Source organism: Monodelphis domestica, chromosome 2 (genome assembly GCF_027887165.1).
Source record: "Monodelphis domestica isolate mMonDom1 chromosome 2, mMonDom1.pri, whole genome shotgun sequence".
In the NCBI taxonomy this organism is placed as follows: Eukaryota; Metazoa; Chordata; class Mammalia; order Didelphimorphia; family Didelphidae; genus Monodelphis; species Monodelphis domestica.
This window is the reverse complement of record NC_077228.1, coordinates 299985502-300107397: the sequence shown is the minus strand read 5'-3', so window position 1 is coordinate 300107397 and position 121896 is coordinate 299985502. Positions and strand designations below refer to the sequence as shown.

The 121896-nt window shown below is 38.2% G+C and overlaps 2 protein-coding genes and 1 long non-coding RNA gene across 5 annotated transcripts; 2 read left to right on the top strand and 1 right to left on the bottom strand.

Moving 5' to 3' along the window:
• Positions 1 to 4707: 4707 nt before the first annotated feature.
• On the top strand, positions 4708 to 7565 carry LOC103097848 (uncharacterized). Its single transcript, XM_007484088.3, has 2 exons — positions 4708 to 4919; positions 6308 to 7565. The coding sequence occupies exon 2, from the start codon at positions 6308 to 6310 to the stop codon at positions 7136 to 7138; it is 831 nt and encodes a 276-aa protein (XP_007484150.2). The 5' UTR covers positions 4708 to 4919; the 3' UTR covers positions 7139 to 7565.
• A 2905-nt stretch (positions 7566 to 10470) lies between these two features.
• LOC103097323 (uncharacterized) lies at positions 10471 to 30439 on the top strand. The gene is made up of 4 exons (XR_001628291.2): positions 10471 to 10938; positions 11198 to 11334; positions 25879 to 25930; positions 30162 to 30439. It is a non-coding gene; the product is annotated as an uncharacterized LOC103097323 (long non-coding RNA).
• PAQR8 (progestin and adipoQ receptor family member 8) lies at positions 16926 to 65949 on the bottom strand. 3 transcript variants are annotated; one of them, XM_056818395.1, is made up of 3 exons: positions 65612 to 65949; positions 56058 to 56146; positions 16926 to 18198 (listed from the first exon to the last, which is right to left on the bottom strand). In XM_056818395.1, the coding sequence occupies exon 3, from the start codon at positions 18139 to 18141 to the stop codon at positions 17077 to 17079; it is 1065 nt and encodes a 354-aa protein (XP_056674373.1). In that variant the 5' UTR covers positions 18142 to 18198; positions 56058 to 56146; positions 65612 to 65949; the 3' UTR covers positions 16926 to 17076. The 3 variants fall into 3 exon arrangements, with proteins under 3 accessions (XP_056674373.1, XP_007484149.1, XP_001364107.3); XM_007484087.2 differs by lacking the exon at positions 56058 to 56146 and adding an exon at positions 23188 to 23242; XM_001364070.4 differs by lacking the exon at positions 56058 to 56146 and having other exon boundaries at positions 65157 to 65949.
• Positions 65950 to 121896: the final 55947 nt, after the last annotated feature.

Here is a 121896-nt window from a genome sequence, read left to right as displayed (position 1 = left end):
CCAAAATTTTAAAAACAAATATTAAAAATTCCTTTTACATATAATTGGAAAAAATAAAAGACAAACACTTAAAAATATTTTTGTACTTGAAAAAAATTCTGCTACCTCTTTTAGTAACTAAATTCTGCTGATGTAATAGCAGCTCTTCCCTAGACGTTAACTTGACCCTCTAGACTAGCTTGTAACACCTTAGTTCCCTAATCCATTACACACACACACACACACACACACACACACACACACACACACACACACACACCTTACTCCCTTACTCTCGGTCTTAGTATCAGTTTTAAGACAGAAGAACAGCCAGGGCTAGGCAACTGGTATTAAAGGAGTTGCCCAGGGTCCCATAGCCAAGAAGTACTGGAGTCTAGATTTGAACTCAGGTCATCCATACTCTTGGCTAGGAGCTCTATCCATTGTGCTACCTCTAATCCTTTTTACCTAGCATTTGCCACCATAGGCAGAAAACCCATCCACCTATACCTCTTCCTCTACTGTTAGCTCTTTCTAGCTTAGCCTAAATCTTCCCAAGTCCCACTCCATCCTGTTTGATTTTAACTAATTCTCCTTCACACTCAAATTTTCCTCACATATTATTCCTATATCTTAACATTAATGAAACTTGGCTTTTTGTCAATAACACTTATACCCCTGCCAACTCTTGTTAATGGAGGCCATTTCTTCCATTCCCTCAATTTAGGGCCATACTTTGAGGCAACTGGGTGGAAAGCTCTGAGCCTGCAATCAGGAATACTAGAGTTTAAATCTAGCTTCAGATACTTATTAGCTGTATGACCCTGGCCAAGTTACTTACCTTCTGTTTGCCTCAGTTTCCTCAACTGCAAAATGGGAGTAATAATAGTACCTATCTCCCAGGTTGTTATAAGAATCAAATGAGAGAATGTTTTTGTAGAAACACATAGCACAGTGCCGGGAACATTATACAAATGCTTATTACTTTTCTTCTCCAGTTTTTCTTGCTTATCACTTCCAGCTCATTATTTGCCAACATTTTTTAATAACAAATCATTTCTCTAAGGTTCCTGCCACCTTCTCCCCTCTGTCTTCTATTAGTCTCCAGAACATCCTTCTACCTACTTTAACACATAGTTCAATCTTCCTTCTCATTAATAATAATAGTAATAACAGCTAGCTAGCATTTATATAATGATTAAAGTTTGCAAAGTACTACACATATTGTCTCATTTTATCCTCTTAAAATGTTGGAGATGGTGCCTATTGTTCCATTTTATGCACAAGGAAACTGAGACTAAGAAAAGTTAAGGGATTTGCCTAAGTGATGAGGCTGATCTCATAGTTTCCCAGTTCTTTCAATTCCAGCTTCTATCCCCAATCCACTCTGGATACACCAACCAATATAGCCATATCTTGCTACCATTATAAAGGAGAGAGATCTATGAGTGAAGGAAGTGTTTGGAAATTATTATAGTGTAAGAAAATCCCAAATCCCAAATTTCTTTTATTTGATTATAATCTTTAACATTCTCTCTTTCCTTATGTTTTATATAACTTCCTCAACCCCTCTTCACCATGACTTCTATTCCCTCCAATCCTCAGTTCTTTCCTAGATCATCACCTCTGCACTAAACCTTGGTGTCATCCTCAATCTTCCCTCTTGAACTTGTCCAACATAATCAATTTACTTCCTTCTTGTTCTTACTAAATTTGTGACACCCTTTTCTTTCCATTTACACAACCACCACCCTAGTTCAGACCTCATCAGTAGTCTTGGCAGTTTCATTTGGACTATTGTAAGAACCTCCAACTGGACTCCATGCCTCAAGTTTCTCCCCACTGTAATCCATGTTATACGTCCACATCCCTACCCAATAAACTCTAGTGGTTCCCTATTATCTCCTGAAAAAAATCATATCCAGATGTATAATTATATTGATGTTATATATTATTATATTATATTAAAGTTATATCTTATTGTTATATAATTATATATGTTATGTTATATATAATATTTATGTTCTATAATTTTATTTATAATATAACATGATATCTTAGGTATTTTATTCTGGACATAAATAAATACAAATTTATTTATAATATAACATATGATATTTTAAGTATTTGATTCTGGACATAATAGGGAACCACTGGAGTTTTCTTAGGATAGATAGATATAGTTAGATATAGTTTTTATATATTTCATTAGAGAGAGAGAGAGAGAGAGAGAGAGAGAGAGAGAGAGAGAGAGAGAGAGAGAGAGAAAAGAGAGAGAGAGAGAGAGAGAGAGAGAGAAACGGACAAGCTGATATATGGTATATAAAGTTTAGTACCTTGCCAGTCCTCTTACTACTCTTCATTCTCCTCCATGTACCCCAGAATCCAGCTACACTAGCCTAGTTGCTGTTTCTTGTATGCTACATTGTCTCCCAGCTCCATGCCTTTGGACTAGCTGTCCCTGTTCCTGGAATGCTTTGACTTTTCACTTCTACCTCTGTTTCCTTGACTCCTCTGACCGGGTTCAAATGGTACCTTTTGCAGAAGGCTTTCCAGCTCTCCCTGATCCCTGGTAGATTTCCAACTCCTCCCATCTGTTCTTGCCCCTCTGAGCCTGCCTTCCATCTACTTTGTATGTCCTGCACATGCCTAGTTCCTTCCATGTTTCCTCCATTAGAATGTGAGCCTCTTGAGGTCAGGGACTGTTTTCACTTTTTTATGTACCTGTAGTGCTTAGCATTTATTAAGAATTTAAAGTGGCCTTTAAAATGCCCCAATTTAGGTTTTGGTTTTAAAAGATTACTCTATTACAAAAAAGAAGAATATGGAAATGGGTTTCTAGGGATAATACACGTATAACCCAGTGGAATTGCTTGTCAGCTCTGGGAGGGGGGGAGGGAAGAGGGGTGGGAGACAACAAGAATCATGAAACCATAGAAAAATATTTAAAATAAAAAATAAACTGCTCCAATTTAAAGTGTAAATTAATCCTTATTAGAGGGAAAAAGTACAAATTTAACCTATTACCAAAGAATAATTTCTTCCTTTCTAATTGTTCATTAAAGTTATATCACATTCACACAATTGTCCTCTGAAATCCAACTTACAAATGAGCAAAACTCACATCCAAGAAGAGGGCATTTGGATCAAGGGATGGAAGAGAGGCCATCTCACCCAAAGTTTTACCACTAGATTTTTTTTTTAACCTTTCATGGGTAGGGCCTCTTAAGACTTCCAAACCATTATAGAAACATTTCTCTGGATGGGGTAGGGGTGGGGGGGTTGCAGGGATGGGAAGGGCAGGTGGGTAACTCAGTGGATAGAAAGCTAAGCCTGGAGATGGGAGGTCCTGGGTTCAAATATGACCTCAGATACTTCCTAACTGTGTGACAATGGGCAAGTCACTTAACTCCAATTGCCGAGCTCTTAACCTCTCTTCTGTGTGGGAAGTGATATTTATCAATTCTAAGACAAATGTAAGAGTTAAAAAAAATTAATTATTATCACAGTTCCTTCCACTGTATCACCAAGAAACATCTGAGAAAAATTTCCATGACTATGGTGACAGGTTTGGGGATTTCAAAGAGCAAAATAAATAAAACTTTACATTAAATTAATCTAATTCTAGGGTTTATTGATAGTGTACAGACCAGTGTAGTAGCCAAAAATATTGTGTACTTCAGGGTCCCACTTTGACTTCTTGAAGGAGAAATAAAGGTGTCCCTTTGGGAGCTGAATTCTAAGAAACTAGCCCAGTCCTGATCACCAACTGGCACTGGATGGTCTGAAGACGTTAGGGGATGCAGGACTTTATTCTAAAGTATATAGGGATTTTGTGGATGCTCCAGACTAGGGAAGGCAAACTCCAGTAACCTCTGAAGACTCCAATGGTAAACATGCTAGATTAGCTTAAACACCAGGATTCATAGAATTCCTTTGAAATCAAGGCCTTAACTCATGGTCATCAGCTAGTCTAGTTGTCTTTTTTACATCTCTTCTCCCTTTCTGACTGAAGAGGTTGATTTAATCAGCCTATATTAGACACACTATTGATTCCTCTTTAGCTAAGCTATGCTCCATGGGAGAAAACCTTCTCAAATTAGCAAAGTGTGGCAGGAAGGGCTTTTGAGTTAGAATTTGAAAAAAAAAAAAAAGAGACACCTGGTTCAAAGCAAGGCTCCACTACTTATTAGTTCTATGATCTTGGTCAAATTACTTAATTTCTCCAATCTGCATTTTGCTCATCTGTAAATAGGAGACTACTAGTGAGGGGAATGCCAAGTGATATGAGGGAAGTGCTTTATGACACTCCCACTCTTCCTCACTATAAAAATGAGCTAATATTCACCAAAAAGGGACTTTAAAGGAAGAAAGAAAGGAAATTTATTAAGCACCCTAAATAAACAGCTTGGAGAAGTAGAGTGGGAAACTGAGAAAACTATAGATATCTATGAGTGTGGAAAGAGAGAAAGAAAAAGATGGATCTTAGCACTTGAGGGTTGAGGGAGGGCAAACCTTAGTACAGGGAAAAGGAGCATTTTATTTTTTTAATTGGATACCACTGGCTCACAGAGAACACCAGCTAAGGGCTATAGGGTTGCTTCATTGTTTTTAATTGATGTTCTCTGTGAGTTGATGATAGACACATAAGGAAAAAAAATTGACTCACTCCTGACTTGGTGCTCTGTGTGTGTATGTGTGTGTTCTGGTTGTAGATGTGTGAGGAGAAGGTCTGCAAGGTTCTACTTTCTGTCAAGCAAAACTTTTCCTAGTCTCACTTCTTACAGGAAATTTGATTGGCTCCTCCAGTTGTTAATGAGACCATTCCATTCACCTGAAATACCTATTTAAGTCCTCATTTTGGGCTTTGGCCTAAGCCAGTCTGAGTGGCTTCTCTTCGCTCACTGGAAAGAGTCTGGAAGCTGATCTAATTCAGAGAGGTAAGTTTGGAGAGGAAACGGGAGCTAGAGGGTTATCTCAAGATATCCCAGACTTAAATGGTTTCTCTCTCAACTTGGTTCCACTCCAAGGAAGCTCTAGGACCCAGTTCTAGAAGAGGAAGAAGAAAGGAAAAAGAATCAGGGAGGAAAATCTTCTGTCTGTGCCACGGGTTCTTGCTTACTGAAAGGAAATGCTAAATTTCAGTGAGAGGTCAATGAAAACAAACAACCCCCCTTCTGAGTTCGCAGAGCCACTGAAATGTATTCATAGACCCGCAAAGGGTCCATAGGTTAAGAACTCCTGGTTTAGAAAAAGGAGGTGAATGTATATAGAGGTAAAAAGTTGCTAGAGGGCAGCCTCCAAAGATTATGAGCATTTAGGGAAATGTCCCATGGAACCTACTTAGCAACCACTACCTAGACTGGCTATGCCCAAGAAGAGATTGTTAAAGATTGAATAATTCGGTTGCTATCTAGTAGTTAGCTTGGGTTGTCACCAAAGTCACTGAGATCTGGCCTGAAAAAATTCAATTTTGCTTTTTAAATGAGGGAAAAAAAAATTTTTTTTCTTATGCCTCAGTCCACAACTCTGAAAATCCTGGGCTCCTTCTTTGCAGAATTGGATAGGTGAGGAAGGGGACTCAACTTAGAAAGATGAGGGCAGAGATGGGGCACAGAGTTTGCTGATTTTTAATTTGAAACATCAAGCTCAAGAACTAGAAGGAGGGCAATGCTATAGAGTCCAAGGACTCTCAAATGAACTCATCAGGCAAGTGGGATAAATTTAATAGGGGTATAAGTCAAATTAAGCTAATGGGATGATAATATTTAGCATTTATATAGCAACTATGGAATTTTTACAAATGTTGTACAAATATATAATTACAAACATGCAATTTTTATCCTCACAACAACCCAAGAGGTAGCTATTATTACCCCCATTTACAGAAGGGGAAACTGAGGTCCAGAGAGGTAAAGTCTTGTCTAGGGTCACAGAGTTAGTAGGTGTCTGAACCACATTTGAACTCGGATCTTTCTGACTACAGGCCCAGTGTTCTATCCACTGTACCACCAGGTCTCTTGATTCCAAACCCTGCCCAATTTCAACTTTACTTATTAAAAACACAATAAAGGGCTAGAGAATTTCAACGAATGGGCTCATGTATGTAAGAGTTTCATACTGTGATTTCCCTTGCCCTTTGTCAGAGACATGGTTTTTCTTTCCTAGTTGAGTCTCCTGTCACTGAGTGTCAGAGAGGAATCTGTGGGTAGACTGAGAGGGGAGGGAAGATAAGCATTTCTTATGAAAAACATGAAATTCTTCTGTCAGCCCCAACCACAAGTATTTTTCTCCTTTAGCAAACTGACCAAACATTAATCTCTTCTAGATGTCTGAGACAAGTGGCAACGCATCGGCAGAAATTGTTTTGGCTAAAGAAACCCTGGCATTAGTTGCCAGAACAGGAGGGTTCATCTATTTCCTGAAAACAATTGAAGATGAGATGATAAGAAAAGCAGTGGCCCAATTTGAACTAATACTATTGATACTGAAGGCCATCACGAAGTGTCGAACAAAGGTATCTCAAATCAAGGAGGTGACTGAAAAACTGAAAAATCTAACAAAAATATTTTATTTCAAGAAGTGTGCCCTGAGCAAGGACATTGAGGACTTCCGAGCCCAGATCAAAATGAAGATAGAATTAGTCAGAAGAAGCAAGAACCTGGCTAAAGAAGTAGGGAAGTCAGTGAAGAAAGCTACAATGGAAAAGGCTTTGAGTAGTTCGTGGGTAGTGCCTCGGAGAGTAAAGGAAGATGGGCAAGATGACCGTGATTTTGAGCATTATTCCCTGACACGGGCTGAAGGCTGGTGGAACCTATTAGAGAAATGTGTGGATTTGGCAGAGGCTCGAATATCATCTGTGGAAAAATCACTGAAAATAATGGCAAATAAAGAGCAGTTGGAAAAGATGATGAAGAAATTCTTCCTTCAGGCTGCCATTGCAGCTCAACTCGGTAAGATATTCCAGAAAAGGCATATTGTGGTGAAAAACATGGAGATAGGGAAAATGATGAAAATTCACCAAAGACGCCAGAAAGAAAACATCTACCCTAAAATCCTGATAGAATGTAGGTTCATGATGTTCCTGGCCAACGAATTGAATCGGATCTCAGAAGTGTTCCTTTCAGAGATCTCTCCCAACTCAGAAATGGAAAAATGATTTCTTTGCAACCTGCCATAGTCATGAACATGGAATTTTGTCTATCTCAAAGGACTAGCCCTACAGGGATATAGTTTGGTTCCTTAAAATTTCCCCAACTTCTTCCTTGGCTTTTTCTAGCTACCCAAAGACATCTGAAATATTTGATTTAGATGCAAACAAGTGCTCAACTCTAACATCTGCCTTATGATGTTACCTTCCAATTTTTGTCTTAGGCTTTTTCACTGGGAAACTGAGCAGCAAAACTTGGCTCAAGAATCCTCAAGTTAGACAAATCTTTAGGCTCTTTCAGTTTAAAAATGAGATTTTTCATGATGATCTAAAAATACTGAAAAGCAGTTAGAGATGTGTTTTTTTCCCCCAAGGAGGAAGAGGGAAGGAGGTAATTTTTTTTTCCTTCTAAAATAAAAAAAACATTAAGCAGCTGATTTTGTCTTTTTTTTCATTTTTGTGGGACTTCCAATGTTATAGAGGTCACCTGGATAAAGGTGCTTTTGTCATCTTCAGCTTTATTAAAGATAGGATGTAAAGGATTTAGATTAGAATTTGTATTTTTTTAAAGATGGACATGAGTCCATGAAAGATGAGAGAGAAAAGATTAGCTAAGCCACATGTAAATAAGTCAAAGTAGTAGGACAAGAATTCCCCGCCCCCCTTTGGGCAAGGAGAAAAAAATCAGTAGTTTCTGGGCTGCCAGAAGTCCAGGTTGGACTCTTAGCCTAAAGGTGATGTAGATGTAGATGTAGATGTAGAGTAATGACTGTCCAGAATTCAGTATTTGACATATGTTAAATGGAAAAAAATTCACTAGTAACTCTTTAAAAAAGTACATCATTGTCCAGTGATTCTTCCTATTTTACCCTTTTCCCATCTCCTTGTACGTCAAATTATGTGAAGTAAGGCTGTAATAAAAGAAATCTATTTCCTAACATCTATTTTGCAGATAAAAGATATCCCATTCTCAGTTAGGATCAAAGAACTAATCCAGGTGAGGGGAATAAAGAAAGGAGAATGTGAAATCGATTAGAGGCCACATTTAGAGAGGTGGAGGTTTACTTGAAGGACTTAGAGTGATTTGAAAAATTATCAGAAAACACACAGAACCGGTAGTTTGGCTGTTCAGTCATATCTTTGTGACCCCATGGACCATAGCACATCAGGCCCTTCTATCCTACACTGTCTCAAAGTGTGTCAAGGCTCACCTTCATTGCTTCTATGACACTATCCATCTCATTCTCTATCCTCCCTTTTTCCTTTTGCCTTTAATCTTTCCCCAAATCAAGATCTTTTCCAATTGAGTCCTCTCTCCTCATTATGTAGCCAAAATAAGTTTAGCTTCAGTATTTGACTTTCCAATGAAGAGTCCAATTTATTTAAATATTGACTGACTTGGTCTCCTTGTTATCTGAGGGACTCTCAAAAGTGTTCTCTAGCATCACAATTTGAAAGTGTCAATTCTTTGACTAGAAGCTTTAATTATAGTCCAACTCCTATGGCCATACAATGCTACTGGAAAAACCATAGCTTCAACTCTCTGGATGTTTGAGGGCAAGGTGGTATTTCTGCTTTTGAGTATACTGTCCAGATTTGCCATAGCTTTCCTTCCAAGGAACAAGTATCTGCAGTGATCTCTAAGCCAAGGAACATAAAATCTGATGCTGCTTTCACTTCTCCCTCTATTTGCCAGGAAGTCATAGGACCAGTTGCCAAGATCTTAAGGTTCTTTTTTATGTTAAGGGACCAATGGGTATGGGTGCACAAAAGCTACCAAAAACCCAGCTAGTAAAATACATAATCTTGTAATAGAAAAATTAACTAATGGGATATTTTAGGTTTTAGCAATTCCATTCCTTGTAGAAGTCTAAAAATGATTTTATATGCCATTGCCAATATAATTTATGAAACTGAGTGAGTGAAGTAGATTTATATATGATAAAATGTCATTTGTAAGTAATTGTAAATTTGTAAAGGACTTAGAAATTTGCTTGACACATAGTAGGTACTTAATAAAGGCTTGCTTCTTCACCTCCCCTCCCCCAGCCCTCTTTGTCCATATAAGCAATTCCCCCTCAACTCACACACACAAAATTAAATACATCCAGGATCTATATTCACTTAGAAGGTGCTTTCTAGTACTATGTTAAACTTCATGGAATTCTTCCTATTTAGAAGATGTGTCAGTAATTTATATAGACTGGACCTGAGATATCATTGCTATAGGAATCTCCCAGATGAGGAAACTCCTTTTACCAATGCAAATTGGCACATTCATTACAGTCTTGGCCAACTTCTTTGAGCAGTGAGAGATTAAGTAATTTTCCCAGGGCCCCATAGCAAACAAATGTCAGAGGTGAGATTTGAACTCAAATCTTCTGGCTCCAAGTCCAATATTCTAGCCACTGTCACATGTACTCATTCTTCTTGACCTCTCTGTAGCTTCTGACATTGTTGATCATCTTCTTGATAGTCTTTCTAGGTTTGCATGACCCAGCTCTCTCCTGGTTCTTCTACTTGTCTGACCACTTCTGTCTCCTTTGCTGACTCCTCATCTGGGCCACACCCACTAAGCATGGGAATCCCCCAAGGCTCTGTTCTAAATCCTCTTTCTCTCTCTCTACTATCTCTCTTGATCTCTTCAGCTCAGGTGATTTCAGTCACCTCTATGCCCAAGATTCTTAAATCTAATTCTTTCGCCCTAATTTTCCTCCAGACCTCCAGTTTCTCATCCCCAAACTCTCTATCTCAAAATGAATGTCCTGCAGACATCTAAAACTCTTCAAGTTCAAAACTAAACTCATTTTCTTTTTTCCCAAACCCTCCCCATTTCCTTATGTAAGGAGGGGAAAAGGGGTTATTTTTTAAGGGGTTGGACTTGAATATTTAAGAGTGGTTGACAGGAATTTAATTCCAAAGAGACTTATTTATAAAATATAGAAAGAATGAAGAAGAAAATCGGAGAGAGAGGATAGGGTAAGATATCTAGCCTAGGCACTAAGTAATTTATTCCTGGCCCCTCTGGGCAGGGAGAATTAGTTTCAGCTGGCCTTGGCAAAGCTGAAGTATTTCTCAAAAGGATAGGTCTTTCCTGAAGCCGGTCTCTTCAGAGAAAAGCCAGCAGTTAAAAGCCAGCTTTTTCATTCACCACATCAGTCCAGTCAGCAGATCCTTCTGCCCCTCTTCATCAGCCTCAGCTTGAAAGCATGAAGAATTGAATTCCCACAGGAAGTAACAGCTCCTTTTAAAGAAATTTTCTCTTGCATCACTTCCTGTGCCTTCCCCTAATTCTACATCTACCAATCACAGTTGATGCTCTGCTCTAGGACTGCCCAGAAGGCAGTCAGTTGATTCTGATTCGTCACCTACTATCACACATGTGGAAATCACACAAGTGGCTCACAGACCTCCCACTCCATGATTAAGTGGGATATTTGCACTTTTGGTGATTAGATCTAAATGGGCATATCTTGTGACAGAGGCTGGTACTAAAGAAAAAGTGCGAGGCTAAAGAGTGTGTGGAACTGATCACCATGATGGGGTGAGGAGCCCTAGGAGATTAGAATCTTGAGGAGGAGAAGATTCTGGCTGGGAAAGGAACTGGTCTCTCAGTATAGAGAAGCCAAAGAGAGAGGGTTGAAGGTTTACCCACTTTTCCTGCTTGTGGCTGGAAATCCTTCCCCCCAACATTTCCAAATTGAAGACTATTGAAAAGAAACCTCAGAAAGGCATTTTGAATCTCTGTCAGACTTTATCTCAGCTCCTGTTGCCTGGGTCTGAACTGTGACCAAGGGGCCAAACCCAGGGTGAGTCAACCTGACTTCCTCTCAGGGGGCTCAGGCTGCCAAAGCCTGAGTTCCCCCCAAACTTGAGGGAGGGAAAAGGGTTTTAGATAGAGACAGGGACCCCCCCCCTTTTCCCTCTGAGCCAACCCTAAACATCAACTGTCCTCTCCTAGATCCTGTTCCCTTTACCATCCCCAGACCTTTTCTCTACCACATCTGCTATCTCCCCTGGAATCAGAGGATCTTGGTTCAAAGCCTGACTCTGCTATTAACTTTTAAGATATTTCCACAGAAGAGAATAAAACCACAGAGGACTATGATGCCATTGTTGAACAATCAACCTTCCAGGAAAATCCAAGACAACATTCAGTAGATATTTAGTAAATGAACAACTGAATGAATGAAGTCCTAGAATCAGTAAGTATCAGTTTCTGAGATAGGGCTGAAGTATTGAACATGGATGCCTGGTGACCCTTTTGTCCGACCGCAAAGCCTTGTTTAATGCTACCCAAGGGACAAACTTGAGCCCAATGCCTTAAACTACTTGTAGTATCAATCACAGCTCTAGGAAATGCGCGTTATCTAACTCCAAGTCCAGTCCTCTCTCCACTATGGAAGTCTCCTTTACAGAAGGTCTATGATGAGATGGCAGAGATGGATTATGATCCAATCCATACCACTGTAGGAAATAACCATGCTAATAAGATCATAGATTTGCTGAAGTATATAGACTTAAAGGTAAATTCTCTTTCACTTTATTGTGAAAAAAAAAAAAAGACCCTCCTTTAATTATTGAGGAATTCAAGAAAGGAAGGTAAGAATGGTTCTGGAATCAGAACCATATTGAAATCTTGTTTCTCATAATTACCGTGTATGACATTGGTCACACTATTGGAACTCAGTGTACTAGAAACAAGGAATTATGAAGGAGACTCCTGATGAGAGGAAAACAAGTATCTTAAAACAGGGAAAAAATTTCAGGTCCAAGAACAGATTTGACATAACAATTTGGGGAGGAGATGTGGGCCACTGTGTGATAGGCAGAGAAGGCAGACGAGTCAGCACATCCTCTAGTTTCTTGGACTATTATCCTAGTAATATTACCTATCCCCAGGGAAGGAGGAGCTTATGATTATCTTTGGAACCCTTCTATCAAGAGATTTGAAGGAGGAAAAAACCCAGTCCCATCATTGTCCTAGAATTCATTTTGTTCTCTCATTCTGAATGGCTGCAAATGAAACTCTAATACTATTCCCAGACCTGAGCCCTAGTAAGATGTAAGCAATGTGAAGGCAGAGGCTTTATCAAGTATCTTTTGTTTCAATGATGTCTACCATAGTGCTTTGCATAAAGTAAATGCTTAATAAACCCTAATTAAATGAATGAGTTCTAATGTTTAAAGAAAATCAACTCAAATTGTGGATGTGGTGGCAGTGGCTAGGTAAGACGACTTTAAATTGTTCCCTATGGAAAATACCCCAAACCCACAACTTTAATAACTTGTCTGCATTGATAGAGAGACTGAATTTCAGGGGCTGTTTTTGTATTTGCATCCCCAGTGCCTACTACAATGTTTAGCACACAGCAGGCACTAAATAAATGTTTGTTGGTTGATCAATTTCAATTTCTGTAAATTGTCAAAGAAAACACTGAAATGAATAGGTTTGTTGGGAGAGGATTTCTAAGCAAGGAAAGAGGGCCATCTAGGGGAAACTAAGTGAAGCTGTAAATGTTGTCCCAAAGGACCTAAACTTGAAATCATTTGCTTTAGATGGCCAAGCAAGGCAAGAGGAAACTGTGAAAATGATTTCCTTCTCAGAGGATTACAAGTTTTGAACTGGAAAGAATGTTAGAGGCATCTAGTCCATCCCTCCTCCTTCTTCTTTTTAAACCCTTACCTTCTGTCCTAGTATCAGTTCTAAGACAGAAGAGAAGCAAGAGCTAGGCAGTTGGGGTTAAGAGACTTGTTCAGGGTCATACAACTAGGAAGTTCCTGAGGTCACATTTGAACCCAGGTCCTCCCAAGTTCAGATCTTGTGTTCTATCCACTGTGCTACCCAGCTTCCCCCAACCCCTTCTTCACAGATAAGGAAACCCAAGCCATGGGATATAGGAAAATGAATTTAGAGCTAGAAAAGATCTTAATTATCCAGTCTACTGCCTCACCCATCATTTTGTAGCTGAGGAAAGCCAATACCCAAGTGACTGTAATGTTTCCAAAGTTACAGTTAATAGCAGAGTCAGGATTTGAAACAAGATCCTCTGATTACAACTCCGGCAGTGTTCTGATTCATCTTTGAAGCTTAGAATCTTAATTAGAAATCTCAAGAGGAATATTCTCCAATGATGTACTTCCAGCAAAGTTGGGAATATAGGCACTATTTCTCATGGATAAGTAAATGGTTGGTTAAACAATTTATTGACTTGGACTTCTCCTTCTGAGGACAATAAGCAAATTCATTCCCAGCCTGTAATGTGTCCCCATACATTTTATAAACTTGGGTCTGAAGTCCTTAGGTATACATCACAGTTAAACTATTAGTTCTTCTAGTTTAATTTATCTTTTTTAATTTTTAATTTATATTTTTAAAAGTATCAAAAACTTCATTGGAAAAATCACATCTGTCCATGGATGGTTAAGGATATCCATCCTAGATGCCCCTGCAATCAAAATGAAACATCCCTCTGTTTTTCCCTTCCATTTCCATTATTGATACAAAACTAATTTATTTCACCTGAATACTTACTTCTAGGACTTAGCTGAATTTTTACTGAAAGGTGAGTTGCATAAAAACATCATTATTTTCATCTCATCACTCAAAGAAACTTCTGAAGTGTTAAAGAAAACAGATTATTTTTTCTACTTAGATATTGCTTTTCTTCTTGCTACTCTGAATTTCTTAAGTTATAAAGCTGTCATGTTTCTCCAACTTCATACCCACCAATGTCTGACAAGCATTAAACATTTCTTTTTAACCAAAAAGATTAGCATCATAAGGCTTAAAGCTGGAAGAGCCCTTTAGTGAGAATTAGTAAACTCTTTACTATTAAATGTGACTAAGCAATCCCAGATTTTCTTGCTGCTTAAGAACTTAAAAGATGTGTGGTTAGAACTCTAAAAATAAAAAGACATGGCACCCACACAGAATGAAGCAACTTGGGAGTGTGTTGGGCATAGATAGCAATTGTCTCTCTTAATCATCTACCTTCTATTGTAAGCTTTTAAAAAAGCATGCCCCATTTTGAGTGGTCACTCTTTAGTCTTGTCTGTTTATATCATTTTTTTACCACCCAGTCCTCCACTGCTGGGAAATTAGAATTATTCTAGATAAAACAGAAGGGTCCAAATGTATAGGAACTCAAGAAGTTAATTAAATCATGGAATTTAAGATTATTTTAGGACACCACTAGGTGGTAGTATATTTCAGTCAAGAATTTAGAAGATTTATCAACAATTTTAGGATCTTTATTTTCATACTCTTGAGTTGACAAATACTGGAATTGGGCATTATTGTTCATCTAAATTCACTCTCTTTGGAAACAAATACTTAAAGCTCACTGCTTTGGTCCTCTTTAAACTTCTGCAATGGATCTGGATTAACTTAAATTTCATTTTTTCCCATGATAATCATTTAGAGCTAATTGGCCCCAGAAAGGTCATATGATTATAAGATTTAGGCCTGTAGGCAGCTGAGAATGGGGGAACAAATCTTAAATAGGTAATCTATGTCATAGCATATAGAAGTAACCAAGGCACACTCTGAATGCATAAAGACCAAAACTATCTCTTTCCTGCCATCATGGTGCCTCTACTCTGTCCATTATCTCCATCTCTCAGGTACCAGAGACTTGAACTTCAGAAAAGTTCCAGATACTGAACTCTGATAGGGAAGCCTTTCACATTATCTTGCCTTTTAGAAGGTCTACTTCCCAGCAGTCTCTACTTCATTCCTTCCCTTTCCAGTTTTCTCTGGGTACTGTTTTCCTAATTGAATGTAAGCTTCTTGAGGGGGCAAGGACTGTCTTGCTTGCTTGTATTTATTTTCCCACTGCTTAGTAAAGTGCCAAGCATATATAAACCCTTAATAAGTAATTTCTCTCTCTATTTTCTATCACATCTGTGGAATATATTGTATGAGAAACTTGTTTAATAAATCCTCTGGAATTTAAGGTTCAACACTGAGGTATCCAGCTAAGAGAAAGGTGACAGAAATATAAGATTTTGTATAATTGATCAATTAATAATGGTAATAGTGAAGTTTTCTTGGATATTTTTGGTGACTTTCTGTTGGAAAGCAGTATCCCAGCCTTTTTCCACCTTTTTTATTCCCTGGTTGGGAGAATGAAATGTTCCTTGGTCTTATTGTCTTAATCTCTAAAAGGAAAGTCACCACTTGGTCAAAAATGAAAACAATGAACACATTTGAATTCTGAAGGCACTAAATCGAAACAACTGGCAGCTTGAACTAGTAGACAGAAAGCTAGGTTGGCTTTGAGTCCAGAAGACTGAGGTTCAAGTCCTGTCTTTGATACATGGCTTGTGTGACTTTGGGCAAATCACTTAGCTTCTAAATGTACCAACCAACTCTCTAAGTAAAAAACAAAACAAAACGATGTTACTTATTAGCAGAAGGTGAATTTCCCAAAATTAATGAAATTGAAAAGAAAATCAAACAAGTATCTTTGGGCCCAATGGAAATGGAATTAACAAGGTCTTGAAGGATGATCAAGAATAAATGAAAAGTCAACAAAAATCTCAGTGAAAGGGGCCTTTAAATACTGTTCTGAGAGGAGGCCAGACTAACTCATCATAAAGCTTGATGACTGCTGAAATAGGTTAAAGGAGAATTGGTGGCCTCTTAAGGAGGAAGGATTTCACGGCTGCTCTGAAGAGCAAGCCTCACTGGATCATATGAAGTTCTTAGTGGACTGACACATACTATAGAAATCCTTCACATTACAGCACGTCATCTTTGGAGAATAAAGTCTGTGCGTTCAAACTGAGAGATAACATATGGATTTTTCCTGGAGTGATTCTGGATGATCTGTCCAAGTCAAAGTAGATCTACTACTCACTTCAAGACCCAGAGTGGACTTTTTTAATTTATGTAATTCCCTCTAGGGGCTGGGATGATCTACTTAAGAGCTGAGAAGGTAGGGGAAAGGTCTAGTCAGGACACTAAGTGTTCTCCAAATCAATGAGAACCCCTGAAAAGGACCCTTGGAAATAGCTTACCCTCTGACCCTCCCAGAAACTATCTGGGGTTGAAGAGTAGAGCAGATTCCTTGGTCAACCCATTGGGTTCTCCAAACCTAATAGTAGCTCTAAGAGCCCCAAAGAACATTGGAATGCAAAGGAATCAGGGAGTGCCCACCAACATACATTTTGGAAAGTAAGTCTTTCCTAGAAACTTTCAGTATTTCATTGAAGCTGAATGAGTATCAGAATGTGTGAATTTTCTGAATGTCTCTGCTGACCCCATTTTGGGAAAATATAGCTGATATTCAGTCCTTTCCATCACCAGGTACACTTCATATCTGGAAATAGCCTGGCCCCAGGCAGCTAACAGTCAACCTGAGAAAGGGACCCACATCTGGGTGATGATAGAAGAGGAAAGGAGGACCAGAGGAACCAAAAAATTAAATGTATTTATGGGTTTTGTTCAGTGATCTCTGGGCCCTCAGTGTTCTAAATTCAGCTGAAAAAAGGTTCTGAGATCATCTCACCCTTTAGAGATCTGCAACACTGAGCTGATGTTCTAACAGCTTTTTGCTCAGCATTTTATCCAGGTCAATGTTAAAATCCCTCTGACCCTGAGGGCTATCTGCTACTAGCCTTAGGAGGCTGGAGCTGGAATTCTGCCCAGGAAAGATCAACTCAATCCTGGTGGTGGAGCCATGAGGAAACCTAGCCAAGGCACCTTCCCTATTTGTGCCATCTGAGAACGTATCACGGAAGGAAAAGGATTCCCATTATTAAACTAAGAAAAGACTTCGCTTTCTCATTGCGGTAACCAGAAGCTCATACTTAGAAATAAAGTTTAATTTAAGTCATACAGAGCCTTAAAAAAAATCCAATCTTCAGTGACCCACCCCCTTTCTAGAGTTTTTTCAAGTGAATCCCTAAGAAACCATCCAAGCCCCGCCCCGCTGCCACCCTCAGGAATCTTTCTTGGTCAGTCCAGCCTTGATCTTGCGCCTCAGGAAGGCTGCGGTGGTACCACTACAGGCAGCCAAGAGGAAGAAGGAGAGGCAGGCCAAGTAGACAGAGAGGGGGCTGTGCCTCTGCAGGAAGATCTCCTGACGTCCCTGGTAATCCAGAAGAATGGCCTCCAGTTGGGAGAGGGTGCAGACGGACAGAAAGGCATGGAAGATCTGGTGCCCGTGACCCACGATATCACAGGACCCCGGGAAGTATTTCTCTGGGACCGGACAGGAGAAGAAGTAGGCGCTGACCAGAAAAAAGAAAATCTGGAGCGTGTGGTACCAGGCAGCCTGCTCCTGACAGCCGGACAGGTGGCAGAGGGCTACGCGATGGGCCACGGGGCTGATGTCCAGCACGAAGGCCAGCCCTGCCGGAACCACCTGACAGACCTTCCTCATCACCGGGTAAGGCCTCCGATAGCGGTACTTGGCGTAGCAGCAACCGGCGCAAGACAACCAACCGCAGAAGGCAGCCGCCGGCAGGAAGAAAAGCCAGAACCGTTCGTACCAGGCTGGGTCAGAGCTGTAGAAAAAGTGAGCCAGGGCACTGCCGTACTGGTAGACGCTCACCCCGACGTAGTCCACAAAATAGAAGGTGTAGTGAGACAGTTCTGACTTGGACTGCAGCAGGTGAGCCAGGAGGCTGCAGGTGAGGTACGTGATGGAGGACAAGATGAAGAGAAGCAAGGGCAAGGAGTGGGCCGAGGTCCAGGGCAGGGCCTCCGTCTCGGCAAAGGCCCGGAACCTCAGGAGGACGGCCAGGGCCGCCAGCAAGTGGGTCCAGACATTGACCACTTCGTTGTGTTTCTGAAAGAGGCTGAAGAAATAGTAGCGCCACTCATGGCCCGTGGGGCGGTACCCAGTGTGGATGTAAGGCTCCCGGAAGAGCTGGGGCACATCGCTTTCTGGAACGGTGCAAGGCATCTTGGGAAAGCCATCCTCAAGGAGCTTAGGCAGGCGACGGAGCTGCTGGCCACTAACCGAAAGAGTGCTGAGGCGCTCCAAAATGGCCGTTGTCATGGTGGCCTTACCTAGGAGCTCTCTATGTGGCAGGTCCGGGATCTGGGAGCCGTTCACCTGGAAGAGGAGACAAAAATATCTTTTTAAATGCAATCAGGGATTAATCTATAATAAAGAAGAAATGTCACATATTCCCAAATTTAGCAATCAATCAAACAAACATTTAATAAGCATCCTATTATGTTTCAGGTACTGTGGTAAATATGTGTGGGGGCACAAAGAGGCAAAATTATAATATAATTATATATACATTCAAAAATATATATAATTATTATAATTTTGCTGCTATATATTGTACATATTCATAACATATATTATGTAGTATATATAATATACATTGCATATAATAATATAATATACATTTCTATAGCAATTACTATGTACCAGGCACAATTATCATCTTATTTTGTTCCTGAAAACTTCTCTGGGAGATAGGCGCTATTATATATATCATATATAGATATAATATATGTTGCATATATTATATCTACATATGTATAATAATGTATTGCATATATTATATATAATTATAACAAAAATAATCGCTAACATTTCTATAGCATTTATTATGGGCCAGGCACTATTATTATTAGCATTATTATTATTATCTTATTTTGTTCCTAAAAACATCTCTGGGAGATGGGTGCTATTAGGATACCAGTTTTGCAGATGGGATAACTAAGACAAAGAGGTTTAATGACTTTCCCAGGGTTACACAGGTAATGTCTGAGGCCAGATTTGAATTCAAATTTTCATGACTCCAGGTCTGGCAGGTTTAGCTGACCTCAGTCAGGATACAGTCCAATGAAGTGAGGTGAGTGTATATATATATACACACACACATATATATGTATACATATAACATATATATGCATGTATATGTAACATATGTATGTATGTATATACACACATACATATATATATGTATGTGTGTATATATCTATAGAGAGACATACACATATAGAGAGAAAGGGAGGAAGGGGAAGGGGGAGAGAGATGGAGAGAGTGGGGAGAGAGGGAAGGGAGTAGAAGAGAGAGATGGAGAGAGAGGGAGAGATGGAGAGAGAGAGAGAGAGAGATTGAGAGGGAGAGAGACAAAAAGAGACAGAGACAGAGGGGGGAGGGAGAGAAGGAAATGGAGGGGAGAGAGAGAGAGAGAGAGAGAGAGAGAGAGAGAGAGAGAGAGAGAGAGAGAGAGAGAGAGAGAGAGAGGGAAAGTTGTACACAGGATAAATAAATTAACAGAAGAAGGCACCAGAATTAAGAGGCACTGGGAAAGGCTCTTTTAAGATGGGATTTTAGTTGGGTTTTATTTTATTTTTGATTATTTTTTAAACCCTTATCTTCTGTCTTGGAATCAATACTGTGTATTGGTTCCAAGTCAGAAGAGTGGCAAGGGCTAGGCAATGGAGTTTAGTTGGGTTTTAAAGGAAATCAGTTGACAGATTTGAGGATGGAGAGCATTCTAATCATGAAAGACAGCCAGAGAAAATGACCAGAGCGAAGAGATGGAGTGTCTTGTATGTGGAACAGTCAGGAGGCCAGTGTCACTGGATGGAAGAATACATAGAGGGAAGGAAAATTTAAGAAGACTAGAAAGATAGGCAGAGCTAGATTATGACCATTATTACCAGGTGACACACTGCACTGTGATGTTTCCTGCCCCAGTTTTTTTATCTTTACAGTGATGGGGCTAGATTAGATAGATGTTCTCTGAGGTCCCTTTTATCTCTAAAATTCTAATGATTCTCTCTTTTCACTTGCCACATGACTGGGGTGGGAGTGGGGTACCATTTTAGATGGGAATAATAATTATCTTACATTTTCTTGAGGGGAATATCATGGAAATCAGAGGCCCTCTTTAATGGCACTTTGGTCAAAAATGGTATAAAGAGAAGGTAATTATAAGAACAATGATAATAGGCACTACAGGGGAGCAGTTAAACAGCTGATCTTGGAGTTAAGAGCTGAGTTGAAGACCTTCCTCTGACCTGGACTAGCTGTGTGGCCATTTAGCAAGTTGTTTAATTTCTCAAGAGACCCAGATATCTGCATCAGTACAGGATGTTTCCACACTGATGAAATTATACTTTTGGACCAAATGACAATATTAATCATGTTAACTAACATTTATGTGGAATTTTTGTCTGTAAAAGAATTCTCTCAGTTGAGCCCCATAACAAGCCTATGAGGGGCTACTTCAGACCTCTTTTACAGATGAGGAAACTTAAGCTCACAGAGGTTATTTGACTTGTCTATGGTCACACAGTCATTATAATCTCCATTTTATTGATAAGGAAACTGAGACTCACAGAAGTAACGTGACTTGTCCATGACTAGTTAAGGATTGTTGTCTAGTTTTTTTTAGTCTCCTCTGACTCTTTGTGTCCCCATTTGGGATTTTCTTGGCAAAGACACTGGAGTGGTTTATCATTCCCTCTCCAGCTCATTTTAAAAAAAACTCTTATTTTCTGTCTTAGAATCAATACTAGATATAGGTTCTATGACAGAAACCTAGGGTCAATCACACGGCTGGGAGGTATCTGAAGCCAGATTTGAACTTGGGACCTCTCATCTCCAGGTCTGGTTCTTTATCTACTGAGCCACTTTCCATCTAGCTTTCCATTTACACTTTCCATTTTACAGATGAGGAAACTGAGACAGAGTTAATGACTTGCCCGAGGTTACATATCAGAGGCCAGATTTGAACTTGGGAAGATGAGTTTTCCTAATGTCTCAGGGAACTTGAAGACATGCTATAAAGAATGGATTGAGGGCAACTGAGTAGCTGGAGAGCCAGGCCTAGAGATAGGAGATCCTGGGTTCAAATCTGTCCTCAGATACTTCCTATCTGAATGACCCTGGGCAAGTCACTTGACCCCCATTGCCTAGCTCTTAGTGCTCTTCTTCCTTAGAACCAATACACATTATTGATTCTAAGCCAGAAAGTAGGGGTTTAAAAAAAAGAAAGAATGGAACAAAGGGACAGCTAGGAGTTCAGTGGATAGAGAGCTAGGCCTGGATACAGGAGGTCCTGTCTTCAAGTCTGAGCTCAAATCCAGAAGAAAACATGATTTATCACTTGTTTATATGGGTATGTGATTTGGGGTTTTGGTTTCTAAAGGATTGGTCTTTCACAAAAATGAATAATATAGAAGTGGGTTTGAGTGATAAAATATACATATATAACCCAGTGGAATTGCTTGTCATCTCTGGAAGGGGGCAAGTTTGAGGGGAGGGAGAAAACATGCATCATAGAACCATGGGAAAAAATTAAAATAAAAATGGCAATTGAAGACAATAAGGAAAAAAATCTGGTCTCAGACACTTCCCAGCTGTGTGACTCTGGGCAAGTCATTTAACCCCCATTGTCTAGCCCTTATTGATCTTCTGCCTTGGAATTTAGTATCAATTCTAAGACGGAAAGTAAGGATTAAAAAAACCAAACATAGTTCAAACACCTCTTAAAATACTTTAAGGAAATCATACATTTATACTGGTAAGTGCTTGGCACCATTTCAGTGAAGCAAAGTATTTTAATGACCATCTGAAATGGGCAGCTATCCTATTCTAGTTAAAAAAAAAACAAGAAAAGGAAAAACTGTCATGACAAAGGTCTTTTACTATGCCTTGAAAGCAGTTTTGAAAGTCTTTTCTTACAAGTTAACAGATTTTTCATTGTAATCTTTTTATCTAAGTAAAAAGAACAAGTTACATACTTTGATGATGTTAAATGAGGAAAGTATAATTCATGGGCATTTTGTTCTGTGGTAATTCTCTTCTCTGGCTACCTTGAATATTTCAGTAGAATCAGCAGAAAAAAGAATGCTCCCCCCCCACCACCACCCCATTCTTTTTTCTACTGAAATACTCAAAGTAGCAAATAAATGGCTCAGTGGACTGAGAGCTAAGCCTGGAGTTGGGAGGTCTTGAGTTCACTTCTGGCTTCAGACACTTCTCATCTGTGTGACCCTGGACAAGTCACTTAATCCTAACTGCCTAGTCCTTATCGCTCTTCTACTTTGAAACCAATACACAAGATTGATTCTAAGACAGAAGGTAAGGATTTAGAAAAAAAAGAAAGAAAGAAAGGAAACAAGCACACCAACCACTTTCATAGGGAGAAAAAAAGACATCTCCCATTTACTAAAATGCAGGCTTTCTGCATGGAGACAGAAACACCCCAGTTAGCTACTAAGGAACTTGTCTACATAGGGTCTAGTGCTCACCAAAAGTTGTTCATATATTTTTCATTCAAACACACTCTCCTTTGAAGTGAAAAAAATCTTGGATAAATGGGTAACATTTAGGAAAGAAAGCTCTGGCAAAAGGCTCTTGTAATTCCATTTTGAATGCCTGGGTGACTGATGACAGGGAGAAACATTCTTCCATATAACTTTCTTATTTGGAAACAACAAAACAACAAAACAAAACAGCCCTGGAATTTTTTTATGGGGAAATCTTTCAGCAGTGGGATAAAATCCCTGCCTCCCCACACTCTCCTCCTCAAATCACTGTACTTGTTCAGCCTTCATTTGTACTCTTGCTATTCCCCACTGCAGGTGATGGAATATGAGCATATGGTCACACAGTCATTATTATTATCCCCATTTTACAGGTGAGGAAATTGAGAATCAGAGTAAGATCTTCAGGCTAAGATCTCAGGTCTAAATTCAACCAGGGAAGAATGTCACAGCTGCAAGGGACTTTATCTAGCCCAATCCTCTTACTTTATGGTGGAGGGAAGCAGGGTAGCATCAGCAGTGGAAAGAATGCTGCGAGTATAATCAGGCAGCTGGGTGGCTCCTTGGATAGAATCCCAGCCTTGGGGTCAGGAAAATCAAAATTCAACTCTGGCCTTGGATACTTATTAATGTTGTGAACCTGTGCAAGTTAATTAACCCTCTTTGCCTCATTTTCCACAACTGTAAAATGAACTGGAAAACTCTAGTATCTTTGCCAAGAAAATTCCAAATTGGGGTTATGAAGAGTCAGACATGACTGAACAATAGCAACAAAATCAAAAGACCAAGCTCTTCCACTTACTATCTGTGGGACCTTGGAAAAGAGATCTCTCCTGTTTAGGACTAATTTTCCCCATCTGTAAAATGAAGAAGTTAAAGTGGATGAATGTAAATAAGGTCCTTTCCAGATTCCAACCTCCAATCCCACAGAGAAGAAAAGAAATTGGTTCAAAGTTCCACATAAGATGATGGCAAAAGGAGAAGTAGAAAGCACATCTAGTGTTTCCCAATTCATTGTTCTCAATTATACCATGCTTGTTTCCCAGAGACATAATCTCTAAGTCAGCCAGATCAATGCAATTGGCCATTTGGCAAAATGTTTGGCTAATAACAGGTGAGAAATTGGATTTTCAGTATAAATGATATAATGGAAAATCTGCTTATATTTCCCTTTTTTAAAGAAGTTCTAAGCTTGATTTATTTATGTGATCAATGTTCTTCCCCACCCTCCCTCCAGAAACCCCAAAGCTTTACTCTGTATCTGACAATTACTTCCTCTCACTACTTTGACCTTAGGTTTTGGGTGGTTATCAATAAGCATTTATTAGGCACCTACTATGTGCCAGATACTGCTAAGTGCTGGGAATACAAAAATTGGGGAACGGAATATTGTAAATGTTACATGATTTATTGATATGGTAAGGTGGGATGAAGGGCTGAGGACAAAACTTTTTATCTCCCTACTACTATTCCCAATGTGTTGGAAAAAGGAAAACAAAAATCTAAATTTGAAGTTAAAAGGACTTGAGTTCAAATCTCATCTTTGATGTTGACTACCAGGGTGATGTTGGGCAAACCTCTTTAGACCTTATTGTCCTCATCTATAAAAGGAAGATGTTGGACTAGGGCAGGCCAAATAAATAAATAAACAAACAAGCAAACAAACAAATAAATAAATGTGGATAACTGGATAATGTAGATAATTGTTTCCCAAAACAATTTATTTCCTTGTAATCCTATATACTTCATTGTATATACTTAAAAACATTATTCTGAGAAGGGGTCCAGAAGCTTCAGCAGACTGCTAAAAGGGTCCAGAAAAGATTAAGCACCCCTAGACTCAATGATCTCTAAGCCCTTTCCAGATGTAAATATCTGATGTGTATTCTCAAAAAAAGAAAATGTGGGCATGAAGGTTAAAAGAGTTGGAAGAAGAAAGAAAATGAGAAATTCATAAGGGTGGAGATAACAAAAGAAATACAGACATGGGAATGGATACAGAGATGGATATAGGAAGAGAAATAGTTTAAAAGAGTATCTCCATTTAGAAAAAAAACAAACAAAACAAATAGACTGCCAGCTAATGGGTAAAGGGGCTTGGACTCTGCCACTCCTGGGAGTTAGAGAATATACAGTTATAGTATAGTAAGTATAGTTATTAAAGACTGCTCAAGAAAATCTAATTGGCCAGTGGACTCTCCCAGAGTCCAAACAGAAGCCAAAGAATGAGAACTTGAGGGAAGGTAAAAAGCAGGGTCTAATTTGAGCAGCTGGGCAGGAGAGCTGGGCAAGAGTAAGAACATGGCCAGAAGAGAGGAGCAAAAAGAGAGAAACTTCTTGTGGCATAAGCCAATATAAATACAAACCCCTTGTGAGGTCTTCATTCTGTCCCTCTCCAGGACATCTCTGACTGGAAAAGTCACACAGGACTCAGAGACCTCAACTCTTCCCCATCACAGGACACCAAGAAACCCCCAAATGCCAACACATTCTGCCACCTGGCTGAGCCACTGCAGTCCAAAATGGCAGCTGCCTGATACATGGTGGTTAAGAGTTTATTGGTGTCATCACTCATCAAAGTTCTTGTTTACAGATAAATTACTTTTACTTGGAAGCTGGCTGACCTTCTAAACTCAAGGTTTAAGAAAAGTTTCGTATGAAAAATCATTATAGTTCAATATTAATTTTCTAAAGTACCTACACAGCACCTTCTTGAAGAGTTCAAAGGACATTATTTCAATAGATATTTATTCACTCATATAAGGCAATCAGAAAATGTAAGCATCAGCCCCATTTTACAGATGGTAGAAATCAAGACATATACTTATAACCTATTATGTGCCAGATTTTATGCTATATGCTAATATTTTTTCATTTGATCCTTAGACAACCCTAGGAGTAGGTCCTATTATAATCTCTATGTAATAGATTAGGAAACTGAGGCAAACAGAGGTTAAAGACCTGCCCAAGGTTGCCTAGGTAGTAAGCATTTGTTTTTAATTCATTCATTTAATTTAATTTAAAGTCAGGTTTTCCTGACTCTGGGCCCAATACTTTATCCACTACATTACCAATTGGCTACTCTTCCACATTAAGTAAGTGAAGAAACAGAGAGGAGGGAAGAAGGGATCCCTGAATACTCTTAGGCAAAAACCTTCATTATTTCAACCGCATTTGAAGGTAAAATATTCCTCTTGGCTCTATAGACCCCTAAAATCTGCAAAAACATACCATCAATTAGATTAGATGACAGCAAATTATGGCACATTTGGGGATATCTTGATCAACAGGGTCTGAGCACAGTTCAGATACTGTATATGAAAAGCAGAATAACTTGAGAACTCAATATAGTTTGACATTTTAAGTGCCCAGACTCAAGTGGAGAAGTATAAAATGTCATAGCCTAAAGACTCTGACAGAAGGATCATAAGAGCATGTATATATGGCTGGAAAGACCCTCAGAATTCATCTCATCCAACTCCTTGATTTACAGAGAAGAAAAACTGAAGCTCCAGGAGAGTAAGAAATGTACTCAAGATCACAAGGTTAGTACTCTATCATCAAAGGTGATATTTGAATCTAGATCCTTTGACTTAGAGTCAGTACTTTTTTTCCTCAGGTTTTTTTCCCATTCATTATAATTATCCCTCATTTTTCATTGAAGTTGTCCCTTCAAGAAGTCTTCTTCATCTCAGAATCAATTTTTATTTCTATTATTTTTATTTTCCCATGGCAACTTTAGAGAGGGGGGATAGAACTGAGAACAGAAGGATAATTGGGACACTATTAATGGGGAAAATCTAAAATTTCAAGGGGGGAAAATGCCTAAATAGAAAAATAGAAGCTAAGAGGGTTCTTTATATTGCAAAACTTCCTCCTCTTTCTAAGATCTCCTTTAAAATGCAGTGAATACTGATCTCACTGTCTCATCACATTATTCAGCAAAACAGACTTGTCAGTAATCTGACACTCCCCAGGGGGATTTTATACAACTCAACAGTGCCTGGAAACAACCATGACTGCCTGGGATATATTCATACACAGGGTGCCAAATCTCCTCAACAATCCTCAGCTCTCATATCTTCTGAGGAAGACAAAGATGTGAGTTTCTCTTTGGGAGCTCAGTACTTTGAAAATTTTGCCACCTGGCAGGAGTTTTTCTGTATTCTTTCCATGGCCCAATTCACACCCCATTTTCTTCATAGAGTGGTCAACACCATTGAAGGATCTAGCTGTCAGCCTCCATAGCTAAAGCTTGGAAGATTTGGACTAAGTGTTTGGAGTCAGCCAGATCCATTTTCAGGATTTCAGGGGAGTGGGAAATCCTTCCAGGGAAAGGCTTTTCAAAGGTCTATTCCCAGATGTGGAGGACTGTGGATGTGGAACACTGCATATGCTATCAGACCTGAATGATTTATTGGTTAGGTTTTTTTTTTTCTGGTTAAGTCATTTTTCATTCCTGCCCTAATCTTCTTGACCCCATTTAGGGTTTTCTTGGCAAAAAATACTGGAGTGGTTTGCTTTTCCAAATCATTTTACCAAAGAAGAAATTGAGGCAAACAGGGTTAAGTGACTTGCCCAGGGTCCCACAGCTAGTAAGTATCTTGAATCCAGATCTGAACTGAGGAAGATGAATCTTCCTGAATCTACTACCTTTTGCTTTCCCTTTATTTTCAGTTTAAGAAATGGGTCTCGGGGTGAGTTTCTCATTCTCATTTCACTTGGAAATGAAGGTGATGTTAAAAAAAGATCAGTCAATGTTTAAATAGTCTATTTTGCTCTTCAAAATTTAAATCTTTGTTTTGCGTAGGTCATTTACCTGCAGCAGCACACTGAAACATTCCTAACTCAATCTACTCAGATGGGAGAGATGAATTTTATGCTAAAGAGGCCTACTGGTTTTTTTCTTTGGAGAAATGAAACCTATTTTTAACACAGACTAGAAATATCACACGATCTTTTTTGAAATGATATTAAGTTAAAAATATATTGATCTTTCATTTTTCTGCCACCTTATTTCCCAATATGTCCTTCTCTCTTACCCCTCCCAGACAGCACATATTTTTATAACTATTTCAGCAAAACTAATACACCATCCAATTCTGACATTATATCTAATATTCTTTGCTCCAAATTTCCCTCCTCTGCCAAAAAGGGAGGGAAGCACAGTTTCTCATTTCTTTGCTGGGGACAAACAAAAATTGATCATTTTAATTAGAACACTCAGTTCTAATTTTGCTGATGTTGTTCTTTCTATTTCCATCATTGTAGTCATTGCATATATTGTTTTGCTAATTCTGCTTCCTTAACTTTAGTTGCTTTCATATAAATCATCCTTTACATCTCTGCAGTTAGTTTACAGCATAGTTAGAAATATTACACGGTTAATAGCTTCAAAAGATCTAGAAGCTTTTATTTATTCAAAGATTACTATGGACTCACATTACTTATTGTCCCTTTCTTCAAAGAACTTTTAATCTAATTGAAGAGGTAATATACAACAAAAAAGAGGATGTAATTTGGTGCTAAATTCTGTGGTACTAGTATAGGTACTATAGATTTGAATTGGACCTTCAAGAATGAAGCAACTTTTCAGGGCACAGCTAGATGACTCAGTGGATTGAGAGCCAGGCCCAGAGATGGGAGGTTAAAAAATCTGGTCTCAGATACTTCCTAACTGTGTGACCCTGGGCAAGTCACTTAACCAGTCTTCTGCCTTGGAATCCATACTTTGTACTGATTTTAAGATAGAAAGTAAGAGTTAAAAAAATAATAAATGTACAATTTTATAGGGAAGAGGGAGAAGTATTCCAAGGGGTCAATATAAGTGATGGCATTAAAGGAAGGAATTCTGGGAATTAATCCACAAAAAGGTAATAACAGAATCCATAGGAGCAAATGAAATCAGTGAGTATACAGAGTAAAAAAACCACAGAGACACTCATGATTAGGGGGCTGGGACAAGAATGATGATCTAGTAAAGAAGAATGAGAAGGAGCAGCCAGTACTGTAGGCAGTGAACCAAGGGAAAGCATTGGCATAAAAACCTAGGAAGGGCAGTCTCTAGGAAGAGAAAGTGATCAACAGTGTCAAATTCGACAGAAAGGACAAGAAGGATGAGGGTTGAAAAGAAGCCATCAGATCAGACTAGGTGATTTCCATAATTTCTGACTGTTCTAGAATTCCATGATTCCATGGGTCTGATTCCTCAATGCTACTTTTAACACCAAGATTACCAAGAACCAAGAACCAAGTCCTGTGGCCTTGAAGTGCCCTGAAAGGAGAGGGAGAGAGGGAAGGAGAGGGAAGAAGATGGAGAGGGAGAGGGAGAGGAGAAGGAAGGAGATGGAGAGACAGGGAGGAGAGAAGAGAGAGAGAACATGAGAGAGAACGAGAAAGAGGGAGAGGGAGAGAGGAAGGGAGAGGAGGGAGGGAGGGGAGAGAGAGAGAGAGAGAGAGAGAGAGGGAGAGAGAGAGAGAGAGAGAGAGAGAGAGAGAGAGAGAGAGAGAGAGAGAGAGAGCCAGGCTGGCAAGTGAGCACAGAGCAGAGGATAGCAGAATAGCTAGGCAACTGCTGTACAGTGAACAAAAGTGGGTCAATCACCAGCAGGGAGAATGGAAAACACACTTCAAGGACTCCCCAAAGTGCAGCTTCAGGCAAGGCTGCACAATCATAGTTGCCTGATGAATGGCAGCAGTTAAAATGCCAGATTGGTCAGGGATGATAAGGAACAGGATTTCTCTTTTAGGCCAAAGCCTTTGGGCTGCCCAGGAAGCAGTCAGAGGTAGAGCTGCAAATAGCAACTGGGCTCCTCATTATACTCACTGGTCTATAGAAAGGAGGTTGTAGCCACACAGATCTTTTCACTTTCCCTGTAGAACTCCACATAGTTAACTATTTATTGTTTATAGCATGACTTTTAAATAAACAAATAACTCACATTTGTATAGCGTAGGTGTACAAAGCACTTTCTTCACAACTATGTGTTAGACATAGCAGTTACACACACACACACACACACACACACACACACACACACACACACACACACACACACACACACACCCTACTTCTACAGATGAAGGAGCAGATGCCTTGAATTGTTATGCAATCTAGCCAAGGGAATCACATTTCCTCCAGGTCAGTGCCAGAATTTTCACCTGAATCTCTTCATTCCAATTGCTGCCTCTATATAGTAGTTACTTAAAAGAGGTGTCAAACACTCTAGGAGTATAGCTCAAATCAGCTTAAAATGTCATTGGGAAATATTTAACAATATAAATAAACATTTAATAAAACATAGGTAAAATTACAATTTAAAACTAATATTCAGCCGCAGGGATCTTTACATATGGTTTAGTGGCCCTGGTAGCTATTTGAATTTCACACTACTGGTTTAAAACACAGATAATACATTTATATGAATGAAAATATTTTTGTCTTTTAAAACTGGACTTACATGGGGAACTCTCAATAAGGAAACCCTACCAAAGTGGAATAGCGCCTGCCCTGAAATTTATATTCCAGGAATATAATTTATACATAAGAGAGTTACATTAGAATATGCCAAGAACCAGATCTTATTTTCCCCAGCACATTAAAAGCTTGGTATAAATTGTTTGGTTAGTCTGTAAAGAGATTATTTTGTCTTCTCCCTAAAAATGAGCATTGGAAAGAAACTCTATTTTGTGTGTATTTGCAATATGTACATATATATGCATATATATGTCACTGTGCATGAGAAATGACTTTCTGCTGATTTGTATCAACTCCAGAAATACCACAGTACCTTTTGGATGAAGTCTATAATCACTCAAAACAATATGGACTAACTATTCACACAAGAAAAACTGAGTGGATGAGGACTATCTACTGTCTAAACTAGAATATATCCATCAGTAAGAACATACATCTTTGGACAAGCACTGCAAATGGATAATTTGTTGGACCCAGAATTGAAGAGGATGTGAGCAGGCTGGGTTGCTTTTGGGAAACCACTAAGTTCTGTGAATAACCCCAAATTTCTCCCCACAAAGACATTCTTTTACTACTCTTTGAGTGTTGTTGTATGGCTGTGATTTATGAAAGTGAGCCTCTAAAAAACCAAGATTGAGAATTCCCCAGAAGGGCAATGGAGAGGCACATGCTAGATATAAGTAAACCACAACACAATACAATCAATAGGCACTGATTAAGTAATAGGAAAAAGAAAAGAAAATCTTCAATTTAAAAAAAATTGAAGAGGAAGGAACATGTATCATAGTCTCTTCATCTTTTGGTGGGCCAATGACAGCCTTTAATTAAATTTTATTTAATTTAAAATTAAAATTTTAATTAATTAAATTAATAAAAATAAATTAAATTTAAAATTAAATTTTAAAAAATTTAATTAAATATTTTCTTACTTTTCTTCTACCATCTATATTTCATCTTGTCTCTTTTACTTGGGTAACCATTTTAAGATTGTACCATTATGAGTCTTGGGGAGGCCAAAGAAAGACAAAGTGGCATCTACTTATTCTGTCTGGTGTTGATAGTGGGGAGAAATTGGAATTGCGAGTGAACATATTGGAATACCTTAGTGACATGGGTGAAAAGTCTATGAAAAAAGGGAAAAGTAGATGATGGTAATTTTTTTTTTTGATCCAGTCTGTTTGGGAAAAAGGTAAAGGCCAATGACTGAAATGCATACAAATTAAAGTCCGGGGAAAGAATTGTTTCAGAGTCCTCTTTCTGTGAGTGAACTCATGCCCTAGATCAAACTGGTATTAGGCCATATAGATCTTCAGGTATTCTCCCATTTGTAAACCCTGTTAAACTACGACATGACAAATACTCCAGGCCCTGGGCCAAGGCAAGTGGACCATAAAGAAATGAAATGAATAGATTTCTACTGACATCAAATAATTTTAAGAATTTCCTTTGTAGAGGTGGGGAAGGAACATAGGAAGGGGGGGGAGAGAAAGAGAGAGCGCAAGCGAGAGAATGAGAGAGACAGACAGAGACGGACAGACAGGCAGACAGACAGACACAGAAACAGAGGAGAAGAAAGGCAGAGAAGGGAGGTGAGAGGGAAATATAGACTATTTTTATGTGTAGAAATATATTTTACATGACTGTATATGTATAATGAGTATCATATTTCTTGCCTTCTCAATTTAGGGGTGGGATTGGGAGAAGATAATTTAGGACTGAAATTCTTTTTTAATACACCCCCCCCCAAAGGAAATCCCTGCTTTTCTCCTCATTAGACAACTCTTCTCTCCCTCCCTTGATCTTTTCTTCTCTTTTCCCTTCCTTCCTACATCCTTCTTTCTTTGGAGTAAGAAAGGCAATAGAATGCTACCTATTTATTAAAGGTAGCTATTAAAATGCTGTCTTGCATGGTCCTAAAGAAAGGACAAGAAAGTGTACTGCTCTCTCTTTTCTTGGCAGATGAAAGAAGACTGGATCTTCTTCTGTCAGATTAAGTTGAAGTGTTACTCAGTTCTCTTACAAGTTACACTGCTAGAAAGTGAAAGGGGGCAGAGGAGAAACATATAGAAATTAAGGAGATATAGAATTAAAAGCTTAGGTTTCAAAATGGTTAATTATTGGCATCTGTTTCTTTTGTCTGATGTCTGCCATGGGAGGGGAGGGGATAGAGAAAGGGTCCGGAGGAGTCAGCATATTGGATAAACAGTACTATCATGACAGCTTATTTCAGCACCAAAAACAGTCTAGTGCTTTGAGAAAATCTCAGTTCTCCCTTCAACATCCTTCAGGATAAAGCTCAAATTTCATAAATTCCATGAAGCCTTTTTCTCCTATTCCAGTTGACTGTGATCTTTCGTATCTTTGACCTCTTAAAGTACTATCTGTTCTGCTAAACTTTCTATGCCATTCATTTGACTACTTAACATAGCCTTGTTGTTTAACTGCTAAATATATTCATCTTTATAATTTCTACTGAAATATAAGCTATAAGGATTATAAATTGTCTTTCTGTATCTCCTACAGTGTGATACAGGTCATAGAGAATCAGCCTCAAAATCAGAAAGATCTAGGTTCAAGTCCTACCTTAGACACACAACAGGCTGTGTGACCATAGGTAGGTCACTTACTTAAAAAAATCATCACCTTCAGTCTTAGTATTAATTCTAAGACAAAAGAGCAGAAAGGGCTAGGCAATCTGTGTTAAGTGACTTGCCCAAGGTCATGGAGCTAGGAAGTATATGAGTTCAGATTTGAACTCAGGTCCTCACATCTCCAAGTCTGGCTCTCAATTCACTGTGCTACCTTATTGCCTCCAAGTCACTTACTTCTTGGTGTTCTCCTGATCTGCTTCAGTAGAAGGAGTTTTCTCCTTTAAGGAGTTTCTAATATCAATGGAGTCACAGGTCCTGGGGCAGCTAGGTGGCTCAGGGGATAAGAGAGCCAGGCCTAGAAATGGGAGGTTTGGGGTTCAAAGCTGACTGTAGACTCTACTTGTATGACCCTAGGCAAGTCATTTATCCTCGGTTACCTAGCCCTTACCACTCTTCTGCATTGGAACCCATAGTCAGTATTTATTCTAAGACAGAAAATAAAGGTTAAAATGAAAAGAAAAGAAATTGCAAGTGCAGGAGATGCAAGTGATAAATGATGAACAAGAAGGAAAAGGCCAATGTCCACTAGGGGTACCAAGGAAGACTTCCTGGAGGTGGCATTTTACTTAGGCAGTATAAAAATGGAGATTTGAACCCCAGACTTCAATCCCCAGAAGTCCTTGCTCTAGTTCCCAGGATGCCCTCTAATCTCACTGAGATCCTCACCTGGGCGAGATCAAAATTTCTATTTAAACTGGCTGTAAAGCCTACTGTCTCTCTCTTCATACTTCCGCTATGGAGCACACGCGGCTCTCTACCTCGCAGGCAAGATGTGAGTGGTTGTGAATGGGCTCTCTGGGCCTAGACACGTGCTTTCTTATTTTGTATTTTCTTTAATTTTTAATCTTAAACCTCTAAAAAATATAACACTTTCTAGCAGAGAAACTAATTTTTACTATTACAGCAGGTAGGAATTAAGTGTATGAAGATGTCAGTGCTATGGGGGCACTGACAACCATGTAAACAAATGCACTGAGTAGAAAGCATGGAGTGTGAATAGGATAAGAGTGCATTTGGCTAAAAGCTAGGAGTAGTAAAATGCTGCCACATTCTCGACAGCTTTGAATTCCAGGCAAATGTATAAATTTTTCTCTAGAGACAACAGGGAATCATCATGGAGTTTTTAACAGATGAACCATGACTAGAACCACTAATAAAAACATTTAGTCTAGAGTGATGTGAAGGATGGACTACACTAGAGGGCAAAGGGCAAATGGAGACAGGAAGAATTGTTAGGAAACTATTATAATAACCTAGAAGTGGTGATGTAGTGAAGAATGGTGACAGTATCAATGGTGTAAGGGAAGAAAGTAAGATGTATTTATTACAAAGTTATAATCAGTAGAAGTTAGTTACTAAGTTGGAAATGAGAGAAGATGAAGGTAGAAGAACTGAAGACAGCAACAGAGTTTCACACGTGGGATTTTGGATGAATGATGATATTACTGATGAAATAGTAAAATGATAAAGAAATGTGTCTAGGGAGGAAGATTCCAGACATGTCGACTTTGAGGTCCCAGCAAGGCATGGGAAGATAGAATACAAGGATAGTCGGGGATAGGAGCCTAAAGCATGGCTGGAGATGTATATAGTGGATGGATAGATAGATAGATAGATAGATAGATAGATAGATAGATAGATAGATAGATAAGATGGATGGATAGATAATGGATGGATGTATATAAAGTCTGTATATAAAGTCTGAAGCAATTAGAAATGAATGAAATAGTCAAGGGAGAGGATGAAGAGAAAGGGGGAGAAGAGGGGAAGGAAAGGGATGATATAAGAAATATTCATTTTAAAGGCTGAGAAAGAAGAAAAACTACCAGTTGAGCCACATTACATAGAAAGCATATAGCTAGGTCCCAATTAGTTGAAATAAGCTGTGTGACCCTGCACTAATCAGGAACTAGTTAATAGTTTTCCTTAAAAAATAACAAAACTTTTCCAGACTCCTGATTGGACCTTGCTTCCTTCCTCCTGACACTGCTTCCTAGCCACCTAAAGGGATTAACAAGTCCCATCCATATAGAGAAGATAAGAATATCTGAAGACCATAAGGACAAGCATACCTTGCCCTGCTGAATAGACACACCTTTCCATAGGAAGATAGGGTGTGAGAGAAAGATGCCCATTTATAGATACAGGTAAGTGCTGCAAGTAAGTGCTGCCCTATCCTTGTTGCATAACCTCCCCATATTTGGTATAAGTAAAAGTCTTTTTGTTAATTGTTCGATGATTTGTGAATGCCTCATGTCATCTCCAAACACACCTCCTTGAACTAATGGTACTGGCATCAGTCTGGCCTCTAGCAACTCATTAAAAATACAAGCCCATCTGCAATTATATGCCATCGATTTTTTTTACCTCATACTATATAGATTTTTTTTTTACATCATCTTATCTCTCAAAAGTAAAACCCTTTTGAGCACTTAAGAGATGTATAACAGTTGCTTTTTGATTGCTAAATTAAAGTACAGGATTATCTTTTTGAAAAAATTAAATCAATGGCTAACTTCACCCTGCCAACCTGATCACTTTGGAGCAGCTCAGTGGATAGAGCCTGGATTCAAATTTGGCCTTGAACAGCTGTGTGACTTCCTAGCCTCCTTCCTAGCTCTGTGACTCTGGGAAAGTCACTTAACTCCAACTTCCTAGCCCTTACCACTCTTCTGCCTTGGAACCAATATATAACATTGATTCTAAGATAGAACATATAGTTAAAAAAAATGAAACATGACCTAAGATTAATGTTAGCCTTAATTAAGAGGATGTAAGATGGTATGTAAGATAACAGGGGCATCGAGGTGACTTCCAATGGCTATACACTAGGAATTCTGGCTCCCTTAAAATGTCACAGTGTCAACAAAAGCCTCTACCCTCAAAATACTTGATCATAGTGTATTTGGATCATAGTGTATTCCAGACTATCTCCTGAAAAATGCCCCTCCCACTATAAAATGTGGCATTTTCTATCAGCAAAACTGGCTTTCTATAATTAATAAGGGATCTACTTAAAGACTTTTGGTTATTTTTCATATCTTTAACCAGAGAATTAACTGAATTTGATTCATTTTGGTAGCTCAGTAGGCTAAAAGACAAAAGGAAACTAGGTAGAGTTGGAAAATGAGTAATTCTAAATCCTGTTTTGCCACTCTTTTTGCTAAATGCTTCTGGTTAAGTAGATTATTTATGTGATCTGGCTCTCACCTTCCTTTGGCTTGGAAAGAGAGGTGTTATGAAACCAAGTGAAATCATATCTGTTAAGTGCTCTGAACTCTTCTAGAGTTGTCTTCTGGAAAATAGTATGAAACAATTACAGATAATTTCTAAAATAAGATAATAATTACCCACAAAGCACTAATAAATAATCATAATTTTTTAAAGTCCTTACCTTCAGTCCTAGTATCAATTCTAAGACAAAAGAGCAGCAAGGACTAGGTAATCAGGATTAAGTGATTTGCCCAGGGTCACACAGCTTGGACGCATCTGAGGCCATATTTGAACCCAGGTTCTCTGGCATTGCATGATATTTCAATCTCATGCTCATGCCTGGCCAAACACAAGCTGCCATCTACTTGATCTATTTAATATCTTATTTCCTCTAACTGAAAGAAGTTTTTCAAAACCAGTCACGTTGAGTAGGGTCAAACTACATTTGCCCAATAGGCTGGCCAATTTATGTATATATATATAAATTTTCATCTTCAATCTTAGAATGAACACTGTGTATTGGTTCTGAGGCAGAAGAACAGTAAGGGTTAGGCAAAGGGTGTTAAGTGACTTGCAAAGGGTCACCCAGCTAGGAAGTATCTAGGTCCATATTTGAACCCAGGACCTCCTGTTTCCAGGCCAGGCTCTTTATACAATGAGCTACCTCACTGCCCTTGATTATTTAAGGTGAATTTTAAGGACTATCTGGTAAATATCTGCTCAAATGCCTTAAGCTATTTGAGATGTAACTTCTCAGGCAACTGATACCATTTGCCAAGAACTGATCACCACACTCCCTTCCTTTCCCTAATTCCAGTTCTCATTACTTCAGATGTAAACACTGCACAACTTCACTGGCCAAAGAGAACTCTCTAAACCAACACTGGCATCTGGCCTAATCTTACAAGTCTTGGACAGGGTGGAGAATTATGGAAGCAAGAATCTATAGATAATAACCAAATCTTAAGATTTAGAACTGAACAGAAATGTAAGAGATTATCCCTTGTAGTTTTAAATTCATTTAAAAATATTTTGGTAACTATTCCAAAATAATGAGTTCACTTTCAAATGCTATGGATTTTACTTTTTGCATTTAAAAACACTATACTGAGATAAGGTCCAGACACATTCCCAGCCAGCCAAAGGGATCCCAGGTACAAAAGAAGACTCGGAACCTCTCATCCAGTCTAGTCCTCTCATTTGACAGATGGGACTGGAAGCCTAGAAAACAATTCACCCAAGTGGTCAAACAACTAGTCTATAGTAAATAAGAGTTAAGATCTGAACTCAGGTCCTCTAACTCTAAATACATTTTCTTTCCAGTGTATCATACTCCCTCCAAGAAGTTCAGTGGCAGAGCTCTACTTTTGACCAAAAAAGAAATTTGCCCTTACTTTTTATTGGACCTGATAAAGGGAGGTAAAAACAGGGCAGAAAATGGGTTTCAGAATGCAACATTTTTGGAAACTTACTTTTTTATTAATTCATATAATAACAAATTGAAATACACCCTACTAGCCTCGAGGCCTCCATCAATGATTGGGGTTGTATTTCCAACCTTGAATGTACATATTGTCTTGAGTAATGCAAATCTTTGGTAGCTTAAAAGTCTTTGTTGAGTTACCAAAGTCCCAGAGAAATTAAATGAAAATGACTTGTTCTAGGTTATTAGATCAAGAAGAAGAATTTGAACTCAGGTCTCCAAGACTCCAAGACTGGACTTCCAACAACTAGTCCTCTCCTCAGCCTCAGGAATGTATTAAGACACAGACACACAGACACATACATACACTCAGTTTTCTACAAGGTTGGTTTTTTTTTTTAAGCTGTTTACCAACTTTCCATGCCTTGCAACCTTTGAGTGATTAAAAAAAAAAAGTGAAATTCAATATCCTTTCCTACAGACTGGCTTCCAATTGTAATTATGCTTACATAGGGACTGGCTGAAATGCCAACCTAAATCCCAAAGCTGAATAATCCAGGCTTCCTGAAGGACATTACAACCCACAGCAGAAATAGGTGGTTTTCCCCTGCCTCAATGGACTAAACCAGCATACACAAACTAAATAGTATAACTGAGAAATCAGACCCCTGATATTCCTTATGGATGTAATAATAATTTGATTTTTGAAACAGGTGGAACCTAATGAAGAGTGTCTCTCCTGTTACAGTGCCGAACACCCCCCTCCAGGATCAGATGACATCTGATAGTAATCTTTGCAAGTATCACCTGAGTTCCTAGGATTGTTTTTCCAATTTATTTGAAAATACCTACACCAGCAATTCCTGAATCAGCTTGTCCTTTGAACTTGTAGTAGAGATATAGAACCACCTGCTTTTTATTTATTTATTGGCTGTTACTATTACCTACTTACCAAACTGAAGGCCTGGGGAAAATAGACCAAAAATAGATAAGTTACAGTGCTTTGGAGGCAAACATCCAATAATCTTCGAAAGTGTTTACCTTTTGGACAGCACCTACTCAGGGAAAGTGTTCAGAAATAAATTCTAAGGGCAGCTAGGTGGCTCAGTGGAGAGAGACTCCGGCCTGGAGACAAGGATATTCTGGATTCAAAGTTGGTATGAGATACTTCTTAGCTATGTGATCCTGAGCAAGTCACTTAACCCCAATTTCTTAGCTCCTATTGCACTTCTGCCTTGGAACCAATATTTAGTATGGATTCTAAAACAGTAGGTAAAAATTTAATGAAAAAAAAAAGACTTAAACACTACCCTGAGGCATAATATATTTACTATTTGTATTGCAACTCCATCTCCAAGGAGGAGTGCCTTTGGCAAAGGTCAAGTAACTGCTATTCTCACTTAAACATACTAGGCTAAAACTCAGTGTTTTTTTTTTTAAATAAAACTTCCTTAAGTGTCCTACAGGAAGTATAGGGGAACCAAGTAAGAGCAAGGCTATCTAGTTGTCATCATTAACAACAATCAAGGAATAAAGCATTCTGTTTAATCAGGAGTGCACCACTGTGGTACCATTGAAAAAGCGGTAGATTTGGACTCAAGACAATGTGGTTTTTAACTTTGCTCTGTATATTATCTGTATGATGTTGGGCAAGTCATCTAACTTATGTGGGTCTCTGGATCTTCATCTATAAATAAGATAGTTGAACTGTATAACTCCCTGGGACCCCTTCTAGCTCTAAAGTGATACAGCTATGAACACTTTTCTTACAGGTGACACAGTGGAAAGAGTGCCAGGTCTGGAATCAGGAAACCTCATTTTCCTGAGTTCAAATCTGGTCTCATACACTTACTAGCTGTTTGATCCTTGTTCAAGTCACTTAACCCTGCTTTTCTCAGTTTTCTCACCTATAAAACATGAGCTGGAGAAGGAAATGACAAATAATTCTAGTTATCTTTTGCCAAGAAAATCCCAAATAGAGTCAAGAAGAGTCAGACCCAACTGGAATGTCTGAACATCAACAAATATTGGTTAAAATCCTTTTGAAATGTATTAGTACACTTTGCTGATTTACTGGAAATGTAACTAAACAGCACAAGATTCCTTTATGGTGACTTGGACACAGATGACATAAAGGGCTCTTTCTTTTGTAAGTCAGAGTTATACCATGCCCCAACATCATTCTTTAAAATATCAAAGGTTATTCCCCAGGACTAAAGGCCCAGTTCTAGCATCCTATGCACTGACACAGTTGTGGATAGTGTAAAGAACTGAACTGTTCTTTATTCTGGCGGGTTCAAGACATAGTCCAGAAACTATTTTGAAAAACCCAAGTTAAACAAAGCCCCTGATAGAAACTGGCTTTGTTTTTTATTTTTTTCTTCTCACCAAAGTGAAGTGGAGCAAAAATATTCAGTTTTATGGAAGGTTCCATTTAAGCCTGGTTTTATTACTCCATTTCCAGTGATGTTCATTTATCCAGACGAAGGCCCTGAGAACTTGTAACAAATACATGAAAAAACAATCAGTCTTTTCTGCTATAAGGCTTTTTAATCTAGTGGATAAAATTGGTCAGGAAACAAAAGACCCAGGTCTTCTTGTTCTTTTGGACTTCACCAAATGTCATTATTGAAATCTATCAAATGTTTATTAAATATTTTTGCATGACTGTATATGTATAATAGGTATCATTTCTAAACTTCTCAATGTGTAGGAGGGGAAGAGAATATGAAGTTGAAGATAAAATAAAATTCTTTTAAATGTTTATTGTATCTATTCCTTTCAAGTGTCTACTTTATTCAGTTACATTTCCAGCAAAGTGGATGAATACATTTCAGAAGGTTTTTAACCTATATGTGTTGCTGTTCAGTCATTTCAGTTGTGTCTGACTTTTTATGAGCCTATTTGGGATTTTCTTAGCAGTTACCAGAGTGCTTTGCCATTTCCTTTTCTGATTCATTTTATAGATGAGGAAACTGAAGCAAACAGGGCTGAGTACCTTGTCTAGGGTCGCCCAGATAGTGTCTGTCATAGATGGGATCATCGATTTAGAGCTGAAAAGGATGTTTGAGGCACCTCAGTAGTTCAGAGGAGTACTAGACCGAAGCTTAAAAACATGAGTTCAAATCCAATCTTAGATATAAATGGTATAAAACCCTGCATAAGTCACTCAACAGCAGTTTGGCTCAGTTTCCTTACCTGTAAAGTAGAGATAATAATAGCATCTACCTCCCAGGGCTATTGTGAGGATCAAATGAAATAAGATTTGTACAGTGCCTCATACATAGCAGGTGCTTAATAAAGGCTTCTTTCCTTCCTTATAGATGAGGAAACTGAAGAACAAAAAGGTTAAGTGACTAACCCAGAATCACACAGTCACCTCTCTATCCACTATGTAACTCTTACTTCCCTGAACTTGATGCAGGAGACAAAAATTAAAAATTAAGATTCTGCCTCAAAAAAAATCTACTGTCTAATAGGTGGGTTAATATATCTACACAATTAAATATGATAATGATGCAAAGTGTTATATGGACGAAGAAAAGACTCAGGGAGAGCTAAGAAAATCTGAGAAGGAAGTGAGAAAAGATTTCATGAAGGAGATGACAAGTTGGACCTTGAAGGAAAAAGAAGGATTTCAATGAGCAAAAATGAAGAGAGTGTGGTCTCAGGATGGGAATGTACAAAGGCAAGAGAGGGCAGAATGAGACGTAGTAGGCTAAGATTCTCCTTTTGACTGGAATGAAAGTATATGAAAATGAAGTGATGCAAAGTGAAATGAGCAAAACTAGGAGACTATCATACACAGTAACGGCAATAATATATGCTGATAAAAATGAGTAATATGGAAATAGGTATAAGTGATAACATTTATAGAACCCAATGGAAGTGCTTATTGGATTGGGGAAGAGGGAGGGAAAGAAAATGAAATATGTAAACATGAAAAAAATATTTAAAAAATGAAAATAATATATGCTGATAAACTGTAAATGACTTAACTATTATCAGCAATGCAAGAATCCAAGATAACTCTATAGACTCAGGATGAAAAAGGCTATCCACCACCATAGAAAAAACTTCCTAGTTATGTGATTCTGGGCAAGTCACTTAACCCCCATTGCCTAGCCCTTATTGCTCTTCTGCCTTGGAACCAATACTCAGTATTGATTTTAAGATGGAAGGTAAGAGGGTTTTTTTTTATTGTATCAACATGTAATTTGGAAAATATATATATATAATTAAAAAAAGAAAACATGACATAAATGTGAGCTGACCATAAAAAAAGAGGTAAAAAGAAAGGCAGAATGAAATAAGGCTGGTAAATTGAAGCTGCATTAGAGGTGCTAAAGTGCCATGCTAAGGAGTTCTCAGTTTATCCTAGAGGCAATAAGGAGTTATTAATTTTATTTATTTTTTGGACAGGGGATTAACCTGGTTAGATCTGTGCATTAGGAGGATTATCTTGGCAGCAGTGAGACTGAGAGGTGAAGGTATAATGATGGCACAAAGACTAGTGGAGAGACTCCTACAGCCTGCCTGGCAGTGGGGGGGATGCTGGTAAACAAGGGGAATGGCAGCATCAATGGAGGAAGGATGTGTGTGTGAAATACTAGGAACACAGAGGTCATAGCAACCAATTGGATGTGAGGAGCAATGATGGAGAGGAAAAAGTCAAAAAATGATTCAGGTTTCAACCCCAGATTACAAGGAAGATGGAGGTGCTAGTACATATATATAGGATGATATAACATTTTACATATATAAAACAGAAGGAAAGTTTGTGGGAAGGGGGAAAAGATGATAAATTTAATTTTTGCTATGCCAAGAGTTTGAAGTATTTAGAGATGCCAAAAAAACCCCAACAGTTTGACTGGAGATCATAGGAGAGAGATCCATCTGCCTTCCCCAATCATCTTAATTCCAAATGCCCTCCCTCTGTTAATTATTTCCTATTTAGCCTGTATGTAGCTTGCTTTGTCTATGTTTGTTTGCAGGTTGTTTTCCCCATTAGATTGTAAGCTCCTAGAGGGTAGGGACTGTCTCCCACCCCCCTTTTTATTCCCAAACACTTAGGAGGATGCCTGAGACCCTAAAGGCATTGAATAAACTTTTATGGATGACTTGTATAGAGGTGAAGCCTTCCTAGTAGATGGGGTAACTTAGGGAGTGCATGTAAAAAGAGAGGATATAGGAATCCTTAAGAAAGCTTTTTTGGAGGGTAACACTTACTCTTAGAGAATGGACAATAATGTGGAATAAGTATAGAGGAGCAATTGGACAGAAAGGAGAAGAATAAACTGAAGATAAATGATGAAATCAAGGTAGGATAAATTTTCTTTCCTTTCTTTTTTTTTTAAACTTTTACCTTCCATCTAAGAATCAATACTATGTATTGGTTCTAGGGCAAAAGATCCATAAAGGCAACAGGGGTTAAGTGACTTGCCCACAATCACATAGCAAGGAACTGTCTGAGGCCAGATTTGAATCCAGGATCTCCTGTCTCTGGGCCTGGCTCTCTATCTAGTGAGCCACCTATTTGCCCTGAAAGATAAATTTTCAAGGAGGTTGAATCATGTAGATACATTAAGAAGAAAGAACATTAAGAAAGGTTGCTGTATTTTGTCATTTAGAATGCCAGCTGGTGTCCATGAAGAAAACAATTTCATTAAAGTGGTCAAAGGAGAAAACTGACTGGAGGGAGTTTTGGAATAGATGGACTATGAAGAAGTAGAGACAGAGTTAGGATCACCCTTAGAAGAAACAAACAAGAAACCTTTCTCACTCTCAGTGTCTCAATCTACAAAATGGTCATAACAAAATGAGTCAAATTACTTTGAGACTCTTGAACTGAAGTTGTTTTAAAAATGCAATACTGAGAAAGGTTCCAAAAAACCAGGGCAGCTAAGTGACACAGTGGATTGAGAGCCAGGCCTAGGTTCAAATCTGGACTCAAGATACTTCCTAGCTGTGTTACTCTGGGCAAGTCACTTAACCTGAATTGCCTAGCCCTTTACTGCTCTTCTGCCTCAGAACTGATACATAAGATGGAAGGTAAAGGTTAAAAAAACAACAACTTTAAATCAGGAGTTACTTTAAGAATTTTAAGCTATCAAAATGAAATTTATCAAATGCTGTTATTATTCAAACATCTAAGAAATATTTTAAATGCTGTTATTATTCAAACATCTAAAAATATTTTTTAAGTCCAAAGGCCACTCTACAATGCTTCAAAAGGGCTTTGGGTGCTTTTGAAAACAAAGGATTCAGTACCAGCAAGAAAGACCTCGTAGGCAAGTTCCAGTGATCATGTGGGCTAGGAAGAGACAAGCACTTAATGTTACCAGAAAATCCAAGGTCAGCGCCTGTATAGTTTAATTCCCATTGCCTCAATTCTTCCCCCCTGACAAAGGGGTTCGTAGTATCCACTCAAACACTGCATTCATTTACAGAGTAGTTATTTCAGACTCACTCTCTATTCATCCCTTTAGAGGGTTCAATTATTTGGGCTGTACCTACATAACAAGAACAAATGGAGTGATTTATTTGGCATCTCTTTCAATCTATCACAGAAGGAGATGGAAAGCAAGAGAGAATAAAGTCAAGAAAGAGATGATTTCAGATGAAACTACATGGGTGAAAGTGCTCCTCTTAAAAATCCCCCCAAACCCATTTGTTTGTAGAAACTTCAAAAGCCTATCTACACTTAAATGCTTAGCCAATCCAATTACTTTGCTTGGGCTATAATTTTTTTCTTCTTTTCCAAATCGAGTGGAAATTTCTAAAAGGAAAAAGCACGACTGCCAAACCTTGCTATTAAATCAAAGCATTCTGAAATGAACTTTGGTTTTAAGATTTCTTAAGCATTAGTTTAATACTGGCAAAAATAAAACCCCTAATCTTAGCAGCCCTAACTGATGTTTGGCATCCACAGATTCTCTTCCCAGAGACATCCTCAGATGAAAAAGGACAGCTCGATTGTTCATGCTTTACCTGAAGCCCTGATGTGGATATTAGTCCCTGCCCTCAAGGAGCTAACCATCAGTTGACCAATCTTCCCCTCTTCTTTCCTCCCCAACATTCTTTTAATTTTATTGATGCCTTTTGTTTTGTAGCACATTCATTTAAAAACATTCCTCCCCTATTTAGTAAGCCTTCCTTTGTACCAAATATTTTTTAAGTTCAGCAAAATGAACACAATGACTTTGACACCATATGCAAGACTCCATACTCATAGTTCAACCCCCATACCTATTTTCTTCAGAGCCTAAATAGATCATCATCGTTACAAAGAATTTAGTTTTTTATTGTTTTTACCTATTTTAAAGTCATCTTTCAATTTACATTGTTGTAATAGTGTGTATGTATGTGTATGTGTGTGTGTTTGTTTCCATTAGGCTTATTCACTCATCTTTCTCCAGGGAACCAGGGAAGTGGTATCTAAATCTTCTCCACCTACTCCCCTTTCATCCCCCAACACCACCGCCACCGCCACCACCACCACCACTATCACTGCTATAGTACTATGAAATTGTCCATATATTCTTACAAGAAAAGACCTATATTATCAGTAAAGGTAGTACATGGTCATCAAAGGATTGTTCATTAGCATGTCAGAGTTGAAAAATTCTAAGAGATTATCTAGTCAACCTTTTATTAATATACAAGAGGAACCTAAGGATTACCCCAAGTGACTTGCCAAGGTATCACAGAGAAGTGATAAAAGAGTCAAAATGAAGAGCTTGTTCTCCAAACCCCAATGTTAATTCCTCTAAACCATTGTTTGTTGTTCATTTTCCATCTTGAAGAGGACCAAAGGCATCCTGGATTGATGTTTTTGCCTTGTGCATGAATTAGATTTAAGCAAAGCAGTGTTGTACAAAATTATCAGCCTCATTCTCTCTTCCAGGCATCTAAGTCTAGTGGCAAGCCAAGAGGCAGGGTAACTGGTGATGGCCTTGGTATCTTCAGTGTCTGACCACAATCTTAGGTGTTCCACAGTACTTACTTCAGCTACCTTCATGGTCATTGGAACAAATTGGAACCACAGGTGAGAGTTGGATGATAGGACCAAAGACAGACGAGCAGCCCTGAAAAGGGCTCAGCAAGCCATACAACAGAGGTGCTAGTCCTTCCTGAACATCCCACTAAACCATAGCCTTCATTCAAAGTGAAGGGAAAGGTACATGTGATTTTTTAAACCAGTGGTGCTCAAATTATTTTTCTTCTGAGACAATGTTTTTTACCATAAAGAATTGTAGTACACCAAACATTTAGGTTTGCAATGAGAAAAGGTTTTGGGGTATTGGGTTTAGTATTTATCTGCCTCTTTCCTCTCTTCTCTCCCCCCTCAACATCTTTTTTTTTTTAACTTCTCCAAGACTCTGAGCAGGCAGCTCTGCATTTCTATGGAGTCAATCTTGTGATATTCCCAACATCAGTTCAGGAAGAGAAGGCAGTAAAGGGCAGCTGGGATAAAGGTTTGGGCTATGGAAATAATAGGGTGTGGGGAAGAATTTCATGGCATACCTTGCAAAGTCACCAACACACGGGCGTAAATTGGCATATTCATTAAGAACCCCAATTTTAGAATCAAGTAGGGTGATGGCACATTGAAATGACTCTTGGACTAGTGTCAACAGGGGGAAAACATGAGAAAATTGACTTTCAATAAACTTGTTAAATGCAGGAGGTATATCTCTTCAGGACACTCTTTCAAATTCTTTTTAGGGAGAGCTCAAATCAGTCTGGTTTGGAAGGAACTGGGTAATCTTTATTACTTCCCCATTAGTTTGAATGTTCTCCAAAAAATGTCGTCAACTCTTTTCCCAAGGCTGGCAATTCCTAGGTTCTCTCCTTGTTCTATCATTTCCAAATACATGAAGAATAGAACACTAAGTAGTGCTTTTCCTAGGGTTTCAACTTTTTAAACTAGAAACTAATTTATTTCTAGCAAACTAGAGCTAGCTAGGAAGGGTTCTCTTTCAGTCCATAGAGCCACCATAATGTTAGCCTACATCTAGGGTCATCCCCAGTTCCTGAAACCCAGAGACACAGACAGTTCTGGGGACAACTTGGAGGTCTAAAAGTTATATAAGAAGTTTCATTTTAGTAGAGAATTTTCAGTCTTTTTATGAGCCCATTCATCCCCAGATGAAATTAATCCAAGGCTATCCCTTGAACTACCCTAATTACCTAGGTTGACCAGACATCTATGACTACTCCCCAGGCCCAATCCCAATATATATCTGCTTATCTGAGGTTAGCCCCAAAAGAGCCTGCCCTCTAGAATGAGAAGAGAGCCCTTCAGAAGACTGGATAGTAACTTCTATGAATTCTACCTTATGTTGACATCAAGTAGTATACTATCACTCATATGGAAGCTGATTAAAACTTAGAGCCAGTCACTTGGGGCTATAAGAGATGCCCAAGGATATTTAATACCTTTTAAGGCTATCCAGTTACCTCCCCTGATTCTACGCAGGAAGAGTATTTCAATACCTCGGTGGATCTGTGACTTCATCAGTGTAGGTACAGATTCTAACCCATTCCTTCCTTCCCATCTTATGTAACTCTCCTTAGTATTCTCTCATAAATCTTGAGGAGATAGGGTACAGAGGGGGAAAAGGGAGAAGACCCAAATGCTGGAAAATTTCCTCTAAGTCTAGGTGGCCTAATTATCTTCATCATAGGAGCTAGTACCAGTCTCAAATCAACTTAGTTCATTCAGCAGATATCAAGTGGCAATGATTTCTGGTCTAGGAAAAATGAAGATTTTTTATAATGTATTGCCAAGATTGATAATTTAGACAGTTACTGCTAAAGGCTTCTAAGTCTTGAAAGATCATTCTTTATTGTTTTTGTTGGGCATAAGGCTAGCATTAAGGACTTATTTTTTATATACTGTATTAATTCCTATATAATATTTGGGAGAATTACTGTGTATTCCTCTGTCTGGGATCTGGATCAAAGAAATCATCCAGTTTGCTGCTTTTTGCATTTTCTTTGTCCACTGGAATCCCAAGGAATGTCCTCCTTTTTAACAGAATTTGTTTAATGACTGAAAGGGACAAGAATTTTTTTTTTGTTTGCCAAGAGGTGGGGCTAGGGAGAGGCAGATAGTTGATGGATCATCTCTTAATTAACAATCCCCAATTAAAAATGTCTTGATCTGTTCTAGGGAGGTGCTGATAGTGAGCTCTTAAACATCTCTTTATCAGGATGCCTAACCCAGTTGGAGTTGTGCCTAGTTTTCAAGAGTCAACCATGGAGACCTATATCACTTTACGGGTTATGATGCTGAGCTAACCAATTAGCCTGATATAATCAATAAACATATTATCAAAAATCAGTCTCCTGAGATAATTTTAATCATAACATGGTAGAGGAATAGGATATGACAAGCATAAATAATGAAACTAGAAATGTATTTAAAAGAACTTTAGTGGCAACCCCTCAATCTCCTCAGAATATATTTCCAAGAGTAAAGAAGTAAAATGGGTGCCAGATTTAGAGTCAGTGGAAAGGGGTACAAATTCCAGTTCTTCTATGTACTGTTTGTGTGCCCTTGGGCAAGTCACTTAATGTCTTCCTGCCTTAGTTCCCATGTCTGTAAAATGAAGATAATAATAACACCTATCTTCCAAGGTGGTTGTAACATTTGTAAAGCATTTCGAACAGTGCCTCACCATAGCAAGTGCTTATTAAATGCTTGTTCCCTTCCTTTTTTTCTCAAAGCACTCAATGAAAAAGGGACCTTGGATTTTGGAATCCAGATACAATTATTTCCTTTGTTTCTGAAAAAAAAAAATCCCAAGAGATCACCAAGTCCAAAGTTGATTTGACAACATCCTTGAATAGGAATTATTCTTTAGTCTCTAGAAAAAATCTATTAGCTTAAGTTTCTTCAACTAGATGTAGAGGAGATAGGAAAATATCTTAGCCATCAGTTCAGGTGTGGCTACTAGAAAAATGTAGATGCCTATGTTTACTTCAAGCTCTATTTGTTCTAAGATCTTGCCATACTTCAGTGAAGATATTAGCCCAAATGACCATATCTATGATATCAGTGCTTCTCCTATATCTGACCCTTGCAACATTCTACGGCCATACTTGCTTACTGAGGAAAAGAAAGTTTTTGACACCCAAAGTCCTCAACACAAACAAATGATTCAACAGCAGAAAAGTGATAGCATTTTATATGTGGAAATGACGTTAAAGAAGAAGCATCAGCAGCTTGCTTTTGCCTCTGCACTCTAAGGACCACGGGACTTTTCTATTTGACTTGTAGCTAAAAAATTGCACTAAGTATCTAGTTAGAATATGAGGTCTCTTATCTTTTTAAACCTTTACCTTCTGTTTTAGAATCAATACTAAGTATTGGTTCTAAGGTAAAAGAGAGGTAAAGGCAAGGCAATTGGGTTTAAGTGACTTGCCCAGGGTCACTTAATTGGGAAGTGCCTAGGACTTCCTATCTCTATCCCCTGAGCCACTAGCAATCCCCAGTGTTTCATTTTTCTCATTTTTCTATCTGTATCCCCAGCATTGAATACAGTGCTTTGCATATATTAAGTGATTAATGGAACACTTCATTCATTCATTAATTCAGTCATACCCCCAGCAAGGCTCTCTCTATGCAGACGATGCCTAAGATTCATAATACTGAACAATACTTTAAGATTTTCATAGGATTATAGAAGAAGAAACCTCAGAGGTCATCCATCCGAAACCCCTCACCTTTCAAATGAGGGGACTGAGATTATACTTCTTTCAAATAAGAATAAAGAGAAGTTTCAGGGATTTCTATATGAGTCTCTTCCTTATCCCCAACTTCTAATACCCCACCCCATCTCTCTGGTATTTAACTCCCTTGTATTTATTGGGGCAGCAGCAGACAGAGCACTAGTCATGAAGTCTGTTTGTTTCCATTTCCTAATCTGCAAAAGGGGGATAATAATAGCAGCACCTACCTCTCAAGAGTTGTCTTGAGGATTAAAGTGAGACAATAATTGTAAAGTGTTTAGTACAATATCTGGTACAAAGTAAGCACTATATAAGTGTTGAAGTTATTATTATTAATATACATATATACATATGATCTTAGACACTACCTCCTCCTTTATTTTACAGATGAGGAATCTGAAGTCAAGAGAAGGAAAATAAGGGGCTGTTAGGTGGCTCAGTGGATATAGAGCCATATCTAGGGATGAGAGATCTTAGGTTTGAATTTGGCCTCAGAAATTTCCTAGTTGTGTGACCCTGGACAAGTCACTTAACCCAGTTATCTAGCCTTTACCATTCTTTTGCCTTAAAACCAGAACTTAGTATTGATTGTAAGACATAAGAGAAGGGATTAAGAAGAAAAGAGAAGGGAAGAAAAATGTTCCAAGGTTACACAGTCCGAAAAAAGATCACAACTTGAACCCCCATCTTTTGACGTAGTATCTAGGGCTCCTTCCCCTAGTATCTCCATCAGTATCATTTGAAAGTTTACACTTCAAAATGTCAATTAAAAATTTAAAACACTCACACCTCACCATGTTTCCTGGCTACACTGAAAGGTAATAAGCAGGTCTTTTCACAGACTCCTGAGGAAAAGGGTATCAAGTTGCTCAGATATGAAGACACTAAGGCACTCTTCATGGTGGACACACACACACACATATCCTACTTTGCTAGTATGCTGTGATTAGCTGAGCCCTAAAAAGAAGCCTAATCCCAACAATAAAGCAAGGTACTCACTTTGTGAAGGAAAAGTACAGAATCTGGCACAGATTTTCAGACGTGGCCAACATGGGAATTTGTTTTGCTTGATTATACATATTTGTCACAAAGGTTTCCCAATGCTGGGGATCTGATAGAGAAAAATGCAGTCCTTTGCAGAAGAGAAATGCTATCTAAAAAATAGAGGACAGTTATTATATTATATATATTATATATATATTATATGGCTGGAATAAGTCACCAACATAATACAGGAATGGCACAGGGCTGAGACAAGGAAGCATAAGGCTAAGGAGAAGCAGTGGACCTATGATTTCACTGTCATAGAGAGAACTCCTGGACTAGGAAACTCCCTCTACCAATGCAATACCTTCTCTGAAACTCGGTTTTAGAAATAAAGAATCTTAGAGGTGAGATTTAGTGACTTGCTCAGGATTGCACAGCTAGGTAGCCAAGTGGTAAGAGCACAGGGCAGAGGCAGAAGGCATGAGTTCAACTCTGTTCTCAGACATTTAATAGCTATGTGACCCTGGGAAAGTCTCTTAATCTCTACCTTTCTCGGTTTTTAAATTATTATTCTGTCTCTATTTATATATGTCTCTATATGTGATCTCTTATTAAGAGACCATATAATCCTATTATTTTACAGATAATGTGACCAAGAGAAGGGAAATAAGTTATCCAAGGTCATAGCTCTTTTCACTATGTCACCAGGCAGGAAAATGTGGGTGAAAATGGTACATGCTCACATAGCAATAGGGTAATGGGGCACCCTGTTCCCTCGAGAAAAATTCTAGCTTGTCAAGTACTTCTCTAAGGCAAAGGGTTTGGATAAAATATCACTGTTATAAAATGGCATATGTTGGCATCCAGAAGGCAGGGCAAATGCTACCCACTCCTCTGCTCCTAACCTCCAAATTAGCATAGTTCCAAGGTGGCTCCAACCATTTCAGTTTTAGGAGGAAAAGCTGAAGAGGACTAAGCTGGCCCTAGTAGCTGCTCTTGGACTTCTGGGAAACATAATTGATCCCAGTGCTAAGTCCGTGGATAAGAGCTTGTTTTCTATCCCTCCTCATTGGTTGCCTATCACTGTGAGGACCCAAGCTTCTGCACTATTTCCCCTCCCAGTTCCCTCTCCCCTTTCTCTGCTGTCTTTTCCCATTAGAATGTAAGCTCTTGGGGGCAGCTAGGTGTCTCAGTGGATTGGGAGCTAGGTGTAGAGGCAGGAGATCCTGAATTCACATATGGTCTCAGATATTTCTTAGCTGTGTGACCCTGGGCAATTCACTTAATCTCCATTATCTAGCCCCTATAGCTCTTCTACTTTGGAACCAATACATAGTACTGATTTTAAGACAGAAGGTAAGGGTTTAAATAAAAGACTGTAAGCTCTTTCAGTGTTGGGACTGTCTTATTTACTTGTACTTATTTACTTATAGCCCCAAAAGTTAGCACAGTGCCTGACATGTAACAAGAGCTTAAAAATCACTCTAGCTGTCTATTTATCTATCTGTCTATCTACCTACCTACTTCCCTTTCTACCTGTTGATCTGTTTGTCTGTCTGTTACCTTAAAGCCTATCTTAAATCCTAAACTGGAAAAGAATTAGATCTCTGGGATGTCCTAGAATTAATTCAATCTCTTGGGAATCCTTTGTACTGAGGGTATCACAGTATAAGATTTGAATGTGTTAAGGCTGAAGAGGAAAGAACATTGAAAGAACATTCTGAATCCCAGGAGACAGTCCAGAATGGAGATGAGTTTGAGGACAAGAAAGCAGGGTGTGCACTAGAGAAGGAAGAGAAATGACAAGGAAGTTTTGGCTAGAATAATCAGAAAGAACATGATGGAAGTCGTTGGACTTGAGATGAACTTTAGATGATGTTTGGGACTTTTTAATAGGTTCAAGAGAAAGGTAAGGACCTTTTAAGGGTGGAATGGGAGCAGAAGGAAGAAGAGAGAAATGACAACATAAGTAAACATTGGATTATAGAAATGAACAGAATGTGTTCCAGAGAATGTGAGGAAATGTGAACAAGAGTGAAAACATAGGGAAGGAGATTGGTGGGAAAATAAAGTTGGATAGGTAAGATAAAACAGATTATATAAAGCTTTAAAGTAGGCTGATCAGTTTGGACTTTATCCTATAGACAAAGGGCATCAATGGTAATTTTTCTCAGTATCTATAGAAGCTTCCAACCTTCCCAAGCCAAGTTTCACCTCTGGCTTTGCTCACCTCGTCTGCACCTCAGTCACTTGAGATCTCCTACGTCAAGAAAGACTAGATCAGCTCAGGTGTCAAACCTTGGAAAAGTGTCAAGGAGTACTTTACAAAGTGTTTATAGATAGGGCTTTCTTTGGTCACTGTCTAAGTAACAAGTGATATTAATGGTGGTGGAATGACCTTGGTCCCTGGAATGAGCTTCCCTTTAAATTATCTTCAGGTGTAATCAATGGTTATCCTCCCTGACAGTTCTCAGCAAGGAGTACAGTGCTGAGTAAAAGCCATACTGGATGCATATTCCTATTCTATATCTATCCAGCCACAAAAAACCCTTGACAGCTTTCTCTTACCATTCCCATCAGTTTGGGGATCTCTTACTGCTTTATCCTTTCCACTTTCTTGTTAAGAACTCTTGATGGTCCCCTTGCATCAGGATTCTTTCTCCTCCAATAGCCACACCCTTATTACCAAACACATTTTTCTAACCCACAGTTTTCATCATTTTACTCCCTCTCACACTTCCTAATCACAATGGATCTCTATTGCTGGTCATATCAAATGCTAATTTTTCTGCCTTCTCCAACCTGGTAGATAGAGCTCCTATGGAAAATGCACAGGGAGAATGAATAAATGAAAACACATTTATTAATGCCCTTTCTTATGTGCAAAGCCTTTTAAGGGGAACACGGACAAGAGCTGTGGGACGAGAATGCCTATATTGCAATCTCCATGACTCGGGGTGAGTACCCACTATCAGAAGTTTTTAGATCCGTGAGATCACAGAGCCCTTCTTTGATGAAGGAAGATTTCAATCTTACATCCTTCATAAGAAGCACGAAGCCTGATGTCTTCAGCTCACACTGATCTCTCCATCAGAGGACACCTGAACTCCACCATTGTTATTTCAACTCCAGTAGACACTGGGCTCTCACGGGTTAAGCTTTTGTTTTATTCATGGTTCATTTGCTAGGAACCAGGCTTCTATGTGCCCCTGTGTGTCTTCTACCCTTTTCAGCTCCCTGTAGCCTAATGTGCTATCTCTAGTTCACATTTCCTGTGTGTTCATGTCTACCTCTTTCTCCTAAGCTTCCATTTTCCGGGCTGACTCTCTAGAGCAGCAAAGAGCCTTGGAGGAGTGATGTCCCAGCTAGATGGAAAGCTGCCAGAGGCCAAGGGAAAGGGTCATGGTGACTCAATCTGTGGCATGATTCCCTCTGAGTCAGATCTGGCCACTGTTAGATAGAGGAGGCTATAAGAACAGAACATCATTCAAGGCAGACATAAAACCCAAGTTGCCTATGGAATAATGCAATGAATCTCTCTCTCTCTCTTTTTTTTTTTTTACTAAATCCCATCATGGAGGAAAATAGAATCTCAAATTGCCCTACTGTCAAAGACAGTGTTTAATTCTATCAGATGGTATAGTGAAGTCAATTATGCAGCCACCACTTCCCATCCACCCTGTTAGCAGGCCAAAGAGGCTCCTGGTTTTTAAAGCGCTTTTGGATTCTCCACAGTCCAATAAGTGATTTCATACGCTAATGCTTTGTTTTGCTTTGTGAATCCTTACCTCTGTCATAGAATCAATACTGTGTTTTGATTGCAAGGCAGAAGAGTGGTATGGGCTAGGCAATGGGGGTTAAGTGACTTGCCCAAGGTCACAAAGCTGGGAAGTGTCTGAGGACAGATTTGAACCCAGGATCTCTTGGCACGCAAGCCACTGAGCCACCTATCTGCCCCACCCCCTAATTTTTTTTTTTAGTACATCCAAATAAGAAAAAATAGGGGGATCATTCATTACAATACATTTAAATGTACAGATTTAGACTTGCTAAGGGAAGTCGGGAGGGATTGAGAAATCTACATTTTCTAATTCAAGGGCCATTATATTCTTGTTATTATCTTTACATTCTCTTCTTTCATCCTCTATTTACAATAATTTTAGGAACATAAATTTAGAAAAATGAACAATAATAGTGCTTACATAAATGCATTTTCTTTTCCTAGGGAAAGACTTTGGAACAGGTTCTTTTTTTTTTTTTAAGACTATGGTAAGAGTTCTTAACTTTTTCCCTGAGTCCTGGACCCTTTGGCAGTCTGACAAAGCCTACATATTCCTTCTCAAAGGAATTGCTTTTATGTTACATATTTTATCATATTTTTATTTTCTATCATATATTTAAATATTAAATATGTTAATAATTATTATATTTGTTATACCTTATTGGTTTATTAAATATTATATATTTATATTACATTTCTATATTATATATTATATATCTCAAAGGATTATACCTTTTAAATGCATAAAATTAAAGACATGGGGGAAGGACAGCTAGGTGGCTCAGTGGATGGAGAGTCAGGCCTAGAGACAAGAGATCCTGGGTTCAAATATGTTCTCAGACACTTCCTAGCTATGTAACCCTCAGCAAGTCACTTAACCCCCATTGTCTAGCTCTTGCCACTCTTCTGCCTTGCAACCAAAACACAGTATTGATTCTAAAATGGAAGACAAGGTGCTTGTTTTTTAAATGAAAAATAAAAGACATAGGATTATAAAGGAGACCAATAAAAATAAAGTTTTGGGTTTGTTTTTTTAATTCCATTCAAGCCCATGAAACCTATTTATGGACTCTACGGGAATTTATGGACTGGTCTATGGGAGACAGTGGGTACCCAGATGCCAACGTCTGACATCTGCCATTGTTTCTCTAAAAGGTTCAACCCCTCCCTGCATTTCCTGGCTACATAATTTAACAAGGAGGCTCCTTAGACATCAAACGCATCAAAGAAGCTCAGCCCACACAGGAAAAAAAATACTTAGCTGAAAAATGTCTATGCAAAGGGCAGGATTCATGACTCTTTGACTTCATTCTCTTTAACTGTGGTCACTACCATTCTTCAAGGAGGAGTACTGCTGCCATTTCTTAAGACACTGTACTCTTCAGCAAGAGGACTCAATCCCCCATCTCACCCCCAGCCCAATCACCTAAAAATACGCTGCCCAATCACATGAATTCTAGTTTCCTTAAATTCTTACAGCTCCAGTTTAGGGTCTGTTACAAGCTCAGGAAATGACTCAGCAGGGGAAGGGAAAAGATCTGGTTTGATATTTTTTCATAATTTAGAACATAGAGGTCGCCTAGTCCAAGTCCCTCATTTTACAAGGCAGAAAGCTGAGACTCAGAAGAATGACAGACACACACAGTATAAACAATAGCAGAGGGAGAATCATAAGACAACATAGAGTGAAAAACTGAAATCTAAGGAGGTTAAGTGGTTTACAGAGATAAAGTACACTGGCCAGGAATAGAAGAGGGAAGGGAGATCAGGAAACACTCTAAGGAGAGGAGGTGACACTCAATTGGGCCTTGTAGAACTCAGGAGTGATTTTGTTGTTATTTAGTCATGTTAGACTTTTTGGGATCCCACTTGGAGTTTTCTTGGCAAGGATACTAGTTTGCCATTTCCTTCTCTGACTCATTTTACAAATAAGGAAACTGAGGTAAGAAGGGTAAAAGGATTTGTCCAGGGATCACACTGCTACTTTAGTGTCTGAGGCCAGATTTGAACTCAGGAAGATGAGTTTTCCTGACTCCAGGCCCAGGACTCTATCCACTGCGCCACCTAGCACCCAAAGAGAGAACTGCTCATATAAATATACTGAAGTGGAAAACCAGAGTTTTGAGCCTACTTTGGCTTCAAAGTAGAATCTCAAACAAGGTCAGAATGGTAGGTGGAAGCCAGATTGTAAAGCACCTTAAAAGGGTTTATATTTTTATCCCAGAAGCAATGGGGAGCAAGTGAACGTTTTTACATGACCACACATACGCTTTCATTCTCCAGCCATATTTTTAGTATCTACGTAAAGCCTACAAAATAGTGCTAAATGAACAAATGCTTGTTGAATTAATTAATACACAAAGGCAGAGCAACATCTTATTTCTCTGAAAAGAAAATGGACCTCTTTATGACACTGGAGTCAGGAAAACCTGGTTTGAAATTCTGCTTCAGACATTTCCTTGCTATCTAACTGTGTGTCTTTTTCTCCATCTGTAAAATGGGGAGAAGGGAGAGGGTTGGTTTGGATGATTTTCAAGATTCCTTCCATCTCTAATGATTCTATGATTATGAAACATCCCAAGAACATATCTAGCAAATAACCTATTATGGATATATGGATGTTATCTCCCCATTAAGATGGAAGTTCCACAAAGGCAGAATTTTGCTTTTTCCTTATATCCCTAGTGCTTAACACAGTGCCTAGCAAACAACAAATATTTAACAAATGCTTTTAAAAATCTGCTTTGATTAATTGTATAGAAACTAACTTAATGATGATAAGAACTGGTGAATTGACCTGATCCTTTATGAATCATGAAAATGATCCTTTCCAGTTAACTACCAGTTTTCAATGGAAAACTTTCTAAATGCCACATCATATATAGGATATCTGATTCTCCAACCATAAATTAGGGCTCCTACTGTATGGATGCTTAAAACTGAGCATACTAAATGACAAGGACACTGGTTAGATCAGGACTATCTCCTTACAAACTGAGCCCTATTTGTATGAAGGGTTCTTCCAAAACCACCGAGAACGGACTATAGAAACCCCTTTCAGAACTGGCTCCAACCAAAGATTAAGGACCAGGTTCACTATTAGATCTTCCCCACACAGGTCCTGTTTGAACAGCTTGGTTATACAGGTCTTCCCAAAGAGGAAGAAATCTCTGAGTCTCAGAACTTTGAGAATCCACCAAGACCTCAGGTGGAAGGATTTGGAGTTGAGGTTTCTCCTCTCCTTAAGAGCTGCTCTAGACACATCAGACAAACTCTGCAGGACCAAGAACAGGACTTCTCTCATGAACAGAGCTTGTCAGTATCCAGCTGCACCCCCTCACCACTAGAGGGCTCCAGGCCGCCATATATTGAAAAGGGGCGGAACAACTACAGCCCCCTTCTCTGGACCATCACCCCTCCATGCACCTTCTGACATTCTGAGGACATAGGGTGAGGTAGCCCCAAGCGCCAAAACTTAAGTCAAGCAGTAAGCAGCAGTTCCTTGGTACTCATAGGTTCTCTATTTCAACATTTAGAGTTCAATATTTATTAATATTCAATATTTAGAATTAACACCTCAGTCTCATTTGCTAAATGGTGCAGTTGAACTTGATCAGGAGTTCTTATTCTGAGGTTCATGAATTTGTCATATAATTTTTTATAACTTTCATTATACTTGGTTTTCTTTGTAATCCCATGTATTTTATTATTATATGCATTTTAAAATGCAAATTTAAAATCCACCGGAGAAGGAAATGGCAAATCACTCTGGTATCCTGGCCAAGAAAACTCCATGGATAGCTATGGTCCAAGAAGTCATGAAGAGTAGAACACGACTGAATGTCTTAACAACAGGCTGCCAAAGGGGACCCATGAGACAAAAAAGGAGACTAGATTATCTCTTAAGGTCCTTCAGACTCAAAATCCTATTAGCTCTAAAGTATAAAAGAACACTGAATTTACAGTCCACTCCTAAACTCTTGAAACAGAGGAATATTCACTTGCCTAAGCACAGCTTGTCATGTTCTACATGGTTCTCAGTTGTACTGGAAGAATGCAAAAAGCAATGAAGACAGAGCTAAAATGGGATGAAAAGAGAAAAGGACCCCTTTTAAGATTTGGAGATTTACAGGATCATAGATTTTGAGCTAGAAATTATCTTTTAAGTCCCAGTCCACACACCACCCCCCATTTACAGTTTAGAAAACTGAGTCTCAAAGAGGTTAAATGACTTGTTTGAAGTTGTTGTATCATTTTTCAGTCTGGTTAGACACTTTATGACCCCATCTGGGATTTTCTTGGCAGACACTAAAGTGGTTTGTCATTTCCTTATCTAGCTCATTTTATGGGTAAGGAAACTGAGGCAAATGGGGTTATGACTTTCCCAGGGTCACACAGCTTAGTAAGTATCGGAGGCCAGATTGAACTCAGGAAATGAGTCTTCTTAACTCCAGGTCTAACCATTGTGCTACCTCGCCACCCTGTCTAAAGTTAAACAGACAATAAGTGGAAGTTCAGAGATTTGGATCCAAGTCCTCCGAGTTTGGAATCCACTACCCTTTGTATTATGACTGAATAACCCCATCTGTTTTAGGAAGGCTGGAGAAATTTTAGAATAAACAAAGTAAACTTCCTAAAAATGCTGCTTAGAGAACTAAGATTAGAGAAAAATTGCTAAGTTGTCTTCCATCCTACTCCCAGACTTCCATCCCAACCTCTAACCAAGCCTATTATATGGTCAAGGAAAGCATGAGTAGTGCCATGGATAGAGACCATCATAGTGGAACAATCAAAAGCCTAGAGATGGAAACTTTGGTATTCCCAGGCATGAAAGTCTTACATTCTGGACAAAGGATAAATATTGACTATCATGGTATGCTCCAACCAGTTGAGAGCCTAACTGGAAAACAACAACAACAACAACACAGTATGGTGGGATGAAGGTAGAATGTCATTCCATCTTTCCTTACTAGTATCTTCCTATACACCAAGTAAAAGAGTCCAAAGCTTTTGATCTTGTATAGACTTAGAATCTAAATTCAGTAGCAGTATAACCAAAAAGTGTTATTTCTCAAGCAACATCCCAGAAAGAAAACCTGGTTATATATCTGACACTGTCCTTCCTTGGCTGTGACCAAGAAATGCAGTGGGAAAAGGTCCCTGGATCTTGTTCAAAAAGCCCTCATAGGTACTTAAAAGTAGCAGACAAAATTAGGAAGGTGATAAACAGTCACTATGGCAAATAATATCTTCATTTGATAGGACAGAAGAGCATTCCAAAAGAATCTGGTAAGAGTTAATTCAAAGAGAAAATACATGATAAATTGAAAAAAAAATTACTTATCCTACCAAATTAGACTTTGTGAGAAAATTGAGGGAAAAGCTAAAAAAAACCAAAAAACAGTCCCAAAGGGCACTGAAATTCCAATTGTTTTTGATTTCCATAATGCCAGAGTGGGAGAGAAAATGCAAGAATTCTTTCTCCATGGAGGGACTGACCCAAAGTGTAACATTCATAGACAACACTGAGGGCTAAGTGGAGGTCATAATCATTGCTTTGATGACAACACCCAAGTCTTTAGTGATGCAGTGAAGAAATTTATTAGATTTTTCCAGAAGTTCACCACAGCCTTCTCAGCCCTTTATTACATGAATAACACTCACAAACTGGAGAAATTTAAAAGCTTTAAATATGATATTTGGCAAGGAGTCAGAATCAAAACTCTGATTTTGTTTCCCTATTATTTAAAAAAGAAGAAGAAAAGAAAAACCTCAATTAAACTGGAATCATCTCTTTCAATGTCTGCCAAGGGGACTGAAGTTATTTTTTTTGGAACAATATTTTCATTGAACTGCAAAAAAAAAAACAACTTTTTTTTTTTGGCAGGACCAATTTTTAATGTGATTCTCTGTTCCCCTTTTCCCCTACCATGTCCCATGCCAGAACACTGCCAATTTCTAATCATACTTTTAAAAAATGTGTCCCATTGAAAAGCCTCTGAATTCAAAATAACATCACTACTCAAAAAGAGCAGCTTTTCAGATCACCCTTTAGAAACTAGTCAGTGGCCATGAGCATGAAAACAAGATGTTCCCAGTTCAGCTTCAGTTTGCAAGGCCTATTTCCAAGGGAATGTATTGTTCCTGAAGACAATGTGAACTTTGGGAAAAATGATAAATTTCTACAGGGTACCAGAGGTGCATTCAGATGTAAGAATAATGACAAATTAGTTATGCTCACAATCTGAAAATATCAGGAAGATAGGGAAATGAAGGAAAAGACAGAAAGAGAAACAAAACTTAACAGTCTAACAACCACAGGATATTATGACTAGCTAGAATAAACCGCCAAAAATTATCTAGTTCATCCCTCTGCCTACAGAAAAATTATCATCCAAAATCTCAGGCATGTATATCAACCAATCTCCATGCATTTCCTTGTATGGATTTCCTTGTATCCAGTTTGAGTGGAATCTGTTTTTCAGCTGTTGTATACTTATCTGCACAGTAGGGACAGCTGTTTGACTAAAACGGAGAAAGTAGAATGAGGACAGAGAAAAGCCCTTTTCTTGGTGACCCTCTAGAATCATTCACCTAGACTCAGAAGAGAACTCAAAATGAGGGATATGAGGTTTAGGAAAGGTAAGTGACATCCCTAAGGTTACACAGAGCTGGGATTTAAACCAGGTCCTCTTGCTTCCATTGTACCACGGCTTCCCTAAGGAATTTTTCCTTATATATTTATTTCCCTATAAATATTTCCCTAAATAGACTGGTAATTTATCTGTACTTTCTACTCAGAGAATTGATTGGAGCAATGAGAGAGAAAGTAACTTGCAAAGGGTCTTAGGTTTATTTAGTATATTTAAGAGGAAACATTTGAATCAAGGTCTTCCTGACTCTGGCATGCTGCTTCTCATCATTCCCAGAGAATATGCATATAACAGATGTTGTTCTCCAAAGCAGTGTTGTTCTCCAAAGCAGTCACCTTGGCAAACTATATTTCCTATTTATACTGTACTGTCTATAGTTATTTGTTTTTTGGCTCTCCTATTAGAGTGTAAGCTCCTTGACGGCAGGGACTGTTTTGTTTTGTTTTGTTTCTTTTGTATCCTCAGCACTTGAGGAAGGCAAGTGCCTATTACTACTAATAAATGTTATAAATTGACTGAGCCATATACTTATTCCAGTAATGTTGCTGCCATTGCTCAGAGCCTTAGGGGAAATCCTATTTTGCAATTACCTTCACATCCTGTTTCTTAGGTATACAAGAAAATTATTCTCATTATTCTATGGTAACACTAAATTTATAAACTAGTTTGGTCACCCACTTTATTTGCTAGAGTTGGCTCCAAAAGATCCTAGGTAATTTTTTTAACTCTTGCTTTTTGTCTTATTAACAGCTTTTTAAGGCAGAAAGGCAAAGGCTAGACCATTGGGGTTAAGTGACTAGCTAGGAAGTGTCTAAGGCAATATTTGAACCCAGGACCTCCCAACTCCAGACCTGGAACTCTATCCACTGTGCCACTTAGCTGCCCCTCCAACTCCAACTTAAAAAACATGTAACCAAAATAATATGCTCCAAGGCTCTAAAAAAATTCCAAAAGAAAAATTCAAAAACTGTTTTTGGCATTAGCAACAGCACTGGAATAAGTGTATAGTCTCCTGAGCTGACTTCTGTGAAAGAGAATAATGCTCAATATGAATGTTTAAGCTCTAATACATTTGTTTAAAACATCAAGTTACTTATCTAAATTTGTTCTCATGAGCTCAAGCAATTTTTCCACTAGTCTTTACAAGGAATTTTTTTTTGTTCTACAATATATAAAATATGAAGAGGAAATGGATTATCGTGGATGGTGTCCTGGTCATGAAGTTCAAAAAATCTGGGTTCAAATCCTGTTCCTGACACTTAAAGTTTAGAACTGGCCACCATGCTATTCTCCAATGAGATGTGGGCCTACAAAGATGGAAAAGAGAATGGTTGATTGACCTTGATCAAATCATTTAATGTTTCTAAGTTTCCAACAACTCTATAAGAGTTAGTAGGTTGCAGTCTCTACCAGTGAAAGCACATATGCTGGATGTATTGACATTTACTATGCATTGTTTTGTTATGATTATAGATATTTGGTTCTTATATCAGCTACGAGTCTGTGTGAAAGAAAAAGAAGAGACTTGAAGAGGAAGAAAAGCAATTTGAAATGGAAATGAGAGAGAGATAAGGCTTGACATTAGAAGAGCTAGAGAAGGGAAAGTTTCAGAGAAGCAAAATGGGAAGAAGATAATACAATGGAAAGGGAAGACTTAAACAAGACTTTAGCTGAAATTATCAATAGGTATGGAACACCTAACTTAACTAGAATTGAAGAATTAGAGGAACCATCCATTTCTGATAGAGCATTAGAGGTTGAAAAAGATCAATGAACATCAATAAAACACATATTTTGTTTTGCTTGTTACGTTTTTCAATTTAAAAAATCTCAACAACAAAAAAAGGCCATGTATTATGTACAATTGTGGTATTACAGATTTAGAGCTGGAAGGGGCTTTAGGAGATCATCTAGTCTAACTGCATTTCAATTTACACATCTGGAAACTAAGTCAGAGGGAGGTTTAAGGGACTTGCCCAAGGCCATGAAGGTAGTATCAAATCTCTGATATTATGGGACCCTTTGACTCCAAACCTAATGATATTTCCACCATATCATTCTGCTTTTACCCCTCTTTTTATCAGTGAGGAAACAATAAATTAGAGGGATAAAGAAATTATTTTCCCAAGATCACACAGACTGGAAAGAAACAAAGGTTGTATTCAAATCCAGGTATTCTGATTCCAAATTAGCACTATTTTCTCACTGCTTCATGATGCTTCCCTCAACTTAAGTTTCGTCTCTAGCACCTATCCAAGTGTTCAGTGTACAATAGGTCCTTAAATGTTTCCAGAACTAAATTAAAGAGGAAATGCTAAATTAATAAACATTTCAGGGTAGTTCAACCCAGATTTGGCATATGATTCTAACTAATGGATTCAGTATGATTTATTTAACAAAACAGAATGCCTTCCTCAAAGATCTATGAAATGTCTTTTTTAAATTTATATTTAATTTTTATTTTTAGTTCCACATTTTCTGCCTCCTTCCACCTTCCATACACACTGATAAAGCAAGAAATATGATACTTATTATATATGTATATATATATATATATGCAAAACACTGGCACATTAGCCATGTTCCAAAAGAAAAGGTCATATTTTCCTTTTACTTAAATCACATTTTCCAATTACTTAAATAAAATAAGTTCAGGGATATACTGCCATGGAAAAAAAACATTGCCAGAATTACTCCCTTTTCCCTTAACAAAGTATATTGCTCAACATGTGACATGTTCCTGATTCTGAGCTTCAAGTTTTAATACCTGTCAGACATTGAGAAAACATTCCATGTATTCAAGTGAATGGATCTTGGAGCACCCATCCCAATCTAATCTAGAAACCATCGGAGAAAGATCATTGCTATTGCAGGAATATCAAATGGCTGAAAAGCAAATTTATGGTGGCAAGGTATATAAAAATACTAATGTGGTGGAGTAAAAATAGTGAGGTGATCCAGGTTCAAATCCTAGTTCCACTACTGATTACCTGTGTGATATCACTTAATTTCTCTGAGTCTGTTTTCTCATTTGTAAAATGAAGGGTCCCTTCTAGCTTTAAAGCTAGGATTCCAACCAACTGCAGGGTCCACACCTAGGGACTGACTAGGAGCTGTATAGAGTAGATATAATTCCAAAGAATCATAGTTATTACATGATTATCCTAATATAATAGGGCCCCAATGTCTTAGTTTTAGATTGCATTTATAGAAACCATTTAGTACAGTCCCTACATTTTATCCATAAGGAATCAGAGATGGCGAAACTGTGAGACAGACAGACAGTAAAAAAGAGACAAAGGAGTAAAAAGCAGAAAGAGTGAAAAGGAAGGACAGAGATGAAAGAGACAATGTGACAGATCAGAAAGAGGATACAGAGAAAAGGAAGAGGAAAGGGAGAGACAAGAGACAGAAACAGGAGGCAAAGAGGGGCTGAAAGAAGGGGAGAGGGAAAAGGAACACTTTTGATTATTCACATTACAAAGGGGAGGAGTGTGGCTAATATAAACAATAGGCAATCCAAAGGATTTAACAGTATATACAATTCCTAGTCATTCATTCCTCAGTTCATGCCCCACCCTGAACAGACCAGTGTCCAGGATTGCTCTCCATGTCAGTTACCTAGGATGTAGCTGGTCAGTGGTAGAATACAGGCCCAAAAGACCATCCATTTGAATATACAGTTAGCTCTAAGTATGATCTCAATTAACCATATTGGAGCAATGTCACAAAAAATTCAAAAAGTGGTCAATTAAAGTAATTTTTATTTGACTAATTTGGAATGCTCTGTGTACAGGATTGTCCTCTGGTAGCTTTAACTTCCTAATTATGATATGTTTAGATTGATATTAAAATGAGTGTATGTTCCCTAAGAACACAATGATTGGGCAGTAGAGAGAGGGAACCTCAAAGATTGTTTGCTCCTGGAGAGATGACTCAGGATCAAAACTAAGATACAGATAATCCGCAAGTGCATATTGAAAAGTGGCTTTATAGACATTTGCAAAGTAGATTTCTTTGTAGATAGCTTTGGAGACAGGAAGACAGACCTGCTTTCAAGACCTGCTTCTGACACATGTTGACTGGGCAATTTACTTAGCCTCCGAGGCTCTCACTAGCACTGTAAGTAACAGGTGTTAGCCTTCCTTAGTAGAGGAAGTTCCACCCCAGGACCTACCCACACCAATGAAATCACAGGTCCAGTCCTTAAACCCTGTCTAATACACATTTCACTAGTAGTGACGTTAAGTGGCTTGCTCATCCAGTAATAATCAGTGTGTCTGGGAATTGGAACCCAGGTTCTCCAACAGCAAAAATCCAAGCCTTTCCTTTCTAACATGTCTACATACACTTGCTCACATTCAATTCGGGTTATATGTTTCCCATAAAGTTTTTATTTCAAAGGTAGAATTATAAAGAGGAGAGGCTTATGAAAATATCTGAGGTAGAAACTATCTAGATAGTTTGGGTTTTTTATTGACGTATTTTTACATAAAAAGAGGGACGTTCCTAGTACGAATATTTCCATCTCCACACAGGCACTTAGAGATTATCTAGTCCATCTCTGACTCCAAGTAAACTCACACCTAAACTGGGTCCAGAGAGATTGCTGGAGAGATGCACGGAGAAGGGGAAAGAACAGGCTAGATCAGGTCTCGAGAGAAGGGATGGGGGTGGGGGCGTCTCAAGGGGTTGGCCCGGCTGGTGCAGTGGGATCCTCCCCTCCTAGAAATCCAGGGACGTCCGCAGATGCCCTAAAGATTCACTACCGGCTTCTCTTTACCTGGGCTTTGCCCAGGCTAGTCACATAAAGTAACTCCGTTCCTCTCAGACCCCATTGCCCTTACCTTAAGTCTGTGAAGACGACGACTAAATGCCAGCGGGGCTCTGCCCATGTCCTTCGCACTTCTAAGTTTCCAGATCTTGCTACTTCGATCTCCCCTCCTCTTGGCACCTCCACTCCGACTCCAACTCCCCCCCTCTTCCCCCGCCCCCAATCCCTCCAGCTAAAACTCTCACCGTGTACATTCCTTCCTAGGACGAACCCTTTTCCTCGGTTCCCCAGGAGCCACACCCCTCCCGTACCCCCCCACCCAAGCTACTACTTTTCATGCCCAAGTTACCTCTCCTTGCCCCCGCCCAGGGCGTTCCCCCAGAATGAGCTCGGGGTTCCCCTTGTAACAGAATCTCAGTCGCTTTCCCGGTCCTAGCGCCCTCCCCAGTGCTCCCCAACATCTCCTTGCCTCCCTCCCCACACCCCCACTCCTCGACACTTCCCGAGCAACAAGCAGCCAAGACTCACCCGGGGCTGGAAGACAGGCGGGAGGGAGCAGCAGCAGGGAGCCCCCAGAGCTGTCTAAACTAAGCTATGCCCAGCCTAGCCCTGCCCTGCCCTGCCCTACCCTGCCCTGCCCTGCCCTGACGGGTCTAGCCGCGCTCCTGACTCCCGAGCTGCTGCTGCCGCCGCCGCCGCGGGACAGCACCACAGCTCTCTGGGCACGCAGGACGCCAGTAAAGGGCAGAGACTGGCCACTGGATGCTACTGCCGCCGCCGCCGCTGCAGCCGCCGCCGCCGCAGCCGCCGCCGCCGTTTGCTGCTGCCAAGCAGCCAGGGATCCGAGAAGGGGACCCCGGCGAGGGCGGGGTCCATCCGGGCTCCTCCTCCTTCCCAGAGACGAGGAGGGGGCGGGCAATGGGATGGGGGGGCTGGCACAAGTACGCCCGCCCCATTACTGCTAAGGCTGATGGACCAGGAGGAGGAGGAGGAGGAGGAGGAAGTTGGCTGTTTGTCAGTCTGGCTGGCGGCCAATCCCCAGGGCTCCCTTCCTCTCCTTCCCTCACTCACCTCCTAGTCTGCAGGGAGAAGGTCACTGAACCAACTTTTCACCCCTTTTTTTAAAGGAAGACTCTACCTGCCCTGGTACCTGACAAAGTGCCCTCCTGGCAGCAATCTCTCCCTCTAAGGTAGTTTGTTTAAGGTTTTTATTTATGGGCATTTACTTCGAAAGTGGGATGCTGCTGATGCGAATATTTTCCCATCGCCACAGAGACACTTAGAGGCACTTTAAACAGCTTGTCCAGAATCACACGACTGGAAGAGGGCTAAGAAGCTAGCCTCGAACCTGCCTGTCTTGGAGGCCAACTCTATTCACTAAATCACACTATCCGGCTGACCGAGTTAAGGCCCGTGTGTGTGTGTGTGTGTGTGTGTGTGTGTGTGTGTGTGTGTGTGTGTGTGTGTGGCCATTTTACGGGGAAGGGACTGTGGCTAGGAAAGTGTAGCGGCTGATAGTGAAGTGACTTCCCCATAGTGACAGGGCTAGTAAATGGCATGGCCCCACTGGAGTCTTGGAGTCTTCTGACTGGAAATGATAATCAGGCCTTCCAAGGCTTCTGTGGACTTTTATTATATGAGCACATTCCCTTATACCTTCATCCAAATATTGTCTTTTTTTTTTTTCAGCCAGGTCGACTCTTCTACCAGCAGAAAAGAGGAGTTGTGTGTATGTGTGTATCGTAGCCCATCCCCCCACTTTATTCCAAACACTACCAGAAATAAGAGGGGGTGTGTATTTGAGTACATTTCCCTCACTTCTTCATGCCAAATGCCACCAGAAAAAAAAAGGTGTGTGTATGTGTGTGTGTGTGTGTGTGGGTGGGTGTGTGAGTGTGTTAGTAGGGAGAAGTCGTGGCTCATTTATTCAGACCTGGTTATCTGGCTTGTGTTATGCAGAGATAAAAACATTAAACTTGAGGGGTGAGTTCAAATAACAAGCTCTGTCACTTATTATCACTTGTATGACCTGGGGCAAACTATGCCACCTCTCTGGGTTTCTGTTTTCTCATCTTCAGCATGAGAGATTTGGACTAGATGACCTCCTCTGTCATTTCCAGTTTTAGATCTAGGAAACTTTGCAACATATTCAGTCAGGTAGGAGACATCACAGACATACCTATTTATAGTCACTCTACATATGAATCCCCGCTCACATTAAAAAATCATGCCCTTCCACTTCAGTTTTGCAACCCAATAAACATGTCTTGAAATTTGCTAGTATAGTGGAAAGAACATTGGTTTGGGGTCAGAAGCCTTCTGTTCAGATCTTGCCTGTCACTTACTAGATATGGGATTCTGGTCAAGTCACCTTATTACTTTGAGCCTCATCAATAAAATGAAGAAGCTGTCAAGTCACACTGCAAAAAAGAGCAGAACCCAGAATAAGACCTCAGAATAAGATGGCCTACAATATCCTTTCCAGCTCTAAATCTATAATCTATGAAGAAACAATGAAGTTCCTGTCTTCAAGGAGCTTATAACTTAATATAATCATAATACAAAGTAGGGCATGTTTAATTAAGCCCATGAGGTTACTTACAAGAGTTTTTCTTTCTCTTTTTTCCTTTCTCTTTCTCTCTCTCTTTCTTACTTTCTCTTTCTCTCTTTTTCTCTTCCTTCCTTCCGTCCTTACTTCCTTTCTCTTCCTCCCTTCCTCTTTCTTTTCCTTTTCCTTTCTCTCTTCCTTTTCTCTCTCTCTTTCTTTCTTCCTCTCCTCTTTCGTTCTTCTTTCCTCATGTCCTATTCCTTTTCCTCCCCCCCCCTCTGTCTTTCTTTCTAAAGAAAAGAAAACAAAGACTTCATAAAGGAGGTAGCAGGTAACTTGGACTCAAAGCATAGGTTAGATTTTTAACCAGCAGATATAGTAAAAGGTTGGAGAGGCATTCTATTTTTAGGGGACAGTAAGCAAATTCAGGGAAGTAGGAAAACCCAGAAAATGTTCTTATAAAGGAAGAAGTTTGGTTTGGCTGGAGCATAGACTAATTGAAAGTGGATCATTTCAGATAAGGCTGTAAAAGTAGATGGCACTGGACTGTAGAACCTTCAGTGTCAGGCTAAATTGAGAGTTTATTAAATAAGCAAACAGGAACCATTGGGTCTTTATCAATGGTGCAGTATGATCTGATAGATGGATGAGGAAGAGTAAGCTGGCAGTGGTATGAAGGATGGATTGGAGTTGTAAAAACTGGACAATTCTAGTTTTCAACAGTTGTACAATTTTAATAAACCACCTGAGAAGCAGTAAGACTTGGACATGAGGGCAGGGGGCAGTGAAAAATTAGGTAACTGGAAATAAAAAGGCAGTTCCTAGTGTAATCCCAGGCTCAAAGCTCATTGGTATGGGATTCCTACTGTACTGGCAGAGATCAATGCCCCATAGAGTTGATGAGAGCAGGAAAGAAGAGAATGTCTTCAATTTTCTTCAGTCTGAAAGTCTCTTCAGGTTCTGTAGTCACATCTGATTTTTCTGACTTCCAGCTTTGAGAGAGAATACCAACAAGAACAATGCCAATGCTACTTCAGGTGGCTGAAGGAAAAGACTATGGGAAGAAGCAGACATGAATGGAGCTGGCAGTCTACACTAGATACTTTAGGAGACTTCCTCATAAGTGAAATCAAGGACTTTCTCTCTTGGTTGAGCTGAGTTATTTGGTTCCCCCAAAAGAGAACTACTTCTCTCTGAATTGACTAATATGTATAGTGTCTCTGATTTGTTTTGCTACTGATTTAGATAAATGGGTTTCTTTGCTATTTGCTATTCAGTGTGGATCTGGCATCCAGTGAGAAAGAGGTCAAGTCATAGATATAGAATTTAGGGTCCCTCTCTATGATGAAACAGTGGTCACATGTTATCTTAAATCCAAAAATCTCATCTCTTAGACAAATAATATTTAAGGGAGCAAATAGATATAATTCTAGCCTGGAACCCTCTACCTCCTGCTTTTCTTCTTGGTAGGAAATAAAGTCTCTCTCATAGAAGACTGGAGGAAAAAGAGGCTAGAGATGTGCCAAATGCTGGGATAATACCTTGCCACACTAGTTCAAGAGATAGTTCTTTCAAATGAAGGTACCTAGCTGGCAGGCTAAAAGCATGTGTAATAGAAAGTCAGTCTTGGAAGTCAGAAAACTTGGGTTTAAATTCTGGCTCTGACATTTCCTATCTCTGTGACCTTAGGGAGTCATCTAACCTTTTCAAGCCTCGGTTTCCTCCTCAAATTGACACTTACACCACCTACTCCACAAGGTTACTATGAATAAAACACTTGGTAAACCTCAAAGCCTTATGGAAATGTGAATGATTATTCAGTGTGGTCACAACCACAGTTGCATTACAATCAAGAATCTTAAGCAAAAATAAGTTCACAAACACAAAGAAATATATAGGCTTTCAGGGTTGGAGGAGAACATGAACCAGGATCCATTTTATAAAACATCCTACACAGGGCAGCTTAGGTGGCATAGTAGATAGAGCACCAGTCCTGGAGTTGGGAGGTCCTTGGTTCAAATTTGGCTCCACACACACTTCCTAGCTGTGTGAGTGTGGGCAAGTCACTTAACTCCGTATGCCTAGCCCTTGCCCTTCTGTCTTAGAATTGTCACTAAAGCAGAAGATAAGGATTTAAAGGAAAAAAAAAATATTCACTGTTACTCAGTGGTATCTGATTCTTCTTGACCTCATCTGGAGTTTTCTTGACAAAGATACTAGAGTGGCTTGCCATTTCTTTCTCCTCCTTGTTTTATAGATGAGAAAACTAAGGCAAACAGGGTTAAGTGATTTGCCCAAAGTCACATAGCTAGTAAGTGTCCAAAACCATATTTGAACTCCCTGACTCCGGGCCCCATATTCTATGTACTCTGACATCTAGCTGCCTGGTAATTACCTAGTCCAGTCTATATCTCTGACCACAAATACCCATTATAACACAAATAGTCATCCAGTCTTCTTGAAGACATCTATTGAGGTGGAACTATTTGACTTCTGGATAGCTCTAATTATTAGGACATTTTCCCTGCTATCTAGCCAAAATTCTCTTCTTTACAACTTCTGCCTAGTCTCCCTGGGGCCAAGCAAAACAAGTCTAATCCCTCTTTCATATAGCCTTTCAAAAATATAAACACAACTCATATCCTCAACCCCCTTCCCTCTTTAATCTTCTCTTCTGGCAAATATCCTGGGTTTCCTCAACCGAATCTCATATGGCACAGACTGGAGGCTCTTCACTATTCTGGTTGTCTTCCTCTGGGTAATTAAGGAACCACTGCAGCCTCTTTCAGACTGGGAACCTCTGACACATTCTTCTATAACATCAGCTTACTTGTTATCTGACTTACCTTCTCATTCTGCTCATACAGCAAGTAATTCATGCACAGATGCTTCGAAACAAAAATTCCACCCTCCAGAACTTACCTACTCTACTTTTTGTATTTCACTGAGACAAAAACACATTAGTGTTCCGGATCATCACTGACTAAAGTAAATTGGCTTTGCTATTAAAGCAAAGATCATTAAACACAGAAAAGAGAAACAGAATGGATCCTTGATAGGCACCCACACTAATACCATTAGAGTATTTCTATCTGGCATTTTTAGAGAATCTACCACCATTAAGCTTTATAGAGAATAGAAAATTACTTGGGATTTCTTCCAGCCCTACCCCATCCGTAAGTAACTCCCAAATAAAAATTGAGAGAGAAGCAAATACAGCAAGCCAATTAACAGGGGCAGCACTTATCTTTGGTTTTCATTCAGGTCTCCTCAAAAGAGGTGAGTGAGGACCAGGGCACTTAGGTGGCTCAACAGATTGAGAGCCAGGGCTAGAGATGAGAGGTCCCAGGTTCAAATCTGTCTTCATACACTTCCTAGGTCTGTGATCTGGGCAAGTCACTTAACCCCCATTGCCTAGCCTAGACAACTTTTCTGCATTGGAACAAATAGACAGCATCAATTCTAAGATGGAAGGTAAGGGTACTAAAAAAAAAAGTTAAATCTTTAACTGGAAAATAGAGTCTTTGCTCTTGTGCTATCTGTAGTGGTATATTCTGAAAGCCCAGTCATTCTTGCTTTTGTTTGAAAAGATGCTAGGAATAAATCTAACCTTAGATGATGACCAAGTTCTGATTTCTGAGAATGACATAGTATAAAATGTTTAGAGCTAGAAAGCATATTAGAGGCTGTAGAGCCTAAAGCCATAATTTTGCAGGAGAGAAAACTGTGACCTAGTGAGGTCGAACAAATTGTCTAAAGTCCCATTACTAGTCAAGGGTAGAACCTAGAATAAAACCTCAGGCTTCATGCCTCCCAACGTAATGAGGGTACTTTCAACTCTATCATGATGCTTCTTTTCATTGGATTGCCACCTATTTTATTTTGCTAGAACAACATAAAGCAATATACAAATAACATCCCATATTTGTATTTTTGTACCCATAGGCTCTTTTAAAATGTATATTCATATATTCATTATCATCTTATTTCATTTTCATTATAACCATGAGACAGGCAAAATAAATAATATTATGCCTTATTATAGATGAATAAATTGAGGCATAGAGAACATAAGTGACTGGTTAATAGTTGAGAGGAGATTAGAAACTAAATTAAGTTCTCTTGACTTCCAGCTTGGTATTTCTTCCATTTGGCTGGTGAGCCCAGAATATAAGAGAACCTTTTTTTGGTATCACTTAAGTAAAATTTCCTTTTCTGGCCCTAAGAACCCTAAGTAATTTTTATCTAATACTAAAAGTGGTGAACTTTGGTAGTCAGTAAGTTTGTTTCATACCAAGGACCTGACCTTGGTGAGATGTATAGCAGCCCATAAATGTTGAATAGGAAAAATGTTTCAACTTTTGTTTAGTTTTGATTTTAGTTTTTTCCTCTACCATTAAAAAGACAAATTTATAGGATCAGTAAGTGTAAAAAGTGCCCCCGCTACAACTGGAATGGACTGTTTGGTGGGGGCTGATAAACCTAAAAAGTTGGAGGATTTTGACTTTGATATTGAAGCATTTCTATTCTTATAAGATCTGGCCTTAATTCACAAGATGGTCTGGCTGCTGCTTGTCTTCCTGCCTTTGATCACTGGTATTTGGTCTTTTTTTTCTTAACGTGAGGACTAGAGTAATTTATTCCTTCTAGAATGGTTTACATGGGAAGCTTTGGGTTTTTCTATTCTGAAAGGTTTTTTTTTTCTAGAAGACAGACTCTCATATATTAAAGATGGTTTCTCTCCTCTTCCAGCCTAAAGCCAAAAGCATGGATTCAAACTATGGATCATTTCACAGGGTATTTCATCCTTCACTGCTTCAATACTAACTGGGGGATAAAATAGTTATTTTCATTGCTTACTCTGAGAGAGGTGCTTATTTTATTTCCTCATGGTTGGAAAAAAGAAAAAAAGAAATCTAAATTATTATTTCTTTTTGTAATGCTGGGAGTTGGTTATTGCTGGTAATAGACAATGATTTGGTCTTTAAAGAGGATAATAATAATAATAATAATGTTATATTGGCCTAAATGACCTCTTCAGTTCTAGCCCTAACATTTTTGGAATCTATGATTCTGAATAGTCAATAAGCATCTATTGTATGCAAAGCACCAAGTTAGGTTGTTGGGAAGAAGGGAAGAGAATAAGTATTTATATAGCATCTATTATGTACTAGGCACTGTGCTAAGAGTTTCATAAATATTATCTCAACAACCCTGCAGGGTAAGTGCTTTTATCTCCATTTTATAGATGAGGAACTGAGGCAAACAGAGGTTAAGTGACTTTCCTAGAGTCACACAACTGGTAAGTGTTTGAGGTCTCATTTGAACTCTATGATGCCAGAAAAAGTCCTCTATCCACTGTTACCTAGGTAACACCTAGTTTCAAGTTAAGAGTAGGGTTGCCATTGTCAAGAATCAAAACTTTAGTTGAGAATTCAAGAAAAATTTAGGAAAAGGATGAAAAAAAAACAACTAGTGCCAGTGCCTTCCAGGGGCAACTGGGTGGTTCAGTGAATACAGAGCCAGGTATGGAGACAGGAGGTCCTGGATTCAAATGTGGCCTCAAACACTTCCTAGCTGTGTGACCCTGGGCAAGTCACATAACCTCCATTGCCTAACCCTTATCATTCTTCTGCTTTGGAACCAATATACAGTAGAGATTCTAAGTCAGAAAGTAAAGGTTTAAAAAAAAGAATGAAATAACAAATAATAATGATATAAAAAAGCTAGGTAAGAGGAATTATGCATAGAGTGTTGGCTGTGAAATATGGAAGATCTGAGTTAGAGTTTGTCTTAGACACTTGCTATGTGACCTTGCATAAATGCCTGGACCTCCCCCAGTCTCAATTTCTCCATATACAAAATGGGAATAAATGCTTCTATCATAAAGGTTAATTGAGGATCAAATGAAATAATATATTTAAAGTACTTTGTAAATCTTAAAGTGCTTTATAAATATGGTCTATTTCTCTGTTTTTGGTAGAGGGAATTTCATGCCTGGGAAATATGGGGGAAATTCTCTGTAAGAAAATGGTCCAACCCCCAAGATAAAGAAAATGGCCTTCAGATTACAGATATATGTTTCCAATTTCCTTCCAATTTAAAATCTAAATAACAACTAAATTTTGTTCCATGATCTGGTTGTTAGATTTAAGTCAGATAAGCTCTGAAGTATCATACTTTAAAAATTAATATCAAGAGTCCTTCCTGATCACATAAGCAACAAAACAGAAGACTAAATAATTTCCCTGATCCTCATGCCCTCTCAAAACTCTTGAAAGTAGAAATTATGCATCAAAGATAAAGCAACTTAAGCTGTTTCCATTGTCTAGGACACTCAAAATCCCAAAAAGTATTTTTTAAAATAAAGCAAACCCAAGAAACTCACGAATTGACACTCACTGGCCTTGAGCTCTCTTAGAACTCCTCTCTTACTTCTTACATTACTGGCAATAAGACTATACTAGGCACGTGCACACACACACACAAACACACACAGAAACACTTAGTTCTTCCTCCATTTTCCTAGTGCTATAAAGATTCTAACTCAAGGATATGGAAATTTGTTCAGGCTACAACAGACAACCAATATAGCAAAAGCCTACTGGAACCACAATACCATAGTACCAGTGCTACAAAGCTTGAACTGATGGTGCCAAGGCACCAATACATGGAACCAGTATATCAGCTTTCTTGAATACAGGTCCTGATAGAGGAATTGGGAAAGAAGGAGTGAAACAAAATATCTTGGTGAGGGAGACGGAGAGACAGTATGGAGGCCCTTGCTGCATTCCACTAAGCCTGAGGAAAAGAGTTCAGCATCCAGATGAGGTCAGTTCTGACTTCCAGTTACTTAAGGCAGAGACTTAGGCTGGCAAATCATGGATTGTCTAGCATGGAAGGAAGCTGCTGCTTTGAGATGCAATTCACAAGGAAAGCTGCCTCAGAGGAGACAGAGACAGAAAGTGAAAAGAAGAAAATTAGATGAGGTAATGTGGAGGAAAGGCACCCAGGTGGAGATAGAGACTAGTGGTAAGTAGATATCATGGACATGGTAGGAGATACCATGAGGCAGCATCCTCCCTGATACCTGCAATAACTGAGATTGTTCTGGGAGTGAGGTATAACAAAAAAGGCAATCCACAGGGCGAGTTCTAAAAGGCAGTGGCAAAAACTACCTAGGGGATATGCTAGAATGGATACTCTAAACATCTTGATTGCATGAAGAATACAGAGAAAAGAGAGATCAGAAAGGAGTAACAAATCAAAGAATGAGGGTCTAAATTAGACAGAAAAAGAGAATAGATAATTAAAAGAGTGAAAGACATACTTTTTGGAAAGGGGTGCAAAAAAGAAATTTTAAAAGCTAATGAATAGAGCTAATTGAAGAGTAGAAGAAAAGGAAAAAAGGGAGGGCAAAGAATTGTATAGTCAGGGGGAAAGTAGTAAATAAAAGAACTAATAAGTAAAACCTATGTAACTAGAGTTTTGTACCCTTGGACTTCATCTCCCAGAATCCCTTTCCTTTTGTCCTCATGTTGTGTCCTAATGTTGTATTGATAAACTTGTGTATAACTCCACCCCACCTCTCTCTTTTCCCACATACATGGTCTGGGTAAACTTTTAATGAAGGGTTTTTTTCTTTCCTCTACTTCAAATGATTATTAGTAAATCTTATAAAATATAATACTTGGATTATTGGATATTAATTTTTAATCTTACAAACACCAAAAGGAAAGGGATCACAAATCAGCGAGGAAGGGAAGAGAATTGCTTTTTAAAAAGTATTGAGGTCAAGTAACTGCTGGAACATAATACTGTGATTACAGCAGAAGGGGGTGGGGAATCATAACTTGAAAAAAAGTATTAGAGATGAAAAGAGAAAAATATGAACCCAACACATAACTTTAAATTTGAATGGTTTAAACAACCCATTAAAATGAAAAAGAGTTACAAATTAGGTAAGAAAACAAAACCCTAAAAATTTCTTGTTTACAAGAAAAAAACAAAGACATATCCAATATAAAAGAGAGGGGATGGGGAAAAAAACATATTATTCACCAAGTGAATCCCAAAAAGCAGGCATTGCAATCATGCTATCTGATAAAGCAAAAACAAATATTCAAATATAAAAAAGGATAAACAAAGTAACTATTTTATACTGAAAGGAACAAAAAACAATGGACCAAGATCAGTAATAAATTAATATGCACTAAATGCCTTAGCATCCAAATTCACAAAGGAAACATTATCTGAGCTACAAAAAGACATAGAGAGTTATGCAATAGTGATAAGAGACTTAGTCCCTCTTTCTCAATTTAAAAGGGAAAATGAGGGACTGAAAAAATTGCTGGAGAAACTAAATTTCAAAGACTTGTTGAATTTTTTTAAATGAGACATCAAAAGAAATTAGATATTTCTTAGCACCACATGGAACTTTTAAAAAAATCTGCCATGTACTAGGATACAGAGAAATCATAAACAAATGTAAAAGGCAGAAATAGTCAATATATACGTTACAGATCATACCATAATAAAAATTGCAATTGGTTTGGGGGTTACATACAAAAAGATATAGACCCAAATGGAGACTTAACAATGAAATCTTAAATAATGAGGGGGTCAAAGAATAAAACATAGAAAGAATTAATAACTATGAAAAAGAAAATATTAATGAGGAAACAAAATACTAAAATTTCTGAAATGCTGCTAAAGCAGTTCTCAAGAGAAAATTCATATCCTTACATTACATTACATTACATTACATTAATACATATTACATATCCTTACATTACATTAATACATTACAATACATTAATACATTAATAAGAGAGAATTAATTAACTGAACATTCATTTTTTAAAATAATAAAGTCAGCAAATAAATAAATGTAACAAAAGCATTAAAAAGGAGATAGTAAAAGTTATAGTGGAAACAGAAAAATTGGACACATAAAAATCCATAGAAGTAACTACAACTAAAATCTGTTTTTTAAAAAGACTAACAAAGGTGATAAATGCATAACTAATCTGATTTAAAAGAGGAAAACAAAAAATCAAATCAATAAAACTACAAATAAACAAGAAAAAAATCAGAACAAAACTAGAAGACAAAAAAGGAATAATGATAGATGACAAAACTGAGAACACAGAAGAAATAAAAGAATACATTCGAAAATGTAAAATATTCATCAGAAGATGAGATAGAGGTCTCAACTCAATTTCAGAAAAGGATATAAAACATATAAAAGAGCTTTGAAAGAAAAAATTCTTGGTCTTGATGTACTCTCAGGAAAATTCTATCAGTTTCTAAAAGAACAATTGATACCCATACTTCACAAATTTTTCTTTTTAAAAAGGAGAAAAAAGAAAAAGCATTACACCAGAAATGTCTAGAGACTGTTCAAATAGTCTTCTGACTTAGGAGATAAAGACAAAGTTGGGCACCTTATACAAATTGCTTTGTCCTTTAATCTCCTCAATATACATTGAAGCACTATTCCTCATTTTCAGGTTGTCCTTTCTCTTTGGCATATTCTCTCAAGCCCCTCATTCTCCACATAATCCTATCTTTGTCATGCTCAGGTTTTCTTTCCTTCTCTCCCTCTTTCCCCCCCCCCCCCCCAGCTTCTCCAGGATTTGCTGCTTATTATCTACTCCAGCCCTATGCCAGGGCCAAAGAAGAGAATGAATTTGGCAAAAGACAGGTAGAAGTAGATGAACCTGTGATATTACTATGGAGTATATACAAATACTATCAACATTTATCTGGAAGTACAAAGTATCAAAGTATCAAGGGAATACATTTTAAAAATATGAAGGAAGGCAATCTGGCAGCACCAGATTTCAAACTATATTACCAAGCAGTAATCATCAACAGAAGCTAGTACTGGCTAAGAAATTGAGTGGTGGATCAGTGGGTGGTGGATCAGATATAATACATAGTATTAATGACCATAACAATCTTGAGTTTGAGATGTCTGATAAACCCAAAGATCCAAACTTTTAAGACAAAACCACATTATTTGACAAAAATTGCTGGAAAAACTGGAGAACAGTCTGGGATAAACTAACTAGGTATAAACTAACATTTCACACTGTATAGCAAGACAAAATAAAAATGGGTACATGATTAAACATAAAGGAATAAGCAAATTAGAATAGCACAGAAAATTTTCCAGTCAGATCAGTGGATAAGGAAAGAGTTTATGAGCAAACAAGAGATAAAGAGGAGCCTAAGAGGTAAAATGGATAATTTTTATTACATGAAATTAAAAGGGGGCTACACAAATAAAACCAGTGCAGCTAAACCTAGGAGGAAAGCATGAAACCGGAAACTGATTTTTATAGAAAGTGTCTCTGACAAAGGTCTCATTTTTCAAACATATGGGGAACTGAGTCAAATTTATAAAAATAAGATCCACTATCCAATTCATAAATGGTCAAAGGGTATGAACTGACAGTTTTCACAAGAAGAAAGCAAAGTCATCTATAGACTTGTGAAAAAAATGTCCTAAATCATTTATTTACTAGAGAAATGCAAATTGATTAACCAAAAGGAAAATGAAAAATGCTTGAGGGGATGTGCAAAGACGATAGTACTACATTGATAATGGGATTGTGAACTGGTTCAAAAAAAAAACGGGAAAACAATTTGGAACTATGCTGAATGGGGTATCAAACTGTGCATTCCCAGCAATAGTACTACTAGGTCTGTATCCCATAGAGATCAAAGACCTACATGTACAAAAATGTTTATAGAAAAAATTTGAAATTGAAGGGATGTCCATCAATTGGGGAACGTTTGAACAAGTTATAGTATATGATTGTGATGAAATACTATTGTGCTATAAGAAATGAAAAGCAAAGTAATTGCAGAAAAACCTGGGAAAATCTATATGAATTGAAACAGAGTCAAATGAACAGAACCAGGAAATTGCTGTATACAGTAACAACAATATTATAAGAATGAACAACTGTGAAAGACTTAGCTACTCCAATAAATACAACATTCCAAGACAATTCCAAGGGATTCATAAATAAAAATGCTATCCTCCTCCAAAGAGAGAACTGATGAACTGATTGGGATACATTTTTTACACTTTCTATTTTTCTTGCTTAAAAAAAAAAACAAACAAACCCTTAATTTCTGTCTTGGAATCAGTACAGTGTTTACAATAAATAACTTTAATTACTTGAAACTAAAAAGCTTTACAAAGACAAAATTAATGGACCTAGGATAAGAAGAGAAGTCATCAATGTGAAAAGAAAAACACAAAAATCTTTGGATCAAATTTCTCTGATAAGTTTTTGGCATCCAAGATATGTAAGTATAATTATATCACTCAATAAACATTTATTAAGTACCTATTATGTGCCAGACATTGTGATAAGGATACACACACACAAACATACACACACAGTTAATAGCCACTCCATAAGAAATAAGTGATCAGAGAATATGAATAGTTATAAAAAAAAGAACTGCAAAATATGCATAACCACATGAAAGAATGCAACACATCATTCATAATAAGAAAAATACAAATAAAAACAATTCTGATGTTTCCCTTTACACCCTACAAATTGTCAAAAATTAACCCCCCAAAAAGCCAATGAACAGTATTGTAGAATGATGGCATCACTAATACATTATTGGTGGAACAGTGAAATGGTATTTTCATTTTGTAAAACAATTGGGAATTTTGCAAATAGAGTGACTAAAATGTCCATATCCTTTGAACCAGATACTCCATTACTGGGCTTATAAGCCATTAATAAGAAAGACTCCATATATTCAAAAATATTTATAGTAGAACCTTTAGTGATAGCTAAGAATTAGAAATAAAGTATATGCCCATCAATTGAGAAATAGTTAAATAAATTGGGGTACTTGAATATAATGGAATATCACTATGCTCTAAGAAATATGATATTTGTAATGAATGTAGGGAAGCTTGGCAGAATATATATGAACTAATGCAGAGTAAAGAAAGCAGAGCTAAGAAAAAACATACACAATAGCTACAAAAATATAAATGGAAAAAATACCAACATAATACATTCTATGTTATGCTGTGTGTACTTGCTTCTCCTCTAAGGCATAAATTTTTACATGACATGATGACTACAATGTAGTTTAAAAATTGTTGTTATTGTAGTTGTTTGGTAATACACATAATATAGATTTTCCAAAGAAAACTAGAAGTCTTCATTCTTTTGATATTATTTATTAATTGAAAGCTACAGTAAAATGTGGTACAATTTTATCAGAATGTTTTTGCCATTAGTCATTATAGGGTTGTTTTTATTTCCTGACAGTGATGTTACCTTCACAAGAGACTCTGAGTCTCCTTCAGATAATTTTAAGTTTCTACAGCTGGATGAATCTTAGTCATCATCACTTCCCCATTCCTCCATTCCTTTGAAAATAGGAAAGTTGCCTGTTCTCATATCCAAGAGTTGTGTTGACCAGTCAAGATCACATAATATAACTGGACCAATCCAAAGGCAGTTAATAAACCAATTAAAATATGTAGTCGGGAACAGAAAGCAAAAATAATGGTTTAAACAATAACTTAGAACCAGCTGTGTTTTGTTTTTGTTTTTTAAACCCTTATGTTCTGTCCTTGGGTATCAGTTTAAGGCAGAAGAGTGGTTGGGGCTAGGCAATTGTGGTTAAGTGACTTATTCAGGGTTACACAGCTAGGAAGTGCCTTTGGCCCTATTGGAACCCAGGTCTTCCAGACTCCAGGTCTGTTGTTCTACCCACTGTACTACCCAACTGTCCCCAGCACTGTTTTTAAAAGAAAATTTCAACTGCCTTGCAATAATTAAATATATTCTGAAGTATCTCAGTCACTACATGACTGTACATTGAAAAACTTAGAGAGAATATTGACTATGAACTAAAAAAAATATAAATAAATTAACAAAATTATAAAAAATTAAGCTGGATTCAAAGGAAGAGTCATTGAGTGATTCACCCAGAATCACAAAGATAAAATAAGAACTATCTAATCCAAGAATTCCCTGTATCAGTGAAACCACAAGTTCAGTCTCTATCCCTTTTAAGTCAGACACCTTTCCTTCCAAGTATCTTTTGTCTGTACCCACAAAACCCACAGTACACCCCAGCCCACTTCTTTGTGTAAGTGGGAGGACCACAGGTGTTATATTTTGCACATATTTTTGGACATTTCCAATGTATTGATCAATTGTACTGATATCTCTTCCCTCTCTTACTGTTAGTTTATGGGATAGCTCGCTGGGTAACTAGAATTGTGTATACAAAACCCTTATCTTCCATCTTAGAATCAGTACTATGTATTGGTTCCAAGACAGAGGAGCAGTAAGGGCTAGGCAATTGGGGTTAAATGATTTTCCCAGGGTCACACAGCTAGGAAGTGTCTGAGGTAGATTTGAATTTAGGACCTCTCATCTCTAGGCTTAGTTCTTAATCCATTGAGCCACCTAGCTGACCCCCAGAATGAACAAAAACAAAAACAGAACCAGTATCAATAAAAATCATCTTCAAAAATAAAGGGGAAAATATTAAATCAAGAGAGTTAATATGTCATTATGGATAGAGATCTGACCTTGTAGCAAAAAAGTCTTGGGATCAATTATTTCTGACATATTGTCTTTGTGACCCTTGGTGAATTGTTTAATATCTCATTGCTCTGGACAAATCTTTAAGACCTCTAAGTTGCAATAAAATGTCAGTTTGATGTGATTTATCACTTGTTTATATAGGTATGTGATTTGGGGTTTTGGCTTTCAAAGATTACTCTATTACAAAAATGAATAATATGGAAATAGGTTTTGAGTGATAATATATGTATAATCCAGTGGAATTGCTTGTCAGTTCTGGAAGAGGGAGAGGAAGATGGAAGAGAGACAACAAGAATCATGTAACCATGGAAAAATACTTAAAGAAATAAAATTATATTAAAAAGAAATAAATAAAATGTCAATTTGTAGTATCAGTAGGAATCCTCTCCTCAGGAGTTCCCTGTGTCAGTGAAATCATAGGGCCAGACTCTATCCTTATTAAGACAAGCATCTTTCCTTTCCTAGCATCCTTTATTTCATTCCAAATGTCCAAGCATCATTTGAAACCTTCAGGTAGGATAAAGTAGGGTCAAGCTAAGGAGGACATTAAACTCTAGAAAAACAAGGCAAGATATAGTGTGTGGTTTTTTTCTTCTACTTTGTATCGAAATGTTTTTTGTTCGTTTTTATGTGGTATACATACCATACTGACACTTTGTATAACACAACTACTTTGTTTTTATATAGCACTGCTCTTCCAAGAAACTTTAAGACATACAGACATAATTCCACTGAACTTCGTAGCCTTTTTGGTGTGATATCATTGGAGTATCAGAATTGGAAGGGGTTTTCGAGACCATGTGACTCAATCTAGACTCAAAAAAGATTTTCCTCTACATCAAGGTTAACAAATGGTCATCCAGCCTTTGCTTGAGCAATTCTAGTAAGGGAGTACTCATCACCTACCAAAGCATCCCATTTCTCTCTCTCTCTCTCTCTCTCTCTCTCTCTCTCTCTCTCTCTCTCTCTCTCTCTCTCTCTCTCTCTCTCTCTCTCTCTCTCTCTCTCTTTTTTGATAGCACTAATCATTAGTGGTTTTCCATTACTTTAAGTCTAAATTTGCTTCTCTGTATCTTCCACCAGTTGCTTCTAATTCTGCCCTAGAAAGAGCAAGCAGAAAAAGTCTAATTGTGTTTTCATAATAATTTTTTTTCAATCACAAAGAAAGCTAGCCCTGTACTTAGCATACAGTACCTGGTTTGTAGTAAACAATTTATAAATGTTTACTAACTATTGACTGACTTCTCCAGAGCAAACACTTTTTTTCTTCAATGAAAGCTTATCTGACATGAATTCAAAGCCCAGGATAATCTTGGACGTCCTTGTCTGCACACTTTCTGGCTTAACTATGTTTTTTATCTCTCTTTTTTTTAAACCCTTACCTTCCATCTTGGAGCCAATACTGTGTATTGGCTCCAAGGCAGAAGAGTTGTAAGGGCTAGGCAATGAGGATTAAGTGACTTGTCCAGGGTCACACAGCTGGGAAGTGTCTGAGGCCAGATTTGAACCTAGGACCTCCCATCTCTAGGCCTGACTCTCAATCCACTGAGCTACCCAGCTGCGCCAACCATGTTTTTTTCTCAAATGGTTGTATTTGTTTGGTCATTTGGGTCATGCCCCTTTATTGTTGTTTGTTTGTTTTGGAGGGAGGGGGTTTTATGGCAGAGATGCTGGAGTAGTTTGCTTTTTCCTTCTCCTTTCATTTTACAGATGAGGAAACTGAGGCAGTGTTAAGTGACTTGATCAAGGTTATACAGCTACTGTCTGAGGCTGGATTTGAACTCAGATCTTCCTAACTCCATCCTTAGCACTCTATCATGTCATCACCTTCTAAAAATGTAGCTCCCAGAATTGAAAACAATATCCCAGATTTGATCTTATCAGAGCAAAGTAGGTAGGAAAGTAGCGGAAATTATTACTCTTATTTTATAGATGGAGAAACTGAGGCATAAAGTTCATTATGCCATTTTTCTGGCATAATTGGATACTTTCTATGGGACAAAGTAATAATAGTTAACATTTATATAGTGCTTACTATGTATGGGACACTCTGCTAAATGCTTTGCAAATGTGTCATATGATTTTTACAATAACCCTAGGAGATAGGTACTGTCATTAACCCTAGTTTACAGATGAGGAAAATGCTGCAAACAGAGGCTAAGTCACTTGCCTGGGGTTTCACAGCTAGTGTCTGAAGTTGAATTTGAAATCAGATCTTCCTAACTCCAGACACAGTGCTCTAATTGCCTCAAGAATAGAGTAGCATTTTTGTAATGGCAAAGAACTGGAAATTGAAGGGATCCATTGGGGGATGACTGAATAAATTGTGGTATATGATGGTGATGGAATACTATTGTGCTCTAAGGAATGATGAACAGGATGATTTCAGAAAGACTTTCAAAGACTTTCATGGACTGATGCAGAGTGAAATAAGCAGAACCAGGAGAACATTGTACACAGTAACAGCAATACTGTAGAATGACCAACTGTGATAAGTTTAGCTATTATTGCTAAAATAATGATTCAGGACAATTCTGACAATTTAAAACAAAGAATGCTATCCACTTCCAGAGAAAGAACTGTTGGAGTTGAAATGCAGATAAAAGCATATGATGTTTCCATTATTTATTTTGGTTTGTGTTTTGGGGTTTTGGTTTTATAAGATTATTCACTTATAAAAATGAATAATATGGAAAAATGTTTTAAAGCCAAATTAAGTTAAAAAAGAATGGAATAGCTTGCAACTGCTTATAACCTTACTTATTGGTATTTTCTTTCTTTGGAATATAAATATTAAAGTTAGTTACTTTATCTACTTTATTCATCTGTAACAGGGCTTAGCTGCACATGCCAAAATGGAGGAATGGGTACAAGTGGGGACCTATTTCTGGTTGAAGACATTCTGTATCCTCCTATCATGGGTGCATAGAAGTAGCATCTTTCCATTGACTATGGAAGTAGACCAGGTCCCATTTTTAAAACTTCCAGTTTGAATCCAGAGAAAGATCTAGTTCCCTGTGGAACCAGAAATGCATTAAAAAAATATATGATTGACCATGTAATGTGATAGGGATGTAATTAGGGTTTTGATGTTAAAGAATTGCTACATGAAAATAGGTTTTGAACAATGAAAAATGTTTAACCCGGTGGAACTGCATGTTGGCTTGGGAGGGGGGAGGGAAAGCAGGAAAGGGGGAATCATGAATCATGTAACCATGGAAAAATATTCTAAATAATTTTTTTTTAAAATAGCTCCCAGTTTGGGACAGTTTTGTCCTCCCTCTGAAGGTGTTTAGGGGATTGAAAGTCTTGTTCTTTCATAGTCCAGGTACCATCCACAGAGCTAGTTTAGGGGGAGAAATAATTTTCCTTTTTAAAAAAAATTTATTTAGTCAATTTAGAACATTATTCCTTGGTTACAAGAACCATATTCTTTCCCTCCCTCCCCTTCCCCCACCCTTCCCGTATAGCCAACGTGCAATTACACTGGGTATCACATGTGGCCTTGATCAAAACCTATTTCCATGTTGTTGGTATTTGCACTAGGATGTTCATTTAGAGTCTACATCCCCAATCATACCCCCCTCGATCCATGTAATCAAGCATTTATTTTTCTTCTGTGTCTCTACTCCCACAGTTTTTCCTCTGAATGTGGATAGTGTTCTTTCTCATAGATCCCTCCAGGTTGTTTAGGATCACTTCATTGCCACTAATGGAGAAGTCCATTACATTCGATTGTACCACAGTGTATCAGTCTCTGTGTACAATGTTCTCCTGGTTCTGCTCCTTTCACTCTGCATCAATTCCTGGAGGTTGTACCAGTTCACACAGAATTCCTCCACTTTATTATTCCTTTGAGCACAATAGTATTCCATCAACAACATATACATCAACAACATTTGTTCAGTCATTCCCCAATTGAAGGGCATCCCCTCATTTTCCAATTTTTTGCCACCACAAAGAGCGCAGCTATGAATATTCTTGTACAATTCTTTTTCCTTATCTCTTTGGGGTACAAACCCAGCAGTGCTATGGTTGGATCAAAGGGCAGACAGTCTTTTAACACCCTTTGGGCATAGTTCCAAATTGCCCTTCAGAATGTTTGGATCAGTTCATAACTCCACCAGCAATGAATTAATGTCCCTACTTTGCCACATCCCCTCCAGCATTCATTACTTTCCTTTGCTATCATGTTAGCCAATCTGCTGGGTGTGAGGTAATACCTCAGAGTTGTTTTGATTTACATCTCTCTGAATATAAGAGATTTAGAACACTTTTTCATGTGTTTATTAATAGTTTTTATTTTTTTAACTGAAAATTGCCTATTCATGTCCCTTGCCCATTTATCAATTGGAGAATGGCTTGATTTTTTGTATAATTTTGTACAATTGATTTTAGCTCTTTATAAATTTGAGTAATTAGACTTTTGTCAGAGGTTTTTGTTATGAAGATTTGTTGCTTCCCTTCTAATTTTGGTTGCATTGGTTTTGTTTGTACAAAAACATTTTAATTTGATGTAATCAAAATTATTGATTTTACATTTTGTGATTTTTTTCTAGCTCTTGCTTGGTTTCTTAACAATTAGAGCTTTATATTGAAAGTCCTTTCTTTTTTTGAAGAATCTGTACCACTCTTCTTAGATGCTAGTATCTGATTGACAGGCTACTCAGCTGAGTTCCAAGGATTTGTTCCTTTCTTAATAACATAGCCAATACTTCTCTTTGTCACAAGGGATCAAGTTCCCTGTAGCTGCATTGTATCAAATAGTCATAGTCCCAAATTCCAGATAGTTCTCTGGTGATTTGGAAAGACTCTACTAATATGTGTTTCCAGTGCCTTATAGTAAAGATTCTCAGACAAGTTCCTAGCTGTGTGACCCCAAGCAAGTCACTTAACCCCAATTGCCTAGCCCTTACCACTTTTCTGTCTTGTAACAATTACTTAGTATTCATTCTAAGATAGAAAGTAAGATTTAAAAAAGATTCTCAGAAAAGTCCATGTGGCGTATTTCATAATTAGAAAATGAACATTTTCCCATACTCTATACAAACATAAAGTGATGCAAGTTAATACAGAAATGCCATCATACAAAGTTTTAATAAGTTATTACCTGTTTGGGTGCTTAAAAAGGTCTTCCTAGCCCCAAAACAATGAAAAAAATAAGGAAGAAAAAAAATCAAGTCACCGTTCTTAGAGGGAAAGGTTGGGCCAAACAGAACTCCCAGAACATGGAAGGTTCTCTCTTCAGGCATTAAAGACCGGAGGTTGACTAAAATTGACTTCCTAACCCCTGTGAGAACACATAATTCTTTGGCTTGGTGCTTGGCATCCTGGGGCCTGAGACATTTACCCTTCCCCCCCCCCCATCTTCTATTCTGGGCTCAGTTATGTACCAAGGACTACAACAAACTGGTATATTATGTAACCTGGGGTGGCTGGGGGTAGGAGTACTCAGCTTCTCCCTGTCCCAACTAAGGACCTTTCTTCTCTAGACCCAGAGGTTCAGGCCAGGTTTAATATTGGAAAATTCCTCTGAGTTTCTGTACTCAAGGCACTCAAAATTTCCCCAGAAACCCCTGAAATATGTATGGATTCCAAGTGTAGGACCAAACTCATCCTTCATTAGGAAAAGGAACTTGAAAACAAAACAAATTCATAAAAACTCCAGAGGTGTGAGGATCCCAAAAATGATAAAAAAAAATCTTTGGGTTAATTATGTATAGTTTCTAGGTCAGTAGGCAAACCTTTATCCTATTGACCTTCAGGATTTCAGAACAGCTGTTTAGATTCTGGTCTTTTCCCCCCCTATCTTTATGTTTTAATAAGGCAAGAAATCTAAGTCCGCTTAAAAGTAAAAAAAGATATATACGCACATATGAATTATCATACTGTGCTCTTTGCAAATGACAAGGAGCCATTATTTTAGGGATGTGACATATACACAGTTTATATTAGCAATAGTATTGAAAATAGATAAAGTAATATAGCAGATAACAATACAAAAGCATTCAAACAATCAAAAGTTTTCTCAAAGGAAATGATCTGACTCATAAAGGAAACTACATTAGAACGCTAACTTTCCAATTACGGGTTAAAAGAAAATAAAAATATGCTCATTTTTCTCCAGGGGACCCCTGTGAAACTATGATAACCAATTATAAGAGTCCCAGATAGCAACTCTACCCAGTGGATTTCTGTAATTGAGAAGGGCACCCAAATATATTCCAAACAAAAACTCCAAAGCAGAATTTAGCCCCCTGCTCTTAATGACTTCTCCCAACTCATCACTTACTCAGGTGAGTAAAAGCTACCTCAAGTTCTAAGGGTAAAACCATAGGTCACTACTTCTAATGTTATTATTTCTGAGCCTCCATCAATAAGCTGTCCATTAACCTTTGACCAGAAGACTTAATTAACCTTTAGCAAAAGCATGTACTAAAGATGGTATAGTAAGAAAAATTGGCCCAAAATGTTCCCCACAAAAGTCTGGGATACATTCACAAATACAAATAGAATCTGTGGGAAGAGTGGGCTCAAACTTATGCTAGAATGATGTTACAGAACTAGTATAGGATCCATACATGGTAAAGGGCAACTCATGAATCCTAGTACAAGAAGTCCTTTCTCTCTTTGTAGAATCCTCAAACAAGCTCCCCTTGGATGCATGTCTCTTGCTTATCTGACCTTGAATCTGTTCTTGTCTTGAGTCCATATCCAACACATCTCTTCATTTCAGGTTCAAGTTCTCTAAGGTCAGAAGGATTCATGCTTCCTCCCTCTGATGAATATTTCTCTATATGTATCCTCTCTATGTTTGCTGCCAGCTGGATGTGTTTTCTCTCTTTTTAAAATTTTAAATCCTTTTCTTTCATTTTAGAATCAATATTATGCGTTGATTCCAAAGCAGAAAAGCAGTAAGGGCTAGGCAATGGAGGTTAAGTGACTTGTCTAGGGTTGCACAGCTAGGAAGTGTCTGTGGCCACATTTGAACCCAGGACCTTCCCTCTCTAGGCTTGGCTTTCAATCCACTGTGCCACCAAACTGCCCCCTGGATGTATTGTCTCTTACTAATCCACTATCTCTGATGACAACCAATGAAGGAGGTGGAGTGAAGGGGGGAAAGTATAGCATTTTCTCTGAGATCATCCATGTTACTCTTGTTTCCCTTTAGTATAGGTGCAAGGGTCTGCCTCCACAGTTTCTGAAATTGATACACTTCCAAACTCAGGATCCATAGAAACTGAATGCTATGAAATTATAATGACTAGATGGCATCAAATATATTTTCCTTACCCCATTCTTTGCAAAGGTAGAGGATTATGGGAATGGAACACTATATAGAATGTCAGATTATTTTTTCAATATGTTGGTTAGTTTTACTGAACTAACTCCTTCTCCTCTTTTTATATTCATTATAAGGGATATCTGCCTGGAAAAGGTAAGGGAAAGATATGTTGAGAAATTTAGATGATGTATGAATAAATTATATAAATAATTTTTTTAAAGATGGCCATCTGGGTCTTGAATGACTCTGGTTCTTATGCTGACTTTGCTTTAGATAGATTCAAAATATATTGCTAAATTGGTATATATCATTGATTAATGGGTTAAGGGATCAAGTTCCCCTCATAGACTCAGGGAATTGCTTGAAAAATCTTTAGATACTATGCCTACATTTAAAAAAACATATATCTTTTCGGAGCAACTAGATGGCTAAGTGGATTTAGACTCAGGCCCAAAGATAGGAGGTCCTGGACTCAAATGTGATTTCAGATACTTCCTAACTGTATGACCCTGGACAAATCACTCAACCCCTATCACCTAGCCCTTACTGCTCTTCTGTCTTGTAAGTAATAATTAGTACTGATTCAAAGACAGAAGGTAAGGATTTTAAAAAATGAGTTTGGTTCTGGACATGTTGAGTTTAAGATGCTTAGGCAACATCCAGTTCAAGATGTCCAATAGGCAGCTGGAAGTGAAAGACTGGAGGTCAGCAGAGATGTTTCTGCTAGATAAGTAAGTTTGAGAATCCTCAACATATATGATAATTAAATCCATGGGAGCTAATTATATCACTAATTAAAGTAGTAAAGAAAAAAAGGAGAAGAGAAGAGAGGAGAGAACAGGAGAGGAGGGGAGGGAAGAAGACAGGAAAGGAAAAGAGAGGAGAGGGGAGGGGATGGAGGGGACAGGAGAGTAAAGAAGAGAAGAGAAGGGAAGAGAAGAGAAGACAAGAGAAGAGAAGATGGGAGGGGAGGGGAAAAGAGAGGAGGGGAGGAGAGGAAAAGAGAAGACAAGAAGGTTCGTGGAGAGAAGAGAAAATCCAAAAAGAGGGTGGTAAACCATACCAAAGCCTTCAAAGACATCAACAATAGGTGCCTCCACTTCTCTCACTCTTCTTAACTCTTCACAATCTGGTTTCCATGTTTATCATTCAATCAAAGCTACTCTTTCCAAAGTTGTCAGTGATATCTTAATTGCTAAATTCAATGATCTTTCTCTGTTCTTCTTTGGCGATATTAAAAAAAGAGTTTTGGAGGAATTTCCTCCCTTTTGTCCCAAAGAGGTGATAGGGAAAAAGGATCAGCCAAACATCTGGTGTGGAAAACTGTGAAAGGGTTATAGTCACTGCACTTGAATCCTTGGGCTTTGCAATAGGACTTGCAGAGGCATGTGTTGGCTTTTTGCAAGTGCACTGACTGTCACAGCTTAATTTTTGTCTGCCTGGTGATTTATAATTTAAAAGTCTAGAACAATAGGTACAGCTCATCCCCTGAAGAATGGCTTTGGTTATAAATTTCCCCAAATGGCAAAATGTCCTGTCCCAAGCTGCCAAGTTGAAATTTCTGTCTGAGGACATGTATTTTTACCTCCATGGCCCTTTAATAAGGTGGAAAGAGGAAAATGGAAATCACTGGACAAAATGAATAAGAACTTCATTATTCATGCTAAATTCTGGCCACTGTCCATGGACCAAGTTTGTTTCAAGGCCTTAATGATATTTTTTAAAATGGAAGTGTATTCATTTCCCAGTTTCTCCTTTTTGTCCTCATTCCCAAAAAAGTAAGTTTTAAAAATCATATTTCTCCCTCTGGTTTTATACATTACATCCTAGTATTCTTTAAAGGTTCTGGAATCTGGATGCATGGTGCCACCTGATTTAAACTAGAGAAGCAATGAGTTGATCAAATTCTAATGAACTTAGCACTTACATAACACCATTTAGTATAATTATGATTTGGGGCAACCTTGACCCAATATTTTCCCCTTCTCTTCAACTCTTCCCAATTGGATTAAAATTCTGGAAGTGACCTTCCAGTTTGCTGGTGATACTCCAAACCAGATGTCATTCAGGCCCAGGAAGGACCCCTAGAGGCAACTCTGCATTTGGTACTCTGAGACTACCCTATTCTGGATTTGCTCCCCTGGGGCAGTATGGAAAATTCAAAGAAATTCTATAGGTCCAGGATGGGGCAATGAAAAGGGACACAGACCAGAAATCATTGCAGTGCTAGATGATGCTCAAATCGGATTGCTTGTCAGAACATGCAAATGATGTTGATGCATCCTTGAATGTCTTCAAAATGGAACGCTGCTGTTTTGTTCTCTGTACCTGGTTCCAAAGATAATTTTAAAAATCAACTGCAATTGGTTGCAGATTAAAACAGGATAGAATGATAATTAATTTAATTATAATAACTGTGAGGATCCTTGAGAAGGCCCTCTAGTATTCTGGTGCCTACTGTAGTCAGCATAATGTCTACCACAAACAGGAATATCTGGATGATTTCATTGTTTATTAGGGAATCCTTCCATTTGATGTTTGTAGAGGACATTTTCCATGACAGTGACAAGTCTCTTTGGCAAGACTGCATTTTGCTGTTTTATGACTGATTCAGAATTGTTATCAAAGGAAGATTGGACAATGCTCCCCAGTGGCATCTTCCCAGGAAACCTGGGGCTCCTTGTAATGATCTTGACATATACATATTAGAGGCTCCTTTTGGGAAACTTTAAGGCTTTGTTTTGCTCTATTAAATCAAAGATACTTTAATTTTTACAAGGTATGCTCTTCACAACAAACCTCTGAGGAAATTTCATCCTCATTTTACAGGTGAAGAAACTGATGATCAAGGAAATTAAGTGCCTTGCCCTCAGTCATTAATGTGTATCAGAGCTGGGATTTAGACCCTAGTTTTCTGATTCCATCTCCAGAATTCTGTTCACGAGACTACTTTGCCTTCTAACAGAGATAGTCCAGGTTCATTCTCTCCAAAAAAAAACCCCCAAACAATAAATAATCTGGAACCAATAAGGAAAGTCAGAAATTTATTACTATCTCTTCCATTCTAGTTCCCTCTTAAAGTAACAAAAGTAGATTTATATTTAGGGTCAGTCTTAGATGGGATGAAATAAATAATATCGAAATTCCTTCCAACTCTGAAGTCCTGTAATTTTTACACACACACACACACACACACACACACACACACACATACACACACACACACACACACTCAGTGGATCAAACATTTTTCCATAGGGAGGAAAAACACTTAATTTTACACTTTTAGAGCTAAAATGGCAAAATACCTGTGAGAATTAACTCATTCACATTAAATGTGTTTTAGTTCAAGCATAAGGGAAAGATGGTACACGCAGCAAGACTTTGTCCCCTTCCTCTATCCTCTCAGCTTAGTGATTAGCAGCCTCAGAGATTTGGAACAACTCAGTTGTTCCCAAAGGGTGGGCAAAACAATTGGGAAGAAATGGGGGTGTTTTGTTCACTACTAGACTCTTGGGAAATGCTGAAGTAGGAAGGAAACAATGCCAGCTGAGCACCTGGAGAAAACAGGACATAATTCTCATCACATCTTAAACCCGGTATTAAAAAATGGAGATCCTTTGAGAATCAAGAGTTCTGAGATGTGTTTCTGATTCAGAATTCAATATTCAGATATGGAGAGAAAGAGTAGTTCAAGGGAGAATCTCTAGAGTTAAAGCACCGAAGTGGGGCACTGCATTTGTGTTTTGATGATATGACAAAGAGAAGCTGAAACAATTTCTTCTATAGCACTACCAAGAGGCCCAGAATAGAGGGACTTTTTTTTGAGGGTTACTAGAATTATTGAGAGTTTTAGAGAGCTGCAATCACTCAATCAATCCATAAACATTTATTAAGGAAGCCAGGGAAGTCAATAGGCAGAGATGAAAAGGTGTTGGGGATGGATAGAGAAATTGTCCTGAGCAAAAAGATTGGAGTGTCTTGTTTGTGGAGCAACCAGTAGGCCAATGTCATTGAATAGAAGAAAACAGTGAACTTTGTATTTGAACCTGGAGATGATAGGGAGTCGATGGAGTTTATTGGGGTAGTGGTGACATGATCAGACCTGAGTTTTAGGAAAACCATCTCAGTGGCTGAATGGAGGGTCAACTGGAATGGAGAGAGATTTGAAACAGAGAGACCCACCAGCAGGCATCAGAACCCAAGAGAAGCTGAAGTATAGTTTTTGAAGTCCAAAAAATTGGAAATGCATCCAGGAGAAATGAAGGAAGTTGGCCTGAGACTCTTCCCCAAATAAAGACTCCAAGATGAATTCACCAGTGGGAGAAAGGAAGGTAGCATTCCTAAAGAACATGCATAGCATGATTGGTCAATACAATTCCCATACTGATAAGATATGGGTAGCCTATTTCTGGAAAGGCATGGTCATGTAAAATGGAAGCACCTATTCTCCAATTCAGATATAGGCTAGTATTTGCTTACGGTTCGCTTACCATATGATGGACAGGAACCTTTTGATTGGCTTCTGAATCAGAAATGAGAATGTATTAAAAAGACATGAATCAGCCAAACTCCCATCTTTCCAGCCTGGTTGTGTCAGAGGGGCAGCACTGGGACTTCTATCAAACTAAAGGAAAAAAAAATTGCCTAAATAGATTTTAGGAATAAGTGGGGGGAGCAACAGAAAGGTTGAGGGAGTTTTCACAAAAACTTGGGAAAGACCTAAGTAGTCAGACACTGAAGCCTGGGTCACAGGCTAGGGTGATTGGAAAGGTACTTTAGGTCTGATTGTCTTCTTTAACTAAGTCCTAGGAAAGGGACAAAACTAATTTTTTGATTCGGCTCATATAAGAATCTAAGTCTTCTTTGGAGCACAGTAGATAGAGGAAATTTTAGAAATGTCTTTTTGTGCCTCTTTGGGAATTTTATTAAGACCATGTGGATACACACAGATGACAAACTACATATGATTTCAGAACTTTTCTTGTTTTGTATTGGAGGAAGAATTTTAAAAATGGAAATCTTTGGGTAGCTGAAAGAAGGAGATAATCTGACTTCATGTGGTAGGTAATTACATATTAACAAAATTATAAATATAACCAATTATATATTAACTGAAATGCAAAACTTATGGAGGCAAAAGCCTATGTTTTATTATTATGCCCAAGCATAAGTTCAGGGTTTAGAGAAAATCTGAACAATCATTAGGTTTCTGATAAGGCTTCTTATAGACAAAATTATATCAGCCTGATAATTCATTTTTGTTGTCAACTGGTTTTTTGGGTACCCCAATTTTGCCCCTGTCCCAGACTGACATTTCAGTCTAAACAATAGACCTTAAAGAACTTCATGATCCCAGTTTAGGCAGGACTAGTAGATGCAGTCAAATGTTAAGGACCCTTTTTGTGCTAGAAGTTTCTCCCATTGTATCAGAGATCCATTCCCAAGAAAACTAACACCTGTGCAGGAACCATCCTTTTAGTACTGTGATGAAGAATGAACGGTTTGCAAAAAACTGAGAGGTGCAAATGTCAGAGTGAGTGATTGACAGGAGCATGTTACTAAGGGTCACATGGGAGCCTGAGGCTGGAGATCTGGGAAAGATTCTATGCCCAATGGACAGAATTCTCTCCTGAAGGACCTTGTTTGAAGACTTGGAGAAAACCAGGTTTCTGCTTTCTCCTGAGACCACCTGAAGAAAGAAAGCTTTTGAATATAGCAGCTGGCAGCTTGAGGAAAAGAAGATTGAAGGCATACATCACCTCTGAAGATCCTGGCCTTTTGATTGGACTCCGTGTGTGAGATTTGGCTATGGGGAAAATTATTGTTTAGCTTAGAAAGTTAGTTTTATATAGTTTATAGATATTAGATTTTAAGATAACTAGTATAGTTTTCTCCTAAAACCCTGTTCCTTCCGCCCCTTCCCAACCAATAAATCTGAATTATTTATATGTTCCCTCTTGTTCTTTTCTCACCCAAATTCCCAACATAACAATTTTGGTGAGCCAGCTAGGTCTGTATGTTAATGAGATCAAAGATAGGGGGGAAAGGCTAGGTTTATTTGTATGTTTACTATATTAGTATTTTTTAAGTATAAAAAGAACAGTATTTTTAAATTTTATAATATTTTATTTGATCATTTCCAAGCATTATTCATTAAAGACAAAGATCATTTTCTTTTCTTCCCCCCCTCCCCCCATAGCCGACACATGATTCCACTGGGTATCACATGTGTTCTTGATTTGAACTCATTGCCATGTTGCTGATATTTGCATTAGAGTGTTCATTTAGAGTCTCTCCTCTGTCATGTCCCCTCAACCGCTGTAGTCAGGCAGTTGCTTTTCCTCGGTGTTTCTACTCCCACAGTTTATCCTCTGCTTATGAATAGTGTTTTTTCTCCTAGATCCCTGCAGATTGTTCAGGGACATTACACCACCACTAATGGTGAAGTCCATTACGTTCGATTCTACCACAGTGTTTTAGTCTCTGTGTACAATGTTCTCCTGGTTCTGCTCCTCTTGCTCTGCATCCCTTCCTGGAGGTCGTTCCAGTCTCCATGGAATTCTTCCACTTTATTATTCCTTTTTGCACAATAGTATTTCATCACCAACATATACCACAATTTGTTCAGCCATTCCCCAATTGAAGGGCATTCCCTTGTTTTCCAGTTTTTGGCCACCACAAAGAGCGCAGCTATGAATATTCTTGTACAAGTCTTTTTCTCCATTATCTCTTTGGGGTAAAGACCCAGCAGTGCTATGGTTGGATCAAAGGGTAGATATTCTTTTGTTGCCCTTGTTGTGTTAGTTTTCTTGGGAATGGATCTCTGATACAATGGGAGAAACTTCTAATTTTTGCTGCTGAGCTGTGTTGGAGATATATAGAAATGCTGATAACTTATGTGGGTTTATTTTGTATCCTGCAACTTTGCTAAAGTTGTTGATTATTTCAATGAGCTTTTTGGTTGAATCTCTAGGATTCTTTAAGTAGACCATCATGTCATCCACAAAGAGTGATAACTTGGTCTCCTCCTTGCCTATTTTGATGCCTTCAATTTCTTTTTCTTCTCTAATTGCTACTGCTAGTGTTTCTAGTACAATGTCAAATAGTAGAGGTGATAATGGGCATCCTTGTTTCACTCCTGATCTTATTGGGAATGCATCTAGTTTATACCCATTGCAGATGATATTAGCTGATGGTTTTAGATATATACTGTTTATTATTTTTAGGAATGACCCTTCTATTCCTATGCTTTCTAGTGTTTTTAATAGGAATGGGTGTTGTATTTTATCAAAGGCTTTTTCTGCGTCTATTGAGATAATCATGTGGTTCTTGTTGGTTTGCTTGTTGATGTGGTCAATTATGTGGATGGTTTTCCTAATATTGAACCAGCCCTGCATCCCTGGTATAAACCCTGCTTGATCATGGTGGATGACCCTTCTGATCACTTGCTGGAGTCTTTTTGCTAGTATACTATTTAAGATTTTTGCATCTATATTCATTAGGGAGATTAGTCTATTGTTTTCTTTCTCTGTTTTTTACCTGCCTGGTTTTGGAATCAGTACCATGTTTGTGTCATAACAGGAGTTTGGTAGAACTTCCTCTTTGCTTATTATGTCAAATAGTTTGTAGAGTATTGGGATCAACTGTTCTCTGAATGTTTGATAGAATTCACTGGTGAATCCATCAGGCCCTGAGGATTTTTTCTTAGGAAGTTCTTTGATGGCTTGTTGGATTTCATTTTCTGATATGGGATTATTTAAGAATTCTATTTCTTCTTCTGTTAGTCTAGGCAGTTTGTATTTTTGTATATATTCATCCATATCACCTAAATTGGTGTATTTATTGCCACATAATTGGGCAAAATAATTTTTAATGATTGCCTTAATTTCCTCTGAGGTGATGTGCCCCTTTTCATCTTTGATGCTGTTAATTTGCTTTTCTTCTTTCCTTTTTTTAATTAGATTGACCAGTACTTTGTCTATTTTGTTTGTTTTTTCAAAGTACCAGCTTCTTGTCTTATTTATTAAATCAATAGTTCTATCACTTTCGATTTTATTAATTTCTCCCTTAATTTTTAGGATTTCTAGTTTGGTTTTCTTCTGGGGGAGTTTTAATTTGATCGCTTTTGAGTTTTTTTATTTGCATTTCCAATTGATTGATCTCTGCTCTCCCTTGTTTGTTAATATATGCACTCAGGGATATGAATTTACCTCTGATTACGGCTTTGGTTGCATCCCAAAAGGTTTGAAAGGATGTCTCGCCGTTGTCATTTTCCTCGATGAAATTATTAATTGTTTCTATGATTTCTTCTTTAACTAAACAATTTTGGAATATCATATTGTTTAATTTCCAATTAGTTTTTTATTTGGTTTTCCATGTACCATTACTGATCATTATTTTAATTGCCTTGTGATCTGAAAAGGCTGCATTTATTATTTCTGCTTTTCTGCATTTGTGTGCCATGTTTCTGTGACCTAATGTATGGTCAATCTTTGTGAATGTGCCATGTGGTGCTGAGAAGAAGGTGTATTCCTTTTTATCCCTATTTATTTTTCTCCATATATCTATTAATTCTAATTTTTCCAAGATTTCATTCACTTCTTTTACCTCTTTCTTATTTATTTTTTGATTTGATTTATTTAAATTTGATAAAGGTTGGTTTAAGTCTCCCACTAATATGATTTTATTGTCTATTTCTTCCTTCAATCCTCCTAGTTTCTCCATTAGAAATTTGGGTGCTATATTATTTGGTGCATAAATGTTGATTAGTTTTATTTCCTCATTATCTAAAGTCCCTTTTAACAAAATATAATTACCTTCCCTATCCCTTTTGATCAGGTCTATTTTTGCTTTGGGTTTATCAGATATCATGATTGCCACTCCTACCTTCTTTCTGTCAGTTGAGGCCCAGAAGGTCTTACTCCATTCTTTAACTCTGACCTTGTGGGTGTCTACCTGCCTCATGTGTGTTTCTTGAAGATAACATATGGTAGGGTTTTGGATTCTAATCCATTCTGCTATTCATCTACATTTTATGGGTGTGTTCATCCCATTCATGTTCAAAGTTATGACTGTCACTTGTGGACTCCCTGGCATTTTGATATCCTTCCCTAATTCTAACCTTTCTTCTTCAGCTCTACCTTTTAGTCCAGTGATTTACTTTAAATCAGTCCCCCTTGTCCCCTCCCTTGATATGTTTCCCTTTCTAGTCCCTCCCTTTTTGTTCCCTCCCCCTCCCCCTCTTCTTCCCTCCCTTTTTTGTGTTCCCTACCCCGTACCCCCCTTGGTTTTCCCTTCTCCCTTCCCTTGTTGGGTAAGATAGAATTCAAGATCCCAATGGATCTGGATGTTCTTCCCTCTCAGAGTTGATTTCCCTGAGAGTAAGGTTTAAGTAAAAACTCTCTTCCTCTCCTTCTTATAGGAGTTTTCTTCCCCTCACCTTCCCGTGTGAATCTTTGTGTGAGAAAGATGATTCTATTTGGTCTTTCTTTTCCCCCTATTTACCCATTACATTTTCCCCACGTTAGTATACATAGATTGATATAAATGTAGTCCTTATAGAAGAGAATAGTCCTTATAGAAGAGAGTTTGAGTAAAAGAAAAAGATAACTTTTTTTCCTTTTCCCTTTCCTTCATATTTACCTTTCCAGGTATTCCATGCTCTTTGTTTTTTGATATCGAACTTTCCACAGAGCTCTGGTCTTTTCTTTGCAAAAACTTGGAAATCTATTTTATTGAATGCCCATACTTTCCCTTGGAAGTACATAGTCAGTTTTGCTGGATAGCTGATTCTTGGTTGAAGCCCCAGCTCACTTGCCTTTCTGAAAATCATGTTCCATGCCTTACGATCATTCAGAGTGGAACTTCCAAGGTCTGGTGTGACCCTGATTGGCATTCCTTTATATCTAAATTATCTTTTTCTGGCTTCTTGTAGGATTTTTTCTTTTGTTTGAAAGCTTTGGAATTTGGCAATTACATTCCTGGGAGTTGTCTTTTGGGGATTTAGTGTAGAGGGTGTTCTGTGAGCTCTGTTAGTGACTGTATTGCCCCCTTGTTCTAGAATCTCTGGGCAATTTTCTTTGATTATATCTTGTATCATGATGTCGAGTTTGGTGTTTATTTCTGGCTTTTCTGGAAGTCCAATTATTATTAAATTAATCTCTTCTTCCTCTATTTTCCAAGTCTGTCACTTTGTCAGTGAGATGTTTTATGTTCTCTTCTAATTTCTTGGTCTTTTGGCTTTGCTTTATTAATTCTTGCTCATTGTCTTCGAGTTGCCTGATTCTGACTTTTAAAGCCTGGTTTTCCTTTTCACTTTGGTCAAACTGGTTTTGTAGATGCGTGAATTTCTTTTGCATTATTTCCCACTTTTCCTCCCAGAGGGCTTCCACCTTTTTGATCCTTTCTGATTCAAATTCTTCATGGGTTTGTGGAGAGTTTCCATTTCCTTTGGAAGGTTTCAGAGCATTTGCTTGTGTTTCCTCTTCTATCTCCTCTGTATTTTGTATTTTTGCTCCATAAAATGTATCCAAAGTTTCCCCCTTCTTCTTGTTTTTCTTGGAATTTTGGGGCTTTGTGCTTCTGTGGCGTTTGTCATCTCCATCTGAGTGGGGAGGACTAGCTTTTCTTATCTCTGTCTGGTGTTCAGAGGTTTTAGCCCTAGGCAGATAGTCTGTTCTATGCAGTTGTTGTTCTGTCTTCTCGGGGAAGCCAGGAATTGCTGGTGTTTCCATGTTACTGCCCTCCTCGGTTCCCTCCCGATGCTTCTCCGTTGCCTTAATTCCACACTCTGAGCCTGGCTTGTCCCTTTCCGCGGGGTGTTTGTTTCTGTGCCTTAGCCAGCCAGGAGAGCCAGCATTCTGAGGGGGGAGGGGCCATGGCTTCCGGGAGCTCCTAGGGCTCCTGATAGGATTAGCTTTCTCTGGGTTGAACTGAGTATGCCCTGAGGCAGGGACCTTCCCTGAGATTCGGATGGATGGATCCAGCCAGGGGCTTACAAGCTCCTCCCGTCTCTCTCTGTTTCCATGCTGTCTGTGTTGGGTGCCCCCTCGTCTGAGTCAGGTTGTTTTCAGGAAGCGGCCTTCAGAATAGCCAGCCCTGAGGCTCTGAGGTTCCCTCTGCTGCCTTGGATTCGGCACTCTGGGTTGGGGGGGGATGTGTCCTGGGACCTTCCTTCTGCCTACCCCTTAGGTCCAAGTGATCTCGGGTTCTGGCTTTTGGGGGGGAGCCGTACCTTTTGATCCAGGTCCAGGAGGAGGATTCCTGGGGTCTATGCTGTTGTTCGTTTTGGATTTTGGTGCCCTAGGAGCATATAGTTTGAGTTCAGTAAGGAAGGGTTTCCGGAGATCTGAACTTTAGCTTTCTCTAAGCCGCCATCTTGACTGGAAGTCTGAGAGAACAGTTTTGAGCCAACATTCTACTCTATCTTTAGGTGGCTAGGAGCTTAGGGGGAAAGCCAAATAGAATTTTGAGGGCTTGGCTTTCTCAGAGGGGTTATTAAAACTATACCACAGACTCCCAGCAGCCATCTTGGAATGGCCATCTTGGAAAAAAAACTTTTTTTAAATTTGAAATTTATTTCTTGTTTATTTCTTTGTTGTATATATAAATTACATTGTGATAATATTGTTTTATATAATAATTTAACTATGGAAGCTGATGTAACAGTACCCATTGTAGTAGACTACTCCCTGATATATATATCCTCTGGCAATAGCCTCTTTCCCAAGCCTGCTTACAATGGTCAATGTAAGTTTGATGTCCTAAGTTCCCCAAAATGTATATAAGATCCCCAAGCTCTATTATTCTTTGGAGAATCATCTCCCTGGTTGATCCTCTCAGAGATACTGTTCCCAGAGTCCCAGAACCCTTGGTTCTGTGTGGGTTTTAGGGGCTTGACTCTGTGTGGCACTCTTTCCTGATTAAAGACTGGGTTTTATCTGACTACTTTAGTGGTTCCCTGTTTTTCCAGGCTGACAGCATATTATAATTTTGCAACTTCTGTTAGGCCATAAAAGTTAAAGAGAAGATAGATCCATAATCCCATACTTCCTTCAATGTCATAAAACTTGAGCAAGTTTGGTTAAACAGAGTCATAATCTCATACATCCTCTAAAGAAACAAACTCATATGACTTAGATAAACTAAGATAATTTAGAAAAATTAAGTCAGATGATGTTTTAAACTGGAGCAACTAGATGGCCCAGTGGTTAGAGTACTGATCCTGGAGTCAGGAAGATAATGTAATTAATTATATATCATATATGCAATATATTTTAATATATGTTTAATTCATCAAGGGAAATTAACATTTTCAATAACAATATCATAGAGAGGCAGCTAGGTAGCACTGTGAATGGAGAGCCAGGTCTGGAGTTGGGAGATCCTGAGTTCAAATGTGACCTCAGACACTTCCTAGCAGTGTGACTCTGGACAATTCACTTAATCCCAATTGCTTAACCCTTACTACTCTTCTCCTTTAGTAGCAACATGAAATATTGATTAAAAATAGAAGGTAAGAATTAAAACTCACATACACACCAGTACCTTGGAGTTAGCCCTATTTATCTTCATCTGTGCAGAGTCAAATGGAAACTGGGCACAAGAATATTTCACTTTCTGTGTATGTGCAGGTTTGAGTCAGTTCCTCTTTATAGTGCATGCTGGGATTGATGACCCTTTGTTAGACCAGAATGTCTACAAACTTAATCAGGTTGTCCATGCCCAGAGAACCCTTTGGGTAGTTTCACTTGGTCTGCCAACCTATGAATAATTAAGGCTTTGTCGATCAGGACTAGATGCCAAGCTAGTCATTTGAGGTTAGAGGCAATGTCTTGACAGTGACATATCATAACCCTGGAATAACACTTTGTCATAAGCATTTTTATCTCCTTTTATTAATCTTTATTATTAGGGATCAGGGCTAATACTCCTCATTAGGAGGTTATTTGGCAGGCCAAAACCTTTCTCCTGGGATGTTAATGTTAAGTGAGCTGTTTGATGTCTGTCCCAGAGGATATTAAAATTTGCTGTGAGCTTAAGACATTTCTGAGATAAGAAGCCAAAAATGTTGCCAGGCTTCCTAAAGTATTAGAACTCGCTTTATTTATGGAAGGATCCCAACTGGCTTGGACTCCATGGTTATTTTTGTCTCAATTAGTCCATTGTAAACTTTAAATCTTGCAAACTTACCTGACTTATAGATTCCAAAACTAAATCTGTTTTCTTAGAGAATGTATGAGATTATGATTCTGTTTAACTAAATCCGTTTACTACTTATGGTTTAAAAGGATATATAAGATTGCTATGTAATCAAAAATTATTTCTTTGTCTCTGATATAACTGTTTTTAAAACTTTTATTTATTATATTTACATATTATATTAAAGTTCCCAGATATCTCCCTCCCTCCTTTTTTTCCTTCCCCTCTCTAGAGTTTCAGAGTAATTTTTTTAAACTCCCAACCTGTGCTTAAGCATAAAAAAACCTAGGTTTTAGCCTCTGGAATCTGCATTGTGATCATGTTATTTCTATTACAAGAACTCAGTGGGAATATTCTTCTTGTAACAAGTTTTCAAATATTTTAGTTTCAAGACCCCTTTACACCCTTAAAAATTATAAAGATTCCCAAAGAACTTTTGCATATGTGGGTTTTATGCATGGTGTTTATCATATTAGGAATTAAAACATCTTAATATTATTAGGAAAATAGTTTTGACTGCAGTTTCCCTGAATCTTAGGGACCCCCAGCAATGCCTAGACCACATTTTGAGAACCACTTCTCTTGAGCTAGAAGGGGCCTCAAAATCTATCTTGTTCAACTCCTCTCTCCCCATTTTACAGATGAGGTAACTGAGATGTAAAGAAGTAAAGTGACTTGCCAAGTTTCACTCTCCCCTTGATACTCTCCTCTCTAGGTTTTCAGGACATCACTTTCTCCTGGTTCTCTTTTCTACCTATCTGACTACTCCTCTGTCACCTTTGCTGGTACTTCCTCCATATCTCATCCTCTATCTGTAAGTGTCCCTCAGGGTTCTGTCCTGGATCCTCTTCTAATCTTCCTGTATATTCCCTCCTTCACTTGGATATCTGATCAGATCCCATGGATTCAGTTATCTTCTCTTTGCTGTTCTACATTTCTCTATGCTGATTTCCAAAATGTCTCAAATTGGATGTCCAGTAGATATCTGAAACTAAACATGTTCAAAACTGAACTCATTATCTTTCTTCCTAAAGAACACCATCTTCGCAGTCCTTCAAGTTCACAAGCTAAGAAATATTCTGGATTTCTCTCACTTTGTCTCTCTCTCTCAACTCCCCCTCTCCCTCCATATTTAGGATATTGCCACTACTTGTTGATTTCACTTTTGTAACATCTCCCCAATATGCCCCCTTCTCTCCTTTGATGTTGCTACTACTCTAGTGCAATCCCTTATCAACTCATCCCTGAATTATTGCAATAAACTGCTGGGAGGTCTACCTGCCACCAGTCTCTCCTGACTCCAATCCATTCTCCTTTCAGCCACTCAAGTGATTTTCCTAAAACATAATTTTGATCATGTTATCCTGCTACTCAATAAATGTCACTGGCTCCCTATTGCCTTCAGAAGCAAATACAAAATGCTAGACTTTCTGGCTATTTCACAAATAAGACACTCTATCTCTTGGCTCCAGACATTCTCTCTATCTCTCATGCCTAGAATACCCTTCTTCCTCTGCTCTTACTATTGACCTCCTTTGCTTCCTTTAAGTCCCAGCTAAAATGTCGCTTTCTATAGAATGCCTTTCCTAACCCCACTAAATTCCAATGCTTCTCTCTTTTAATTATTTCACATTTATCCTGTATATGTCCTACTTTGTGTATATTTGTTTGAATGCTGACTTTGCAATTAGATTGTTAGCTCCTTGAGGGCAGGGACTGTCTTTTGTATTTTTTTTTTTGTATCCCCAACACTTAGCACAGTGCCTGGCACATAGTAGGTGCTTAATTAATGTTTATTGGATTGAATTTCAGAAGAAAGACTTGCATGGAGGACCTTACACCATGGGACTAGTGCTTTGTGGCAATTCCATTGTTCTGACTTTTCCTGTGTTTTTTTATTCCTGAGGAATAGAAAAAGCTTAGAATTTGCCATCAGAGTACTTGGGGTTTTGTTCTGCCTGTGCTACTATCTGTATAAACTTGTGTAAGTATTAACTTTATTTTCTGAAGTTACAAATTGAAGAGTGAAAAATGTATTAGATATAGAGTGAGATGAATTGGATTCAACTATTGGCTCTGTCTTTTATTCCCTGTGTGACCTTAGGGGAGTCACTTAACCTTGCTAGCCACAGTTTCTTCCTCTGTAAATAAAGAGATTGGCTTTCTAGCTCTAAATCTATAATTCCATGAAGATGATCTTAAAATCTTGTCATCCTATATCCACTCCCTCTCCCTGGATACTGGATATCTGCCTGCTTAATTTTATATGAGTACATATCCCAACTCTAGCATCCTCACCTAGGGCCAGACATTTGGCTCTATCAGTCAAGATGCATCTTGGTGGTACAGAGTCTAGAATGCTTGGCCCAGAATCAGAAAGACCTGAATTTAAATCTGGATCCAGATACTTACAAGCTGTGTGACCTTGGGCAAATTCTTTAATTTCCATCTACCTTCCGTTTCCTCAACTATAAAATGGGGATAATAATAACACCTGCACCTTAGACTTGTGCTTAGCACATAATATGTGATTAATAAATGCTTGTTTCCATCTTGACTACCATCTTCTGGGTCCATAAGTGATCACATACTTCCAACATTGCTACAGTTTTTCCAACTAGCTCTTTAAACTATTTCTATTAATAATTACTTTGCTGACCATTCCCCAAGGACATCAAGTATTATTTAAACAAAACAAACAAAAAAAACCCCTTAGAATCAATTTTAACTCTTATTTTCTACATTAGTATCAATTCTTTTTTTTAAACCCTTACCTTCTATCTTAATTTCAATTCTTTTTTTATCCCTAGCCTTCTGCCTTAGTATCGATTCTTTTTTAACTCTTACCTTCTATCTTAGTATTGTGAAGAATGAATCAAACTTTCTTTGTCTATCAATCAACAGTCTTTAAACTAATCAACCAAAAACTTAAAACACCCCTACTTTACACTAAGTAAGGGAGTTCCCAAGTCACTTATTCAAGTGAGTGACAACTCCAGAAACCACAGACCACCCCTTGGGCAGTGCTAAGCAAATTGAAAGACTGCAATTGGTTCCCATAAAGTGGAGGAAGGGATAGGAAGCAGTGTGGAAAAAGAACTATAAAAAGTCCTGAACTTCCTGTTCAGGGGACTTTAGCTGGTGACTTGGCTTTTGGAGGTGGCTTTGGACTGGACCTTTGGCTTGGGCCTTGACTTTGGTTCTTGGACTTCTCCTGGATCTTCTCCTTTGGACTTTGTCTTGGGTGAGTGAATAGCTGGCCTTCCTTACTTGGCTTCTGGAGAGATTAGTTCAGGAGATGCCTTCCTTTCCTAAAGGAGGCTGCACAGGTGGAACCCTTGTATAAGACAGCACCAGGTCCTCTGGCTGAGGGTTAATGAGCCCTGCCAGGTCTGAGCCAAACACTGGAGCAACATTTAATGTGATAGGCTAGACATTTTCTCTACCCTCCTCTTACATTTCTCTACTTTCACTCTTTCCACCTCTTTGTAAATAAACGTTACTAAAAGTCATTTTGACTTGAGTTATAATATTTTAAATTGGCTACCGCAATATTACCTTAGAATTCACACATTTAGTCAAACTCTAAATTTAATTTTTTACATTTCCAATTCTTTTTTTAACCCTTACCTTCTATCTTAGTATCAATTCTTTTTAAAAAACCCTTACCTTTTGTTTTAATATCAATTCTTTTAACCCTTACTTTCTCTCTTAGTGTCAATTCTTTTTTTAAACTCTTATTTTCCGTCTTAGAAATTAATTCTGAGTACCTGTTTCAAGGCAGAAAAGTGGTAAGGGCTAAGCAATTGGGGTTAAGTGACTCTCCTGGAGTCACATAGCTAGGAAGTGTCTGAGGCCAAATGCGAATCCAAGACTTTCCATCTCCAGGCTGGTATTTTGTCCACTGTGTTAACTAGCTGCCTCAGCCTATATTATTTTTAGGGAATTGAAAAACAAAGGCTATCCGAGGCCCAAGTTAAATGTTAAAATAAAGTTTTATATATATTTATATAAAAAGTTAAATAAAAGCAATCAGAAAAGGATTCTTGGAAGAGATGGAATTTGAGTTGAACTTTAAAGGCTGGATAGAAATTCAACAGGTAGAGTGAAGTGAGGCATTTCAAAGAGAGAGAGTGAGCACAGAAAGGGCAAAGATTCAGAAGTAGAAAAGCAAAAGGATAAGCAAGGGGCAGAGAATATAGACAAGAACAAATTCATGTGAGACTACCTCATTTCCTTCTTTGATAAGATTTCTAAACCTGTAGGTGAAAGGAATGCTGTGACTAGAGCTTTTCATAACCTAAATTTGAAACAAATCTTTCAAGAAACTATGTCAGACTATTTTCTGTGAAGGAGATGGTGAGATATTTAGATAATACAATAAAAAAGATTCACAATTGGTTGTATGGCTGGATTCAAAGAGTAGTTTGTTAAAGTTAAAGGCTTAATATTAATATGGCAGGAGGTGTCTCTTTTTCCTTTTTCTCTTCAGTAATATTTTTTTGTTTTTTACATGTAAAAAGAACTTTTGGTATTCGTTTTCTAACAATTTGGATTCCAAACTCTCTCTCTCTCTCTCTCTCTCTCTCTCTCTCTCTCTCTCTCTCTCTCTCTCTCTCACCCCTTCCTGATACAGTAAATAATTTGATATTGATTATGTGTGCTATCATAGAAAACATATTTTCATATTCATGTTGTAGAAGGAGACATTAAAAAACTATGAGGAAAATAAAGTGAAAAATGTTATGCTTTGATCTGCATTCAGACTCCAACAGTTCTTTCTCTGGATATGGAAAGAATTTTCATCATGAGTCCTTTGGGATTGTCTTAGACCATTGTATTACTGAGCATAGTTAAGTCCTTCACAGTTGTTCATTGTACAATGTTGCTGCTGCTGTGTACAATGTTTTGTTTATTACACTTTGCATCAGTTCATGGAAGTCTTTCCAGGTTTCTCTGAAATCCTGGCAGTAGGTCTCTAGTGGAGTACCCCAGGGATCAATCCTTGATGTTCTGTTTAAAAGTTTTATCAATGACTTGGACAGATGGAATGCTCATGTTCATAAAAAATGGAGATCCTGCTGCATCAGGAGGCATATCTAACATAGTGGATGACAGAATCAGAATCTAAAGATTCTTGATACCTAGAACATTGAACTAAATCTAAAAGATGAAATTCAGTAGAGATAAATAGAAAGTATTGTCCTTAGATATATTAAAAAAAATCCACTTCACAAATATAAGATGAGGATGGGGTGTAGGGTTGACAATGTTTGTTTTGAAGAAACTACTACTGGACAGTAACCTCAATGTAAATAAGCAATGAGATATAGCAGAAACCCCTTCTCCCCCCCTCTCCAACTAATGCAACCTTGGGCTTTATTTAGAGAGACAGCCTCCAGGAATACAGAGGAGATAATCCCATTGCACTCTGCCCTTGAAGGTCCTTTACTAGGGTATTATGCTTGGTTCTAGAAACCACAATTTAAGAAAGCCATTGCTAAACTGGAAGCTGTTTGGAAGAGGACAACAAGTAGGGTGCAGGGATTTGAGTTCATGTCATGTGAGAATCATTTGAAAGAAATGGGAATATTTAGCCTAGAGAAAAGAAGACTTAGGTAGAATATGATTTTTCTCTTTTTCAAAGGATTTTTGAGTATTTTGAGGACTGTCAAGTCAATAAGGCCCTGGCAAGCAGAACCAATGGCTAAAAGTTGCAAAGCAATTGAGGTTTGATGCCAGGAAAAAATTTCCTAACAATTAATTCTGTACCAAAATAGAATGGGGGCAGCTCAGTGGGGCAGTGGATAGAATGCTGGGTCTGTAATCAGAAAGACTTGAGTTCAAATCTGACCTCAGATACTTACTAGCTGTGTGACACTGGGCAAGCCACTTAACCTTGTTGGCCTCAGTTTCCTCATCTGTCAAATAAATTGGAGAAGGAAATGATAAACCTCTTTAGTATCTTTGCCAAAAAAATCACTGATGGGGGTCACAAAGAGCCAGAAACAATCAAAACTACTAAACAACAAAAACTACATTAAGCTGGGGGCAGCTGGGTAGCTCAGTGGATTGAGAGCCAGGCCTAAAGATGGGAAGTCCTAGGTTCAAATCTGGCCTCAGCCACTTCCCATCTGTGTGACCCTGGGCAAGTCACTTGACCCCCACTGACTAGCTCTTACCACTCTTCTGCCTTGGAACCAATACAGAGTACTGACCTTACCTGTAAAAGGAGATAGAGAAGGAAATGGCAAGCCACCCTAGAATCTTTGCTAAGAAAACCAAAAATGAGGTCATGAAGAGTTGGACACAACAACAGACGTGGGCCCAACCTAGTCACAGGGTTCCCAGCACAACTCAAAGACACTTGATGAATAATTTGCTGAATAGACTAAAGGTGAACAGGCTGACTGAGAGGTCATCTGGCCTAAGCCACTTATTCTAAAAAAAAAAAAGCTGTGGCCCAGAGAAAGTTTGTGCTTTGTTGTGGCAGAAATGGAATAAGGATCTACCATCTTCATTATCAGTTTTCTAACAACAACAATAACACATAATAGCAGTAATTAACAATAAATTATAATAATTAATAATTGCTTTAATATAGAACTTTAAGGTTTGAAAAGTACTTTTCAAATATTATCTTAACTTGATCTACAAGCCAACCATGTGAGGTGGATGCTATTATTGCCCCATTTTACAAATAAGAAAAATGAGATATCCTAGTTATCAAAGCCAGGCCAGGGGATGGAGAGTTGTCACAAAATAAATAAATAAGGAAGTCATTGGGTGGTGCTCATAATAGCCACTTTGACCATAATTATTGTAGGGATGTAGGCTAGAAAGGTATTAATTAGTTTTATTTTGTTGTTTGATTGCCACTGTAACCAACAAACACAAACTGATGAAACCTATGGTACTGTGGTTTAATTCAGTATTCTCTAACTTTTTTCCCTCATCCCATTAGACAACATAGCATGATGGAAAGATCATTCTATTTGTCAACAGATTTAGTCAATCAGGATTTATTACATATCTGTTATATTCCAGGCACTGTGTAAAGTGTTGGAGATACAAAGACAAAATCAAGACAATCTCTACTCTCAAAGAGCTTACATTCTATTTGTAGTCAATGACTTGTACATAAAAAAGCACTAAATTAAAGAAGATGATTTGGGAAAGGGATACTGGAGATTAGTAAAGTCCTTATGTAGAGAAAGTGGCTCTTGAGTTGTTTGTTTTTTTAACCTTACTTTTATTTTTTCCAGATTATGCTTCAAAAAAATTTAATAATTATTTCCTGACATTTTGAAATCTATATTACTCTCCTCCCCCCAAGACAGCAGTTAACATAATATAGATTATATATCTGCTATAATACAATACATATTTTCATGTTCATCATCTTGTGAAACAAGACATATATTGCTAACGAAAAATTCATGGAGGAAATAATAGTGAAGAATGGTATTTGTCAATCTAAATTCAGACTGTTAATTACTTCTCTGGCAATTGACAGTCTTTTTCATCAAGAATCCCTTGAAGTTGTCTTGGAACCTTGCATTGCTGATAATATTTAAGTCATTCACCAGTTGATCATCCTACATTATTGCTGTCACTGTGTACAGTGTTCTGGTTCTGTTCATTTCACTTTGCATCACTTCATAAAAGTCTTTTCAGGTTTTTTGTGATCATCTTGTTTGTCATTTCTTATGGCACAACAGTACTGCACAACATGTTCAGCAATTCCCCAATTGATAAACATTCCTTCAGTTTTCAGTTTTTTGCCACCTTGAGCTAAGTCTTGAAGGAAACTAAGAATTTTCTGACTCTGCTATCTGTTATCCTGGGTCCTAAAGAAGGGAATTTCCTTGACCCATACCTTCTTTATGTGTGAAAGGCAGAGACTGGATTACATGTCCAGTTGAAAAGTTAATATTGATATGATAATATAATAAATTTTATATATAATATAAATATAGTATAATAAATATAATAATATAATAAAATTATAACAAATTTTATAGGAAACTTCACTGAGCTGACTTTGTTGGAGGCAGGGTGGAGACCTGCTCCTTTTTTATCTGTAAATAAGAACTTGGTTGGGTAAGAAAAGTCAGGAAACTAGCCACTGTTTTGGACTACTGTGACACCACCAAGTAGTGAGGAGGAAGGGTGACCTGCTTCTTTCTGAGATAAAGTAAGGAGGAAGGAATTAAGTCCACCTTCTCTGTGATTATTTACTTTGGGGAAGTTCTGAGTGATGACATCATGAAGAGTCATCATTGGGCTGTGCCACAGTAATAATTTTTCCTTAGTGAGGACCTTTTGCCCTTCTCAATGTCCTTTTTACAGAAAGAATGTCAACCAACTAGTTTAGATTTTCTTGAGGAGCTGATCAAGAAATCAACTTTAAAAATGAAGAAATACTGCCTCTCAAGAATTTAATCAATTCAGAATTTACCCATGATGAGCAGGCATTCCTTATTTGCTCTCCCCATTAGCTGTCCATCTGAACTTGATATACCCATCTGCAATTTTTATTTATATGAACACAAAGACCAGCTATCATTTTCTCTATCAAAAGTCATACCAGAACATCAAAACTCAAATGTTAGTACATACCAATGAAATCTCAAATTAACTGTTTGCAAGGAATGGTTTAATAATATGATGATGGATAGGGGAGGTGGAGTAAGATTTCCAAAGGCTACTCATGGCCAGATTTCTCAACTTGACCTTAAGAGTGTGTAAAATTTAAACAAGCAGCTAAGTTATAGTAAAAACTATAATAGTCTTGTATCAGAAGGCTTGGGTTTTTAGTCTCAGCTGTCACTTGATAATTTGGAAATAATCTTGAAAAAATTCACTTCTGCCTCTGTAAAATCAGGATTGGAATAGGTAGTTTCTGAGGTCCCTTCCAGTTTTGTGTTCTTATGATTTATATTGAATAGAACCAGACTGAGAACAGAACTATGCCCTGGGTACTAAACTGGCAATCTCCTTCCAAGAAGCTGGTTACACATCTTACTTCAAATCTACCTAACTGGATTATCATCCAGTTTACTTTTCCTCATCTCATCCATAAAGCAATGATCGGATTGGACAAGAAGGTCTGAGAGATAATTTTCAAATGTCTTGCTAAAAAAGTAAGGGACTTGGCATTTTCTTGATATGCTTAGTTTATTTAGTTACTTATTAACTTCATTTAGCAACCTTATTTTAAGAAAAGAAAAGGAAATTAGTTTTGGGTTACTTAAAAAAAATATCATACCTTCTGTCTTATAATCAATGCTGTATTGGTTTCAAGGCAGAAGAGCTATAACAGCTAAGCAATTGCAGATGCTCAGAGTCACACAGTTAGGAAGTGTCTGAGGCCAGATAAGAACCCAGGACCTCCCATCTTCAGGCATGCCTCTTTGTCCTCTCAGCCACCTACCTGTCCTTTTACAGCTTATTTTTTTTTTAAATCATTAACTAGTTTTTGGTTATTGCTTTTCCCTTTCCAAGAGTTTATAAACTCACCTTTTAATAATTGGTTCTAAAATGTTACCAGGATTGAATATAAAGGTCCTCAGTCTATAGTTTGAAGTGACTCCTCTCTATGTACTCTCAGAGATCTCATCAACTCCCTTAAGTCTAATTATCATGTCTTTGTGGACAGCTCCTGAAATCCATATATCTAGGCCCAACCTCTCTCCTAAACTCTAGTCCAACATTGTCAACTGCGTAGCAGACATTTCCAATTTCCAATAAGAATCTTCAACTCAACATGCCCAGAGCAGAATTCATATCTTCTCCCTACCCCAAACTCTCTCTTCTTTCTAACTTATTTCCATCAAAGGCATTACAATCATTGCTCATTGCAATCTTACAGCCTCTCAACATCAGAATCATCTTCTACTCTCAACTTTCCCTCTTACCCTATATCCAATCAATTGCCAAGTCTTGCCAATTTTTACCTCTATAACATTTCTTGCATCTCTTTATTACCTCTAGGACAAGATGTAAACGCCTCTTTGGGGCATTTAAAGCCTTTACCATCTGACTGCAGACTACCTTTTCAGGTTTATTATGTATTATTCCTCTTTAATATATTCTAGGGTCCAGCCAAACTAAGATATTTGTTGTTCTTCATTCATGAAATTTCATCTCCTATCTCCACACCTTGGCATAGATTGTCTGCCACAACTCAACTATATTCTCTCCTGACTCTTGGAATACCTAACTTCTTTCAAAGCTTAGTTCAAGTGCTGGATCTTGAGATTTTTGATTCCCTTGGTTCCTAGTGCCTCCTTCCTCTGTTATTTTCTTGTTTATCTTTTACTTAAATGTGCATGTAGTGGGGGCAAGCTGAGGTGCCAATCATTCAGTAGCTGGAAGATATATTGATAATGCTCAGAAAACTTTCCCCCTCCCCATCCCTTCTTGTAACTTCCTTAGGAGCTCACTCTCCTTTAGGGGCACGACTTTCTCTCTCCAAGTATCTTACTCTCCACTCCCTTCATGGGGTGTGACTTACCTTTTTTTAAATTTAAAGATGTTTTATTTTCCCAATTACATGTAATAATAATTTTCAACATGTTTTCAAAAATTATAAGATCCTAACTTTCTCCTTCCCTTTCTTTCCTCCTCCCATTCAGAGATGGTAAGCATTTTAAACTGGGCCAAACATGTATTATTATGCAAAACACACTTCCATATCCAGTATTGACTTCACTTCCATATCGGTCACTGTTATAAGAACATACTCATACAAAACCAAAACCCAAAATAAAACTGCAAATACACTAATATGAAAGAATGCTTTGATTTGCATCCATCTGACTCAACAGTTCTTTCTCTGGAGGTGGATAGCATTTCCTGTCATAAGTCTTTCAGAAGTGTCCCAGATCATTGCATTGTTGAGAGTAGCCAAGTTTTCACAGATAATCATCATCCATCATTGCTATTATTACATACGATGTTCTCCTAGTTCTGCTTATTTCACTCTGCATCTGTTCCTGCAGATCTTTCCAGCTTTTTCTGAAATCATCTTGCTTTTTATTTCTTATAGCACAATAATATTCCATCACCAACATATACAATGTAGCTTACTTTTAAAAGTCTGCAGTAGCACTTGGCCACAATCAAGAAAACAGAAAGTGGAAGGAAAATATACCCAGGTTTTGATCCCTTCATAGCCTGCCCTTCCTTGCCAGCTACTGATTATCTATCTATCTGTCTATCTGTCTGTCTGTCTGTCTGTCTGTCTGTCTGTCTGTCTGTCTGTCTCTCTCTCTCTCTCTCTCTCTCTCTCTCTCTCTATCTATCTCTATCTCTCTCTCTCTATCTTATTTATTGGCAGGTTTCAATACCACCCTCTCATTTTGTTTAACTTTTACCAACTTCCAAGTTCAGTTCATATCAAACATTAATAATGGTTATCAATCTTTTTGGTCTCAGGACTTCTTTCTACTCTTAAATTATTGAGAACTCAAAGAACTTTTGTTTTTATAGATTTTATCTATTGATTTTTACTATATTCGAAATTATAATTTCTTACACTGTGAGAGCTGCTACTTGTATAATAAGGAATATTCTATCTCTTTTCCCTTTATTTGTGAGCATTAAATAGAATATACACAGAGTTTAGTGTTTCTTATAAATCAGTCATTTTATTACAACTTCCAAGGATGAAGAAACAAAATAAACTTTTAAAACAAAGGCAAATGCCTCTTAAGCCTAGAAGGAAATAGAGAGGGAGTGAAGATTAAAGTAAAGAAATGACCATTATACAGTTGACCTTCTCTAGGGAGAGAGAAGGGGCAGCTATGTGGTGCAATGGATAAAGTACTGGGCTTAGAACCAAGAAGATCTGAGTTCTAATTAGGTCTCAGATGCTTACTAGATAAATGACCCTGGTCAAGTCACTCAACTCCAATTTGCCTCAGTTCCTCATTTGTAAAATGGGGACATTCTAGAGAAGGAAATGGCAAACCACTCCATCATCTTTGCCAAGAAAAACCCATGGACAGAAGTCGATGGGGTCAAGAATTAGACACAACTAAACAAAAAGGGGCTCAGAATTTCTTAGCTTCATAAACCCCCAAGGTATTTGCTTCTTCCCCCTTTAAGTTTGCTTTTCCAAATCTCCTTTCCTTGGCTTCCAGGTCTCCCATCCCTAATCTTATTCAAAGAGAGAGTCAATTGCATTCTGAGTAGTTGGTCTTCAAATGAAGTCTGAAAATCTTTGCTCCATGTTCAAGACTTCTGGTAGTGCTACCAAAGGTAGGTAATAAATGCATGTTATTTTCCCTAGTAGAATGTAATAAGACCAGCTTTCCCCCATTTCCCCAAACAGTGATTAGTTTCTCCTAAATGTCATCAAAGCTATCCCTGGGATTAAGCCCCCTTGCCATAGTTTTCTGGAGACCTAAAGGCATGAAAAGTCCAACCCCATAGATTCAGTAGTCCTTGAACCTGGCAGATGTCCAAATACCATACAAGTTACCATATCCTGCCGTTCTGAGCAGATACTTTTTTATTTGGAGATGAGAGATTTGTAGCTTGAGAAGCTAAATTCCACTGTATCCTTGTTGCATAACCTTGTTGCGCTAGGAAAAAAAATACAATTTCTTTGGTTAACTTGTTAGGACTTGCTTGTATCAACACTGAACCTGGTGGTAGGTCTATCCCTAATACAAAGTGACTACTTCACTTTTTGTCTTTGTCTCTCCAGCACCTGGCATAGTTCTGGCACACAATAGGCATGTGATATATGCTTATTGATTAGATAATTGATTAATTATTGAGGGCAACTAGGTGGCCCAGTGGAGAGAGTGCCTGTGTAGCATTCCAAGCATATTCACATCTATGAAATATAAATGATTCAGACACAAGGTCATACCGCTGATATCTGTGGTGGTCGCTTGACCCGGCCACATGGCCAGTGCCTAGGACAAACTCATTAACATTTGGCTCAGAGTCGCATTCCTTTGAGAAAGAGCGGGTTGAAATATACACGCCCAAAAGGTGTCACCTTCACATTGTCATCCAATCTGAATTATCTGTGCTTTGTTATGTAATTGCTAACGTGCTTGAGAGTGCCTCCCAAAATATGCTGTGGAATCCTCTCTTCTCTAGGAATCTCTCTCTCTCTCTAGAAAACCTTCTCCTCTCTTGGAATTCTATCCTCTCTCGGCTTTGCATTCTCTGCCTTAATCTCTTCCTCTACCACGTGTTCCATTGATTCTTATATTTTCCTTCCAAGGAGAATATCATAGAGGTTTGCCTGCCCTATCTAAATACTGATTTGTCTGTATCTGTCATTCTTCACCCTGGTTCTCAGATTCCCTGCCTCTCCTCGGGTCCCTACCACAAAGGAGAACCCCTTCTTGTGGGCCCTGCTGGACAGGGAACACACAGCCTGGCTTGGAGTTGGGAAGACTCATCTTCCTGAGTACAAATGTAGCCTCAGACACTAAAGTAGCTGTGTGACCCTGGGTCAGTCACTTAATCTTATTTGCCTCAGTTTCCTCATCTATAAAATGAGCTGGAAAAGGAAATGGAAAGCCATTCCTATGTCTTTGTCAGGAAAACTCCAAATGGGGTCACAGTGTCAAACATGACTGAACAATGATAACTTTATAGAGTTATCATAAAAATTAAATGAAATAGTATTTATTTTTTTAAAAGCTTAGCAGAGTGCCTGATCCTAGCAAGTACTATATAAATGCTTGTTCCTTTCCTTTCCTTCCTTTCCTAGTATTTTAAAAAATGGGTATTTTGCCTCCCTTTGGCCCTATGTTATTTTCCCTATGAGCCTTTATCCTTTAATGTAAAGGTACCAGTCTGGTACCCTGAACTCTTTGAAGACAGCTAGATATTTTCTGACTAAATGTAAGGGTTAAATTAGGAGTTTTGACAAAATAAGAAAGCAGCTTTTAATAATTTAAGTTTTAATGAGAATATAGTAGAGTTACAAATTAAAATTATTTCTTTGAGCCAGAGAAAAGAAAACTTTCAGTAGCTTTTTACAATTAACAATTTAGTTTAATTAAAATAGTGATAGTAAAAGAATATAGTAAAATGAATATAGTAAAGGAGAGAAATAGGAAAGAGGTAGAGAAAGAAAATTTCCTAATGTCTATACTAGTTATCCTATAACTACCTATAATTACTACCTAAACTGCCTATTACTGCTGCTAGATAAAGTCCAGCTGATCACCCTTCAGCTCAGTAGGCAGAACCACCAACTGATCACCAACCCACACCACCAGCAACCAACCCCCAATGACCAACTCACACCCAGCAGCCCTCCTACTGTCAGCCCTAACTGTCAGCAACTGCCAGCCCAACTGCCAGCCCTGTCAGCAACTGACTGCCTTTTATCCCCATTTCCAACCTCACTTCCTGTCTCTATGGTTCAACCTTCCTGTCTCTCTGGTTTCTTCTTCCTTTCTCTATGGTTTCTACTTCCTGTCACTATGAGCTGGTTAATCTCTACATGTCTCTAAGGTACAGAACCTCCAGATCCCCCTGTTAAATTAAAAAAGGAATAAATAATTCCTCTTTACACATCTTATTATTTATTTGGGGTCTCAATTCCCTAATAGCTCGTTCCATATCGACTTAGTCTAGTGCCAGATTCTGATACAATCAGGCAATATTTCTCTGTATTTCTACATTGTATTGTATTATATTATATTATTAAATTATACTATACCATATTATACTATATTATATATTATATTAATTATACCATAGCATACTGTAGCATACTATATCATACCATATATTATATTGTATTATATTAATTATATCATATCATATTTTATTTCATTTCATTGCATTTTATATTATAAGCATGTGTTTTGGATTCAAACCACCAATATAACTGGGGGAAGCAGGTGGCAGTGTCAGATACAATAGTTCTAAAGTCAGGACTATGAGTTCCAACTCTGCTTGGGTCACAGATTAGAGCGAATGGGTCGCTGAGTTTTTCTGAGTCTCAGATCTGTTATGGGTAAAGGAAGCATAAAACTGGCCTACTTTCAGGACCTTGGGAATATAGAATATCTTGTAACACAGTGTTCTTGCTCTATGCCTATTCAGCTGTCTGAAGAACCTTGATTTTTTAGCACATTAGTGTTATCTGTCTTCTGTGAAAAACTCCAAGGAGGTAGGTAGGCACTGTCACTGCCTAAAACACAGACAAATGATTTCCTTTAAAATAACATTACTAAATTCAAAGTAACTGCTTTATACAATAAACACATACATAAAATGCTTTCTGTGAGAAATATGATGCAGGGGTAGGAGGCAAAACCAAAATGAAATATTCTCAAAAATGTTCAATATTCCAAGAGCTTACTTTCTACCACAGCATGCTATGTGCTAGGGTCCTTCCTAGTCCTCTAAGACTCCTCTTCATCTTAGACTCACCAGGTCTCTCCAAGACACATCTCAGGGCCATGACTATAACCCAGGGGTCCCAGCTTTCTAGGGCTCCTCTGATGAAAATCCCATAGGATTTGTGACATATGTGGTCCCAACTACCTATCCCTTCCCATCAAGGCCTACAACTCAAGGGCCCTTTTGGTGATATTGGAAGTTAGTTGGCAATAAAGGTCTAAGTACCCCATAAAAATCCTCATTAGATCATCCTCCGATTCCTGAACTAAACAAACAAAACCCAATACCCCTCCCAGACAACCTGAGATGCACAACCAGCTTCCCTGGCCTAATGACCATGATGTGGGATCCTATCTTCGTATTTCAAAATCACACATTTTTGATATTTGACAATATCATTTTTTTAATCATATTCACTTTGGTCTCTTTTTTCTTCTGGTGTTTTTTTTTCCCTCTTGGTGGGTTTTTATCAGTACATATATAGGCAGTTGTTCAGTTTTTTCAGTCATGCCTGACTCTAACCTTATTTGAGTTATTTTTATTTTTATTTTAAAAATATTTTCCATGTTTACATGATCCATTTTCTTTCCCTTCCCTCTTCTCTCCTCTCTCCTGGATCCAATAAACACTTCCACTGGGTTATACAGATGTTATCATTTGATATCTATTTACATATTTGTTTTTGCAATAGAGCAATCTTTTAAAACCAAAACTCCCAATCATATATCCTAAACAAATGATTGGTCCTTTGTTTTTATTCTGTGTTTCTACTCCCACAGTTCTTTCTCTTGATGTGAATAGCATTTTTTCTCATAAGTCCTTTGGGACTGTCTTGTGTTGGCAGAGTCCATTACCTTGATTTGTTCCACATTGGGGTTTTCTTAGCAAAGATCCTGGATTGGTTTGCTATTTCCTTCTCCAACTCATTTTCCAGATGAGAAAATGGAGGCAAACACAGTTAAGTGACTTGCTCAGGGAGGAAATGTCTGAGGTGAAATTTGATTCTAGGCTTGGCACTCTATTGTGCCACCCAACTGACCACATAGGCTTTGAGGATCTTTTAAAATCCTTTGACCTTGAAGCATTCAATTCTGGAAGAACCCCAAATCCCTCCTTCCTACTGAATACTAATATGGGACATACCTTCTACTCTATACCCATTTCATTTCCTTGTATCTCTTTTAAAAACAAATTCTTGAGGAGGGGAGAGGGATGGGAGGAAGAGAGAGAACATGGGTAGCAAAATGTCAGAAAAAGAATATTTAGAATTGCAATTAATTGACATGCAATCTGAAAATTTTTTAATTGGTTTTTTACATAAATAAAAAAATTGAAGTTTGTAAAAATCAATTTCATGACATTTTGGTTTTGTTTTCCCTTGAAGGTAGCAATGGTGTCATTTGCTTCTTTTGTATCATGCCGAGTAACAGAGAATAAGTAGATGTTGAATAAATCTGGGAATTTGATGAGTTGAACTGAATTTCTAAAAATATTGAACGCACCCCATGAGAGAGGCAGCCACAACATACTCATCATCTAGAGTATTATAGGGCAGTTAGTCTCCAGCACATGTAAGAGTTTATCTAACACATGTAAGAGTTTACCAAAGTGTCCAAAGGCATTGAGTCAGCTTGTTCTATTCTAGAGGATGTAGTCTCTAGCCAAGCACTTGTCACCATCCCTTTCTGCCCTCCTTGGCTCCTTTATTAACATATGCTTTGCCTTCTTTCTTAGTAAGACCCCTGGGGCTTGCAAAGCAATTGCTCTGGGTGTGTGTGAGTGTGTAATGACAGGCCTGTCTGCGAAGATTACAGGTTACCTCAAATCTTTGAGACAAGCAATCAAGAGCTTCTCAATTCCAAGTTACCCCCTAGGGGACAGAACCAATCTCAACCTTCTCTGGGGACTGACTCAACTAGGTCTGACTGACATCTGCTGGAGGCAAAGATCTGGTTCAAAACCCTACCTCTACAGCAGATCTAGTATTGTGCAGAGAACACTGACTTTGTTCTCAGACAATCTGGGTTTCCATCCTGACTGTTATATTGGTGTTTGTTGTTGTTTGATCTTTTCAGTCACGTCTGACTCATAGTGAGCCCATTTGGGGTTTTCTTGGTAAAGATACTAGAGTGGTTTGCCATGTCCTTCTCTAATTCATTTTATAGATGGGGAAGTTGAGACAAAACAAGGTTAAGTGACTTGCCCAGGGTCATTCAGCTAGGAAGTGTCTTATAGCTAGGAAGAAGCCAGATTCAAACTCAGGAAGATGGGTCTTCCTAACTCTAAGCCCAGTACTCTAACCACTGAACCACTTAGCCACCTCATGCTTGATTTTAGGCAAGGCGAAATCTCCCTGGGTCTCAGCTTTTTTCATCTGTAAGACAAAAGAGTTAAACAATATGTTCTCTTCCAGCTTTAAATATATGATCCTATGACTTCATTCTACCCAGCATGGATGATCCATGGCTGGGATTTCACCCAGTTCAGGTTGAACCTTAGCCAATCTGATAACCAGAGAGGAGCCTGGGTAGCCCTATCTTTCCAACTGTGAATGGTTCCTTCTCCTCAATTCTTAATAAAGAACATCAAATTAACCTTTTTCATCTGTTGGGGTTAGGTGGCAGAGATAAATGGTTTTTCCTTACTATAATATAGAATAAAAATAACAACAGCGACCTCATATAACTGGTTAATCTAGCCTAGTTCTGTTTCCATCTCCAATAGGGTTAGGATAAGGAAATAGGATTGGAGAGGGGAAGGGAAAAGCTAGAAGGTAGGCCAGCCTAGAAAGCAGAAGAAACCCCTTTTCCCAAAACCAGAGTTTCCAAGTTTCCTTTTATACAAGGGGAGCAGATGTCTTTCTATTCCAGAAAGAATCATACATTTTTATAAATGGAAGAGACCTTAGACATTATCTAATCCAGTTTTTCACACACAATCACGGGCAGATTTTTATTGATCTATCAAACTTTTTTCATCAAACAGCCTAGCTTCTTAAAATCTATTACCTTAAAAAGATTAACTCTTCCTCTATTTCTCCAATCTGTGGATCCCTCCTTCTGAATTCTTGATCCCTGCCTTCTGAATCTCCTTACCTGAGGGAAGATTGGTTAATGGTAATGATATTAAACATTTTACCAATCCCCAGCATAGTTTGAGTTTAGACATAATCTATTCGGATGCCCTCGTTTTGAAAGGAGGAAGCTGAAGTCCAAATGTGATAAATGACTTACCTAAGTATTTATTTTTGTATATAGCTCCACTCTAAGGTAGGTTTTATAGTCCTTTAAAGGACAGCCTTGTGTCACTATATAAATATTAATTGGTAGATGGGACTGATGATTGACTGAGAAATATTGGAGAGAGAAATAGAGGAATTGAGCAGAAGGATAGGGCAAACTTTGGATATAAACAGGAGATAACAGGAGGTATGTTGGGTAATTCCAGTATCCCAACATGCCTCTTATTTCTCAGCTTCTATATCAGTAGAGACTGCTAAGAATGGACTCCTCAGTTCTCTCTCTAGATGAGCAAAGATTTCATCTCAGTAAGAGGTTAAATAGCCCTCTAACATTTTATTACTTAAACTGATCTGTATAGCTTCCCCATTACCATTTTTTTGCTTGCTTTGATTAATATTTACTCTCTATCTGTGATTGTCTTTTGTGTAATAATCATAGTGTGAGAGAAGCTAAGTAGGGAGAGATTAACTATTACCATCCAAATCTAGAACAGAAATACTTTCTCCTGGAAACTACCAGGAAAAGTGGGGAGATGTCTACTCCAGGTCTGTGAAGATTTCCCCCTGAAGAATGGGTGGATGAATGCAATTTGTCCTAAGCCATAAAGGCAGCCAAAGCATTGTGGAGTTCTTAGACTGGGTCAGATATCAATGAAGCCAAGGTCATCCATCGCATCCCATTCTCTTTTTGAGAACAGAGGTCATTTCATTTTCTTTCCTTTGCATCAAGCATAGTGCCAGGCATCTAGTAGGTGCTTAATAAATGCTTACTGAGGCGTAGCGAGTCAAGCCTAGACATAGGAGGTCCTGGGCTGTGTGACCCTGAGAAAGTCATTTAACCCCAATTGCCTAAACCTTCTGCCTTAGAACAATTGAACTTATGATCAATTCTAAGACTAAAGATAAAAGTTGTTTTTTTTTAATGCCTACTGATATGGAAATAGGTTTTGATCAATAACACATGTTAAACCCAGTGGAATTGCGTGTCAGATATGGTAGGGGGCTAAGAGGAGGGGAGGGAAAGAACATGAGTCTTGTAACCATGGGAAAATATTCTAAATCATCTAATTAAATAAAATTTTCCAAAAACAAAATTTTAATGCCTACTGATTAATGGATAATGGTAGAACTTGGACTAGAATCCAGATTTCCTTGCTGTTTACTATGTGAGGAATTTATATGCATTGTAGATGCATATAGGCTGGCAGAGGGAAAGGAATATGGCAAGGAAATAAGTATTTTGGAGAGGACTTTGGCATTGAAATAAGGTATTATTATTTCCACTCTATCAGACCCACAGGGATTTATGCTTGATGGTGGAATTTCAGGCATGGGGCAGAGCCTTTCATGGCACCAGCAAGCATAGCATTTAAAACAAAAACATATTGGGAAAATCTCCTTTGTTTTATGATTAGCTTAAAGTATATAAGTTGGCCATTCATAACCTCTAAATCCTATCCGGAACATTTGGATGTTTCAACCTAGCAAAAAACTAATAATACCTATATATACAATATACATATAAAATAC

Excerpts from the sequence above, each read along its gene's own strand:
- PAQR8 (XM_001364070.4), bottom strand. The coding sequence starts at position 65,204 with ATGGGCAGAGCCCCGCTGGCATTTAGTCGTCGTCTTCACAGACTTAAG. Across the intron at positions 18,199-65,156 it reads GTCGTCTTCACAGACTTAAG|GTGAACGGCTCCCAGATCCC; the intron begins GTAAGGGCAATG and ends CTCCTCTTCCAG.
- LOC103097848 (XM_007484088.3), top strand. The coding sequence starts at position 6,308 with ATGTCTGAGACAAGTGGCAACGCATCGGCAGAAATTGTTTTGGCTAAA.